Below are 144,179 nucleotides of genomic sequence, written 5' to 3' on the forward strand. Positions count from 1 at the left end.
TTCTCTAACCCTCCAGTCCTGTACTGCAGCTCACAGCATGGTCCCAGGCCTCCCAGAAGAACTGTGTGACAATCTAGTGAGAACATGTTCCCGGAAGTACTACACCAATAAATACATCATTTTAGATGGGGTTCGTTCCTTCCTGGAAACCCAGTCAGAGGCCCTGCCCTTGTACTGCAGGAAACTATGGCTTCAGGGATTCCTCAGAACTACAGTCACATCCAGCTGGACTGTGAGAAAATTAAATGAGAAACTCTTAATCTTATCTAAATCCTTCATGCTTTGTATTTGCAAATGTGGAAATCCAGAAACAATATTCTCCAATTCCAAGGTCGATTAACAATACTCTTTTAGCCCTCAACACAGTTCAGTCATAGTACATGCATAATTTAAGATAACATTGTTTCATTCTTCAAATTCATACATCCCCCCTGAACAAAACAAAACAAGACATGTTTCCAAGAAATGAAAACGTGTTTTACCTCAAATACCTGATTTAATAATTTGGGCGTGAATAATTAGGTAGATGATCCCCAGTACCACAGAAACAAACAAAAAGTATGTAGATGAATGTCTCAGTTGTCTACTTAATTTTACCTGTGTGAGTATCCATAATATAGTTATATGAGTATAGAATTATGGAGATTCCTCTCTGATTTTTAAAAATCCAGTACCTGCTGGAATTGTGTAATGTTTGCAAACAAGAATGCTTGGCCCCAAGTTCTCTCCATTTAGTTTACGAGTTTCATGAGTAGCTTAACAAATGTGGGGTGTGTGTTGTTCTCAGATGTTTATGGGTACACTATCACAATAAAAGCTTAACTTTCCAGTGATAAAATCTTTTAAAATTGCTCTTTGAACCTTCCCTCCAAGCTTATGGGATTTATGACTGTGTTGCATTTTGTTTTGTTTTCTTTTATCAGTAAACGGAAGCACTGAATGAACAAAGTCCTGGACTTTCTGAATTTAGGTTTTCTCGATGCAAATGTCAAATCACTTTCAAGTCTATCAAGATGGTCAGTTCTGCAGCCTAGGGGTTGACTATATATGCCTCAAAGCCTTGAAGCCCCCAGGCAATCTATGATTTTAAGAAACAATACCCTCAAACTTTCCTACCAACAAGACTTATAGCTGAAGAATGAGAAGTCCCTTAGAGACTTGTTGAGTTTGACAAAGGGACTTAAAGTGGAGATAAATTTAAAGATTACATTTTATCATGTAAGTCCATGTGAATTTTGCATCTATAACTGGAGTTTAATACTTGACTCCCTATCCTGAATATCCTGAATTCATCTATTTCTCTCCCCAACAGGGCTACCACCCTAGCTCAAACCCTACCAGGAGGACAGCAGCAGTTTCCCAGCTGGTCTTTCCACACCGCTTTTCCCCTCCTACATTCCAGTGCCCATGCAGCAGCCAAAGTGATCTTAGAAAACAGATCTAATCATATCACTTCCCCAGCTTAAGGAAGAAAAGACAGTGATTTCTCAAGACTCTTAGGAGTAAGGCCAAAAACTTCAGCATTGCTCCTCTTGACCCCTCTCATTTCATTACACATTGCTCTCCTCTGCTTTTATGTATTAGCCTCAAATCCCTATGCCTCCAGTGGAAAATTTCCCTTTCCCTTCACCTCTATAGGTGCTGAAAAATAATGCATAGGGCTGTATAGAGGCTTCAGAGAGTTACTATATGAAAAATGCTTAAAAGAAAGTCTAACACATAGCACACACTCAATAAGTGATAGCTGCTATTGGAGGTGGTGTAGCCTACAGCTCTTGGTTCAAACAGGACTTCCCTGGAAGGCCTCTGGACTCTTCTAGGCAAAATCAGGGCCGCCTAATTAGGTGAACTCACAGCTGCCTACATTTCTCTATGGTACCTGTCACTCTTTGTAACTATATGTAGGGGTGACTATTTGATTAATTTCTGTCTCTCCTGCTATGATAAACTGTAAACTAAATGAGATTAGAAACCATTCATTCCAAGAACTCACTTGGTGCTTACAGTCTGTCTACTGGTTGGTCAGAATATATTTATCAAGTGATGTTGAAGGAATGGAAAGATGGGTGGTCAGGTAGATGGACAGACAGATGTTAAACTGACTAAGATAAAGCAACAAAAAAGAATATTAGAGATCTAAGTACAACCTGGTATTGTGAAAACAGAGACAAATGTCAGGTGCAACACATTGCCAACTGTTTAGAGGAAGGAGGGTTATCTAAGATTCGTTTAACAAATATTTACTTCCTGTGGGAGACAGCACTCAGGGGGAACTTTCCAGAGTGAGCGGGGTTACAGGAGGCAAATAGTCTGAGCGATGGCTCACAGCACAATGCTGAAGACTGTACATACAGCAGACTCAACATGTTAGTTCTGATTTGAGTTCCAGCTCTAACAGTCCCAAACTGTCAAGACAGAGCATGCTAATTCACATCCCTAAACTTCATTTTCCCCTCTGCAAAATGGGCTAATAATAATGCCTCTCATAAGGCCATTAGAAAGTCTAAGTAAATTTTGAAAGTAAGGTAATCCACTCAATAACTGAAGCATGGTAATAAGAAACTGCTATACTGAGCCCCATCTTAGAATATTCCATGGCACAACACAGTTTGTACTACTGTGTTATACGGGGAAATTGCAAGAGAATTACCAAAATATATGCTTCTCCTCCTGTAGAATAGCAAACAAAGCAGCTGTGTCTTACAGGGCATCTACTTTTTAAACTCCCTATTGTCCCTCCTTCCACCCATGAGTCCTTCCACCATTATGACCATGAGTCCTTAGGGTTCCAGCTGGTATTTTCACGTATTTGAAACTAACTTTCTAATTACTTAAATTATTATAACTTGCATCTTTTCAAATACGTGTTATTCCATAGAGACTAATTTTCTCTTAATAAAATAAAGTCCCAAAATAATCTAGTTTTGCTCTTTTTCCCTAGGCCTTGCCAGAAACAATGGGGAGTATGTACTTTGCAATCACTTCATGTCTCCTTGATTTCCTCATTCACCAGCAGAAAATTTAATAAAGGACTGAGCACAATTCACACGGAGGGGAGAAAATCTCCCACGCCAGTCCTCCAGGGAAGAGATATAAGGCTGATTGAAGAGCAAACCTGTAATAGCTGCCTGACTTTCTAAGGAAAAGGAGGTCTGAGCCACCTGCAGAGTTGTGTGTATAGGAAATGGGTGATTATGTTGTCCCTGCTAAGAAAGGGACATTGAGCCCTGTTGTCACCCTTGGGCTTAACATCTAGGGAATGCAAAAAACACACAGATGACAGAAGACACAGAACTATCTGCATCCAGACAGGCAAAAAGTCCGTTTCTGCTTGGTGTAATACATATAGGGTGATTATGGCTGGCAGACTCAATTAGTTTTTGTTTTGTTTTGGTACCGGGGATCGAACTCTGGTCCTTGCACTTGCGCAGCAGGCAGCAAAATCACTGAGCTAAATCCCCAGCCCCTCTGACTCAATTAGTTTTAAGCTTGGTGGCTGTGGGTAGTGAGGGGCCCAATGAAGACTTCTGTAGTATAAACAGTTTTTAAATTTCACTAGAAATTATCCTCAATTCTCTGGAGATACTCCTACTTGTGAACATACGATTTCTTCCATAAAATTAAGATTGTTTCAAATTCTTAATGATTCTGTGCAGGGAAAACTAAGAATAATCATGGAACTCCTTTTCTCTGGCTAAAAAGAATTTTTCAGACCCTTTTTACACTCTGTACCTATGAACAATTGGCTTGCTTTTAGGAGTGATTTTCCACAACCAAATAGAATTATTTGTTTGTTTGTTTGTTTGTTTCTTAAGAGTCATTGTGCATGTGAGGCAGAAGGAACATAAAGCTATGCAGAGATTTGGTTATGAATGAGGGGCAGGAGAGGCTCTCTGACCAGCTAGACAGACAGTGTGAATACACACAGAGGGAAGAAAAGCAAACAAACTTGACTGGCACCTTCTTTTTGCCTGGCATGAGGAGAGTTCCCTTTCCATCATGTGGTCTTACTCCAGAGCCCATGCACATAACCCCTTTACAGAAATTCGGCAAAGGAGGTTTGGCCCTGTGCCTATTTAAAGACAAAGCTGAGACTCAGGAAGGTTAATAAGGAACCTTTCTTCCCAATGAGCAGGGTCTCTAGGGAGCCATTCTTCAAACAAGACAGTGAGGTTAAATTTTGCCTCCTAGCAGCAGTCTCAACCAAGATTATGTATCAGAATCACTCAGAGGTTATGAAGGTGAAGGTGCCCAATCACTGAGCCCAGTCTGTGTAGTCAGGATCCATGGTTTGTGAACTTGGAATCTGAATTTAGAAGGTGACTCTGAAGACAAATCAGTTTAGAAAACATTTGCCTTAAGGACCAAACAGTGATTTCATTCCTCAGACAACCCCACTAATTATGTAGAATAATTCATTTATATCATTTAATCTTACAATGACCCTTAGAGGAATGACTCAGATTTCTATTTTACTGGTGAGAGAAAAGGTGCAAAGAAGTCTAGAAAGTTGCCTAGTGACACATAGTTAGGGAATGGTGGAGGCAGAATTAAACCTCGGTTTTGAGGCCTAGATTTTTCCACTATGGGATTGTCTCTCTAATATTCACAATAGTTCAGAGGAACTTCACACTAAAGTCCAGAAGTTCCTACCGTTTTCCCAAACTCTATTAAAAAGGACAGGGTGGGAGGCATGGATATAATTGAATATAGTTAATTAACCTGATTTCTCACAGCACTTTTTAGTTTAAAAGGATTACATACTTATTATCCTATTTAATGCTGCACAACAAATGGGATAGATGTTATTTTCTGCATTTTATGGATAGTAACCTGATGCTAGGAGGAATTAGGGAACCTGCCCAGGCCCAGTTTCCCTGTGTGTGCAGTGCCCCTGCCCTGGCCTTGCAGTCAGTCGCCAGACCTCAGAGAAACAACTCCTTTATTCCCTGTTCCTCTGCTGTCTTGCCACACAGCCTCTGGGTTTCTTTGTGCTTCCTGATGAAAGATGCAAGAATAAGTAGACAAGAGCTTGGTGCACATGCCTGCAATGCTGGAAAATCTCAAGCAGTCGCCTTTCTGACAGAATCCTCAAGGAATAAATTGTAGGAGAGAGAGAGAGAGAGCTGCTGGGCTTTTGTTTTGTGTTAAGCAATAATAGATGTTCAAGTTGCTATCTCGGCTTGAGATTTCTAATCAGCCAAAACTGTCTCCTCTATAATATATGCTGACCTTCTAGGCTGATCAACCTGCATAATTACTGACTTCTGCAGAAGTTGTGTTTGCATATTACGTTGGGGACATGGTTCTGACAATATCGGCAACAGCAAGTATGATACCTCATTACCGGGCAGGCTGGCTATAAGAACGGTGCTTTCAATTGTACCAGACAAATGGCAAACAGATGAGTTTGTATCAAGGCTAGAAGTAAATTTAGGCTTTCTCAACACACTCAGCTTCCAGATCAAACCAGAACAGCAATTTTTGTTCCTGTCAATTAGAGGAGATGGTCTCTCAAGGGTCATAGTGGGTTTATTTGCCTTGTCTGCTACTGCAGTTGTGTCAACAAAAACTAATGTATGTCACCTATTTAAATGAGAATGCAGTCTTTGTTTTATTTTGGTGAGACCTGTCATCAAACTAAAAAGTTAAAACTCACTCAACTATTTCTTTGTATAGGCAAACCAAATAGCTCTCCCATTTTTTTTCTGAATTACTTAGCCTATATATTAACTGACTACTACCTTGGTATTTGATTTTAATTCATTTATTTAAAAGTATTCGTTGACCACCTACGGTATATAAAGTACTACAGTAGCACTGAGTCTGCATTTAAGAATGACATAGACAATGCCCTTGCCCTGATAGAGTTTACATTCTAAACAGAGATGAGAAGTAAATCAGTGAAATGAAATATGTCTTTGAATATTCAGGAACCCCTCTTTAAAGAGGCAGCAGCTTTTCCTGTTCTGAATGGTGATACAAGAGTAATTATTAATATTCTGGGCAGGAGTATGCCAAAGCCCAAAACAGGAGGTGTGTGGCCTGTTTGAGTAAGACTAAGGAGGCTGAAATAGCCTTAAGGTAGTTTAGCATGGGTGCGGGTGAGGGTGTGAGCCTGGGTGAGGAGGGCATGGGGCAAGGAGAGTGGAAGTGGTGAGTTTGGAAAGGCAGACAGGATCCAAATCATATTAGGTCTTTCATACTTAGATTCCATCCATCTTGTGACATCTATCCACCCTGCTGCACCATCCAGTCAGATGCCTCTTTATCCACATTCTGCACTTTCTCCCAATTCTTGGGAGGCACTGGATGTTTGTTTATTTGTGCAGTAAAATGACATCACTCAAGGGTAAAATGTGATGTTAAAGATTTATATTACAAATCATAAAGCAAATATTAAAGTAACAACATTAAGAATATAGCTAATAAACTAATGAAGATAAATAAAATGGCAAAATATATTTCATCTAAAAGAAGTCAGAAAAAGAGGAAAATGGAAACAAAGAACAGATATGATGAATAGAAAGAACATGAGCAGTAAGATGATAGACTTAAGCTCAGTTATATTGAGTTACATTAAATGTAAATGGTCTAACTATACATTTTCAAGAAAAGGACTTCAGTTATAAAGACACAAATAGCTTTAAGTAAAATATTTAAACAATGTATAATGTTAAGCCAGTCAAAAGAAAGCTGATAGCTATATTAAGAGCAAAGTAGATGTCAGAGTAAAACAAAAAAAATTGTCAATGACAAAATAGATATCATTTAAAATATAAAAGGATCAATTCATCAAAAGTATATAATAATCCTGTGTTTAACTACCTAACTACAAAGGTTCAAAGGAAGCAAAAATATAGATATATCCACAATTATAGTCAGAGATTTCAAACCATCCTTCAGAAACTCATAGAAAAAGTAGACAGAAAATCATTATGGATCGAGATTTGAACAAATAAACCAATTTGACATAACTAGCATTAATAGAACACTTCACCCAACAAAAGCAGAATACATTTTCTTATCAAATGCACATGGAACATTTATCAAGATGAACCATAAATTTAAAACACAAGTATCGACAAATTTAAGAAGTTTCAAGTCCTACAATGTAATTCTTTGACCTCAGTGGAATTAAAATAGAAATAAATAACAGAGAGATATCTGAAAAATTCTCCAAATATTTAAAAACAAACATATATCTAAAACCACATGGGTGAAAAAATAAATAAATAAAATTAGTAAGTGTCTTAGCTGAATGAAATTTAAAACACAACATACCAAAATGTTACTTAGGGAAAATTTTAGTAATTTATACTTACATTAGAAAAGAAGTAAAGTCCAATATCAATGACTTTGGCTTCATCTTAAAACACTAGGCAAAAGAGCAAATTAAACTAAAATAAGCAGGAGGAAAAATAGAGATCTGAGCATAGTGAAGTAAAAAAACAGAAAAAATAATAGAGAGAAATCCTTAGAACTAAAAGGTGGTTTTCTGAGGATGTCAGTATAATTATTAAACTTCTAGGGAGAAAGACAAAGAGAGAGAGGTAGGGAGCTGGAGAGGGAGAGGGTGTGGGAGAGAGAAAACAAACTTCAATACCCCAAATCACCTAAAACTAGTAAGTTTAGAATGCTACAGTTTTCAAGATTAATATCTAAAGTCAATTGTATTTTTATATACTAGTAACAATTAGAACTAAAATTTTAAAGCAATAATATCAAAAATGTTAAATACTTATGGATAAATATGGCTAAGTTTAAGATGTATATATTAAAAACTACAAAACATTGTCGAGAAGAATTAAAGATGACCTAAGCAAATCAAGAGAGAAATGTTGCTCATGGTCAGGAAGAGTTTAATATTATTAAGAAGTCATTTATCCAAATTGTTTTATGGGTTTCATGCAATTCAAGCAAATTCACAGCATGGCTTTTGATACTGAAGTTGAATTGATTCTAAAATTTATAGGAAAGTGCAAGGACCACTTCTTAGTAGAAAAATGAAAAGGAATAGCCAAAATTACTTTGAAAAAGAACAAAGTTGGAGACTAACATCTATGATAATCAAGACAGTGAAGTATTGGCATATAGATAGACATAAATCATTGGATTAGAATAGAGTCCAGAAATAGACCCGCACATATTATGCACATTAGATTTTTAACAAATATATAAAGGTAATTCAGTGGAAAAGGTACAATAAATTTCAATAAATTATGCTGGGTCAATTGGATATAAATACAAAAATAATAATTTACATGTCACAATATAAACAAAATTAACTCAAAATAAATTATAGATGTGATATAAATTTTAACAGTATACAGCTCCTAGAAGAAAGCATAAGAGAAAATCTGTGTGACCTTGGGCTATGCACAGATTTCTTAGATAAGACCCCAAATCCCAAAACGTACAAGAGACATGGTTGATAAATTACTTTATCAAAATTAAAGCCTTTTGTTCTCAAAAAATCATTATTACAAGAGTGAAAAGATGAGTTGCAGAGTAAGAGCAAATATTTGAAAATGGTATATCCAATAAAGTACTGAAACATTCAGAACTCAGTAAGACAACAAACCACTTCTGATAATTGGCAAAATATTTGAAAAAACATCTGACTACAAAAGATAAACATTTGGCAAATAACATAATGAAAGACATTTAATATGCTTAACATATTAGTCACTAGAGAAATGCAATTACAAACTACAATGAGCTATAGCTATATACTTACTAAAATTATGTAAATGTAAAAGATGTGAATTTAAAATAAGAGCTCAACAAGGATGTGAAGAGCTCACCCTCTCATATTCTTCTGGTGTAAATATAAAATGGTATACCCACCCTGAAAAACAGTTTGGCACTTCAAGGTAAATATACACTGCCATGTGAATTCTTAAATTAAACATCAATCACATGATTCAGCCATTCCACTCCTGGCTATTCACTCCCCAAAAATGAAAACATATGTTCTCACAAAGACTTGAATATGAGTATACATAGGTTCTTTATTTGCAATAATCAAAAGCTGGAAAAAACCCAAATGTCCATCTACAAATGAATGGATAAACAAAAGGAAATACATCTGTACAAAGGAATGCTACCCAGATAGACATGGCAATATGGCTGAATCTCAAAATAAGTATGTCAAGTGAAAGTAGCCAGACACCTTCAACGAAAGGTAGAAGTTAAATTATTACACTCATACAAACCTCTCAGAAATGTAAACTAATATATTGTGACAGAGAGAAGGTCAGTAGTTGCCTGGAAAAGAAGTAGAAAGCAGTGTGGGGAAAAAAGGACCATAATAGATTACAAGGAAATTTGGGGAGTTGATGGACATATTCATTATCTTGATTATGGTGATAGTTTTATAGGTATACCCATGTCAAAACTTTTCAAATTGTATGCTTTCAATAAATGTAGTTTCTTTTATGTTAGTTATACCTGAATAAAGCTGTTTAAAATTTTTCATTGCCTGACTCAGGCCTGCGCTTTCTGTAATAAAAGGCAGACTATCTCAAGCCAAAAAGTGTTAAAGGCACACCAGCACAAAGGGTTTAACCTTGATGCACAGAGATGGCTTGTAAGAGAATTCAAAAAAGAATAACTCTCACCCTCCAAAATGCAATGTTATCAGATGCTATCCATGAAGCACTTTAAACCATTTTATCTACCAGCACAATATGCATTCTACATCATGAGAAACACTGTAAGAATATAGAATGTATTTAGTAAATCTTGAACCTGGAGTCTGTTGCAATGAGTACTCTGGACCAGTGTGCCTTAAGTGAGGAACCCAAGATAAGTAACCCCCCAGATTCCTACTGAGTCATCCATCCTGACTGATTTTGGCTTCTTAGAGTTTCTTCATACTCTAAAACTCTACAGATGTTAACAACCCATTAGATGTTCTGGCCTCTTTCTCCAAGCCAGAGCAGATGCGATGCTTGATTTCAAGGAAAAATCTATGGTAAACAGTAAAATGTGAAAACGTGCATTTCCAAAGGCAATGAAGGGTGAATGAGACAGCTAAAAGAACAGAATTACTGTAAGACGTTTTCTAGCAAAATCATAAAGGTCAAATCTTTCCCCCATCTGTTGCAGCCTTCAAAATATATAAGGTATGCACTGATGCGAAATGAGATTACAATTCAGTGGGCTTCATTCCAGCTGTGGAAGGACAGGGTCTCCCCAGGCACAGGAAGACAACACTCTTTAAAAGCTAAAAGCAGGAGCCATAGTGCATGTGAGATAATGCAGGTTGGTGCCAGAAAATTAGCTGAGACTGAGATGTGAGAAGGCATAAGTACTATAGACTTATTTGCACGATGGGGCTCTGAATTGCTTGCCTTATCAAGACAGAAAGTTGCAAATATCATTGTATTAGTTTTCTGTCACTACTATAACAATTGACCACAAACAGTAGTTTAAAATAACAGCAATTTATTATCTCACAGTTCTGGAGATCAAAAACCTGACATGGCCAGGCATAGTGGAGCACTGCAATCCCAGCTACCCAGAAGACAGGCAGGAGATGACAAGCCCAGGAAACTTAGTGAGACTTTGTTTTGAAGTAAAAATTTTAAATGGCTGGGGATGTAGATCAAAACTCCCTGGGTCCCATCTTCACTACTACAAAAAAAGTCTGACGCAGTTCTGATGGGCTAAAATCTTGATATTGACAGAGCTGCATTTCTTTCTGAACACAATGGTTAAAAATCTATTTCCTTTTCTTCCAGCTTCTAAAATCCACCTGCATCCCTTGGGTTGTAACAACTTTCTCCATCTTCAAAGCCACCAATGGCAAGTTAAGTCTTTATAGTACATCACCCCCACTTTCTCATCTGTCATCAAATTTCCTCTTGCTTCTCTCTTCTGCCTTCCTTTTCTACTTCCAGTGGAAAAGGCTTCTCTTACAAAGCCTTTGTAATTATTTTGGGCTCACACAGATTATCTGGAACTTTTCCCCATCTCAAGATCCTTAACATAAATCAAATATGCAAAGTTGCTTTCACCATGTAAGCTGACAGGTTTACAGGTTCCTTGTTTTCAGAACTGGGCATCTTTGCAGGGTTGCTTTTCTTTTTTTTTTATTATTAAATTCTTTTATTGGTACATTTTAGGTACACAACACAATTACATTTCTCATTGGGAATTGTACCTTTACATAATGCATCTTGGTTCTTATTTTTTCCCCATTCCTAGCCCTCCCTTCACTCCCTCCACCCTTCCCTATTTACAAAGACTTTATTTCCATTTTTTCCATTTCTCATCATTTTTCCTTTCCCTTCTTTCCTTTCCCCTGCCCCTCCCACTACCCCTAACTCTTTGGACCTTTTCTTCCTATTTTGCATTATCGATTATTCATTCTAATCATTGGTACATTTTAGGTATACAATATAATGACATTCATCATTGGAAATTTGCACCTTTACATAGTCTCTCTTGGTTCTTATTTTTCATTCTTCCCCAGCCCTCCCTTCAACCCCTCCAATCCTCCTTATTTACAAAGATTTTGTTCCTATTTTTCCATTTTCTCATATTAATTCCATTCCTTTCTATCCTTTCCCCTATCCCTCCCACTTCCTTCCCCTTTGCCCCTTTTCTTCCTATTTCACATGACCTATTATACATTTTAGTCCTTATTTACACTTTCAGTTTCTCGCACCACAGAAACTATTCAGTATTTATACATGTGTGTCCTATTTATTTCACTTAAGAGTATCGCCTCAATGTGTATCCACTTAGCTATAAATGTTTCTAATTTCTCATTTTTAATGGCTGAGTAGTACTCCGTTTTATTAAATAAAACCACATTTTCTTTATCCAGGCTCCAGTTGATGGGCATTTGGGCTGTTTCCAAGTTTTAGCTATCACAAACTGTGCTGCTATGAACACAGGTGCACATATATCACTGTGGTATGGTTCTTTTAATTCTTTGGGGAAGATCCCCAGCAGTGGAATAGTGGGGTCAAATGGGACTTCCAGTCCTAGTTCTTTGAGGTATCTCCATACTGATTTCCACAGTAGTTGCACCAGTCTACACTCCCACCAGCAGTGGAGCAGGGTTCCTCTTTCCCCACAGTCCCGCCAGCATTTGTTATTGGTCGATTTCATGATAGCAGCCATTCTTTCTGGAGTGAGGTGGAATCTCAGCATTGTTTTCATTTGCATCTCTCAAATGACCAGTGATGTTGAACATTTTTTCATGTATTTATTTGCTATTTCTACTTCTTTGTCTGAGAAATGTCTGTTCATTTCAGATGCCCATTTTCGGACTGGGTCTTTAAATTTGGGAGGTCTGATCTTATTAAGTTCTTTATAGATTCAAGATAGTAGACCTTTGTCTGAGGAACAACAGGTGAAGATTTTTTTCCCACATTGTGGGTTGTCTCTTCACACTGCTGGTGGTTTCTCTTGCTGTGCAGAAGCCTTTTAATAAGAAAAGATCCCACTTGTTGATTGTTTGTGCTACTTCATGGGCAACTGAGGTTTTGTTCATAAAATCTTTTCCTACACTGATGTCTTCAAGAGTTCTACCTAACCTCTGTTCCAGCTGGCTCAGAGTTTCTATTTTAATATTTAGATCTTCAATCCATTTTGATTTTAGTTTAGTGCATGGCAAGAGATACAGGTCTAGTTTTAATCTCTGGCAAGTTGAAGCCCAATGTTTCCAGCACCGTTTATTAAAGAGGCTATCTTTCCTCCAGTGAAGGTGTTTGGCTCCTTTATCAAAGATGAGATGGCTGAGTGTGTCTGGCATTGTTTCTGCATCTTCTAATCTGTTCCACTGGTCCTCAGGTCTGTTTCTTTGCCAGTACCATGCTGTTTTTATCACAGTAGCTTTGTAGTAGAGTTGCAGGTTGGGGATTGTGATACCCCCTGCCATGTCTCTGTTACCTAGAATTGCTTTTGCTCTTCTGGGTCTCTCTTGTTCCAAATGAATTTTTGGATTGTTTTCTCAAGGTCCATGAAGTATGCTGCTGGGATCTCAATTGGAATTGCATTAAATCTATATAGCAGTTTTGGAAGTATGGCCATTTTCACTATATTAATCCTTCCTACCCAGGAGCAGGGGACGTCTGTCCATTTGCTGATATCATCTTCAATCTCTCTTTTCAGAGTGCTATAGTTTTCAGAGAAAAAGTCTTTGATTTCTTCCATTAGGTTGATTCCTAGGTATTTCAATTTTTTGGATGCTGTTGTGAAAGGAATTATTTGCCCTATTTCTCTCTCAGTGAGTCTGTCATTCATGTAGTGGAAAACTATTGATTTTTGTGTGTTGATCTTGTAACCAGCTACTTGACTGAATTTGGTTATTAAGTCTAGAAGACTTTTGGTGGAGTTCTTGGGGTCTTCTATATAGTGTATCATGTCATCTGCACATAATGACAATTCGAATTCTTCATTTCCTATCTTTATTCCTTTTATTTCTTTCTCTTGTCTAATTGCTGTGGCTAATGTTTCCAGAACTATATTGAACAAAAGTGGTGATAGTGGACATCCTTGTCTTGTTCCTGATTTTAGGGTGAAGGATTTCAGACTTGACCATTTACTATGATATTGGCTGTTGGTTTTTCACAGATGGCTTCTATCAGTTTGAGGTAGAGACCATCTATTCCAATTTTTTGTAGGGTTTTTATGATAAATGCATGTTGGATTTTGTCAAATACTTTTCCTGTATCTATGGAGATAATCATATGATTTTTGTCCTTGGCTCTATTGATATAGTGTATTGCATTGACTGATTTGCATACGTTGAACCATCCCTGCATCCCTGGGATAAATCCCACTTGATCAGGATGTATGATCTTCTTGATGATCTTCTGCATTCTGTTTGCCAGTATCTTATTAAGGATTTTTGCATCTATGTTCATTAGTGAGATTGGCCTATAGTTCTCCTTTTCCATTGGGTCTTTCTCTGCTTTGGGGATCAAGGTGATGCTTGTTTCCAGGAATGCATTTGGGAATATTGCTTCCCTTTCAATTTCACTGAAGAGTTTAAACAGTAGTGGCAGTAGTTCCTCTCTAAATGTCTTCTAGAATTCAGCAGTGAAGCCATCAAGGCCTGGGCTTTTCTTAGTTGATAAGTTTTTAATTACATTTTCAATTTCATTGGTTGATATTGGGTTTTTCAGAATTTTTAGGTCTTCTTTGTTCACCTTTGGTAATTCATATGTATCTAGGAATCTGTCCATTTCTTCTGTGTTGTCCATCTTATTGGCGTATAGGTTCTGGAAGTAGGTATTGATGATCCTCTGGATTTCTGCTGGGTCTGTTGTAATTTCACCCTTTTCATTCCTAATTGCATGGATTTGGCCCTTTTCTTTCCTTTTTCTGATAAGGTTGGCTAAGGGTTTGTCAATTTTGTTGATTCTTTCAAAGAACCAACTCTTGGCTTCATTGATTTTCTGTATCATTCTCTTAGTCTCCATTGCATTGATTTCTCCTCTGATCTTTATAATTTCCTCCCTTGTTTGAGCTCTGGGGTTGTCTTGCTCTTCTTTTTCAAGAAGCTTGAGGTTCAGCATCAGGTTGTTTAATTGGGCTCATTCTGTTTTCCTAATATGTGTATTCACTGCTATGAATTTCCCTCGTAAGACTGCTTTCATTGTGTCCCATAGATTCCGATATGTTGTATTGTCATTGTCATTTAATTGAAGGAACCATCTGATCTTTCCTTTAATTTCCTCTGTGACCCATTGGTTATTCAGAAGTGTGTTGTTCAATTTCCATGTGTTTGTGAAATTTTTCAAGTTCCTTTTGCTATGGATCTCCAATTTCATCGTACTATGGTCTGATAATATACAGAGGATAACTTCAATTCCTTTGCACTTCCTTAAACATGGTCTATGTGTGAGTATGTGGTCTATTTTGGAGAATGACCCATGTGCAGCTGAGAAGAATGTGTATTCAGATTTTGTGGAGCGGAACACTCTGTAAACATCTGTTATGTTCATTTGTTCAAGAGTTTGATTGAGTTCTAGTATTTCATTACTTATTTTTTGTCCAGTTGATCTATCTATTTGTGACTGTGGGGTATTGAGGTCCCCAACTATAATTGTGTTAGTGCATATATGACTTTTCATGTCCATTAGTATTTATTTTATATAGTTGGGTGCACTAGTGTTTGGTGCATAGATATTTATGATTTTTCATCTCTTCCTCTTGGATTCTTCCCTTTACAAGGATGTAGTGTCCTTCTTCATCTCTCTTAATCAGTGTTGGTTTGAAATCTACTTGATCTGCAAAGAGGATAGCTACTCCTGCTTTTTTTCGGGTTCTCGTCGCATGGAGTATTGTTTTCCACCCTTTAACTTTCAGTCTATGAGTTTCCTTTTGAATTAAGTGTGTTTCTTCTATGCAGCATATTGTTGGATTATACTTCTTGACCCATTCTGCCAGTCTATTTCTTTTGATTGGTGAATTGAGACCATTAACATTGATTGTTATAGCTGAAACGTATTGACTTGTCATTGCCATGACTTTTTCTTTTTGTTGGGTTCTCCCCCTATACATTTAATTTCTTGTCATGCCAGATGGGTTCATTCTGCTTTGCTTCCTGGGGTTGTGATCCTCAATATCTGTTCCTAGGATATTGTGTAAAATCTTTGGGGTGTTGGTTTGGTATTTATGAAATTCCTAAGGTGCTCTTTGTCATGAAAGTATCTCATTTCTCCATCCATTTTGAAAGATAGTTTTGCAGGGTACATCAATCTGGGTTGGAGGCTGTTTTGTTTTAGGGCTTGGAATATGTCACTCCAAGCTCTTCTTGCCTTGATGGTTTGTGTTGAGAAGTCTGCTGTGATTCTGATGGGCTTTCCTTTGTATGTGGTTTGTTTCTTTTCTCTAACTGCTTGTAGAACTTTGCTCTTCTGTTGAGTTTCTGGAATCTTAGCAATTATATGCCTATGTGTAGATTTTTTTTGATCAAGGCTATTTGGAGTCCTATATGCCTCACTTATCTGTATGTCAAGCTCTTTTCCCCTGCTTGGGAAGTTTTCTGCCATTACTTCTGTGAAGAGTTTTTTAATGTCATCTGCACTCTCTCCAGTTTCTTCATTGACTCCAATCAGTCTTATGTTATTCTTCTTTGCATCATCTAGCAGCTGCTGGATTGATTTCTCATGTTCCCTTACAATTTTGAAGCAATTTTTCTTTTCCTGGTCACTAATTGCAATCTTATCTTCTATATCTGAAATTCTGTCCTCCCATTGGCTCATTCTGCTGTGTAGACTTTCAGTGGAGTTTTTCATGTCCTGGAAATCTATTTGCATCTGTTTTATGGATTCCATTTGTTTCCTATGTTGTGATTCCATCATATTCCTGAGCTCCTCTCTAGATTTATTAATCATGTCTTGCACTAGGGGCACAATTTCTCCTGTTATCTGAGAAATTATTTCTGATTTCATTTGTTCCAGATCCCCTTTTGTTGCCAGTTCAGTGGGTCCAGGTGGTTGACTATCAGAGTGTTCCGTCTCATTTCCTTTTGGGGTTGCTGTAGATGATCTGGAAGTCTGGTTTTGAGACTTATTTACTTGTTTTCTCATTTCGCCTGGAGGTGAGGGGCTTTTGGCACCTGCACGGATTACCTCCTTTGAGCTGGGAGAGGTGGGACAGGGGCCAGGAGCAGCAGTAGGGATGGTGGCCCAAAAGTCCTTTCCTGTGGGCTGGGAGCAGCGGGAGGGATGGTGGCCGGGAAGCCCCTTCCTCTGGACCAGGAGCAGTGGGATGGCGGCTCAAAAGCCCCTACCTCTGGGCCGGGAGCGGTGGGACTCAGTACAGTGGTCTGGTGGTCTGGTGTCCTCTGTGTCTTTGTAGTGTGGAACCAGGTGGCTGTACAGAGAAGCGGGGGGGGGGGGGGGGGGGCGTCCAGTGGATTGTTGCCAGGGCGTGGGCTGATTCGGCGTGTTCCGCATGACTTGCGACCTCCGTGGGGCGTGCGCAGACCTGCCTGTCTGCAGCAGGCTGATTCAGCCTGTTCTGGGCAACTCGTGACCTCGGTAGGGCTTTTTCAGAGGGTTATTTTCTGTCTTCCACAGTTACTAAATTATTGGCGTTTATATGGGGGAGAGAATAATGTTAGGATTTTACCAAAGAATACTGAGGCAGCAAAATAAGCAAACTTTTTCATGGTGTCCTACAGAATGGGCAAGGACATCAGGCAAGTGGGCAAGCACTCTTGACAGGGAGGCTTGGAGCTTAGAAAATCATGAAGGAAACAGGGTAGCATCTGCCAATAAGAAAGGGCTACTGTGAGGTACAAGCCTTTTCAAGATCTTTCATCATAAACACAAAATTGCTTTGCCTACCCCACAGGCCCTAAATTATAAAAGTTGCAGAAGCTTGGTCCACATGATGGAACCATGCTTTCTAGATGAAGACAGCAAGGCTAAGAGGATGCCTTTAAGCTGCATGACTGAAGGGTGCATTTGGGTCAGCTTTGTTCGCAGGTCTGGGCTGTAAACTTGCCACCTCCTCAGTATCACTACTGTTAATTCAATGAAAAAATGTCATCTACACCATATTCTTTCCTTAACATTTAGACATTAGGTCTCTGAAAATATGTGTCCCTTCTGGATGTGACAACATACAGAACTGTCACCATTGTAAAGGAAGGAAATTGTTAATTTCCATCAGGCCAAGCTCCAGGGAGGAGAGGTCATAAATCTCTCAGATTCCAGAACACTGCTTGGTTTATATTTACTAGCTAAGGAGGTCACTGTGATTTCAAATGTTACATACCAAATGAATAGCTACAAGTCTATAAGGAATTCGTTAACAAAGCCAGACTCCCTTTAGAGGTTTATTACCTTGTTCTATCCTCTAACTTCCTCATTTGAGGCTAAAGATTACCTCACTTTGAGTTCCAGTGCTGGGAATGAGCAGAAATTGGAGGATCCAAAGGCCTAGGCCACATGTTCCATCTCTTAGCTTTACCAGGGCACTGTTTTTCATTTGTAGTTTTGCATGTGTCACTCTGCACTTTCCCATCTTTAATCTTCCCTTCAAGGAAGCCAACTCTGATCACCCACTCCCCCCCTCTTTCACACACACACACACACGCACGCACACACAGAGCTGAATCTTCTACCATGAAGCCCTGGACAAAGAGCAAGTTAGTTAACTTCTCTGTGGCTTGTTTTCTCACCTCTAAAGTTGAGCTAATGTGATATGTACCTCATGGAATTGTTGTGAGGATTAAATGAGCGTGTATCTAATTTAAGGTAATTTGAACAGTGAATACTCAATAGTGAATACTCCATAAATGTTTATTTATTTTAAATATATTAGGAATATATTTTGCTTCCTTAAGTCCTTCCTCTGTCACTCTTCTGTCATTATCTCCTTAGGCATCTCTTTCCTCCATGAGTTTATAGTTTACAGGCAGGAACTATGTTATGTTTTTAACCCTAGCATTAAGTCGGTCCCTGACACTCAGGCACTCAGTGAATGCTGAATGAATAAGTAAAGCACTAAGTGTAAAAAAATGTAAGATGGGCTACAACTGATGATAAGTAATGGTTTTATAAAGAGACTAAGGACATGTACAGCCTTTTTGCTACAGAAAAATATAGGATGAAATAAAATATATCAGATTGTTAAGAATGTTTATCATTGGCAAGTGAGACAAGTTGTGACATTTATTTTCTTTCTACTTTTCTGTTTTTCCTGTAATGAGAGGATGGAAGGGTGCAGCATTGGGTACAGAGCAAAGCCTTCCATGTGTCCAGAGGATTAAGACCTGCTCTCCCCCAGAGAAATGCTGGACCTATGTTAGTAGAGAAGACACTGGCTGTACTAACAGATGAACTTGGAAATTTGGAGATCTGTGTGTGATAGAAATTTATTTCTTGCTCATATGCTTAGAGATAAGTGCATGTTTGCAAACATTTCATGCAGTCATTTAGCATCCCAGACCAATGAAGAATCTGCCATGGGCACATGGTTTCCAGGTTATCCCAGTCTTGGCATCAGGCTAGTAGACAAGGAGTAGAAAGCATGTGGTGGTGGTACGGAAGCCTGCACATGATAATGCCTCACTTCTGTTCATATTCCCTTGATCAGAAGTCAGCAACATGAGCACATCCTGTAAAGGAGGCCTAGAATGTAGCCTAGCTCTGTGTCCCAATGGGAAGGGAGTAGGTTTGGTGAACATGCAGAAGGTGAGTTCATTTGCCTCCCTACGTCCCCTCCACCACAACTGTGTGGATTCACCTGCTACCTCCTTCCTGGGCTCCCTTCCCAAGTCTCTTCCTATCTCTCTCTACCTCACGCTGCTGCCACAGTAACTGTTGAAAGATAAACATTTGACAGGTCATTTGCCGTACTTAGGGTTATCGCTTACTGAAAACGATTCTCTCAAAGATAAAACTCCAGTCCATAAACTGAAGTGCACAAATATTTTTGTCTATGACTAAATTTAATTTAAATTTGAACTCCCATCTTACCAGGTAGTAGGAATGTAACCTAATCCAGAGCTTCCTCTCCCTAGTCTGAAGTAAAGTTTGAGTTCTCTGGAGTTTCACACAATACCGAGGCTTAAAATGGGCATATGATGAAAATTAAAAGTACTTCTTACTTTTAGAACACTCTAGAAAACCACATTGTGAGAAAAACATTTAAATAATAAAAATAGCAACCAAGCCCAGCAGACAAAAATAAAATAAAATAAAATAAAATAAACAAAATCCAAAATCAAGAAAATGTCATTATAGGCACAGAGGTGTGTGGGGGGCATTAAAAAAGAGCTCATGGTTGAAGATGAAATCTCTTGCAGATATGTTGTTTTATAAGAATAGAAGAGAAGCGACCTGGGATAAAAATGTAATGTAGTAGCCAGCTAACTACTGCAAAAATAAATGCAAAAATAAGCAACAGCATATGTTCTAATGCTTTCCTGTTGGTATAATAAAAGTCCTAATTTATAGTTAAGCATCATATCCATTCAACCAAAATATAACTCTAACTTTTAGGCATGCAAAATAATACCAACAAGACACAGTACATGAAGATATATCTGCTTTATTTAATTATAGTCAAATATGAAGAAAAGGATGTGTACAGATACGGTAATGACAAAAGTATTACACCCAGAAGGAGCTTTTATTTTGTACATAGGGAAGTTGGGGCTTCAGAAGCAATGGCCCACCCGTGATCACACATTTATTAAGTAACAAGCTACGGCCAGAATATAGACCTCCCCACCTACTCTCAGCTGAAACAGTGTGGATGGTCAAGGAAACTGGTGCATTTTGCATAGAGCTTCTGAAGGTTGCAACCTTGAGAGTTTCAGAAAACAATAGATGTGGAAGCTTAATGCTATACTCAACTACTGAAGGTTTTCTTGTATTGTGAACATCCTTTGCTGCCTTCTAGCCAGAATCATTAGTCACCTCTTACGCTGTTAACCCATAGCTAAGGCTATATTCTGCACATATATTTAATGTGGTGGTTAAATTATATGTCAACTTGACAGGGCTGCCCAGAAGAGAGTCACATATGAATCAGTAGGCTGTGTAAAAAAGATCCTCATCACCAATGGTAATGGGCGTCATCCAATCCACTGAGGGTCTGAGTAGGGCACAAAGGCAGATGAAGGGTGAATTTTCTCTGCTAGAGCTAGAACATCCATGTTCTCTGGCCTTGAACATGGACTTTTCTGGTTCTCAGGCCTTCAGATTTGGTACACTTTTTTATTGTTGTTCTTACTGGGGATCAAACTCGGGACCTTGCGCTTGCGAGGTAGGCAGCAGAACCACTGAGGTAAATCCCCGGCCCCTCAAGCCTTCAGATTTGGAGTGAAACTATACCTTTCCTAGGCTCCAGCTTGCAGACAGCAAAAACTGGATCTTCTCTGCCTCTATAATTATGTGAGCCAATTCTGCGTAACAAATCACTTTCTCTGTATCTCTATGTATCTTATTGGACTAATACACTTATATAGGCCTAGGCGCACCATGCATAGTTCCCTCCCTCTAGTGACAGTTTCTAAATTGCCTTTGGAGAATGATCCATCCTCAGTTCATGCTGTCTTGTAGAAGTTCTCTATCTTGTCTGGTTTTTTTTGTTGTTGTTGTTGTTGTTTTTGCTTTAAGATAGTACATATGTGCCATAGACCAATTCGAGTCTCTCCTGGAGAGTCTGGTCTTGATCAGAGTGACAAAAAGATGAAAAGACATTTGGAGCCAATTTATCCAGTGATGACACCCTGAAGAGATTGTCCATTAGTGCCTGCTCCTGAGATAATCAGTGTTTCCCAAGTTCTTATTTTTCAGAGAACTAGCTGTTTGGCTTTCCCTTCAGTTTAGTGTGTCATCTCAGAGCCTTCCAATAAATTGCTTTCCTTGCCTAAGTTTATTAGGATTGTTTTGTTTACCTGCAATCAATTTGAACTGAGAAAACATTCATTTGGCAGTCTGATTGATCAACTTACATTTTATGGACTATTTATTTTCTTATTTAGTAGTACTGGGGACTGAACACAGGGACTCAAGCATGATAGACAAGTACTTTGTGACTCAGCTACTTCCCCACCCCTAATTGACTTTTTATTATCCATGTACTAACTAGGACCTCAACATGTTGATCACTAATGTATAGTATCCCCAAATCCAGTACTTTCCTGCATTCCATATGAGCTCTATCCTTACCAAGCATTATTGTCTTTGCTTATGCTATTTGCACACATTATAACAATTATGTAATGTAATTAAATATTAACTAAACCAATGAAATACAAAGGCAAAAACAGTATTGTGAAAACTGAGTTAAATGCTTAATCTTGATAAAGGAAACCAAGTAAGAAATGTTATAAACTTTCTCAATGGCTAAATTCTTGCTCCACATTAAATCAGTCCTAGAAGTCACAAAGTTTCTAATGGATGACTAATTAACAGACCCAAAAATAAAAAAAAAGTCCTTAGCCCTATGAAATATTAGAAAATAAATGTGTGATAACTTAAAATATCTAAAGTATGTGTTATTTCTTATGATTTTCTAGCTTAAGTATGCTTTTTCAAAAAAAAAGAAAGTGATCAAAATAGGTCTTTGCATAAAGAAACCCAGAGGGAAACTACTATGTTTTACTTATTTGTTAGTATCCAGTGGTACCAGCCTGCCTCGAATTTAAGAACATCTCCCAATTCTTTGTTTCTCAAAATATAAAAATTTCAAAAAGTCTGAAAGATCATCCAGTTCTCATATCTTCTTTACAAAGTAAAAAGTAAGGCTCAGAGAGGTGGTATGACCACACTGAGTAACACAGTGGTTCACAGAAGAGCAGAGACTATGACTCAGGTCTCCTTTGGTCCAAAGGATTTTATTTATTACGTCCTTGTCCACATAGTTTTTAATACAAAGGAATTATTATTCTAAAATGTGAAATGAGTTTTAAGGCCAATTTAGAAATAGCATGAAGTTCAAAAGATACAAACTCATTATTCAGAAGTGAAGATAACGGGAATGAATTACTCAGGGAGCCCTGAATAAACAAATTAATTCATGGGCAACATTTCAACAATCTGAATACTGATGATGGGCTGTGCTATCCCTGGTCTTTCCTCTCCTGTGTCACCCACATTCTCAAATCCACAGCTCATTTTACCTGTACAGTTTTATAAATGTAGCAAGAGAACTACATTTTACAGTCAGTGATGAGCAAGATTTTTTCCTTAATATCCCAGAAATATAGATGTCCTTTTCACCAAAGTAGATGTGAGCATGAAGGTTAATGGTTAAGTAGTTCAAGAAAGCAGAATTGGCTTGATGTACTTTTCACTGGCTGATATTTTTTCAGCTTAATTAAAAAATTAAATGGCAATTTGTTTTGGGGTAGTCAAGGGCAAAGAGAGTTCATTACCTACCTGTTCCAAGAAGGATACTGTACTGGAGGCACTTACCTGCATCAGTGTTTCTCTCCCTCTTTTCTTCCTCTGAGGATTTTCACCATGTTTTATTGCCCTCCTTTTTTCAAAGGACAGACAGTACTGCCCCAAACCAAGGAACTGACTATGTCAGACTACTAACGTTGTGGTGGAAAGGTCTCTGCATCTTTACTTGGTTATATTTCCTAGTGTTCTCCAGGAATCCAGATCAAGCAGAAGTTGTAAAGCCCAACACTAGAGGCTCAGGCAAATAATATATGTGAAGAGGCAGATAGAGCTGGGGTCAAATGGTGGTGGGTTGCTCTGTGCAAAGTGAGGGGTCTATCGGGCCGGGGATTTAGCTCAGTGGTTTTGCCACCTGCTGCGCAAGCGCAAGGACCCGAGTTCGAGCCTCGGTACCAAAAAAAACAAAACAAAACAAAGTGAGGAGTCTATATCTCACCTGAATGGGTAGCCACAGTGTAGCTCCAGCCTCCAGGAAAAACATGAGCTAAGCTAGCTACATCTTGACTTTTAAAGAGAGCTAGAAATACAATTATTTCATGTAGAAGTCTCTTGATTCTAAAATTAGGTAAGAATTAAACACTACTTAAGCCGAACAAAATATGTCTATGGACCAGCCATGATCTGTGGCCTACCAATGAGTGACTCTGACTTCCTCAGGCCTCCTTCACTGGAATCTATACTCCTGACCAGGCAACCCCTCATGGAAATGCTAAAATTTAAGAATGGGTCCTTCAAATTTGGAGAAAAAAGCCAAAGTTTTATCCTGTTTTCATTTTAGACAGTTTGAACTTTTCATTTTAGACAGCTTGGGCCTGGCCAATCTCAGCAAGAGTCCTTCAAGTACCCCTAGCTGATCAAGTTCAACATTAGAACATGGGGCCAAAACTTCAGCACCACAGACTATTCTTTATCCGGGCAGATTTTCCAGTTCTGCATTGATTAACTTTCCCCATAGAAAGTTAACTTTCCTCTGGGAAAGTGATATAGTTAAAAATCTGTGGCTCAAGAGCTCATGTCTTGACCATCTTTCCTTTTTAAACGTTATCTGCAGGTACCCCTGTTACTCCTCCCAAGCTTCCTTTGTCTGAAGGAAGTGGGAAGAAAGTGAAGGTCAACATGTTATCTGGTAGTCTGCCTGATTCTAACTGTATTGTTTACCTCACTGACTCTGCATAAACACAACAAAAATTTTGGAAGACTTCACTGTATTTCACTATTAAACCTGTAGTAATCTTACTTCATGAAAATATTGTATACACTGTATTTGCCACTTCTAATATTTAAGGGATCATATAATTCCTGTAAGTAATTAGAATTCGATAGGACTATGATAATGAACAATTGTTCATTATGCGGAGATCAAAATGCTTCCCATCACCTTTGAATTCCAAACATTTCTTCATGTAATTAAAGGATGCCACATGTTAGCATTTGGCCTTTCTTCTAGTCTCTGTATGCAGTTAACAAGTTTTTAATTGAAAGTCATCTCATTGAGTGAAATTACAATGTGTTAATTGAACCAACCAAAGTTCTGATGTTCATTATCAGTAATGTGTGAAGCCAGAGGCTCTGTTTTGCAATTTATTGAACAGTTATATACAATTCTATGTACAAGTAACAGTAAGATATTAATTGACTTTTTTTTTCTGGAAAGTACTCAAAAAACCCACCATCCGGAAGACTCTTAGGGAAAATTAGCTGTGGTTTGGAAGTGCACTCATAGGCCCATTCTTTGGAATCATACTTCCTGTTTCCGTGCAGTAGAATTGGAAGATTAGGCAAGATCTTCCCTAATGATCTTTCATAGCTTTGATTTAGGGAAGAATGTTGGGTGGATCTGAGTCCTCACTCATTTGCTGAATGACCTTGGACAAGTCTCTCTTCTCTCTTAGAGAATGAATTTTTTTATCTGTTAAATGAAAACAATTATATTATCAATTTCACTATGATTGTAAGGATGAAATAGGATAACATGTTATTGGAACAGAGATTGTCAGATTGTAAGTAGCACCACTCCCACCAAAATATTTACTAGTAATATCCCAGTACTGATATGAATACAGTTCCTTAAAAGGAAGCCTTACCCAAGGAGAAAGAACCCTGGCTACTGGTCCCAGCCTGCAGTTAACTAACTCTGACCCTGAGCAAATTGCTCTTATAAGGGCTTTTGATTTTGCATCTGTAGATGAGCAGCTTAGACTGACATGGCTAATACTCAATAACTGTTAGTTTATAATTTCCCAGAGTTGATATCTGAGTGCTCCTGGCAATTCCAAAATATATATTCCTATATGTTGACTAATCTTAGCCCAAAGATGTAATTAGAATAAATAGATCTTTGATATGGTCAAGGACCATTATAGAGATAATATAATACTTTTCATATTTCTATACAGAGAAACATTAAGCAGGAAAAGTGTGGGAGAAATATTTGGGTCTGCCTCTTACTACTCCCTTCTTTTTCCTCTTCCTCCTCCTTCTCCTCCCTGAGTAGTTGAGTGAACTGGGGAGAAGGGCTGGACCATGGGCCTCAGCCTTCAAACTATAGGAACAGCCGTGTCCCAGAATATAACCTGAGTGTCCTGCCTTAGGAGAGGCCTGTGGCTGGGTAGTGAGCTTCATTCAGAGAAAGTACTGGTAGTTGCAGATCCAAGTTGTTCCAATTCAACTGAACCACTAAACATGGCATTTTGATGTTTAGCCACGTCCTTTCCAGTAATATATTTTTCAATGACTTCTAAATCCAAAGGGGCAAGTGAGCTGTTATTTATGTGACCCTCACCCCACAAAGTCCCAATAACTATCTTAAGGTCTATTTGAATTGTTTAGAAGAAAAATGCTGAAGCCCAGTGTGGCTTATTTACACTACGATGCAATCTCCTAGCCATGCCAGACCACAAGGATCCAAAATTTCCAAGGACCTATAAAGAGATATTTCGCCCCCCCAAAAAAAAAAATTTAAAAAAATTTAAAAAAAGAGGTATTCCCCATTAAAAGGTGTAAGTCTTCAGGCTCCAGATGCCCAGCCACTGCTTTCTGAGCCAAACCTCCATGGTAGAGGACTTTTTCATTGGAATGTGACTGCCTCCACCATTCCTCCTTGCCTCAGCAAAAGGTTCTCTGTTCCAGCTCTGAAATCCTGAGGAACTATCCATCTTGTTTTTATTTAAACATTCTAACCCCAAAATAACTTGTAGGATGAAAGGGGGTCTTATTTCAGCTCCACTTGGGCTATTTCACATGGCTACAAGCATTTTCTATGTACTTTTTCTCAGTATTCCCTACACAGCACTAATCAGAAAAATGTTCTCCCCTTCCTGACTTCACATTAGCTGTTTAAACATCCCAAAGTAGCCCAGCAGCTGAAGTGATTGTGCACATCATTGCCACAGTAATTATATTTTATGTTTTCCACTCTATCTATTAGTTCTTGTAAGTGGGTTGATATAGATTGGAAATTTTCTCATAAGGAACATATTAAGCTGTCTAGATAATAACAGTTAAGCCAGCATTTGATTTCCTGTAAGATAAAGTAGTGCCAAGCTTCCCCTTGCATATAATAATTGCATGTAAATCAGTGTGATGCCTTTACTCATGATGGTGCTCTGGCCTATAGAATTTAGGTCCCTTCTAGCCACCCAAAGGACACAGGTAACTGATAGTAATGAAGATATATATCTTTGACCGCCAGTTGATGGGCTCTGCCAGGCAGCCATTGATTTCACAAATGGTTTCTTTTGGAGATCACAAAGGAACTGATAAGTCATTTCCTCTAATCACCACAGCACTTCACACCAGAGCTGAGCCTTCTTTCCTATGGATCCACCCTCTTCACTCCTAGCCCTTACTCTAGCCTAAGGCAAGGCAGAAATTTCCTTTAAAACACTTCAAAACCCTCCACATGATTCTGGTGAGGTCCATAGAAGTACAACTCTTTTTCTGAATTTTATTTTTTTATAACACTAAGGCTATTGAAAAGGAGGATTATTAGATTGGAAATGTAAGAAGAAAAGATGTCTACCTCTCATGTTGTGTTTTAAAACAGAGAGATCACAATCTACTTTTATAAAGAATCTTGTTCTCCTAAGGTATCAAATAACATTGCAGATGAAGTAGATAACAATAATGTCTGAGTATAAAAATCCATTATTTGCACTGTTGTCATTTAGATGACATTTTAATATTTATCCTAAAATATTAAAAATAAGAATCATTGCAGATGAATTGCAGTTTTAAAATTGTTTCTCCCCTGAAAGTGGATTGATGTCACTTTTCAGAGGTATTTAACATATGTGCAGCTGAGAAAAACACTGCAGAAAAACTATGTCTAGACAAAATCAAGAGCTAGAAAACAGCTTCCCATGTGCAGAAAGGACAGGCAAGCCCTCCAGCATGTTGCTGATGTTCTGGCACCCATAGGACCAGCAGAGAATTTAGTGACAGATTAGGGGCCCAAAGAGTATATGTACAGGATCCCTTTTTTTTTTTTAATACAAAAGCCTAATATTTACAAGGAAATACAGCAAATACTAATGTACCCACTATTGTAAGTGAGCCATGCTTTGCAGTATTTACTTCCAGAGCTCTTTTATTTAAGGAAATGGGCACACACATTACAAGAAAATTGCCATCTTCTCTTTTTCCATCCACAGATACATTTACATCTCTCCAATCCTAGAAGATAAACTCTTCTAAAATGAAATATATTTAATTCACACATATAATCATACAATGTGTATATATTCACATATATTCATTAAATGCTGTATTACCATTGCTTGCCATTTTAAATTTAAATAAGTGGTATCAAAATGTAATCCCTTTTTCTCATTCAACACTGCCTTTAAAACCTGTCCATGTTGACATATGAGAATGTTCATTTACTTTGGTATTGCATAACATTCCATCTTCATCAATATACCACAGTTTAGTAGTTTCCATTCTCTTGCTGATAGACATCTGAGTCATTTCCAATTTATTGTTATTAAAAGAATGGCTCAGAGAAGTACAAAGATTTCGCTAGGGTGGAAACCCAGAAGCCAAATGGAAGGTCATAGGACATAGATAGATAGATAGATAGATAGATAGATAGATAGATAGATAGATAGATAGTCGACTCTGCTTACTATCACAAAATCACTGTCCAAAGCAGTTGTATCAATTGGTACTTCTGCCATCAGTGATTAAGAGTTTCTTTTCCCCTACCAACACTTCATTTAACAAACTTCCTAGACTCTGTCAATTTTACTGTTGTGAAATGTCATCAGGATGTTTTAATTTGTATTTCTCTGGGTATTAGTAAGGCTGTCTCTTTCTATGTTTGTGATCACCTGGATTTTTTCTTCTGTGAAATGTCTGCTTATATTTTCTGCTTCTCATTTGGTATGGTTGTTTATCTTATTGATTTGTAAGTTCCTTAGATAAGCTGTTTTCTAATTCTTTTCTTTTTTAAAACATATATTGTATCTAGGAACTCTATTATGCCTTAAAAATTAATTAAGATCTGTATATCCACATACTTAGGCTATTTTGGTGCCACTAAAGGTTAATCTAAAGAATTTACGGAACAGTGATACTAAAATAGCCTCCTAGTCTGGGCATGGAAGTGCTCAAGAGAAACAAAAAACAAGGCGGAAAAAGTAGAATCTAGAGATTTGAAGAAAAATCCTAGGGATACAATCCTGTCATGCTCTCAGAAGTATGAAGTTATAGCCTGACTTGAACAGGTTTCCTCAGAAAATGATTCAAATTTTAACCCTCTCACCTTTCCAAGCAATGAGCATTGCTCAGTCATTGTTAATAGATGTTGATCAACATTTGCATTAGTGTTTTTCCTTTAAAAGAGTGAAAGTCACTGTTACTTACTGACCTGCGATGGTGGGTGGCTACCTTAAGAAGGACATTCCACCTGAAATTTGCTGTAGAATTAGACTCCTGAACTTCCCTAAGCAATATCATCACTGAAGTTGTTAGATTGGTTGTCAGAAGTGTTATTTTACAAAAGCTGTATTTCCAGAAATTTCTGATAATCTTTTTTGTTGTTGTTGGTACGTAGGAGGGGTCATTCTACTTAAAACTGTAGGAAGACAATTCAACAATAATTAAATTTAACGCATATTTATTAAGCAAATAGATAGAACACACTCACACTCCCTAAAGGGAGGAGGGAGAATTAGATTTTTATTTCTTTTCCTTTGCAATGGTAGCTAGCAGAAGAAATAGAGAACTTTCCATTAGGAACCACTTCACCACCATGGATGATAAGCAGCTCTTTGAGGGATATTAAAAGTAAGTGTGGCCTATTAAAGGGAAAATTCCAGAATGACTGGCATCTGTTAGTATTGGGGAGCTCTTCTGAGCCTTGGACAGTAGTAAAGAGATCAGACAGGGACACAGAGTAGGTGCAAAAGCTGACGCAGTGGATACAACAGACACAAAAAGGTCACTCCCAGTGCCCATGCCTCACCAAACTCAGGGAGTAATGGTTCAGAGACAAATTGGTTCTTCTGGACTTTCCTAAAGCCCTACATCTTTCTCCATGCCTAACTGGCTGGTGAGATCACTGACCTAACCATGAAAACTTACATCAGCTAGTCCTCCAATCTAAACACCGAAGAGTCTAACCTAATGGATTTAGGCATATTAGGAATTGAGGACCCACACAGAAACTTCCTACCTGATTTATACTTAATGTCAGGCCTAACTCAATCTCTTCATGTTCAAGGATGGATAAACAATATAGAATATATGAAAAGATTCTGCAAAACCAAGGTAGATAACCCTGTAATCAAAAAACAGAGACAGAGTACCTATCTACCTGAAAAAATTATATATTAAAACAGAAATCAAATTCAGATAGCACCTGCTTTGTGCTCATAATAAATTTCAATAAAACAACTCTGAGACAAAGGAGAAAGATTAGATCATTGTCATATACAGAAAAATAAAGTGAACTAGGTAAATATGAAAAATAGGAAGAGACTAATATTACTATAATTAAAATTTTAAACTGCATTATAACCAATAAAGAGTAGAATCATTACTGTGGAAACTGAATTACCTGTGTAAAGGAGAAGACAGAATCCCTCTCTTAGATCACAGACAAATGAAAATGAGAAAGAAGTACTGAAATCAAAATAAAAGTTATGCACATAGAAAAATACTTCCCTGAGCTGACGATCTGATTTTGCAGATCAAAGGTGTTCATCATATAGCCAGCAACAATATTAAGATGAGATCAGCACTTGGTCATATCCTGGTTAAATATTTGAATGTCGAAAGGAAAGTTAATTTCTTATAAGGAGTCAGGCAGAGGAGGTTGGGTTTTGCAGGGGGAAAATATTACTTGTAAAGGAAAAAAAACTCAGCTTGTCCTCAGAGCTCTTCTCCACAGCAATTAAATAAAATAATAAGAAAAAATAAAACAAAATTATCAAAATACCACATTTTGGATAAAATGATAAGTAGTAATAAAACAAGCCCCACAGATTTCTAAAGACTAAAAAATCCTAAAGGCCGAAAAAGAAAAATCAAAATAGAGTCCAAGGATGAGTAAATTATTTAACAAAGAATAATAAAGAAGATTAATGCTTTTTTAATATAGAATCTTTTGTATAATTATTTTACAGCAATATAAAACAGGGTGAAAACATAATAATTCTTGAAAAAGAACATGTGTAATACTAAAAAGTAATAATTTACACTAGTAAACTGAGTCTAAGGTCTTCTTATATAGGAAATAGAAGCACATTAGAGATAAGTGAAATCAGTGGACTTCTGATTTTGTATGAGAGAACATAATGCATAAGGTTTAATTTATAATGTTGATAATCATACTTTTTAAATTTTAAGGACGCTAGAAAATTTTAAATCATGATATATGCCATTCACATTATTGGAAGGGAAAATGATTCCTCTCCACTGACCTTCTACTGACCAGTCCAAAACCTACTGTAATTAAGAGCATAGTCATACTTAATAGTAATTTACAATTAGTAATGACTCTCTGAGAAGATGAGCTACACATTAATAGTCATGCTAGATAGTTTCCACAGGAAGTACTAGAGAGCTATAATTTGGCTTAAGAAAAATCCTTTAATCTTGATAAGTACACACAATTTAAGTAGCAAAATATCTCTAGTGCTCTTTTCTGAATTGAGATAAATTTAAAGCTTACAAATTTCCTTGGTTCCCACTAATAATTCAGTGAATTTATATTCCTGCAGCAATGAAGCTTTCAGATTCTTGGCTTTGAATTTTATTTATCCAGAATTTATTTAGTAACAAAACTACCCCATCAGTGTCATGTTCTGAAATTTCATTAAGTCTTGAGAGGCATAATAATTATAAAAGGGGTAGTAAATGAACATTCAAGTTAAATTAATTTTAACTAACAGGCCCAACCTCTACACCCTTGATTCTGTACCACAGAATACTCTACTCCTTTTTTTACTACATAAAGAGGCTCTGTGCCAGGTGTGTGTGCATGTGCATGTGTGTGTTTCAATGAGTGAACTTCAGACTACTTCTTACTAAGCAACGTAAGACGGAAGTTAATCATTCAGAGTCCAAAATAGTTTACAGATATTAGAGGCATAAGTGTGTTTTCTAAAATACATGTATGTGAGGTATAAAGAAAAAATAATTTCATTAAGAAAAAATTTTTTTTAATCACAAGGAATGGGTAGATGGGAATGTAACTATTATACCACTGCTGAATCTATAACCTGCATTGGCAGTCCCAAATAAGATACAACAATGCTGGTCTAAGGAAAGAGAGCTAAACTTGAGAAATTTCAGAACAATATACATTTCTTATTTTGGGAGTATAATGACCTCAAATGCATTTGCTGTTCAGACCCAAGGTAGAGGAACATAATGTTGAGACATCTACCTTTGACATTTAACAACATAATCTTTCTCTGTATTTAAGGAGCACAAAATATGTCAGAAAAGTTTGAAAGAAATAAGAAACTGAAAAGACTAACACGTTTTTACATCTAATTTTGATCAGTTTGTTCCTATCATAAATAAGGAAAGAAAACAAACAGTGTAGCTAAAAGTTGTAACAAATTTGTTTATAAAAACAGCACAATAAAGAATAGATTATAGTCATGTTTTGTTTCAATAATTAACATATCTTTGACCTGAGAATTCCTGGACTATAACAGTCCCTCGTGCCAGCCACATGTGACCATTACTGGCCTTTTGTTTCTTACAGTTCATAATTTTATATAACAGCAGCCATCAGAAGACATGGAGCTTCACTCAAGCTAACAATTAATTATTCTTTACACTAGAACTATAATCTTACTATTCATTAACATATTTGCTCTTGTTTTTTATTATGGACATTAATACAGTTTGACAAGGTCGTTAGGGGTCAAATTAGAGGCAGTTTGCTTCTTTTCTGTGAAAGATGATGAATTTGATGAGGAAAAGGAAGCAATTAGAGCCAAGCTCAGTTCCTGCCACACACTGGAGAAGATAAACATTGGCAGAATGTCTGGGGTTAGCATTTATTGAGTGTCTACTATGCAGTAGGCAGCACCTAGTACTTTCCATCATTATCACATCTAATTCCCCAGTCCCTGCAATATGGGTCTTGCTATTCCCTTTTTTCCACTAAGGAAGCAATAGTTTAGAGAAATTGGCATACATGCCTATAGCATTGCTAAAATCTGAGTCCAGATTCATTCAACTATAAATCTCAGCTCTTTTTTTACTACACTGGTACCAAGTACAAGGATCACTGAAAATTATTGACAAACTATGTGATAGGCCTTTGAAAAACTTTAGCAACAGAAGTTCACTAGTGAGCAATACTAGAGTGAGTTACAGATTGGCAGTTTCTTTAAAGTACTGTATTACATTGATATTAGCATCAATATCATTTTAAGAAACCCTTCAACAGAATCATAGAAATTGAAGATCTGAAGAGACTTCAAATTCTGTCTAATCATACTAGAAAATGTATATCTGTTTCCTTGATCAAGATGCTGAACATTTTTATTACATCAAGTTTAATACTCTCTCGATGCTCTTTGCTAAAGAAGGAAACCATTGGAAGAGTAAGTTGCCAGGGATTCAATGGGGATTGTGGAAGACTATTTAAGTGAGAATTTTATAAATAAATTCAAGTGTTTTATTTTCCATCTCCAGGCCTCAAGAACATAGAAATAAATACTCAACTGATCCTAGACTAGTAGAAATTTGATGTTACTTTACCTTAAAGTTCTGTAATTATGTTTTAGACTTTCTCAGGATGATGATGATGATGATGATGATTGATGATGAAAGCACAATATATCACCTTTTGAAGCTGAAAGGGTGGGAAAGGAATGTTTAGAAGTTCACATGAATTATACACATTCAGGTTGGAGGTCAGTTATTTGGAATCACATAGAGAATAATTTCAATCCAATTAAGTTGTGGGGGAGGGTCTATGCCCTGATCCCCATAACCTGTGAGCGGCAAAAACTTCGCATGTATGATTGAGTTAAGGATCTTCAAATGTGAGAGAGTAGCCTAGATTATCCAGCTGGGTCCAATGTTAATACAATAGTCCTTATAATATGATCACAGAAACTTCAAGGTGACATAACAAGTTGACACCTGGAAGTGAGGGTTTAAGAGTGGCAGAAACAGAAGAGCAGGTAGAAGCTCCTCAGGGGAGCTTTCATATCACATGGGCTCAGGAACTAACCTACACAAATACCAGAAATTCTTTATTTCCAGATTTATATGAATTGTACAGTGTTTAGTCTTACACAATTTAGGCTTCTAATCAGGGCATTTCCATCCAAATCCAATTAAAGGCTTTTTTCCGCCATCAGTTTTTCTCTAAATACTTAATGGTTGTCATGCAGTACAATGAAATGGAGCACAAAAGAGAAAGGATTTAGTTGCAAACACTTTGTCACCAGCTAGTATGGGTCCTTGCTTTCATGATTACAGAAATTGGAACTAAAGCAACAGTATTAATGTACAGCAAAAGCGTTACTTGGAAAGTAAGAGAAAATAAAGGGGAACACAGCTCTGACACAGCTTAAGCCAGTCCCCTAACAAAGGAAAATAAGAGCAGATGGAAGAGATCTAAAGAGGTGAATCAGACTGGCCCCTTCATAAAAGAATGGAGACCAATTTTACAGGGTGATGTGGTGGGCTGAGGTCCTGCTTTCTAGTTCAAGAGGAATCATCATGGTTTGAGGGGCAATTTGGTTCCCATAAGATGACTGTTCTTGCTTCAGAAGTTGATCTCATCACGGAGTGGTCTGCGAGGTTTAGGACAATGCTGGAAACCTCTGGGTGTTGCTGCAGGGAGAGGATCTGAAACTGGATGTTGTTCAAGCTGATGCCCCTGAGAATTATTTTAGTTACTCTTATCTTGGTGTCCTCAATCTTGAAGAAGAATGAGATAGGCTAGGTAAATTTAGGGCCAATAAACCTTGTTTTGCCAACCTTCCCTAAATGATTATATCCAAATTTTTGAGGTAATAAAGGATACAAGATAGAGGTCAAGATTTTTTTTTTTTTTGCTTGTAGGTACTTATTCAGCATCTGCAGGCCTAAACAAAGAGTCATAGGTTTCAGCAAAAGCTATTTTTAAGTCCCTGATTGTCTTAGAAGAAAACACAAATTATGCTTTCAATAAATAACAATTTAAGGGCCCAGGAATTTGTTTGTCCTTTGTCCCCATGGTAGTCTCTGACCATATCACTTTGGCCTATACACATTAATTAAGATGTATTTTAGAAGGATTTATCCAAGCAAGATTAAACTTCAGAATAGCCTAGATGTGTAGAATGAGCCAGCACTACATAAATAATGTGATGGTAGACCAGGTGTTTCCTAATACGCACAATGAAATTGCCTGTCAAATATTCTAAACTGATAGTTGGTATGTATGGCTGTAGCTACAACATTAAAACACATAAAAACAATAGATGTAGGTGAAAATTTTATTCTAGTACGTCTTGGTGTTGTACAGACCAAGTGTACAGTTTTAGTTAACTTAATTCTTCTTTTTTAAGTCCCTCCCCATCTTTCAACCACCCTACTCTACAATTTGGACAAGTCTTTATCAGAAGGCATTAAGACATCCATGAAAAAAAAAAGCTCAGCTAGTATTTTGTGCTGCCGATTTACTGATTTTTTTTCACTCATACTTGTTGCTAGTTTTTCTTTCCGTTACCCCCTTTAGTGCCAAATAGTTTTTGTTTTGAACACCAAATCTGGCCTTATATGTGATCCAAAATGATTGTTCTTGATGGAATAAGGAAACATCACTTTCTACTCAAAATAATTTCCAGATGAACATTCATGCCTTGCACTACTGCAACATATACCACAGGCTATTCCAGGCATTTTTTGGCACCAGAGAGTTGACAATAATGATGCTGAGAATGCTAGATGCACGAAAGTGTTAGCTGAAATTAACCACACCACCAAATTTGACATGAAAAATGAACATATTTTCTGAGCTACCAGTTAGCTCACTTACTTCAGAACAGCTGAAATTCTCTTTTAGAAATGAGAGATTTCCTTTCACCAGCCCTGGAAGTATGAGACGGAACTAAATCTTGTGAAGAGTCATTCCTTCCAAATTGCTTTGGCCACTCTTCTCAGTAGCTTCATATGCACAGCCATGCTCCAAAGACAGAAGCAGTAAGAGTCATTCCAGAATTATAAAGCTGTACCAAGGAATCCCAGTAAAGTACACAAACAGTATCTGGGGTCATGTCCAAATTCATGAGGGCAAAACTTTAATCCATTTCTTTGAATTAATTGCAACATTTAGTGTGGATTTTACAAATACCGTATATGCTCTTGTGGAGATTGGTTATGCATTAACCAGGTGTGATGACACACACTTCTTTTTTCTTTTCTTTTTTTTTTTTGTTTTCTTTTTTTGGTACTGGGGATCAAACTCAGGACCTTGTGCTTGTGAGGCAGGAGTGGTACCACTGAGCTAAAACCCCTGCCCTCAGCACACACTTGTAATTCTAGTACTCTAGGAGGTTGAGGATCCTAAATTTAAACCCAGTCAACTTAGTTACTTAGTGAGATCCTGTCTCAAAATTTAGAGAGAGAGAGAGAGATTGTTCAGGATGTAGCTCAGTGCAAAGGCCCTGCATTCAATGCCTGGTATAAAACTCATTACTCTGGCAAGATATTCATTTCAGTCTCTGACTCACAAAATTTGTATTAGTTAAGACTTTTCTTCCTCTAGAACTAGAGATTCTAGATAACTTAAAAAATAACAGTGGATGTATTTGAAAAACATAGGGTTGGCTTGAATCTCAGATCAAGATGCAGTCAGTTGTTGAAAGAACTAGACCCAGGAAGCTAGGGAGCCCTCTCCTCCCCTCCTATTCCTGTGAGTGTTGCCCCCTAGTTTCTTCACCTCAGAAGGGGCTGGTCTCTTCGGCAGCTGAATCCAATACACAGTTCTCCCAATGTATGTAGAACCAGCTTCACTGCACTCTTCTCAGTACACCAGCCCAAACACCGGCCAATCAATGCCTCCTTCTCTGAAGTCTAAAACCAGCTCCAAAGTGTCTCCCCTCTGAGCACAGGCAGAACTGAGCAGGTCCCTTTTTCAGCTCCAGGGCTCCTCTTCCAAGCTTCCAAGGTTTAGTAGGCTCTTCTTTTTCTTCCTCTAGCCCTAAGAGTAATAGCTGCTTCCTACAGTTACTGTTTTTAGGCTTTCTGTTTTTGGTCATATATCTGACAACATTATGCCTAGCTAACAATTCTTTATGTTAAATTATTTTTGTTTAAATAACTGGCGGATTTTTTTTGTCTCACTGGGACTCTAAGTGTTATAGGTGTCTGTTATTACTAAGCTACATGATTTCTGTAGTCCTGTCCACTTTGAAAATTTTCTAACACTTAAATAAATGTACTTTGGTAAATTGCAAGTATTGTAGGCATGTAAAAAGAGTATATGAGTATTAATAAAAAATGCCCGTACACTCAGCACTATGACACAAGGTTTATTTTGATTATTTCATTTGGTCCTCCCAGTAGTCCTCTGAGGCATGTAGTATGGTTATCCTAGATTAATAGGGCAGGTAACTGAGGTTCAGTTAGGGAAGTGGCCTAGCCTAAGCAACACAGAAAGCTAGTAAGTAATGGAGCCCAAAATTCAAGTCTGACTCCTGATTCTTCTCTTTGTTCCTTTCCATCTGCTATTCTAGCACTTGGCCACAGTGTAGCAGTCATTCAATTTCACAGCAGTTTATCTCATACTGTAAGAATGGGAACCTGAATTTTATCTAGCTTTGTATATCTAATATAGTCACTATTATAAGAGATCTACAGTAAGTGTTTCTTGAGTTGAATCTTGAAGAAAATGTTTCAGAGGATTTGAAGAGATTGAATGACTCATGAAGAGAAGTTAAATCCTCAAGCTATTTGGGGCAGCCAATTGAAGTAGCTTTCAAAGCAAATGCAGGACTTGGCACCTGAACAGTATGACTGTGTGCCCAGAGAGGGAGAATTCAGTGCAAGATATTCTGTATGCAGAACCCCAGTGAGTTCTCAGAAACTGGTGTCAACTCGGGAAGGATGGACCTAAATCCAAAAAGAAAAATCACTCTTTTGTGACCACAAAGGTACAAGAGATTTCTTGTTTGAACTATAAATTGGAACTCATATTAAACTGAGGACACATAACTTGCCTAATCCAAATATAATTTTTATCCTAAAATGTTTTCATATTTTAAAAGTCTACTTTTCTATGGCCTCACATGACATTCCTTGCATTGCCCTTTAGGGAAATAAACCCTAGTTCCTGAAAAGTAATAGCACATAGTTGTTGAAACTACAGTGACATTGACAGGAACGCTTCCAATGAGGGATTACAGAGGCTTTACCCGCTTATGGCATAATATTTCCTCTTGAGAGTGAAATAATAATCTTCCTATATATTTGATGACTTTACCATTATAACACTTTACTATTACAACATGCTATATACTTGGAAGTTTAAACATCAAATTTGAAACACCAATGTAACTTATAAAGAATCAATTAATTGGTCCTGCTTTTAAGTGAAAATTTTCTATGATTTCAGATACACCAAAATATTTATTGACAATCAGAAAGAAAGAATCCATGTAAAAACTTTAGAACCTTTTATATTGAAACACTTGGGAAATTATTTTGTTTTCTTTCCTAATGTACCCATTAGTCTAGTATTATTAAATGCTCAGGCTTTCAGCTGCTCACATACTTTTTGCAGCTGTTCCCTAAGAGGCCCTGAGATATTTCAAAGTTCAAATTGTTAGCAAGCCAAATTCAACTTCTAGGCATAAAGGGCCAGAGTCTTTTCATATGTTTCTGGTGAGATTTCAATCAAAAAATCCACTTTTTTATTTATTTTGCACCACTATTAGACCATGCTTTATTGTCCATTAAGCTATGAACCTCCAAGACTTGCAAGGCCTTAAAAGTATTAATTCTTCCATTTCATCACAATGAAAAATTTCCCCTAGGAAATAAACTTCGAAAAATTTAGGGTGAAGTAAAATATTCAAAATTTGTTCAAATTCAAACAAACTAAAAATCCTAACCAATTTTTCTCAATTATCTAGGCTTCAGTTTCCCCATGGACATGGAACAGGAAACATGAAATAATGAAACAAATTTTAATTTTGATGGTTGTCTCACCAAACCAAAGATTGATAATCTGACTACAGGAATTTATAAACATCTGAGATCCACCCAGCTGGCAAAATTGACTTTATCCTACACAGTACATTTTTTAACTAATAAAAAAGAAATGAGAATTTGGTTAAATGTTATGATAGAAAAATCCCAAGTACTTTAGCTAATATTTAGAGCTTATGAGCTATTAAAGCTCTCCTTTTCTAGATGCTTCAAACAACATCTGTGTGCCACATCCCTAAAGTGCACAGAAATGTAAAATCCACATTTTGCTTGGTTTTTACAACTGAATATTTTGATATTTAACTTTATTAAAATAATGAGCCCAATTATTAAAATCAACTTAAACAGTTTTCCCCCAAAAGAAAAATGCACTGTGTCAGCCAGCCCTTCCTTTTTCTGCCAACCATCATAAACACTAGCCTGCTATAAATTAGTATAGGCCTTTCGGATGGCTACACAGAATTATCTGCAAACTTCCCTAAATTAATTACTTTATAGTAACTATCAAGTATGCTCATTGATTTAAAAAATTGTGCTTTGAAAGAATTATTTGCCAGTTTTAATCAATTAAGAAAACCATTAAATGGCTGTAGGCAAATAAAAATTGTTTCACTTTTGTTCTTACCTATAGAAACAAGGGGACGTATTAAGATATTAAAAGTTGTATTCTTAAAATTACTGAACTTATTCAAGTGACCTTTCTTTAAAGTAAAATAAAGTACAGTAGAATGTTGTGTGAGAGTCTGTTTATTTACAAAGTGATGAATACCAATATTAATATGGTTTGTTTAAAATACAATTAATGAGAACAATTTTGAGAGGGAATTTGCATTAACATCCCCCCCAGTTGCTGATGCACCCTATTCTCTGAATTAAGAGCACAGACCTCACATGTGAGGTGCATGCTTGGTTCATCTTCCTTTCTTTGTCTTCAAGTTCCACATTAAAATCTGCCCACATGAAAATTTAATGTGTGCTTTACATGGAAGAAGAAGCTTAACATTTACTGGGACCCACTGCGAGGCAGCTATTAGGCTCTCATTTAATGAACCTGCCAGTCATCCTCTGAGATTGGAATTATTACATCTCCCATTTTAGGAATAAGAAACTGAGACTCAAAGAAATCTCCTTGCTTTTGATTAAAGTGGCCTGTGTCTAAGCCCAAGGGAAATTGGGTCTGTTTAAGAAAAACTGAATCTTATTCCTGGGAACAAGTGATCTTTCGAGATACACAATGATACTCAAATAGGCAAGTAGGCAGTAGACATTTTGTTATGTTTAGCACAAACCATACTCAAGAATTATTTCAGAGAGCAGTTCTTTGATTTTCTTTCCTGTAGTCTTTCCTATTTTTTTATAAGCAACATGAACAAGATGTCATTTATGTTCTTCATCATTGCATTTCCAGTGTCTAGCACATGGTAGGAGTTCAGTAAATAAATTTTGACTATTGTGTGTGTACTCTACTTTTTCTGGCTTCCTCAGAAACTTTTCCCATGCAGCTTGGCACAAGGTCAGGATAATCCTGAATTTGTCTATCAACAGAATTTAATGCTATGCTTAACCAATAGTTACTATCCTTTAGAAGTCAACTGTACCCAACTTTTATCTAATTGCTTCCAAATCTATTAGGAATGCTTGTTAAGTAAAATAATAATTTATCTAAAAATATTGAACTCTTACTATATGCAAATGAAGAGATAAAAAGCAAAATGAGAAACAGAACAGCAACACTGGGGATGAAGGACAGCCTGGGAACCTAGAGTGCTGAGGTTCTCAGGCTTGTCCCTGCAGCACTCTGACCCCTCCCCACTTTCCACTGCTGTCCCAGGTCATCCCTGGGATGTACCCAGGGTCCCCACCTGTGAGTCCTTTTCTCTGTCCTGTTCGATGTTGCAACAGCTTTGAGGGTGCTTCCTCTTTGAAGTGGTTCCTCTTCTCACAGAACAATATCTGGGAGAGGCTAAAGCCATCCTAGGACACTCAAGGCATTACCAAATTGTACCACATCCCCCCCCCGTCCCCACTGTTCTCAAACCCTGCACTGAGCTACACTTATATGGAGAAACAGCCTGTCAAGGACTTGGACTCCATTCTGTGAGGACTGTTTGTGGAAAAAGCACCAAATTTCCTTCCCTTCACCACTGGATCTATCAATACCCAGGTACCTGCACATAAAACTTTCAAACTCTCTTTTTCCCTGTGAAATAGAGATCTGGTGGTACATACACTGAGACGCTGAGATTCTTGGTTTTGGCTCAGCTAGGCCCTGTGACATCCTGATCCGCCACTAACAAAGGTCACTTTGACTTGAAAAACAGAAGCCAGCCATTATGGTCAGTTATTTATCACCACATTATAAATGGCCCCCAAATGCAATGGCTTAAAATAATGATGTTATTATTGTCCATGATTGTGTCGGTTGACTTGGGGTCAGCTCTGTGGCTTCTCTGTTATTCATGCTTTGCTTCCCTCAGGCAGGCATCTGTGATCAGATGGGAGCTGGGATGAAACATCTAGGATGGTTTCAGACACTCCCTCCTCCCTTCATACTAACTTCCTATGTATCCTCCACGTCTCTGAAGAACTGTCACTTCCTGCCAGAAGACATCTCTGACTCCCAACTGGTCTCTTTCCTCATGTGCTGAATTTTGTTTTCATAACCTTCATCACACTTGTAGTGTCTTGTTTGGGATCTATCCCACCCATAGATTATGAACTTCATGAAGGCAGACATCTCCATTTCATTCATCACTGAATCTTCGGTGTCATATACAGCACTCTGCTATACTGTGTCCAATAAATATTTCAATGAATGAATGAATGACCACTTCAAATCCACCTTTTACTGTTAAGAAGTTGTCATTTCTCCTGAATCACAAATGTATTCTCTTCTCTAGAATCTATAAAGTAGGATTATGCATACTAAAGGACGAAGCACTACCTGAATTATCCCAACAGCAACGCAAATAACTCTCATTCTAAATTACGTATGCATTCTAACTAAAGTTGGTTTATGAATGTAATAAGAATGTCTGGAAAATTTCTTGAATTAATGATCTGTTCATTTGATTACACTCTAAACGTGTAATCAAATTTGTAATTTTCCAAACAGGAAAATAAAGATCTTTACACTTGATAAAATTGGGTTTTTAGAATCTTGGTTCCCTTCTCCCTCTGTAGCAGACAGTTTTAGGGGAGCAAAAAGAGCTAGAGTCAAAAGTATGTCTTTGTAAGCTGAGTGAAATGTTTTTCACTTCTTAAGATAAACTTTCCCAACTTGTTGGATTTTGCAGTTTCTGGCTTTGCTTCCTGAATGTGTTTACAGGAAGTGTTAGATGTTCATTGAGTCAGATGCCATAATCTGCCTTGGGAGAGCCAGCTGATAAGGAAGCTTGACTTGTAAAATAATTTTGCTTTGATGATTTCAGTCAACCTATTAATTTTTTGTCAAGGATATTATTCTGGAAAAGCATGGTGTAAAAATAAAGCCAAGCAGAGCAGTAATTAACCACATTAGAAGCTAGGTTTGTCAAATTCCATTTGCTGGAGACATTTAGATATGCAGACACCATTTTAAATCTTTGTTTATATTACCACAGTCTTGTTTTTAGTTTTTATTGCCTCTAAATTATGATTATTACTGGGATTTTCTTACTGACTTATTTATCCTTATTGGAATTTCCTTTAAACTCTGCCTGAGAAATCAGGTTACTAATGCAACTACAGTGAACAACAAGCTCAACTTCCATAAAGTAGCCGTTTTTGCTTATTAGTTTCTAATTCATGAAATACAGATCTAAGAACTGGAGATACATAAATGAAGACCAAGAGTCTTAGTAACTAATCCAGAGAGTTGTGTGGACTCATCTACATCTGCAGATGCTTTAATTTAACTTTATATTTTCCTTTTTTTTTTTTTGTTACTGGGAATTGAACTCACCATGAGCTACATCCCAAGCCCTTTTAATTATTATTCTTTCTAATTTTCAGGCAGGATCTCACTCAGTTGCTAAGTTTCCCAGGCTGGGCTGAAACTGGATTCTCCTGCCTCAGCCTCCCAGAGTGCTAGGATTACAGGTATTTACTACAGCCCTGATTCTACTATCCTTTCTTCACTTCACTGTCATTTATTTCGTTTTTACTTTCCTTCTTAGTGTTTCTTTTTCCTTTCTTTCCTGGATGACTATAGTCTTTTCTTCTATCCTTTGAAAATAGGGTAGTTTACAGTTTTATACTTGGCTTAGTGATATAGAGATAGATAGATAGATAGATAGATAGATAGATAGATAGATATAGATACACTTTGAATGTATATATTAGGAGCAGCATGAAGTGTATTATTTTATATTTGATTTATACTTACAAGAATCTAAGGTGTTTGTTCTAGTCTCCATTGCACTTCCACCAGTTAAAAAAGTATCCAGTATATTATAGTACTTTATAGGCATTCAATACATATTGTTGCATGAAGAAATGAATAAGACATTAATAAGGACTGAAATGCAAAACATCCTTTCTAATGACTTTGCAAATCTGCTGCCAAACAGTTTTGGTCTCCTAGATATGAGTGAATGCATTCCATCCTTAAGTGTTTGTCATTTACTAACTGAACAGATTGATCTCACAGATTCTCTCAGCCAAACGAAGCACTCGATTTAATTATTCAGCATCTTTTACTACACTGAAAGGCCTAGTTAAAGAGGATGGAAAGAGAAGGATTTCAGTTTAGGGCTCACTGTGGAAGGAAGGGTTTAGGAAGACCTAGGTTTGGTCCTTGAGTGCCCATTTCAATTTGCTGCACTCCAATTTAATTTCCCTCAAGATTAGTCCAAGACATTAGCAAGAACAGAAAGAGATTTCTGGTTTCTAGAAATGAACTTTGGCCCACACCTAAAGCTAACTCCTCAGAAGAAAGTAATATGATTTAGCCCCAGGGAGAAGTTTTTGTCTCCTTTTGGTCTTTATTCCAACAAGTGTTGGTTGTAGGGGGCCAGTGTGCAAGTTTATCCAGATGGCTGATAACTGTCCTCCAGTTGCTAAGGCACAGGATGTGAACTGATGGTCTAGAAGTGAAATGTGGCCTACAGATGTATTTTATTTGACCCAAACTATTTTTTAATTAAATTAGTTGTCAATGGAGAAAGTTGGGAGAATGCAAATAAATCTCTAGTTTTCGCTCTTAAAAAAATAAAAAATGGCAATACCAGGCCTAAAATCCCAAATTGTAGTAACAATTGTCTGAGGCTGAAGTCCCAACTACTCTACAGTAGTCTGCCCCTGTCTGTGGTTGGTCACCCGGCTTGATGATGAAATAGTGCCTGTGTCACTTAGTTCCTCACATCTCACTGCACCACATAGGCATGTCATCACAAGAAGGAGGATGCACACACATAAGAAGATATTTTGAGAAAGATTAATTCACATAACTTTTAACAGAGCACGCTGCTAAAACTGTTCTATTATTAATAATTGTCATTATCTCTTACTATGCCTAATTTATAAATTAAATTTTAATTCTATGTATGTATGGGCAACACATACTACCTTTAAGGCTTGATGCTTGATCATTCATTGGGAGTCTTGGGACATAACCCCATGGATAAGTGAGGGCCACTGTATTCCTGCCTGTGCCTATTTTTACTCTGCTGTGGGATCAGTCTTAATCTCCACTCGCAGTTAACCTGCATTGTTTTCCTTTGTTTTTTAACAGCCTGCTCATCTCACACACTTACTTAATTTGTCTAGGCCTTGCATGCAACTGTTGCCCTAAACTGTGCCACAAATATCATTAGATGTAAACTCTTCTTGTTGAAGTTTACCCTAGTTTTCTGTGAACATGCAAGAGTTCTGGTGCAGGCTCTATCCTGAATCTTTCTGCGTCAGCTGGTTAATTTCAGTTAGAAGAATTAGTTCCTCTCAACCTCAGTACAGATGTAGTCACCCAAGAGGGTAGGGAAAGATTAAAAACAAGACTAGTTGAGTGATAGAATCAGTCATTCCTATTATTATAGGTGTAATAAACATAGCTGAGTGCCTCATAGTAATCCCTCATAGCCCATTTCACATTGGGAGACTTGATAAGCTCTTTGCAAAAGAAAAAGGCAAGCAGAGTGTTGAAAGAAGAGGAAGATAAGCTTCTGAGTGTATACAGTGCCTATCTTCATTAAAGCAGACATTATACACTTACGCATAAATCTATAGCTATCCACACACAGTCATATACAAAATTACATTGTCTCCTTTTGGGCCATTTAAGGTGTTTTTAAAGTTAATTTTAACTATATAATTTTCCTTAAACTCCTTACTTCTTCATTTATTTATATTACTTTTACTCTCATAAAATAATACCTAAATATTATAGACATAAAATTAGAAATTAATATAAAATGTACAGAATTTTAAGACATTCATAGCCCCAAAGACATTCCAATTGAATGCAAACAAAACAACAAAAACAATACAAATCAAATGACTAATCCCAATATATCATGGTTGTTGATATTACTTCACTGAAACAGGCATTAGCAACATAAGGACATTTGGTACATGTTACAAGGCAAGCAAGGTCTTTTGAGGAAATCATACACTATTATTCCACCGTCCTTTCTATGAAGTGCTTGGGATAGGAATGTACCAACACTGAATTTGAAATTTTTCATATATTAAAAAGAGATAGTTTCCATCAATTTAATACATTAATTTTTACGATTACAATTTATGAATATTTACATAAATACATTCATTAAAATATAAATACTTCACATCAGTACAAGTCAATATCATTACCAAATGAATTTGTCACAAACTTGCAAAAATCTTTTGGTTTTCAGAGCTTTTGGATTTTTAATTGTGGATACCAGTCCATGTGCTAGGTGACGTTCATTCACATTATTTTCCTAAATTCTAAACTCTTTGGGGAGGAGGAGAAAGATAAATAAAACAACAATTAATAAAAATAATGGTTATCATTGAATGACTTCTTCTGGCGTCCTATATTTTATGTGATTTAATATTTACTATAATCCCACAAGGTAAGTCTGGTTACCCTCACTTTTCAGACTAAAAAAGCAAGGCTTTGGGAGTTATAAGAGTACCCATAAAAACCGGAGATTTAGCTCAGTGGTTTCTCTGCCTGCTGTGCAAGTGCAAGGACCCGAGTTCGATCCCTGGTACCAAAAAAAAAAACAACAAGAGTACCCATAAAATGTTGCCGTGCAGATGCTGACTCGAAAGTATTCTGACCTGAGATATCACTAGGAAAAGTCTATGCTTCTTTTTCTTCAGAATATTTTCTGTTAACCTCATTAGGAAAAAGGAAAAGGACCTAAAGCAATGATAGATAGACCTGGTCAGGTCACATACGTTTAGGTAATACTAGTATGGATAATATGATTTCAAAAATTATAAATTTGGATCCAAATAACTCAGAAATAGGAAAATATTTGATTTTGACCTTTTAAGAAATAAAAACTTTTTAAGAAAAGCAGTAGTACAAAAAAGAAAGATTTTATCTTACTGGAAAGAAATTTGACTATGAAAAAAATTTCAAGAAAGAAAAGACTTAAATATTTGGAGTGTAAAAATCAAAATGTCCCACATTTCAAAATTCATCATTTTCAAGACAGAGAGACAAACTAGATAATTATTTTACAGACAAAAATTGAAATATCCTTAATGTATGAGCATTGTAAGTTAGAAAGAAAACTACCAAGATCATAATAAAATTATGGTATCAAGACAGACTAGCAAGATCCAAAGCCAGAAAGTTAAGATTGGCCAATTAGTACACGCAAATATTTTCAACTTTTCTAGAAAAATAAAAATTTTTAAGATGTCATCGAACAAATTATAAAAGATGAACAAAATTAACGATGTCCTGTGTTGGTGAGAATATGAAAGTGTAGCATGCCTATCTACATTTGGTGGAAATAAAAATTAATATAAAACTCCTATCATGAAATGTGATTTTGCCTTCTAAAAAACAAATAAATGTTTAATCCAGTAATCCCACTTCTAGGAATATATCATGAAGGTACTGAACAAGCATACAAAAAATGTATGTATTGCTGTAGCAACAGTGTGCAATAGTGAAAATCTACAAATAACCTATAATTCTAGGGAAGGAAGGAGAGTTGACCATTTCACAGAAGAACTATAATGCAGCCATTTAAAAAGATGACAGATCTGAAACAAGAAAGGAGTTCTACATGTATTTTATATGTATTGAGTGAAAACAAAAAGTAGCACATGTAAAATAATCTCTAGTATGACTTCATTTTTGTGTTTGCAGAAATACTGAAATCAACAGTGCATGACTTCATATGTGACTGGCACAATTCCACTTCTCTTGACCATTATCTCCAATTAGATTCTCCAGGAACCTGACTCTGAGATAAAGTTGAGCTGCAGATGTTTATTAGGGATAAATACCTGCTAAAGAAGCAAGGAGCTGGGCGGAGGGAATTGGTGAGCTACTGTGTGCACCTAGTGACACCTGGGCCAGCCATAGGGAGCTCTGGAGCCCAAGAGGTCCCATAGTGGGCTTCCATGACAGATCTCTATTCCTCCACCTTAGTGGCTTTGTGTGAGCTACCTAGGAGGTCACCATGGTGAACTTGGCAGCAGCTCCTTTCTGCTGAAGCCCTTAGTCAAAGGAGGAGGATGCCAGAGGTACTCCCTGGACATCACTTGCAATGGATGGGTCAAGGAATTTTCTTTGACAGGGATCAAGCTGGGATTTCACTATGTCCACTACAACAACTTCTTGGTAATCTCGTTATTTTCAGTTGTGTTCAAATTGAAAGCATATCTAAAGGCCAGGGATTTAGCTCAGTGGTTTCACCACCTGCAGTGAAAGCGCAAGGACCCGAGTTCGATCTCTGGTACCAAAAAAAAAAAGAAAAAAAAGCTATCTATTATTTAAAAAAAAAAAATCTAAATTTTAAATCTCACACTTCTTAGGGTTTCTGTGCTGCCCCTCCCCCATCTCAAGTTTAACCTGAGACTTGAAGCCCAGCAAGAGGTAAAGGAGATGCATAATCTATTCATCTAAGTGCTCGATTACACCTATTCTTTGCTTTCCTTGCTGTTTCTCATTACCTCCCCGGGGCAGCCAAGGATGGGCTTCTCACAGCCATGACTGGAGAGTGGCCATCCTAGAGGCTCCACAGGATTCAAAGAATATTTCCCCTCTTGGCCTTTGAATGTGGCTGCTTCTCCTGTTGCAACTCTCCCTCTCTCCCTAAAGAGGACATTAGGTTCTTCCAATGAGATACAGGAAGATTCTTGGAGCAAACCAGGGAAAATATGTTTTTTTCCACAAAGTGGCAAGCTTCCCTTGTGGAAGTGAGGTGCCATTTTCCATTTCTGGCAGACAATTCACACTCTCTTTCTGGATCCCCAACTCGGCTTGTCAGGAGAGGACATGCCACAGCATTGCCTCTTTCTAGGGTTTCTTTTACACTGAATGACTCTCCCAAGATGTATATCCAGCCACTTTCAAAACAGAGCTGGAGGTGGGGGCAGTGTCCTAACAGTGGACACCCATGGACAGTTTTCAGCCAGATGTTTCAGATGTTCTAGCCCCTCCTTCTGAAACACATGGCACTTGTTTCCTATTGTATTGAGTTTTAGGCCCTCAGCTGAAACTCTGAAACAACTTGAAGAGTCCTATGTAGTAGCTGGTCCCATGCATACATTATAAATATGTACACATACAGGTTGGAAGGAATAATTGCTAAAATGCTGATGTTGGTTGCCTCTAGCTGGATAAATGTTGGAGAAATTTTCCTTGTTCTTTTACCTTCTACTCTGAACATTTGCTGTTCTTTGGAAGCCAGAAATTTTTAGAAAGGAGAGGAAGCACCAGAGTTGGAGTCCCATCTCCTTAGATTCCTATGTCCTAATCCTAGCTGAGCCATTTAACAAGTTCTGCAGCCTTGAGATAACTATTTAAATTCAGTGATCTCATCCATGAGATGATTCAATTATGTTAGAATAAGTAACCCATGTCCTTCAGTCAGAAAGCAAACCAGAGTGTTTATTCATGGCTGCCAAAAGTGACAGAGTAAACAATACTGTACTTAGGATAAGAAATTTTCATTGAGCAGATCTATACCAAACATTTGCAATGTGTCAAACTCTAGATTAAAAGAAAGACCTAGATATTAAAAAGCCAATATCCAAATTCAAGGACCTCAGTAAGAAAGGAAGTCAGAGCTGCAAATGAACCCATGACAATCCAGAGTGGTAAGAGTTGTGATACCTCTGGGTAGGAAATGCAGATTGTCTAGATGAGGGAAGTCAGAGATTGCTTTTTAAATCAGTGACACTGACCCCTAAGAATGTTTGAAGGATGAGTAGAATAAGTAGCATTTTGGAGGCAGATTAACTAACATTGTAGAGGGAACTTGAGGGGAAATCAATTTTCCTTTGATGTCTTCCAGCTTAATCATTTACATTCTCTGCTGCGACTGACGTTGCCCAACCCAGTCTTAACACTTTTGTGCCCCAGAAGTGAAGGCTGAGCACACATCAGTTTGTAGAATCTCTTTACTCTTAGTGTGGGAGAACACACAGTTCTCAACTCTCGCTTTGGTTGCTTGTTGCTTTCTAATACTGAAAATGCTAAGAAAACAAGATTCTTATCTGTTTATTAAGACATTCACAGAGTTCTCTAAGATGCAAGGCTCCTCCTTTGCCTCTAACCCCCAACAAGTTCCTGTCAGTGGGAACTTGAAATTAACCAAATCTAATCCTTTAAGGCTCTTCTCAGAAACTCATGAACTTTTCACTAACGAGCCTCCCTCCAATGGGATGAATTAATGACAGTAATTCACTCGGTGCATGAGGAACAACTACAGTCAGCCAGTGCACAATGAGGGCTTCACATGGCGGTCACACAATGGAATGGGACGCATGTGGGCTCTGAAGAAGGACTGATAATGACCTGCATATAAACACATATACTATAAATATTTAGTCAACATTTGTTCAGCAGAAACACTGAAAACTACATGAAGACTGAAAAGAAAAAGAAGCCTTGGGCTGTCTGGTGACATTCCAAGTATTTTAACACCACCCTTGACATAATCTGCACTCTTCCAACTGCAAAAGTGAGGTCCTACAGAGAAATACTACAATGGTTTTTAGGCCATTTGCACATGTCTCTTGCAATTTTACCTTCTCCATCCTCAAGTGTCTCATTAAAATATTCTCTTGTCTTTTACAATACTTATGATTCTCTGGGAAAACTCAAGAAAGCCATAACTGTTTTCTTATTGTTACATGTGTGAGTCTATTTGGGTGACACTTTTAGTTGGCACACCCAGTGATCCAGTCTGTAAGGACTGTGTCAGTCATCTTCTTGTAGATGTGACAAAATACCTGCCATAAACAACTTAGAGGAGGAAATACTTATTTTGACTCCTAGCTTTAGAGGTTTGAATCCATGGGCAGCGGGCTCCATTGTCTTAGGTCTGTGGTGAGGCAGTATGGAGGGCCAGTTGGGAGTGTGTTAGGCGTATGTCCTGAGAATCTAGTGGGTCAGATCACGGCAGTGGTTTAGGTCACTGTCCTGAAAAGCTAAGGCATCAGTATCAGGAATGGATGAGGGGAACAATAAGATCCTCCATGGCAGCTGTGAAGAAGGAGGAGAAGAGAAAGGAGGGAGGAGGAAGGAGAAGGAAGGAAAGAAGAATAAGGAAGAGAAGGAGAAGAAAGGAGAGGAATGAGAAGGGGAAGGAAAAGGAGAATACGGAGAAGGAGAAGAGGGAGAAGAGGAAGGAGAAGGAGGAGGCGAAGGAGAAGTTGTTGTTCTGTGTCAAGTGTGATGAGTCAAGTCTCACTCCTGCTCAAACAATGTCACTTAGAGGGCTCAAGTGATTCTGAAAGGCAAGAGAGGAGTTTTCCTTGGTGATGCATTCACTTTATAGCTGACAAAGGGTCTGAAGAGCTTGTGTGGAATCTGGAATTTACTGTAAGTCTGTATTTTGGCATCTTAATTGATCATCTTCTTGCTTTTTAGATATAGTCAGTGGTACAGTTTCCCCTTACTGTGTTCACACTTGTATGTGCAGAAAACTTACACAATATGGAGTGTGATTTAGAATACATTTAAGCAGTGTCCATACCTTCAAAGTAGGCCTACTTGTCTTTGATCTCAAAGCCAGCCAAACAGAAAATCCGTGTCTATTTCTCCTTCTAGCAGGAGGTAAGCTGTAGAGAGACACGTCATTACAAAACAGTGCTTGAGATAAAATAAAAATGAAACTTTATTTAAATTTGTCTCAAAATTTTTTTCCAATATAGGGATGTTTTCTACTGAAAGCAGTGTAAATGAGGGAGGCCAGGGCTAGGTTGGGTCATGAAAAAGCCAGAATACTTACTTTATTATTTGTATGATTGGGGGAAATGCAAGTATAACTCCATTCCCCAGTGACAGGTTGTTCCACACTTACTTGGAAGTAATGTAAATGGGGAAGGAGAACTGTTTCTCAGGGCTCTGGAGAAGCAGGTATGGGTGTGATGGAGGTGGAAAGGGATAGAGGAGAGTTAAAGAGATGCTTTTAGAGATGTAGGCAAGTCCAGCTAATGGAGAGTTGAGCCTAGTTTTATCCTGAAGGTAGTGAAAAACATTGAAGAGTTTTAATTAGAAGAGTGATACTGTGTTTTTCTTTTAAATCACAGCTGTTGTCACATATACTATTTATCCCACCTTTCAATATGACATCACCTCATATGCATTTTCCAAGTTAATACAAATTTAATTTTAATCTAGTTCACTAAGAAAACTTACCTCAATACTTCAACTGCTGGGAACTCATATTATTTCATCATATATTTTAATTATCCTTTTACTTCTTTCTCTTTCACAACATGGGGGGAAACCCATGGCCTCTCTTTGATGCCTATGAAGAGGCCTCTCAACGAAATAAGTAACCTCACATTTATATTTCTATTATGGACCAAAGCAGGCTCATTCCCAAACCCCAGTAAATACTTTCTGAAAAGGGAAAACCACATAGGAGGATTACAATTTATAGGAAATGAGGAGATGAGGATTCTCAGAAAAAAAAAAAAAAACTATCAGAGGGACAAATGACATCCCAAAAGGGAAGATGCACAAATTAATTGTTGCCTTGGCTGAGGAAAGGTGAAGTTAATAGAAGGAAAAGAATCTCAGATGGGGAAATGAAAGCCAACATGCTTCTGGCATCTTGACAGTACCCCCTGAGTTAATTAATTACCTGAGGGGATCACAAAGGGGGTTGTGAACTTTTCTTCATAAAAAATGAGTAAGAACTGTAGTGTGAATCTATTTTGAGGGCAAGAAATTGGCTTGGGAAAAAATGCTGAGATGCTGGAAATGAAAGAAAAATGAAGCATAAAAACCTTCTCAACAGCAATAAATAAGTAGGAGGACAACTACTTTCAATATCTCTGAGATGGCTTACACTGTCACATGTGGATCCAGGATGAGATTATGGATTTCTCTACTTCCTCCTTGCTTTTTTTCTTCATTCCCTCCCTCTTTCTTTTCTATTCTTCTTTTCTCTCTTATCTAATGGGTAAATCTCTATTATGTGATAGGTATGGTCCCAGGATCTGAGAAAATAAAGAGATATCATAGTCACAAGTGACATTAATGCATAAGGAATGAGAGAGAGGGAGAATATTTTTTCACCAAGTTTCTGTTAGAAGAGAAACAGTAACAACAACAAAAATGTTTGAAATAAAACCAGTTTTTAAAAACCAGTTGAAAGAAATCTTGATGAATGCAGTTATGGCTGAGGACTAAATATGAATGAGGTTCAGGGATGAAGGGAAAACTTTCCCTACCTCTGTGGGTTTACTTAAATTGACCTGACAAAGGACTGATTCAGAGGGGAAAACAAGGCATGCAGATTTGTATACCCAGGGACATCATGAGAAAGTGAGTACCCAATAACTCAGTGGGTTCAGATACTTATCTACCATTCTTCATAGGGCAGAGGCACATGGAGGAAAGAGCTAAGTTGCCAGTTAAAAAGAGATGTTTCTCATGTCAAACCTACTGAATCTGTACCACAAAAAATGTGATAAAAATTTCCCTCAGAAGGTTGTTTGGTAGACTACAGTATGAGACTCACTGGTAAAATGAAGAGTTAAGACTCAGCACGGGCGTGGTTTGGGCTTTACTTTCTGGCTCCTAAGGATGGAGGCTGAAGGAGGCAAACTCATTGTCACAGTGTTACACCATTAAGAGCCACGGAGTGAAACATTCTGCACTTTCCCATCTACCACCCTTATTTTGGTGGCCGATGAGAAACAGGCTGCCTATCTCCAACCTGGAATTGAGTCAATCTTATGATTTCCATGATTTGGTGGTAGCAAAAGAGACCTGGACCAGCAGAGGGCCAACAACTGCAGATGTTTGTAGCAGAAAGTTCCTGTAGGGAAATGCACAGCTGGCAGTTCTTTGGTTCAGGCTTGAAGGGCTGGGGGTCTAGGAGACAGTGAGTCCTGTGTCAACAGAGCTCCAGCGCAGGCTCATCTCCCGATTCCCCATTGTAAATAACTTCTGTGGCCAAGGTCAGTTGTTGGCCTGTATAAATAACTTCTGTAACCAAGGCCACTTTGCTGGCATATAGCCACCTTTGTCTATTTGGGCCATGTACTCTCCTAGCTATGACTTCTTTCTACTCTATGAGGATAATAATGTCAACAACAGGGCTGGCTAAAGGAAAACAAACATATATGCCCAGACAGCCATGCTAGGAGGTACCGCTACTGAAAATAAAGGTAATCAAATTTGCCAACCGTTCCTCCCATCTTCTTTCAACCCCCCACCACCACCACCACCTCCACCATGCACCCGTGGAAACTCTGTCAGTGGTTGAGCAATAGTTCCAGAGATCTGTTTTACAAGGAAGTTATGGTTCCCTCTTTAAGGAGTTCATTATCTGGCAGTGTGGGAGACACAGCTCAAAAATTTGGTTTTCTCCTTCCTATTTCTACCTAGGGACCTAGTATGTTCCACTTCAGTATAAGAGAATTGAGGCATAAACAGGTTAAAATCATTTTCCAGGCACATGACTAGGAAAGTTCCACATTAAGAAATATGACTGGCTGTCACAGCCCAGTTCTGAATCCTTGCCACTCCCGGACCAGCATCTCTCCAGAGCTTTTGAGAAAAGTAGAATTTCAGGCTCCACCCCAGACCTACTTTTTAAACCAGACTGCATTTTAATGGGGATTTGTGGACACCTGAGGTCTGAGAAGTACTGCTCTAAACCACAAAGCATTTTTCAAGTGTGTTTGAAGTATCACATCAAAATCACCTTTGGGTGCTGGATAACTAGGTAGATTTCAGACTGAGAAATTTCTGCAGCTGGATTCAGTGATAACAGCACTGTAAACATGCTCCACAGGTGATTGTAATGTATGCTTGATTTTGAGACTCGCTGCTTTTGGTTCTGTTTCTGACCCTTGCTTTGCAGTTCAGAGTTAGAAGGAGGAGAGCAGAGAAAAGCAGGTGAATATTTGTATCCTTAAGAGGCAGGTAATATAGCTGGTAAAGTTCTTGTCTAATTTCTGATGTTGGCCCAGTGGAGTTCTCCAAGGGGAAAGCAGCAACAAAGGATAAGGAGGGATCCTTGAGGGGTGAATTTAGTCCTATTCCAGTGCTGGCTAGTGGCACAAGCTACCAGCATGACTCCAGGGCAGATACTGAATTTCCTCCAACCATTGTTCCCTGTTTGTTAAAGAAGAGATCTTTTCAGGTATAATACTTATTTCCAGCTACCTAAAGGCCAAGCAGGTAATATAAATGAGTGAAGTCAGCTGCAAATTAAGCAGAAGCATGAGCTGCTGAGCTCACGCCCCTTCTGACAAGAGTCAGATGTTTCTTCTTGAAAGTGCACCAAACAAACGAAGTGAATCTGCAGCTACGTTAAACCCAGGATGGACTATCCCTAGTTATCCTTCCAGTTCATAGCCATAACTTCTAATTTTGGGTTCATTTGTCACTGGGGATCAACGTCTTTGTTGCCTGCTGGTATTGGACCAGAATCAGGAAGAGATTAAGCAAACTCAATAGAAGAGGTGAGACTTCTTCCTTTTACTTAAAATGGAGACAAGTAATAAAGTGCTGAGCTTCCCGCAGACTAGCTGAGGACTGTGCTAAAGAGGAACCTGCAAGTTTTTTCTAAATATAGGGAGGCTGATAAAAGATTCTGAAAAGATGTAGCATTATTTTGGTAAACTTTGCAGGAAGACTTTGATGTAAGGGCATGGGGACATAGTTGGGTAATGGTTTTGTTTGCTTCTTTTCTTTCACCAATGAGAGAGAGGGATTGAGATTTTAAATTAATATAGATATGATAACTTCCAGTATAAAAGTTCATGGTTTCAGTAACATTTCCAAAGCTTTAAGAGCAAAATCAGTTGTTCTGGGCTGGGGATGTTGCTCAGTGTAGAATGCTTACCAGGCATGCATTGGGTTTGAGCCACAGCACTGTGAAAAAAAAAAAAAGGAAATTATTCTATATTTCTACACATAAGGAAGATTTCCATATTTATTTGATAGATTGGCTCTCAAAGTGTGGCCCCTGGGCCAACAGCATCACCTGTGAAGTTGTTAGAAACACTGTACAAATTATCTGACTCAAATTCTGATTCAGAAACTCAGAAATGAAGCCTATCATACTATGTTTTAATTAACCATACAGCTGAGCCTGCTGATTTAAGTATTAATTGGAACTCCTGGGGAGTACATGGGTCTGAACAGTGGTTGGATCCTGACATTCTTTTGTCATATCCCCTATATTTGTAGGTATTAAACTTGTTTGTTTATAAGAACAATGGCCCCCCTAAGCAACAAGTAAGAATTTGGTGATTAGATGCCAAGGTCAAGGAAGAAACACAATTAACTAAATCCTATCATTGAATAGAATCCATGTACATTCTGCAGGTAAGTGAAGGGCTATTTTGGTTATTCATTTCTTTGTTCATTACTTCTTAGTGTTTGTTCATTATACAGGTTTTCTGTATTATCAGATTAAATGATTCATAAATGCTCTATTTAAGCAGTGATGCTATATTGTATTACTTAACTATATAACCCTTCGTATAGTAACTTCAGTCCCTCATCAAGAGAAAAAGCAGCACACTCCTAAATAAAATGAACTTGTCAATTTTTCTGCCAGCACATCTGGGGAAATCATTTCATCAGTTTCTGTGGTGTGCAAAGCAATCAATCTCTGCAAGGTCCTGGTTTTTGCTAATGCCTATTATATTGATATAATTACATTTTTGCTTGTTAATATACAGTTGTTCCCTTGTGATCTTAAGAATGTAGCCCATTAGCCATCATTGTTCTCATATTGTACCTGCAAGAATTAACCACATCTCCAGAGCCTCTACATTGGTGTTTCTTTGGGGGACAAATAGAAATGCATAGAATCAGAACATAGTGTGGGCTACTACCTAGCAGTGATTGATCTGTGAGGGCTTATAAATTGGTTGCTAGGCTTTCTGGGTGACATCGATAGTAAGGACCTTTGAGAGAAACTCAGCACAGAGAATATTTTCTTCCATTTATTCCAGAGACTCTCATACTAAGATCTTGAATTTAGACTCTGTTCACTATAAATGTTGGCATGTCCTTTCGTTGGTCTCTAAAAGCCACACAAAGGCAAGAATTTTGTTTACATATAGGTAAGTAGCTTGTACAATCAAATATATGTATGTATTATGTCAACTGATTATGTCAACTGGTTATTTAGAAAAACAAAAATTGCAATAATTTTTGTTGAGTTGCTATAAATTGATCTTGATTTGAGAATTCTCAACAAAATGATCAAAGTTTTCAGCATTCACAGGATGTAATGAGTTGCTTCTCGGTTTTTCAGTTGATAGGCTGATCTGTTAAAGGTAAGTCTTGCTTAAAGTCAAAGGTCTATGCCAGACCTAATCCTTCCTTATTATTCATACAATACCACACACCCAGTTGGTTGTTATTAAGAATCTACAGTGTTTCAAACCCTCTTTTGAGCATGAAGTTTTGAGCAATGACAAAACTGAGCATGCCTTGCCTCTTGTCATCTGGTGGTATAGTCAAGACCACTAACTGGTCAGGTAAGTCCATTGCCTTCTCTTCCTATGTTTATATTTTGCAGCCTTTGTTGAGGCCAGTTATGGTGTATGGCCAGGTTTTACTAAGCAGCGGGGTAGAATATGAATACATTGTTGTGTGTCATTCTGGGCCAGGCCCCAAACTCTCCCATACCTCCATCTCCACATACACCTTCTTGCTCTTTGTTTCTCTAACACATGGGAAAGAAAGACACTGAAAAGGTTATTAAGCTATTGGACATGACTTATGTCCATGAGGATCCTTGGGTCTCAGGAAAGTCCCCAGAAAAAAAAGAAAAACTATTTTCACTTGGCTTGTTTGTTTGTTAATAGTTACTAGTTTTACATAACTGAGGAGAGACCTCAAAAGAAATTTCACTGAGCACAGTGAAGACAAATCTAACAAATTAAAAGGAAGCATGAATTACTCTTTTTTAAGCAATTAGTTTCTTTAATTATACTATATTAACACAGACTGAAAAGGCTAGGGCAGTAATGGCGAACCGTGTGGAGCTTTCAATGATAACAGCTGGCTGAAGCACGTGTGCATAGGTTCATCAACACCAAGCTAGGGCATGAAAGCCAATGTAAATGTGTTTTGCAACCCTAGGGCCATCTAAAAGTAACTGCAATTACTTGTGTACACAGAGTGTTTGGCTGTTTTTTTCTATAGTTGAAATCTTTTGACTATGTGAGATAAAATATTCACTTCAGCAAGGAAGATTTTTCCAGAAGTTCTTTGTTCCTGAATAGAATTTTGTCATTTGAAGATTTCTTTGAACATTGAGGTACCTGGTAGGTGAGGTGAGAGCAGTCCACCAAGGGTGGCATAAAATAAGGAGGATGATTATCTGTAGAGGATTTAAAAACTATTATTTTTTTACCATTTTATTTTAACTTTAACCTTTATCATTTTATTTTTATAATTTTTATCTTTACCTTGCACTGGTAATTTATTTATTTATTTATTTATTTATTTGGTAGTGGGGATCAAACTCAGGACCTTGTACTTGTGAGGCAGGTGGCAGAACAACTGAGCTAAATCCCCACCCTGCACTGGTAATTCTAAACAATGCCAGTGATAAAATATTCTTTCTACCATGGCAAACTGCTCTTACAACCATCTGCCTTCACCGCCACCTGAGTCTGATATATTTCTAGACATCATATGTAGCAATTAATGATGGTTTTCAAAGGCTTTTAGTACAACAAGAGATGTTCCACACCAGGAAATAAAATCAAGAATCGTTAAAAGGGCATTGCCCAAAAGTGAACCAGATGCTCTTATTTCTGCCTGAAAAATGGGGCTAATGATGCTAGGAAGGCTTTGTGTAAAAGCTTCTTGAGATTAAAAGGACCTGAGCAACAGAATGTAATAAAGAAGAGGGTGCATAGGATAAAAAGGAGAGAATCTCCAAAGCCAGAAGATAAACCAAGAGTAGAGATGACTTCAGGTAGAATTTACTGAAATAGACCCAACAGATCATCCAAACTGATATAGCTAGCAAGAACTCAGAAAATGAGCATCAAGAGTTTTGTTGTATTTGGAAGGGAGGTATGAAGTCTTTCTGAGTCAATATCTCATGGTCAAAACAGTATGGTATCTAGAAATAACATACCACCATCAGCTGTGAATAACACTGTGGTTTGGGGCAGGTGAAAAATTGGAGGTGCCCCATTGTAAATCATATGGAACACATCATGATGTTGTGGTTTTTGTAGGTGATAACTTCAGGGGCCTGTCACTCTGCAAGGTGCTTGGTCCCCTAAATTGCAGATGTGTGAAGCAATCTTAACTGTCCTGAGCTGCCAACAGTAATCTGAGCTCAGTAATAGAGGAATGGATGTAGAGCTCCACATGCTAGATACCAAGCTTCAGACAACCAGTTTGACCTCTGTCTTTGCCAGTTTAGTATTCAATGTTCTTGATTTTGACCATGTCTCCTACCATTGTTTTAACGCTGTTTGATCATTCCCTCCCACTGAATGAAATAGGGTGTCCTTTGAAACTGACACATCTTTTGTGGGCAAACTTAGGTTAAAGCATTTACAAAGAGGTAACTGGGCATTTGAGGAGTGTGACTGCCAGTTACAAACTCACACAAGGTTTAAGGAATGAGACGAGCAGTCAGTGCAATTCTAAGTAGAGGAAACTACTTTAATATCTAATGAAATCTCATTTGCTACAATATAAACAATACTTATCAAACCCCAACAAGAACATAGACAAAAGTTGCCATTAAACCAACCCAGAGCATTGATTATCATTAGTCCTCAGTGAACTATGATGGGGGGCATGGTAATATCATGAGTAAGCCACCTTATGATCATTACATTGGGCAATTACAAAATGGGAAACTTCAATAATGAAAGTGAGGTTACTTCCAAGATTGTCCTTCCCCTCCTGGAAATCTGTTGTAGTTCTTCAGAGTAAACATAGGATGCAATGAATAGTCATCTAACCTGTTATCTTCCTCCCTTTGAGGCATTAGAGCTTCATTAGCAGGGAGCAGAGAGAAACTTGCCCAATAAAACCTTTGTGCAAGCTCCCATCTTTTTGGTGCCAACCAAGCAGAATTATTTTTTTTGACCAGTGGTTGTAGAGTCTCTTTCTCTCCCTTTCTCTCCTTCTCTCTCCCCTTGCCCCCCCCCTTCTTCTTTCCCTTTCTGTCTCTCTCTCCCTGTCTCCCTCTCTCTCCCTCTCTGCTCCCAAAAGCAGAAGCAGCCAGGAGAAACCACACAGGAAGGGAACAGCGCTTATTACAAGCATAAGCTTGGTCGGTAACTAGCCCCTATATCTGAGCTAGAACTGCAGTTCTATTGAGATCCCACTGATGAGTCTAAGGATCTCAAAATCCAAGGTTGGAGCTTTTTGCACTAAGAAAGAACAAAGCCCTTACCACTCAAATCCTCTAGGCAGCCAAACTTGCAAGCAGAATTTTAAACATACCTTTGGCAAATTTCCAAAATGCTCATTTAAAAAATGTTCATTAATTAAATCCTTTCAGAAATCAACATTTCTTTTAGCATTGGTGAAAAATTTTTTTAATGTGCTTCTCGGAGGCATAAACAATCAATGCTGCCATTAATTTGGAGGCCTTTCTCTCTGGCAGTGGTGCAAATTGAAAACTAATAGTTCAAAAGACACTCTAATCAGGTCAGGGGGAAAAGTGAATAGCCCAGTCTTATAGCCCAGCCAGGGGCTTTGTTTTACTGTGAGTTTTTATTTAAAGAGGAAAAAGTCGGGGAGGGGGGAAATGTCAGTATTGTATTTTCCAATGACACTTTAGCAAACCTTCCAAACCATACAATGTTTTTATTGGTTCTCCGTATCCAAAGGCCTTTTCAAATTATTGTAGCCCCATTTTCATTTTGTTTTCTTTTAAATTACAATACTTATATGTTTACATTTACTGTGTATTTATCTGTATAGAAAGTTGGATAAGTCTCCAACATTTGAGTATTGTTTATGTTACTTGCTCTTTTCAGTGCCTCGTTGAATTGTAGAGCTGGCAGTTTTTTATCTTGCTCTTTGTCATTCAAATTTTCTGCTTTCCAGTGAAGCAAGTTATGGTCCATGGTCTAGAAAGCCCCTTGTACAGGAAGTACCTTGAAAATGTTTTATATTTTCTTTAAAAGAACTAAGTCCTTCCTTACTGACTGCCTCTGTCCTGGGTGGTGGCCAGTGGCCAATACAGGGAAAAGGGAGGCTTAAAAACATTCTAGAGGGGCCGGGGATTTAGCTCAGTGGTTTCGCCTCCTGCTGTGCAAGCGCAAGGACCCGAGTTTGACCCCCGGTACCAAAAAAACAAACATTAAAAAAAAAAAACATTGTAGAGGAAGCTAACTATATGTAATAAACTCCACCATTTACAGTTTAGAGGCCTATATTTCCTCAATCATTTAAAACAATGTTTCATTAATTAAAACCTTAGACTGTGTTTCTGAGCATCAATCAGATCACAATATCACCTGGTCTTTTGTATTAAGGAAATGCCTGGTGGAGTCATAATTAGTAATCCATTAAAGTAAATCCTTTCAGAAGACCAACTTCTCTTTGAGCACTGCTGAAATCTTTTTAATGTGCCTCTCTGAGGCACAAACAATAAATATGTCCTTAAGGAGGATTAATGTCTTTTTCAAGAAAAAGCAGAGATTGGGGGAAGGTACAGGAATTGCTACAATTTATAGTCTAAGAGCCCATTGAAAGCTCAGATCAGCAATTAAAGACATGGAAATTGATGTTGATTTTCAAAATATTATTGAGTCACTAGGTCTTAAAATTTGTATCACTTATAAAATCGTTTTTCTTCACCTTATTATGAAAGTAATACTTGTTTCTTTTTAAAAGCAGTTTTAATTAGTACATGTTTACAGTACACAATGTTTATATTCCTCATGGACAATTGGAACATGTACATATCTTAATTCTTTCTTTATACCCTTTCACTTCCTCCCTCCCCCTTCCATCTATCTCTTGATCCCCTTATTTTTAGGGGACGCCTTGCACTATGTAATGTTTACAGTCCTTGTATGGAATCGGTATATGTACATAGCACATCTTCCATTTTCTTATCCGCTTTCCCTCCCCTTCCTCCCTCCTCTTGATCCCCTTTCCCTTTGAAAAAGATCTATCTCCCTACTTCCTATTACCTACCTTCTATTTTGTTCTTTATTTTTATTTCAGGTGTCTCATATAAGAGAAGGCAGGTAATATTTAAGCTTGTGTGTCTGATTTATTTCAATTAATATTATAGTCTCAAGGTGCACCCATTTTCCTGGAAATGACTCGTTTATCCTTCTTTAGGGTGGAGTAGTACTCTGTTCTACAGAAAAAACACATTTTCCTTATCCATTCATCTACTGCTGGACATATAGGCTGCTTCTGAGATTTAACTATTATGAACTGTACTGGTATAAACATGGATAGGCATATATCAATGTAATGTTTGATGCTTTATTCTCTAAGTTTGAAATATTTTCAAGGCTTAGGATATGTGGATGTGTGTCAGGCATGTTTTGACAATTGATCATCATTCCTGTTCCAAATCATCTGGAAAGTTTATTTTTTACTCCCTCTTTCAATCTCATGGCCTCCAGGTCAGAACTCATGGCATGAGATCAAGTCTCTGTCTTGGCCTTTTTGAGACTCTGAGAAGCAGCTGTAATTATCATAGTTCCTCTAGTGCAACCTCTTATTAATGGCATATAAGTCTTTTACCCATTTTTTTGACACTCCTACTACCTTAGAGTGCTTGTTTTACCACTCGGCCTCATTAATGGTAAGGAAGAGATGAGGTCAATGATGCTCAGTAATAAAAGTAGCCTGCAGGAGCAACTGGATCCTTCAGCTGCAGTGCCACTCTGCTTTCCAGCTCTGTAGTATGCATTAGCCTCACATACACACTCAGAGTAGAGCATAGCTCTTAAAGCGTTGCTTACTTACTCTTTATCTAGTATTTATGCAACCCTAGAGGTCACATTTTATTGGCTTGGCCACTACTCAGCATTGGGCTCTCCTGTTGGACAGAGTTCACAACAATTTTAGGGGTAATTGACTTCCCTAAGCACCTACAGTGAGCACATAATGTATTATCCATACCAGAAGACATTTGTGAGACTCAAGGGAGTAGTATTAATAACTATGCCAGGACAGTATCCCAGTATCCCCCAAATGCACCTTCTTCTCTACTTATAATCTATGCAAGGGTACTATATGCCATTCATCACTCCTTAAATCACTAGCTGTGGTCCGTAGTAGGTTGCTTTCACTGAAAACTCAAGTTATCAGTTGTGTAAACTGAAGGAGGAAGGAACCTGTTTGGGAAATTCACTTTGAAGGAATTTTCACTTTGAGGAAACCTGGGTATTGGCACTAAGATCTCTCATATTCAATCAAGTGCCAAGTCCTGCTGATTCTAAATCCCAAAGATCTCTCTAGTCCATTCACATTTCTCTGTCTATTACCCTCATCTTGGTCACAGCCACCACCATCATCCTTTCCCTCAATATTTGCAATGATCTCCTAAATGCTTTCCTTCCCAACCTTTCCCTTCTTCAATAAGATCTCTAGATATCAGACAGTAGTTTTTCTGAAACCAAAGCCCGGCCTTATTCTGGGCAGGGGCAATCCAGAAGTGAACAAGCAAGTCAGAGTCACTCCAAAATACTTACCTTCTTGCAGCAGAGATGGATGGTGAACAAGCAAATTAATAAACAATCATTTCAGACTTTGACCCAACCAATGGAGGTAACAGGAGGTGACAGGGAGAAAGGTTGATAGAAAGCTATTTACATTAAGGTGCTGATGAACCTGGTGATGTCTGAGATAAGAAGGATGAGATAACACAGTCATCTTGAAAAGCAGAGAAAGGGCATCCCAGGCAATGGGAAGAGGAACATTAAACACCTTAAAAAGAATGCACTTAGATATTTTCAAGAAGCAGAATGTGAGGCTTGTGTGTGACCATCACACAGTGATCAAGGGGCAGAATGGTTTGCAATAAAGTTGAAGGATGGGCAGGGCCAGACCACCTGGTGCCTTGCAGTCCAAGGAGTTTGGATTTTTGTTGTAAAAGCAATGAAAAGCCATTAAGAAGTATTAAGCAGAGGAGCTAATTGAACCAATTATATTTTTTGAAAAAGCTGACTCTTACTTCTGTGTGAAAAGATAGATTGTTTGTAGAAGAACATTGGTTAGAAGCCTGGAGTCCTTTCAGGTGAGAAGTTGGTTATGGGAATGTGAAGCTTTCCAAATTGTATCATATTTATGGCATTTATAACTACTTAAATAATCTTATAATTAAGTTTATATCTTCCAAGTATAACCCACTCTCCTTTTTTTATTCTCTTGAATGTCACTTTTATTTCTTTTAATGTTTGTTAAGTTAGTGTTTAAATTTGTTAAATTCGTGTTTCTAATTTTTGAAAGTTAGACTTCTGAATTGTGGTTTTTGTTCAAGAGGCTTTGTATGTATTTTTAAGCCAAACAATTGTGAGCTACTAAAATTTAGAGAATGAATATTGAGTCTAAAGTAGCTCCTAACACTGATTTTGATTGAGTGCAGAGAATCATGATGACGCGTATGTAAACCCACAGTTACCTACTGTTTAACTCTGTCCCTACTGGTATAGTGGCTTTTTGATTTCTGACACGACAAATAATGTGTTAAAATTTGAGGTAAATAATCAAGTGTTTCAGTGTAAAGGGACTATATACTCTTCGATCTGATGCAATGACATGTCAGATGGATGGATATGGATATAAGTATAGATATGGATATCTCTATATCTCCATTCATGCACATTCTCAAACATACAAATCCCTGCCATGAGAGGAGGGGATGATTGCTTCTAAAGTTGTAAAACAACTTAGATCTTGCTTACATCTCACTCTTTAATGATTTTAGACCTATATTCTTTATATATTTGCTTGTTCTCTCTAAGGAGCAGTAACAGGACTTGGCTGATTGACCCTGTGCAAGTATCAAGCACTTGTTTCCAGACCAACAGTGCTTTTTTTTTTTTTTGCACTGTCTTGAAATGTCACTATATAAGAAAGACACATGTAATACAGATGTGTCTGGGTAGTTTTCTGCATGCTGGCAGCCGGAAGTCTGCAGGAGGAAATACCTTCTTGATTGAATTCTCCAAGGCTGACATCTTTTGTTGTTCAGCCTGCTGAATGATTTCACATGTGCTTTTTGCAGAGTCAGAATTCTTTAGTGAAGTATGGGACAGTTATTTTGCTGGCAGTATAAAGTTCTTTTGGTAATCATGGTGGGGCAGCTATTTTAATTGTGTGAATAACAGGCAATTTCATTTAGGAGAAGAAATATGTTACCTCTTGGTCACTTAAAATACATTTTTAGGTCAAGTAATTGTGACCTGAGGAAAAGATTGCACCATAATTGTATGAAAGTCAGATTTTTGCAAGGGTTCTGCTTCTACTTCCCATTTTTCTTCCTAATGAACAACACCAAAATAGAATTTTTAAAGATTTTAATTCTCATACACAGTAGCCCCCCACACCTGAATTTTATCTTTTTGTGGGTGTATTATTTTGACTCAACCTAATCATCTCCTTCAACTATGTTTTTCCTGGACATGACCCTGGGGAAAAATATTGTCCAAAAAAGCCACAATCTAGACCCACCCAGAGTGACATAATATTAAATATTTTCCATATTCAACAGTGATGCTGGTTTGAGAACTCACAGCCAGTTTAAGTCCAATGATTTCTTTCTTTTTTGGTTCATAATTTCCCAGGGGCCCATTACTTTTGTACTTTTTAGTTTGAAACACAATATTCTTCCAGCAGAACTGGTATCTGGTATATTTAAATCAACTAAGGCTCTGAATGAGAAACACAATTACAGACAAAGATAACAGATCATGCTTTTATTAGCTATGGAAATCTTGACTTATTTTATAAATTGAGGACAAGAAAGACCTCTTTCATTGTGCAGGTTCTACATTTTGCCTCTAGTACCCCATATTATTTCAATTGGTTTTCTTGTATGCTATGTTGGATATTCTTATTCCTGTGTCAGTCCTCTGTGACTGTGCTACAAACAGGTGACCACCCAACTGGGACTAGTGGTTTTCTCAAAACATGGCACTTTTCAGTGCTAAAATCAGAGAAGTACTGAGCAAATTGGAACAAGTTGGTCACCCAGTAAGCCATCCTACTAGTGGCCTACAGCAACGTGGTCATTTATCTCAATCCTGTGGCCCGACAAAATGGTGATCCTGCTGGCCTCACTTGGGCTCTACAAATGGCTGCTTGGCTGGGGATGGATGGAATAAGGTGTCCCTGGCCTCCGCAGAGGTAGCTGGCTTCATCCTCCATGTGAGGCTTCTTCACACCATTGGGGAGTCACAGAGTTACAAGAAGATGAGAGTGAAAGCTTCAGGGCCTCTTGAAATGGTGCTCAGAAGTTGCTTCCACCCCATTAAGGGCCAGTCCAACTCAAAGCAGGGAACGTTGAATTTACCTTTTGGTGGAAGGAGCTGCAGAAAATGGCCATTTTTAATTAATCACACTCTCATTCTGAAATCCAGTAAACATAAGTAATTGTTCCTAGCCCACATAGCTCCTAAGTGGCAGATCCAGGATTTGAACTTTGGTCTGCATTCCTGGAAAACATACCCTCTGATGCCATAGTGCTTCCACAAAGTGTATAACTGCTTCATCTGTCTCAGCATCACTGGGTATGTTCCTGCTGTTCCAGGGTGGGGTAGAGGAGATAGACATGGAAAAGAAAGAAAAGACAGAGAAGCAGGGACCTGGGATGTCTGAATAGTGCCAAATCACAAGAATTTGTCTGAACTATTTTGAGAACATACCTCATACCTGCTTAATCCTATAAAATGTTTGGGGTCTGGCTGTCCTTCACCCCTCCTTGAATATAATCTTATTCCCAAAAGCAAATTTTTCTGAGACCCTCACATTCTTGGTCCTGATGTTTCTGTCATGCTTTTATGTGCTGGCTTCATTGTTTCTCTCTACATAGGCACTTGTGTCACCTTTCATAGTTAACAGTTTAAGAGGTAGTTACTCTAAATCACTTGCTTTCAAACTGGGGCAGTCCTCAAGACCTTTTCAAGAAGTTCTGGAGATCAGAACTATTTTTATAATACTGATAATGTTGACTTCACTCCATCTCTCAAGCATAAAATGGAGTTTTCCAGAAGCTACATGATGTATAATATTGCAGTAGAATGTAAAAGAAACAGATATGAAAACTCCTGTTTATATTAAGAAAGATATTAAAGATTTATAAAACCAGAGCTGGCGTATAAGTCAGTGGTAGACAGCTTGCCTAGCATTTGTAAGGCCCTGAGTTTGAGTGCTAGCATCACAAAAAAGGGGGAAAATATTTGAAAAAAATGTAAATCAATACTATTCTTTAATTTTTTCTTGGTATTAGAAAATTTATTTTTCATTAAAATAGTAATTACATAGACCTGCAAAAAAGTTTGTTATGGTTTTTAAATGAATTTATATACACATTTTTAAAGTTGCTAAATTTCTAATATGTTAAATATCTATTAATAACTCCACATAAACCAAAGCTCTTTGGGATCCTCAATAAGTTGATAAGGTTCAGAAAGCACAAAGGTTGAGAATGATTTTCATCCTCATCTTCCCAGCTGCCATTGTCTGAGTCCCTACAGTGCCCAGGTCATCCCTCACACGTGCTCATTCAGTCCCTGGGAGTGTGGACTGGTGCTCGACACCATCAGTCACACAGCTAGGGTGCTAGGGTTTGAAACTAGTCTGTGACTCTGAGAAATAAATAACTTCCTTCCATGCAATGTAGCTGTTACTTTTTTGAACAGAGAGAAAAATCAGAGATTGACCAGGAACTCTGATTGGTTGACTTGTCTGAGATGGCACAGGTAGCCAGAACCATGACTTTCTGCCAGTCTGTCCCATGAATAGCCCAGGAGGCATAATGACTCTTCAAACTCTGTTTTGTCAAAAAGGAATTCCTTCAAATTCAAGTGATATTCAGAACCTAGTGGGGTTTTGTTTCCCTTAAAAGACATATTTTTAACAACTCATTATGCAGACTCTACTGAGCACTCAACAAGAAAGAAACATTTGTTTGTCTAATTATCACATCCTAAACTGCAGAAATGTTTATTGCCTTCACCAAATTTTCCAATTAGTTTACAGATCAGCCAGCAGTTTGCTTGTCTGGGTCACATTTATAACAGTAAAGCAACAATTGCTACAATGTACTGAACACTTATGTGTCAGGCACTGAGAAGAGGATTTTCCAGACTTTACAATTACAGTCTTTCTGCAACCTCAGAAGAATCCTTCAAGGCAGACAGGTGTTATCTTCACTGCCCTACAAATGAGGCTTGCAGAGGTGAAGCTACTTGCTTGTGGTCACCCAACTAGTACCAAGTTTCTGAGTCAAGGATGGAACCCAGGTCTGGGTAGTGCCCCACATCCTGTTCTTAATCATTATGTTGTGCTAGCCTTTCAAAGTCAAGGTCAACTTGGCTATGGAAAGGAGTATTCCAGAATGTTCTTGAAGTAGCACAGATCAGTTAGGAAAGGGATGCAATTTTACCTTCAAAGATTTCTAAAAGAAAAACCAAAAGATGCAACCCATATGTATAATAAGAAACAGATGCAATTCCTTAACTTTGTCCTACACCCTCTACTCACGCCTAATGGTACCTGGGCATGGTGGTGTACATTGGTAATCCCAGTACTCTGGAAGGCTAAGACAGGAAGATTGTGAGTTAGAGCCCAGCCTGGACAACTTAGCAATTTAGTGAGCTCCTTTCTTAAAATAAAAAATGAAAAAAGAGCTACAATAGAGCTCAGTGTGAAGTCCCTGGGTTTAATCCCCAGTGTGCCCCTCCACAAAAAAAGTATACAGAGAAAGGCAAACATTTCCTCATCTTTATCTGGTACCACCCAGGGGTATTTTATGATGATCAGCAGTGCTGAGTTTTGGGTTTAACTGTGTCAGGCATGTCTTCTGCCTGGAAGGGCAGTCCTTCCTTCAGTTTTGAAATATCATGACTCACTCTGCTAGTGTTAGAGGTGATGGGAAAGCGGGGGCTCCAGATGTGTCAACAACAGATGCAGCATCCCCTGGAACACTGGAAAAAGAGAGTGATAGGATTTCCCTTGGGGCTGCTCTCCATGTACCCTGGGATGGAAGGAGGATGAAAGTCTTTTGTAGTTTATTTTGGGTGCCAAGCTAACCAGGTCCTTTCAGCAGGAGCTCCCACTACAATTCTGGGCTCTAACAACCTTCTGATTCCTGTTAAAGTAGCTTACTGCTACTGTTCTAAAAGCTTAGAGTGGTGACATAAAAAAAGGCTCATCTCTACTCCATCTCTTGCCTAATTTATAAATTGTGTTTGAGCCATAATGTAAGGGCATTCAGCATGCTGTTTAAACCTATCTGACCAGAGTAGCTTGTTGTCTGCTGCTCAGGAACCTAATATAAGAGACATGAAACAGAAACAGGCTTTTGTCATTCTAAACTCAGGCACTTAATTATCTCCACTAAATTAGCTTCAGAACCACACACAAGTGGAAGTATGCACATCTGGATGATGCAACCAATTGACCAGAAGGTGGGAAGCTGATTGAATTATTCCTCCTCTCTGCCTCTCCTGCCCTCTCTCTGTTCTTCTGACCCGGGAAGACAATTAAACTATCACAGTATTCTGCCTGCAGGAGTACTGTCTACACTTTGTTCTTAAAACAATGATTCCTAAGAGTGTTTCCTTTGAACTCCATTATTGAAGCAATTTTATAAAATCTCATAATTCTGTATAACATCTATGATACTTAAAACAGAAATCCAAGATGAAATTTGTGCACTCATTCACTTCTCTACTGGATGTTAAAGTCAGGGGTTCTTCTCTGTAACTTGAATGCCTCTAGTCCAAGTGCCTTCCAAATGATAAATAACATTACAAATAATAACAATAACAGCTCTTGGGCTTTTAGTGTGTGTCCAATAGTGTACCCAAGGCTTTATCCAACTCCCCTAAGAGGCAAGTCCTATTAGGGCAAGTCCCATTTTACAGATAGTCCAAGGCCTGGTCTCCCACCTAGTAAGCAGCAGAGCCTATGTTTTAACCATTTGTACTACACTGCTCCCAAATACTTGTTGACTGAACAAGCATCTTTGTGATTCATATTTTCTTTCCTGTGCATGATTTTCCTCTTCATCTACCTCTTCCATGAGTCTCCACTGTCTTGCCTTTTCCTCTAAATTCACTGACAGTCTTAGAAGAGTACAGGAAAATCATGTTGTTACTGTTATTGAGCTCTGAAGTTTTCAATTACTTTCAGGTTTGTCAACTGATGTGGACTCACTATATTTGATGCCCAGCAATTCATCTAAGTTCTAATATATGCCACTCATTTCTGTACCAGCACTCATGTCCAAATCCACCATACTTGGGGACATTTGGGTCCTCTCTTCCCTTTTCATTAATTTTGTTCCTTTGTGTCTGATGCCAAGTGACCTTGTGTGCTTGCCTTCCTAGACCCCTTCTCAAGTGAAATGAGGCTGGGGGAAACAAGTCTTTTTTTAAAAAATTACCTTTATTTTTGTTTTAGAGGCATAAGTCACATTTTTCAATTTCTGTTTGCTAATTTCAAATCTACTTAAGTTCCTAAACACTGACAAAGTAAACATTTCTTGGGCCCAGAGGATTAGCATGGAGAGGAGCTCAGGGGGCTCTCAGGCCAGGGTGGTAAGGAACCAGAGGTCTGGGACCCTCAGAGCAGGTCATGTGGTGGACACAGAAAACTGAGTTGCAAAACATTTCCAGGAGAGCCTGGGACTGTTTGGAGTTATTCTTCAGAAACAAAATGAGACTTCCATCTGGATGCTGGTGCCGTTTTGTTTGCCCATCGGTGCACATGTGTGCAGATACCATATGTGTAATCCATGGAAATCTCTAGAAGCTGCATTTGAGGAGACTATAGGAAAACACCTACTGATACAGTCATATGGCTCGATCAGTTGCTTAATCTACCAAACTGTGGATCTCATCTCTAGAAAGGAAATAGTAGGAGCCCTACCTCACAGATTTGTTGTGGGGATTTAAAAATATAGGCATAGCACTTAGCATGTTAAATCTTGTCCAGTTAACAACAAAAGAAAGGAACTTTTTCTTCCTCCAGCCTGCTCTGCCATTTGAATTAGCAGCATTAGGGAGTTACATCTATGGGTTTAGGCACTGCCTTTCATTTTAAAATACTATTCTCAAAAGTATATGCCTTTAGGCTGGGCATGGTGTCACACACCTGTAATCCCAGCTCTAGGGAGGCTGAGGCAGGAGGATTCCCTTAAATTCAAGGCCAGTCTGGGCTACATAGTGAGTTCAAGTCAGCCTGAACTACATAGCAAGACCCTGTCTAAAAAAAAGTATATACCTTTAGTATATTTTAACATATAAATTTATCAGCATTAGAAGATGAATGACTAAGGCTCCTCAGGAGCAGAGGATAACAATAGTGACTGTCACTTATTGAACGCATGCTATGATCCAGACAAAAAGATAAACATCGTCTGTGTCATCAAATCATCTCAATAATTCTATGAGGTGCTATTTCAAAGGCTGAATAATTTATCCAAGGTCATTGGACCAGAAGTGCTGAGATGGAGATGCTAATGCAGGACTGCCGGATACCAAACCCAACACAACTGTTTCTCTGCTCTGTGACCTTCAATCAGCTTTCATGAAAGAGATCCAGATAACACCAAAACAGGTTGGGCCTCTTGAAAGTGCCTGGGCAAAGAGCACAGGGTCACTTGGCAGGGGCAAAGCATGTGTTCCAGCAGAAGCATGACAGTGGGTGGTACAGAAGAGAAAGTCCCGGGAGTGGCTCACAAGTTGCACTTTCTAAAACAGTCTTGCTTCACACAGCTTCTCAGTGCTGCAGCTCTTTCTCTACTGCCTTTTGTCTTGACTCTCACAATGCTCCTGCCTCCCTCTAGACCTCAGGCTTGTGGCCTGGTCCCTCCATACACTATTTTTTCTCTGGGTCTCTGGTGTGGTGTTTGATCTGCTAATACTTTCTTGAATAAAAACCACATCTCTCTTGTTCACAACTTATCCTCAATACCAAAGGTGGTTCCTGAAAAATGGAAGTTGATCTATAAATTTGAATGGACAAATGATTACTGAGCAAATGAATAGGACTTATTAGAACTTTATCTGGACCAGCTCCAACCAACTTCTCCATACAAGATCTGGAATTGTTCTTTTTCTTGTGTTTTATAACCTCACTTAAACACCTACCCTCATATGTTTCTGCCATTGAGCGTATGTTCCAGTCTAGTCAACTGCATAATGGGGCTCTTCTTTGCCCCACTATTCCCACCTATCCAATCTAAAGAGGCAACAAGAAACCAGGCCACTTTATTGTGAGGCCTTTGTTCCCTCAATCTCCTGCTGCCTCAGTTTCCCTCAGTAGAAGTCTCCACTCAATAGGTAATAATGTTGGGGTCTTCAGGAACCCTGGGATTAAGCACTTTGAATTGCTTGAGAGAAGAATTGCTCCAGAAAGGGAAAATCTGGCCAGTTCTGCAACTCATGCACTTATTGTGGAGGGTGACTCTACATCAGTGATGGCAAACCTTTGAGAGCTTTCAATGATACGAACAGCCTGCTGTGGCATGCGTGCCATAGGTTCGCCACCACTGCTCTCCATCATCTTTCATGCATATCTGATGGCAAACCATAAACCATCTAGATGTTTGATTCTAAAAAATAATTTATTACAGAGCTGGGATTTAACTCAGTGGTTCCGCCTCCTGCCTCGGAAACAGAAGGTCTGGAGTTCAATCCCTGGTACTAAAACAATAATAATAATAATTAATACAGAAAAATACAAAAAAATGATAAGCAGAACACATTTTCCCTACCCAGATAACTTCTGTTATTTTTCAAAATAAAATTAACATCTGTGGGCTGGGGATTTAGCTCAGTGGTTCCGCCGCCTGCCCTGCAGGTGCAAGGACCCAAGTTGGATTCCCGGTACCCAATAAATAAATAAATAAATAAAATTAACATTTGTAAGTTTTGAAAATTATTTTAATTTTGGCTAACACATTTTCAGAACTATGTTGTATCGCAAAACATCCTTTTGTTATGAGAAATTACAACTTGTTTGATCATTGTTAATCAAAGGATAGAGTAGGAATGAGAAACAGATCACTTACCTCTACACACCACTGGGAATTGTCCTATGGACCTGTTCTGATTTCCCATAAGGAGAGTTTATAATTTACTACTAACTGGGTGAAACTGGTTCATTTTTTTGGCACAGCTATGATCATATAATATCTAGAGTTACTCAAGGGTCATGTATTAGTTATCAATGACTATATTGCCACAAACTTAGCCTCCTAAAACAGCACATGTTTATTATCTCATCATTTTTGTGGGTCAGGGATAGGAAGACTGAGATGAGGAAAAGATTGGAAGTCAACACAAGGGATCTTTTTCAAGCTCGTGTCCAAGTTAGACTTCCTGTGCTCAATGCCACCAGACCACTCAAGGAGCTTCACGATAATGCATTTCCAAAGGAGAAAAGGGTAAACCACATGGCATGCTCTTATTTTCATCATTCAGTGGCAGCTCCCAGGTATTAAATCTGCTACAGTTCTGAGCCGCGCAAGTGTGAGTGTAGAATGAGCTGCAATCAAGGTGTTGACTAGGGCAGGATCTGGTTGGAGGTTGACCAAGGGAGAGATCCAATTCCAAGCTCATGTGGTTGCTGACAGAATTAAGTCCTCTGCAGGCTGTCCCTGGATGTCAGTTGGAAGCTTCCTTGCCATGTGCCCTCTCCATAGGCAGTTATAACATTACAGAGCAAACAAGGGAGAGTTTCCTGGAAAGATACACATTATTATCATAGGTTATGTATTCATATACATCATGCAACCTTTGCCATGTTCGACGGGTTAAAAGAAAGTCACAAGTCTGTCCATATTCAGTGGAGGATGTGTGAACACAAGGCAGTAGTCATAGGGACCACTTTAGAGTCTTTCTGCTGTAGTGACTAAGAGGATGCAGAGGAATTAGAGCAACAAGAACAGTACTAGCGGCTAAGTGGAACTAGCATAAATTTAGGTTTATGCAAGTATCTTGGACCCAAGAAAGCAGTGAAGTTTTAAAAACCTCATGTACTATGAATTTATCTAATATCCAAAATCCTTCCTTAAAATCTTCATTAGATTATATTTTTTGCCCTAGTCCTATTTCTTCTAGCATTTACATTCCCAATGGATGGAAATTAAGTCACTTTTAATTAAGCGTTTTTTCTCCACATAAAGTTGTTCAGTGGCATTTTCCTTGACAGTGTTTGGCTAATTAGCATAACTTTAATGAGAGTATTAAATTACACAAATACACTAGTTAGGTCGAGTCGTTGAAACTGAAAAATATTCCCCTCAAATCAATTTCCTGTCCCTAGTTTTTCCTTTTAATTAAAACTAAGAGAGCCACTATGTAACATACTTATTTTTAATAATGTTGTTTGCAGAAGCATGTTTATTTTTTCATTGTTACACTTAATGTGGTACATTTTACAGATGTTGAGAGAATGTTTCAGGATGTCTTGGAGGAACAATGAAAGACTGTGGTTAACAACAAAGCTTCTCACACCACTGAGGCCTATTGGTAGGGTTAGATTATTGACGTGTAAGATCCTCAGCTAGTCTTCAAAAGGAATGTGTTCTTGGCAGTGCAGAGCTGCATACGTTCATTTGTGCCCCAGTGTCCTTTATGCTTAACTTTCCCAAAGGCTTGTTGCGCTTATTGCATCATTTGTTTTTATTTGTACGGGCGTTGTAGAGACTTCTGAGCAGTCAGAATCATTACAGCTTCTCACTATAAATGGTTATGACTGCCCATGGAAATTGTGCTGAAGGCAAACAAAGGTAAATAAAAGTCCTTCTTCTGTACCTTCCTCTCTCTAACATTTCCAACTTCTCTGCACTGGGGAATCCAGCTCTGTGGTACTACTCAAGGCCAAGGTTCCACACCTATGTTCCAGCTCATTCTGATTTATAACCAATTTGTCTCCCAAAAAAACTCCATGGATTTTTGGAGGTAGGTGAAACGCTTGTGCTAAAAATTAAGGCTGACATATTTATTTTGAAGACTGGAGTAAAATAAATGACCCTAAAAGTTCCTGGAATGTTGATTTATTTTTCTCATTCTTCAAATCAGGTAGCTACCCAACTCCATACCTAGGGAAGCCAACACTTCTACACTAAAACGCTTTAACATGGGTAACCTACCAGGGTACTGGAAAAACAATCCACACTAGGAAAATAGAATTAGTTTTAACTATATTATTAAGTACTACAAATCACTCTCTGGGGCCCAGTCAGTTAAGCAACAAAATTATTTTTCTACATGCTTTGGCTTTCATTTATAATATCAAAAAGATCTTGAAAGAGAGAAATCTTGCTATTCAAAACCATATTTTTTATAATGTAGAAAAACATGAGTAGTGTCTTCTCTGGTCCCCAATATGTAGTTTTGTGTGTGCAGCACAGCAAACCATTAGCTATAATTTTAGTCACAAGTTAGGTTGTGATATATTGTTGATTAAATACCTAATAAGTATCATACTATGTTTAAATAGGCACCGTGAATAGAGTCAGAGGGAGTCCTTTGCCTCATAGGGTTTCCAATCTAGGTAAACTAATGATCTTGCCATTCTTAAATTCTCCAGTGGATTTTATTGCCCTTAGAATGAGACCCAGCTCTTAACCATTGTCCATAGATCCTACAGATAATCTAGTTAGCCCTTACCCCTATATTCGATGCTTCAGCAATGCAAATCAGTGCTATATTCACATTTGGCAGGGCCAGAGACTAATGTCCAAAGAAGCTAAGTAAGTTTATAAACTTATGTAGCAGGAGACGCAAGGTCAGAGGTCTTAGCCCCTAAATCCTTGGTCATTTTTCACTCTCCTAAATTTTTTTAAATATATTAATTGGTACATTTTAGGTATACAATACATTTACATTTATCATTGGGTGTTTGTACCTGAACAGGATGTATTTTAGTTCTTGTTTTTTTCCCCATTACCTGTGCCCCCTTCACCCCCACTACCCTTCCCTATTTACATAGATTTTGTTTCCTTTTTTTTCTTTCTTTCTCATCATTTTTCCTTTCCTTTCTTCCCTTTCCCCTTCCCCTTCTGCCACCCCTACCCCTGTGGACCTTTTTCTATTTTAAATTATCAATTATTCATTTTAATCATTTTCATCCTTATTTACACTTTCAATTTCTCACACTAGAGATACTATTCAATATTTACACAAGTGTGTCCTATTTATTTCACTTAAGAGTGTGGCCTCAATATTGCATCCATTTAGCTATAAATGTCTCTAGTTTCTCATTCTTTATGGCTGAGTAGTACTCCATTTTATAAAAAAAAAAAAACCACATCTTCTTTATCCAGTTTCCAGTTGATGGGCACTTGAACTGTTTCCAAACCTTAGCTATTAAAAACTGTGCCGCCATAAACATAGATGCCCATATATTGCTGTGGTACAATTCTTTTAATTCTTTGGGGAAGATACCAAGCAGGGGAATAGCTGGGTCAAATGGGACCTCTAGCCCTAGTTGTTTGAGGTATCTCCACACTGGTTTCCATAGTGGTTGCACCAGTCTGCACTCCCACCAACAATGGAGAAGGGTTCCTTTTCCCCACAGCCCCGCCAGCATTTGTTATTGGTTGATTTCTTGATAGCAGCCATTCTTTGTGGGGTGAGGTGGAATCTCAGTGTTGTTTTCATCTGCATCTCTTGAATGACCAGTGATGTAGAGCATTTTTTCATATGTTTATTTGCTGCTTTTACTTCTTTGTTTGAGAAATGTCTGTTCATTTCAGATGCCCATTTTTGAATTGGGTCTTTGAATTTGGGGGGTCTGATTTTTTTCAATTCTTTATATATTCTAGATAGTAGAACTTTGTCTGAGGTACAGCTGCTAAAAATTTCTTCCCATATTGTAGGTTGTCTCTTAGCTCTGTTGGTAGTTTCTCTTGCATTGCAGAAGCTTTTTAATAAGATGAGATCCCTGTTGTTGATTCTTTGTGTTAGCTCCTGTGCTACTGAAGTTTTGTTCATAAAGTCTTTTCCTATGCCAATGTCATTGAGAGTTCTCCCTAACTTATCTTCCATCAAGTGTATTGTTTCTGTCTTGATAGTTAGCTCTTTAATTCACTTCAATCTTAGTTTAGTGCACAGTGATAGGTACGGGTCTAGGTTTTGGTTTTTGTTCTTGTTTTTTTTGTACTGGGGATCGAACTAGGGTCCTTCCACTTGTAAGGCAGGCGCCAGAACTGCTGAGCTACATCCCTGACCCGTGGGTCTAGTTTTAATCTTTGGCAGGTTGAAATCCAGTTTTTCCAACACCATTTATTGAACAGGCTATCTTTTCTTCAATGAGGGCGATTGGCTCCTTTGTCAAAGATGAGGTGGCTGAGTATGTCTGGAGTTGTTTCTGCATCTTCTAATCTATTCCACTGATCTTCAGGTCTGTTTCTTTGCCAGTACCATGCTGTTTTCATCACAGTAGCTTTGTAGTATAGTTTCAAGTTGGGGATTATGATACCCCCAGCCATGTCTCTATTGCTTAGAATTGCTTTTGCTATTCTAGGTCTCTTATGGTTCCAAATCAATTTTTAAATTGTTTTCTCTAGTTCTGTGAAGTATGCTGTTGGAATTTCAATCAGTATTGTATTAAATCTATATAGTAGTTTTGGAAGTATGGCCATTTTCACTATATTGATTCTTCCTACCCAGGAACAAGGGATATCTTTCCATTTTCTTATATCCTCTTCAATCTCCTTAAGAGTGCTGTAGTTATCAGTGTAGAGGTCTTTTGCTTCCTTTGTTAGGTTGATTCCTAGATATTTCATTTTTTTAGATGCTATTGAAAAAGGAATTATTTCCCGAATTTCTCTCTCAATGGGTCTGCTATTTGCATATAAGAAGGCTATTGTTTTTTGAGTGTTGACTTTATATCCAGCTACTCTACTGAATCTGTCAATTAGGTCTAGAAGACTTTTGACCAAGTTTTTTGGGTGTTCTATGTAAAGTATCATATCATCAGCAAATAGTGACAGTTTCACTTCTTCCTTTCCTATCATTATTCCTTTTATTTCTTTCTCTTGTCTAATTGCTATGGCTAATGTTTCCAGGACAATATTGAACAGGACTGGTGATAGTGGGCAACCTTGTCTTGTTCCTGATTTTAAGGCGAAAGTTTTCAATTTTTGACCATTTAGTATGATGTTGGCTGTTGGTTTTTCATAGATACCCTTAATCAGGTTGAGATAAAGACCTTCTATTCCAATTTTCTGTAGCATTTTTATCATGAATGGGTGCTGGATTTTGTGAAATGCCTTTTCTGCATCTATTGAGATGATCATATGGTTTTTGTCCTTGACTCTGTTAATATAATGTATTACACTTATTGATTTATGGATGTTGAACCATCCTTGCATCCCTGGGATAAATCTGACTTGGTCAGGGTGTATGATCTTCTTGATGACCCTCTGTATTCTGTTTCCCAGTATCTTGTTGAGGATTTTTGCATCTATGTTCATTAGGGAGATTGGTCTATAGTTCTCTTTTTGAGTTGGGTCTTTCCCTGGTTTTGGAATCAAAGTAACACTTGCTTCCAGGAATGAGTTTGGAAGCCTTGCTTCTATTTCAATTTCCTTGATGAGTTTAAAGAGTAATGGCATTAGTTCTTCTTTAAATGTCTTGTAGAATTCAGCAGTGAACCCATCAGGACCTAGGCTTTTCTTTGTTGGTAAATTTTTTATTACATTTTCAATTTCACTCATTGTAATTGGGGTGTTTAGAATTTCTATATCTTCTTCATTTAACTTTGGCAATTCCTATATATCTAGGAATCTGTCCATTTCTTCTGTGTTTTCTATTTTATTAGAGTACAGGTTCTCAAAGTAGGTATTGATGATCCTCTGAATTTCTGCTGGATCTGCTGTGGCTTCACCTTTTTCATTCTTAATTACATGGATTTGAGCCCTTTCTTTCCTTTTTTTGATAAGGTTGGCTAACGATTTATCAATTTTATTTATTCTTTCAAAAAACCAACTCTTCAATTCATTGATTTTTTGTATCATTCTCTTAGTCTCCATTGCACTGATTTCTGCCCTGATCTTTATAATTTCCTTTCTTGTGCAAGCTTTGGGTTTGTTATGCTCTTCTTTTTCTAGGAGCTTGAGGTTCTGCATTAGGTTATTTAACTGAGTTCTCTCTATTTTCCTAATAGGGGCATTCACTGCTATGAATTTCCCACATAGAACTGCTTTCATTGTGTCCCACAGATTCCTGTATGTTGTACTGGCATTATCATTTACTTGTAGAAACTGTCTAATTTCTTATTTGATTTCCTCTGTGACCCATTGGTTGTTCAGGAGAGTGTTATTCAATTTCCATGTGTTTGTGGGTGTTTTGTGGTTTCTTATGTTATTGATCTCCAATTGTATTGCACCATGGTCTGATAATATACAGGGGATAACTTGAATTCTTTTACATTTACATAGATTTGCCCTATGAGGTAGGATGTGATCTGTTTTGGAGAATGACCCGTGTGCAGCAGAAAAGAATGTGTATTCTGATTTTGTGGGGTGGAACACTCTATAAACATCTGTTAAGTCCATTTGTTCAATAGCTTGGTTCAGTTCAGTTATAGAATTTCATTGTTAATTTTTTTCCTAGATGGTCTATTTGTGATAGAGGGGTGTTGAGGTCCCCCACTACAATTATGTTATTGTTTACTTGGTTTTTCATGTCCATTAATATTTGTTTTGTATAGTTGGGGGCATTCGTATTTGGTGCACAAATATTTAGGACTGTCATCTCTTCCTCTTGGATTGTTCCCTTCACAAGGATGTAGTGACCTTCTTTGTCTCTCTTAATTAGTTTGGTTTGAAATCTACTTTGTCTACAAATAAGATTGCTACCCCTGCTTTTTTCTGGGTTCCTGTGGTGTGGAGAACTGTTTTCCATCCTTTTACTTTCAGTCTATGAATTTCCTTTTGAGTTAGGTGTGTTTCTTGTATACAGCATATTGCTGGGTTTTGCATCTTAATCCATTCTGTCAGTGTGTTTCTTTTGATTGGTGAATTGAGGCCATTAACATTGATAGTTATAACCGAGAGATATTGACTCATTCTTTCCATGATGTTTTATTGTTGTTGGCTCTTTTCTTATTTTTCCCCCTTTCCCTTTAGTGCCTTACCTTGCATGGTGTCTTCTTTCTGTTGGCCCTCATGGAGTTGTGACCTTCATGGACTTTTTCTAGGATATTGCATAAAATTGTTTGAAGTACTGGTTTGGTCTTCATGAAATTTCTCAGGTGTTCTTTGTCGTGAAAGTATCTAATTTCCCCATCGATTTTGAAAGATAATTTTGCAGGGTACAACAGTCTAGGTTGGAAATTATTTTCTTTTAGGGCTTGAAATACTTCACCCCAGGCTCTCCTTGATTTGAGGGTTTGTGTTGAGAAATCTGCCATGATTCTGATGGGCTTTCCTTTGTAGGTGATTTGTTTCTTTTCTGTAACTGCCTGTAGAATTTTGTTCTTCTGTTGGATTTCTGGGATCTTGACTATTATATGTCTAGGTGTAGTTTGTTTTTTTTTTATCATGGCTGGGTGGAGTTCTATATGCCTCACTTATCTGTGTGTCCAATTCTCCACCTCTGTCTGGGAAGTTTTGTACTATTACTTCTGTGAAGAGTTTTTTATGTCAATTGTACTTTCTCCTGTTTCTTCATGGACTCCTATCAGTCTTATGTTATTCTTCTCTGCATCATCTAGCAGCCATTGGATTGATTTCTCATGGTCCCTTGCTATCTTTAAGAAATCTCTGTTTTCATGGTCCTTAACCACAATCCTGTCTTCTCTATCTGATATTCTGTCTTCAGATTCTCTTAGTCTGCTCTGCATGTTTTCAATGGAGTTTTTAATCTCCTGAATATCTGTTTGAATCTGTTTCATGGTTTCCATTTCTTTCTTATGCTGGGTATTCATGGCTTCCAGCATGTTTCTGATCTCATCTATTTTCTTATCTGTTTCTGCTCTAGAGCCTCTAATCATGTCTTTCACTCTACTCACCATCTCTGTATTTATCTGAGAGATTATTTCTGCTTTGAATTTTTCTAGAACCTCATGTACTTCCTATGCTATCAGTTCAGAGTGTCCAGGTGGTTGATTATCCAACTTTTCCACCTCATTTCCCCCAGAATTTCCTTTTTGTGGCGTGGAAGCCTGCATTTGTGCCTTGCTTAAATGTCTTCTCATTTTTGTTTTTGGTACTGTCCTTGGTTTAATTTCTGGGTTGATATTTCAAAATTGCTTAATGCAGGTACCTTTGTTGCTTGTGTTTAAAACCGTTGTGGAATGATTGCTTTTCAGAGGTGACTTCCAGATATGGCTTGTGTTTAGGTTTTGAGGCTCTAATGACTCTGTGGCTATTTTATTTTCCTTATACCAGGAAGGAAAATTGATTAAATCAATCACACATTAGACCAAATGTTACAATGAGCAATACCATAGCATCAAGCACAGCTTAGAAAATGACAATTTGTGGTAGTTATTAATCTATCACATTTAACTATGTGAAGTATAATCCCCTGTGCCTCTGTAGTGTGGGACCAGGTAACAGAAGAGCCTGAAGGTGGGGGGTGGGATTGGGCCTTGCAGGCACCTGTGCGGCTAAGTGTAGCACCAGATGAAGGCAGGGCTTCAAGCTGCTCCCGGGACCTCACCATGCCATGGGCAGGAAGTGGAACACAGCCAAGGAGCCTCGTGCTGCTTGGCTGACCTGCGGAGAGGAGCACAGGATGAAGGCCTCTCCTAAATTTTGATTACAGGAAAACATGACTAGGTATCTCACTGAGATGAGGGGCAATCACTCAAAAATACATATTTTATGAAACCAAAATTGCATAGCAATCTGTACTGGAAAACATTAGATTCAAAAAGAGAAGAGCTAAGAACTTCTCCTGGCTCTACTAATTAGCTACATGGACTTGGCCAAGTCACTTTATCTCATTTTTTTCATGTATACAGTGATCAAACCTGACCAGAAACTTCGACGCACTAGTTCTGAAATCTGCACTGAATAGCCCAGGATTGCTGTAGATTGTGGGACCATACTTGGAGATTCACCATGGCATTTAGATAGTAAAGAAGCCATGAGATCCTTCATGTTTAAACTTGTTAGCAGAACCCTTTTAAGAACTTATTTCACCCCAGAGCACTTAGTCTTGTCACATAGAGCTCATGTTTCTTAGAAAATAACTTGAGAAATGATTTTCCAAATTCTATTTGGGCCCTAAAATTTAGTAGTTGACATTTTCACTCACATAGTGTTCCATACCTTCAACCCATGTGTTCTCTTTTATTTGTGACTTTCCACTCCCCTCAGGAAATGAACACAGTGGGCAACAAATAAATGTTATTGACTGATTTATTCAGCTCTTAAGGTTAATGTATTCTAAACAGGCTTACTGAATATTTTTGGCAAAATTTAGCCTAACACAAAACAGTTCTGGATGGAAAGCGCTATGCTTTGGGAACAGAATACAAACCACCAACTCTCCCCAGAGCCAGCCAGAGAGATGCCAGATGACATTTCAGTACCATTTGGCTATGAGAGTTTCATTCACATGCAAAAACAAAAGACTAATTCTGTCTCCGGTTAGCAGACTTGTCATCTAGCAGTCTGCCTGAGTCTGGTCTGCAGAAAGTCAAAGCAGTTGATTCTGGGTGGTGCTGAGTAGTCACTCTGATGTGCCAGCCATCTTTCTCATCTTTCCTCTAGTAGTTTACAAGTTGGCTCTGCCAGATTCTCCCAGGGAAAAAAGATCCTCCTTTTCATCCTTAGAATGCCACTTGGTGTCTACTTCAGCAGTAAATCACCAAATGCCACCCTCATGGTTTGAAAGAGCTTAGTCACATCAAAAGTGCCAAAGAGTTTCCCAGGAACTAACTTGACTATGTGACATTTCTTACTTTTGTTTGTGCAAGAATACAAAGTAACTATGATGTTCAATAGAATAAAGACACAGAAATGAACTTTTAAAAGGGAGGATTGTTTTCAATAATGTATCTTAATATAGCATTGTTTCCATCTTTGGAAACTATGGGTATCCAAGTGATTTATATTATAATAAAACTTTTTATAGTGTACCAAGAAACATAAGATACATAACACCTTAAGATCTGTGGGATTCTGCCTGAATTTACTTTAAAAAACTGTTTCTTTTATCTTTGTGTTTTAAAAAAAAGGCAAAAGATAAAGAAATAAAGATCTTGTGTAGAGTACATAATAAGAGAATATTAATGTTATAGGTTCATTTCTAAGAACACCAAGAAAAAATTTTTGCTTCTTTAGCTTTTCTTATGTACAAATGAATTGTCAATAAAAGTCTTTCTTCTTGGAGAAATAGCACCAAGTATAACATGGTGGTAGGGAGTTGAAAGGTGCAATATAAAACAATGATTAAGAGTAGAGAATTGACTTTCAGGTAGAATCAGAGTGTAGTTAGTATCTCTGTCTCTTAGGAGCTGTAAGCTTTACTTTTTCAAAATCACCAATCCTCCGTTTCCTTATGGGTAAATAGATGTATACATTTTTCACAGGTTGTTTTAAAGATAAAATACGATGTAATCCACAAAACTCATATCCTATGCCATCACATAATAAGCAAGTAATAAATACTTATTATTTTATAATCTTATGAGTTCATTTAACAATAGAACCGGAGGTAGAGTTGGCCCAGGAGCTGTATTTCCTGTGATCCTCTTGGCCACAACCTCTCTTTTTGGCTTCATCTAAAGTAATTTTGGGTCTCTCATTTATTCAGTGGTGTTTATCTAAATGATCTTGTCCAGAAGCTTCTAGAAAGTGTCTTGATGTGTTATTGGGCCAAATTGGCTAAGTTGGGTCGTGGTTGTTTTCTTTCCATGGCAAGGAGGATGAAATAACCCACAGGCCAGTCAGGCCATGTTTACAGTTGGGATCAGTCCACCAACCATGCGGGCTGTGGGTCACCTTCACAAACCCAGTCTTGTGTTAGGAAACAGGAAGTAAGGCAGGGTTCTGGCTAGACACCATTGGTGTCCACTAGTGCTGTTGCTCCTCCAACTTCATACAGATCATCTGGGCACCTGTTAATAGACAAAATTTCCATAATAGAGGCTGAGATGATGCATGTCTAACAAGTACCCAGCAGATTCAATCTGCTGTCCTTACTGTGAGTAATAAGATTCAACACCAATGAACAATCCCAGCAACAGGTAAATGGAGACCAACAGCTCCTAACTCCAAGAAAGCTGGCTAAGATTAGTGGCTAAAATAACAAAAAGAACATAACTAACCAATACAGAAAACAAACAACTTACACCTCAACCCCTAGGTGACCTCTAAACAGATCCATGTTCATCAACTGACTGTGTTGGCTACATGCATTCCTAATAAATTAGGGGATATAACGCCTGCTATCCCACAGTCAACACTGGGAATTCTGGATAATACAGCAGATATTCATTTCAAACTAATGCTTCTAGAAGATGCTGTAGTAGCCCTTGTAGTTAAAATGATAATCTAAACAAGGGGTTTGGCAAACTTTGTAAAGGGCCAAAGAGTAAACTGTTTCAGCCTTTGTAAGCTAAAACATAAAACCAAGGATATTATATGGGGATTTATATGGGATTATATACCCATAAAAAAATGTTACCATTTAAAATGTAAAATCATTCTTAGTTTACAGATCATAAAAAAATATGGGACTTGGTCCACAGGCTTGTGTTTGCCAATCTCCAATATACACAAAAACAATACCTGTCCTCATGGAGCTGACAGTTTATCCAAAGTGTGACATGATGTACTGGCATTATTTTCAAACCCTCTCTTCCACTCTCCCTTGTCATTTGAATGAAGCTGAGACCATCAATTTGTCCAGTTTTACCTATCCTTTCCACTCAAATCTCAGAATCATTGGTCAGGGGTGTACACCAAAGAGCAGCTCTGATAATGTTCTGGTGTTTAAGGTCATTGCACAAAAACATACTACATCAAAAATTCTCAAGAGCTCAGTAGCAACAGAGAAAGCATTAACTACAGAATTGCCCCTTCAAATACCTTTTAGATACTCATCACAGACCCACCAAAAAAGAGCTAAACAGCACCGTTTATATATAACCAACTCCTCATACCTTCAAATCAATTATGTAACATTTATATCATACGTAGCCACAGATATTTCCCAAGAGGCCCTGCAACTACCACTGTTAGCCATATTCCACACCTTGGGAACCACAATGTAAACTTCTCCCGGGTTCTCGATTTCAGCTCGAAACAAAGCTATCCCTCAACAGGTAAAGAGACTGGACAGCAGGGTGCAGTGTGCTGGTGCTTCCTGTTGTGAGAAGGTATTCTCAAGAACTCACTTAGGAGATATTTCACCCTGAGTTTCAGAGGAAGAGGAAGTTTGCTCTGAGGTGGAATTCACTTGTCTGCTTTCCAGTGATTTGGTGACTCTCTCCAGAGAATGAGATTGAGCCATGTACTGCCTAACACTGCCCCCACTCCCAAGGTATTTGATTTTGCAGCTTTACCCCACCACCTTTAATTTTTGGGTACCTTATGGCCTTTTGTGTGTTTAATGATGTCGCTGCAAAAAGAATTATTTTGCTGTCACTTACAGCTTTAAAACAGATGTGATGGCACAGCAGTGCTGGTGCTATAAGTCAGATAGATTTTGCAAGTTGCATCCCTTTTTAAAATAATTCATAAACATTCAACCAATAATGTTTAAAAATACTTTTCTGTCCCAATAATGGTATTCAAAGTACATGAAAACCATTTTTATTCATTCTAAGCTGACTGACTGAAGTCATAGCCCGTAGATCTTCATTATTAAAGACAGGAAAAAATAGATCCCAGAATCTTAAACTCATAATCTGCTTGGTCATCTAAATGCCTCTTTTTTAATGATAGTTATCTTAATCACATTCTTCATCACTGAGATACAATTTAAAGGAGGGGAGGTTCATTTTGGTTCACAGTTATGGTCCATGGTCATCTGGCTCCAAGCAGAAACAGCATGGCAGAGAGACAGTTCAGAAGAAAGCTGCTTATGTCATGGAAACCAGGAAGCTGAGAGAGAAGGAAGGAGCTGGGGAGTGAGATACACCATTCCAGGTCATGTGCTTAGTCACCTGTCTCTTCTGACCAGGGTCACCTCCCAACAGCATGCTTGGTTGCTAAATTCACCAGTGGATAAATTTATGGATGAGCATAGATAGCATGGCTCCATGATGAAATCACCTTCCAGAAGCCCGGCTCTGAGTGCATGAGGCTTTGGGGGGGGCATTCTCCATCTAAACCATAATGGTCAACAGCCTTTAAGATTCATGAGTTCAGAGTTGTATGTAATTATCTTAGTGGGCCAATCAGCATTTATCTATGTATTTATTTGTTATGTGCATTAGATTTTATAAGGTAACAAGCATTAGAGAAAGTTTTAAAAAATAGATGATGGATCTATCGTTACTTAGCTTTCAATCATTAGAGATATTTTTAAACTAATTGAAATGACTTAAACATCCAAACTTCCCAGCCCCCTCCACAGAATAGCTACAACAGCCCCATCATAAATTTTCTAATTTTCTGTAGCCTTTAACAACTTGAGTTAAAGAGTGGACTGTTGTGTAATTTTTTGTAAATGATTTGCACATGAAGTCTTAATAACCCCCCTAAAATATGCATTTTCTAAAGGTAAAGAATTTAAATTTCTACAACTCTTGATTTTGCTAGTATTATACTAAGAAAATGGTGGGCATTTTCATGTGCCTTGTATAAAAGTACTTGTCAAGAAGCTATAGAGTAGTCCTTTAAGGCTTTGGAGTCAAGAACTTGACCTCCTAAAGAATTAGCTCTTACTTCAGTCTCAGTTTTCCATCTGCATGATGTGGGATATTAATCACACCTGTCCTTGTAAGGATCATGCATATGAGTGCAGGTAATGCATATGATATGCATCTCACATGCTAAGTGCAAAGTGCTCTGTACATGACTATTGCTGTTTTCATTGCCACTATTTCTCCCTCATAGTTCCTACCCAACCTCCCAAAAATTGAGTAGCAATCTGAGGTAAGACACCTTGAAATAAACAACACAATAAAACCTGACACTAATCCTAGAAAAAAACCTAAAGCCAGACAGTTTTCCTCATTTTCAAAAAACATAATAGTAAATAGTCCATTGCAGCCTTGAGAATAAAAATTAAGGATAATGTTTCAAAGGGACTCAGCACATGGTTCCCAAAAACAGTTTCCTCTCTGGGTACAAAGTCCTATGCACAGACTGCTTTCCGGAGACAGTGTCCAGCTTCAGCCAACATCCCTACAAGTCCCTGGATGGCCTTCCTCTGTGGATCACCCCTGGGATGGCTGCCATGTCTGTGCTCCGATTTATGGACATAAAAATAGGGACACAAAAGCAAGTCACCAACTGGCCTTAGGTCCAGGCTTCTAATTAATGGCAGAGTATTTTCCATTGCTTCTTTTGTACTTCCCGTTTGAGCTGCCAGAGTGACTTGAAATATTTTTCTGCTATATCCTGCAAGCTTCGGTGGCCAAGAAGTATCAACCTATTGTTGACTCCATAAAGTGCATCTCCTCAGTTTCTGCAGGTCTTAGACATGGACTTAGAGTGCATTAGGATTCTTGTGGTTGCAAGAGATAGAAAACTAAATATAAAATCAGCTTAAACAAAATGGCAGATCCTTTGGCTCATATAAATGAAAAGTCCAAGGTGTGGGACATTTTACAAGCTTAAATAATGTCAACTTGTCTTATTTTTCTTCTCTCTGCCTTCCTCTGAGTCTGTTTCATTCTCAGGTGTACCACAGTGCTCTCTGAAAGCTGCAGGCTTATCTCTATCCAGAGTTGTTGCACAACCTCATAGAAAGGATGAAAAGGCCCAGCCTGACCATTCTTGGCCTGAACTAGGTCAATATCCCTCCAGAAACCAATCACCTGGGCCAGGATAGGCAACTCTGTGTTAGGCTGAGGCTTGAGCCTGGTCTGCACCCTAGTGAGCCACTTGCAATGAATCAATCTACCTGAAGTGTTTGAGAGTAGAGAAGAAATTATCCCAAATGGAGGGAACAAAAGGAGATGCTATTCCTATAAGAGCTCTGAGTAGCCAGAAATTATGGAAAGAAAAATGATTTGCTTGCCAGGCCATGAGACTCTAGAGAGTATAACAGCATCTGTTGGCTTTTCATGTCATCTCTCTCATCAGTCTTTGCTCTCTTCACACCCATTTCCTAGAATTTCTGCCAGAACACAGAGCTGTTCACAGACTGAAATTAGATATCATGGGGGAACATAAATTTAGGGGCTGGAGAGAGGATATTAGTGGTCACTGTGGATAGGGTTCTCACCTCAGTTGGTTTGAAGTTGTTTTCTGTTACTTGAGAAAGAACGTGCAGGTTAGTTTGCCTATTTAAGAGAGAGGGAGCCAGCAGTCTGGACTTGTCACACCCTGTGCTGTCTGATGAAAATACAGAGGTAACAGCTCTCAAATTTTCCATAATTTAATGTTCTCTCCAATACACAAACAAGATGCAATGGATCCACTGTTCAGAAAACAGGTGCAGAATTGTTTACACAGTCACAAAGGCTGATGGCTTTGACCCCTGCCCCTGGCAACCAATAACACATGTTTGCAAGTGTCACTTTCTCTGCAAAGTTTTCTGGTTCTATTAATTGTTGTTTTTGTTGTGTCAGTAGCTACAGAAATCATATTAATAGTGTTGATATTTATTGAGTCAGAATGTGCCAGTCATGTCAAGAGCTTCATGTGTTTTATATCACTTAGGTTTTACAGTGACTCTGAAATGGGTATCATCTTCATTTTACAAAGTAGAAATGGAGGCACAGGAAAGTTAAATAATTTGCCCAAGGGCACAGTACATCAAGTGATACAATTTGGTTTCCAAGCTACTTGTGTGCATAACCACCATGCTGCTCTCTGGTTAGTTTTGCCCGTGTTATAGCATGTAACAATAGCTAAAGTCACCATGCATTAAGTGTTATGCTAACAACATAACTTTAGGGGCATTATTTCCTTTCATAGTCACAGTAACTCTGGTCTCTACACCCTAGCAATATTTCTACTTTACAAATAAGAAAACTAAGGCTTGCAGAAGCTCATTGACCAACTCAAAGTCTCACAATTCACATCCACAATCTGCACACAGGTTCATGCTCTTATCTGTGAGTCAATATCACCAATGCCCTTTAAACTTCATCTCCTGTACTATAATCATGTGTTAAGTGGCAGCTTTCTCCACTAGACAGTGAGGTCCTTTGGGGGCAGAAATTGGGTCTTAGTCATCTAGCTCAAAAGATGCTTGGTAACTAACTGTCTTCATGTGTTTCCTTGGTGCAAAATATAGTGTTAAACATGTGAAAGGTATTCTTGTGACGAAAAGACATAAATGAATGAAAGAGAATGTGAATGATTGTATTACAGCCAAAAGAAGTATTTAGATGATTTCCATAGACCTGAGAGGTCAAACCCATGGTCTGTGCTTTGCAAAAGTAAAATCAGTCCAAGTAACTTAGTCCCAAAATTGAAATGACTTGGCCAGTCTCCCACAAATATTGTAAGAATTTAATCAGTCCCCTGTCACTAAAATAGCTCCTCTAGAAAAACAAAGCAAAAAACTCAGGTATTAAATATGTTTAATACAACAAGATTCAATACTCAAGACAGTTCTTTCTGGTCTAGTCTTTGCTGGGTTTCAGCTCCCTTTTACCTTTAAGCTTTCTGTCTACAGGAATTTCACAGATGTCACAGAAAATGCTATTAACATAATTAGTGCAGCTTCCTAAGAGCCAGGCTTTAAGCTCTCAAGGCCAAGGTTCTAAGCACTATAAATATGACCTACAGCTAAAGAAACAAGTATACCTTTTCCCAGTGGGGGAGTCCATTCCAAAACAAAATGATAAACCTTGAAGCAGACAATTAAAGCAGGTTGTGGTTTCTAGTCAGCTGGAAGATGAAGAATGCAAATAATTAGGATCCATTTGGGAAGAACCTGTTTGGGAACTCAAGGTGAGCTCAATATGGTATCTACTTGCAAAGCTCAATTGAAACAAGTCCATGTTTGAACAATTGTGGTTTCTTTGAGATCAAGAGACAGCTGCTTAGAAAAATGACTCACTAGAAAGGCTAAATGTACTATAGATGTTGTCTTGAGAGCATTTATTCACATGTGAGAATGAGTTACTCAAACCGTTGTAAAAGCAATAGATGATATTTGTGTTGACTAAAAGAACAACTGTGTAATTGAACATATTCCACCATCAATGACCCACATCGCATTGGACAGATTTTTTTCAGTTTGTTTCTCTGCAGATCTACCTTCACCTTTCACAATTATTTTCTAAGTATCATGAAACAGTATGAGATCATTTTACAAAGACCCTTTTCTGTGACAGACACCCTTAGCTGCCCAGTTCTTGGCCTTTCTTGCCTATTGGTCTTGCTAGCAGAACCCTGACTTTGTTTTTGGATCTTTTCCCATTTACTTTTTTTTTCATTTTAGTTTATTACCACAAGTGTGATGTACATAATGTTTGTTATGTACATGTACTAACTCCACACAAGGAGTGTAAACCCTGACTTCTTTGAGCCATTCATTCTCCATGGCCATGTGCACAGACTTCCAGGTGATAAAAGTTAGTCTAAGCCAATCATGATAAATCCATTCTTACCAGGTATTGGTATAAATGCAGGCTAATCCAGCCAGTAAGCAGATAGCAGCTATGAGCTATGAAAGACTTTTCTTCCCTAATATAAACGCCCATGGGAGGAAGTAGTCAACCTGCTTTGTTGGTAGATATCTTGTATGTGGTTTGCATTGACTTCTGTAACCATTGCAATGACCTTAACCCCATGAGGAGCGACAACCCCCTCCTTGCACGATGGGGAGCAGAGCATAAGAATAGTCAGTGCCTGGGTCCTTGATACAGTGTTGTACCACCAAAATGATCAAACTTGCTTATAGACTTCCTGCTGTGTAAGATAACATCTTGCTGTGATTAAACCATCTTTGGGTGAGTAATCTACTTGCTCACTTGAAAAAGTGTTTCAAGGCAAACATATTTTCTTAAATATTCTTAGTAATCATATTTTGAATCTTTTGAGAAAGTGCAGCTAAATGACAGGCAGCTCTGCTTAAACCGAATGCAACACCTGAAAATCCATCAAGGATGCATGATCTAAAATAAGGATTGACAATTTTTTTCTGTGAAGGGCCAGGTATTAGTTATTTCAGCTTTATGGGCTGTAAGATCTCTTTTGCAAACACATAACTGTCATTGCTGTGCAAAAGCAGCCATATATAATACATACATGAATGAGCATAGCTGTGTACCAGCAAAACTTTATTCGCCTTCTTTTTGTTTATCTGCCAACCCCCCACTCCCTGATACACACACACTCCAACTTTGAGAGACTTTGCATGTGTTTTTTTTTCCCAGAATGCTTTCCTCTGGCTCTTGTCACTGCTGGCTTTTTGTCATCATTCAAGAGTAAATACAAATGTCATCTTCTTACAGAGGTTTTTCCTCAGCACTTTATCTAAGCATCTCACTCTCTCTATTTGTCTGCTTTATTTTCTTCTTTGGGCTTATCAATCTCCATGTGTATTTCCACCATCAACCTCTGCCCCTACCAGGAGTCAAGCTTCTGAAGGACAATGACCTTAGTCACCACTGTATTCCACACATCTAGAAGTGAAGATAGAAATTGCTTGTTGGTTACTGAATGAGCAGAACTTTGTGGTCTGTTGTTCATGCAAGGAAATGTTTTGTAGGGTTTTTTAAATATGTTCCTTAATAGAAAAAATAATTCTATCCTTACAGTATACTGCTGTCTGTAATTCATGTACTCCTGCAGAGATAACACATTCTGCTACTGATAAATAGAATCTATCTGCAAACAGCTAACTAGATCACTAGAAATGCCAGTAATTATTGGTCACTTGCCAGTGAATGAAGCAAGGACTAAGATTCTAAGATTACTATAGGAGAAGGTATTTTCTTATTTGCACTACTTACTAAAGAACTCTCCTGGAAAAACTAAAAAGACCTGTATTTAAGTTGTATGTTTATTAGGGACTTTTTCCTAAAAACTTGAAGCAGGTAGATCTGCCCAGGGACAGGTCAACAGCTGAGCCTACACCTGCTCAAAGCTTCAACAGAGTTTGGGGAGCCAAGAAGCATCTGCTTTATTGAATAATACAAACAAAAGAGATGAGATTAACACTTCTATGAAAAATTATTTTTCTTTATAAAAATCTTACATTTGCTGATTTTCCCTTTTAAAAAAATTTTTTGGTGATTTTCAACTAGGAATCTAATCAGCTATAAGGCTGCATTACTCTGCTTGTCCATAACCTACTTTAGAAAGCCCAAAATACAGCTTACAAATAGAACACAAAAGTCAAAATGGGGAAGGGGAAACCAAGGTGAGGAGTAAGTGTGTTGGGGGTTATTTCCTTCTGTGGCTTAGTATTTCTAGCTTTTCTGAAGTTGTCTTCTTTCTCTTTATTGTGTGAGTCATCCCCAGTCTTGACAATTGCCTTCCTTGATCTGGGCCATTTGCCCAGCCTTTTTCAGACCAGGAAATCTGGTTAAAATACAATCTCTGGCATATGACTAAATTTTTTTTAAATCCTCTCATTAAAACTGGTGACTCTCCTATGAACCTCCCTCTCAAATACCCTCCAAGGGATACAGTGAAAACCAAAAATGTCTTCAAGAAATGGAAGAATCACACAGAAGGAAATGAGAATGACATAGCTCTTATTAATGGTTTTCTTTCATTGATCTAAAACATATTCTCCCACCTGAGAGTGATTCTCAAGTGTTATAAAAATTCTTGCTCTCATCTTTCTAGGGGAAGCAATAGACATCTTTCTTATTCAGAAAGCAAACATGGAGTTGACAGATACATGAACTTTGGGCATTTTAGCTGGCCACCACTAAGTCTTCTAGGCTTATGTAACAGGCATTGTAAGCCACAGTAAAAAAGACTATTTTGGTCCAGCACTAGCTCTAGCAAAGGGAGCAAACAAAAGTGCCTACAAAATAACATTAAATGAGGGCCAGAACCAGGTGGGAATTGCATGCTATTGGTGGAAGCCACTACTAGTTCTTGTCAACTATATGACCACATAAAAAAAGATAGACCTAAGGTTGCCAGATCTTCTAATTTTTCCAAAAACAATCCTGAGCTCTGAATGACTTTTCCAATTTTAAAATGTTGGAGGAATTCAAGAAAGTGAGAGAGAAGGCCAAGTAAAATGTACCCACAAGGTCACAGTGAGCCTGTGGCTTACCCACTCAAGGCCACCGCGTAATGGTCACACAAGTCCATCTGGTAGAGCCAGTGAACTAGGATGTCCTCACTGTACATGATCAACAACTTTCATGTTTGAAGCAGGGTTCTTAGTGTGTCCAAGGCTAGACACTGGGGCTTCTGAGCTCCTGCTTTCTTCTTGAACATCACCAAGCAGGTTATCTGCTTTGCTCATTGCCCAACCTTTGTGGCACACAGAGAAAAGAGCAGTACACAAAAAAGTGGAGTTAAGCATTTGAGACTAACAGCCTCTTTTCTATCATGGTTAATATCCTTAGGTGAAAAAGATAAAAACCTGAATTTTATCAGTGAAAAAAATGTCCTGCCTCCATATTGAAATGGTGGGGCTTCTGTATCTAAATTTAGGCTTCGTCTCAAATCTCATGCATTGTTTTCCTTAGACCCTAGTCAAACATGAGTTCCAAATGGATAAATGTTTTGTTTTTCCAGTTTTACTCTTAGGGCACTCAGAATTAGATGTAAAATGAAAATAAAAACAAAGACACAAGAATATCTACTGTTTACGTAGCACAAGCTTTATTACAAAATATGTTTTCTTTCATTAAATTTATTTTAAAGAGCAGTGATTTAAATTAAAGACAAATACATTTTGTTAAACTAATATTTTGTTTAAATATTTTGGTTCATGTTGTAAAACTAGAATGTGACTAAGTTCTTTGTCAGCAAGTCTCTTCTCCCAAATTACTTCTCTCTAGCTCTTCCCTGTCCCTCATTGGTTCTTCATGCTGAGAGTAGAACTCCTGAAACTAGGGCCCTGAACAAAGCGGCATGTGCTGTGGGGCTCAGTACCACGTCTGAGTGAGCCCGGTTGACCTTCCTTCCCTTTCCCCAACCATTAGACTTCATCTGTCCTGCTTTGTATCTGGAGACTCTCTCAGATCCACTTGGGAATCCTTATCTAATACACAGTTTGTTTAGAGCCTGTTAAAAGTTGCTTATGGTAATGTATTGTTGCTTTTGCTTCAGGTTGTGTATCCCCCCTTTAAATTCTTTTAAATTTTTTCTTATTTATAAAAATATATAAAACTATACAGTAGCAAATAGATTCCCCCAGATTTTAATCTACCTCCAGGATAAGTGCTATGATTATTTCAGTTTATTTCCTTAAGATAATTAAACATAGGTATAAGTTTTTCTTGCTTCTATTATAAAACATGCTATTCATTTAATTTGTGCTCCTAGTACTTAATGAAGCAGGTCCCTTCTTGTCATTTTGTCTTAAATATCACCATCTTAGATAATCCTGCCTGATCACCTTTCTACAGTACTCATCACCCACCTCCCAGATTGCACTTTGTCCTCTCTCTCTCTCTCATTAACTATCCACACCAGAGCATAAGTAGTTCACAGAAGCAGGAAACTCTGTCTTCTTCATTGCTATGTCTGCATAGTCTAGAATGATGCTTATGCTCTCTTCTAAAACCCTACTAAAATGATAGCACACTTTCAAAAGCAATCAATTTGGCAGGACAGGAAGAGGCAGAGAGAAAGAGTAAAGGAGATGAGGGTTAGTGTTCAGAAAAGTAAACTTAGTACTGATGTGTTTCTGTGATGTGTTCCTCTTTGGTGTCTCTCTTTACAGCCCAACAGGAGCCTGGTAAACCCATTTCTCCACAAGTATACTAGCTCTGATTTTATTTGGATGGTGCTGATTCTGGCTTTGGCCTAAGGATAATAAGCTCAAATCTGTTTTCCTGCCAGTAAAGAGATGAAATTATCAATTCTTTCCTTTAACCCCATCTATTCAGAGACAACTACTATTATCATTTCATCAAATTTCTAATCTTGTTTTTTTTTGTATTTTTTACATAATTAAGATTGCATTAATTAAATAGATACTGAAGTTCTTGGCAAATTAATAAAATAGACTTCATGCCATAGTTGCTGTGCAAGTGTCTATTTGACCCACCAAAGAGCATACTTAATGGAAAAGTTAAGTCAATAATGTTACAGTAAATACAGAAGCCAATGGAAAACTGGTAGGGAAAAGTTTCCATTAATTTCTATTTTTAATATGTATTATCCTCTGTATCTTATTATGAATAATATTTATGTGATTAAAACCAGGTTTTTCCTACTAGCCTGTCTCCTCCTGTTGTAGATTTTTTATCTAAATGTATTCACAGTTTGTGACACACAAGCCAGAGATTAGAAAAGAATATAATGTCATTGATGATTGTGGCTTTATGGGACAAATAACCAGCAGGCATAGAAAATTTCCAGGGTTCCTGTAAATCCAATTAAGAAAAGAAGGGCAGTTAAGGCTATATGAATGTCATTGTAATGTGTAGGGGCTTTTTTCGTGCATATCTTTGAAGCTATAGTCTGGACCTCTGTTGGAAACGGACTTGGAAAGTTCAAACTATCACCCTCCTGGTCTTTTAAATAAATCAGGCATAATTTTAGTCAATGGATCCATAAGCCAGATAAATTTCTAAAAACCAAATCCTATCAAATTAAAATAACATTTTTTTACAGTTTTGAGTCAGGTAATTAAGGATGACACAAGTCATCTTTAAATAGGCTGTAATGTTGATCAGTGAAGACAAAAATCCTAATGGATCTTAAGAGAATGGCTCATATGCATTTTTGGTTTCTTCTTGATAATGATGCTTTCAGAAGTATGGTGGGTTGGCACAGTTTTAGTAAGTAATGAGGTGTCCTCTTCTGGGAATGATGGAATAAGACCCTACTGGATGACTTTCCCATGGAAAATAACTTTAAACCTTGACAAAAGCTGGAGGCACTGAAGAGTAGACAGAAGGCAGAGTCTCACAGGAAGGAGACTCTTGTGAAAGGAGACAAAGGCAGCTGTATAAATTAGGTTTCCATCTTCACAGCTTGTAGCTTGAGGCTAAGTGCAGTTGGCCACGTTGCACTCAAGGAAGCAGAGGAGCTTGTGAAAAAAATGACAATCTCTCTAGTCAGAAGAAACAAGATGAAAAATTGGGATATCACCAAAAGGAAAGACCCAAAGGGAATATCTCCAAATTCTGTCTACCCATATCTCTGACTCTTAATCCACAATGCATGGTTCCAACTCAAAGCAAATAATCTAAAACAAAAGAGCTCAACTAAGACTGTAGTTACCACCCAAGAAACAATTTGGAGTTTAATTAAGTCTAGGCAATAATTGCTAATTAAAATGAAAGAAACAACCCTTGTTAGAGAAAAATAACTGCATGCGGAATTTCCACTACTTAATATTCACAGTGTTTAAAACACAGTCCAAAATTACTCAACTACAAAGAACCCAAAAGTGAGACGTGTTCTCAATAGAAAAGAAAATCCACTGCTTCTGATGACTGAATGAACCAGATGTTGAAACAAAATAATAACTTTTAATGTAGTTAATATAACTATCCTAAATGATACACATGATGAATGGAAAGACAGGAACTAGGTATACTCAAAGAAATATGTATAAACAGTAAAGAAAAACAAAAGGAAAGGTCTAGAATTGAAGAAGTACAATATCTGAAGTAAAAACATGCTAGACATGCTTAGTTGCTGAATGGAGATGTGAAAAAAAGAGCAAATAAACTCAAAAATAATGGAAAATTCTCAATAGGAATAACAAAAAAAAGGGAGGGGAAAAAAAGACTGAACAAAAATGTTGAAGCCTCAGAGAACTTTTAGACAATTTTAAATACTCCAACGTATAAATATATGTGTGTAAATAAAATACACAAAAGTAAGAGGAGAGAAAGAATGGGACAGGGTAGATATTTGAAGAATTAATGATCATTAAATTACCAAATTTTATAAAAGAAATGTAGGGCTACATGATGATCAATGAAAACAAAGCAGAGTAAATTTAAAGAAGTTCTCACCAAGGTTCATCATAGTCAAACTGTTGAAATCCCAAGATAAAAACCAAATGTTGAAGGCAGAGAAAAATGACATATTCCAGCAATGATCTGATTAATGGTCTATTTCTCAGCAGACACTATGAAGGCCAAAAGAGCAGAGGCGAAGGAGAATAAAAACTCGTCAAGCCACAGTTCATCACTCGGAAAATATATCCTTCAAAATAAAAACTAAATAATGACATTTTCACATGAAAATAAAATAAGTTGTTACTTACAGGCCCGAAGTACGAGATGTACTGAAGGAAGTTTTCCAGGATGAAGGGAAATGATAGCAGATGTAAACTTAGATCCTCAGAAAAGAATGGCAATCACTAGAAAGGGTAAATATTTCTAAAATACAAGGCATTATTTAAAAATTATTGCTGTCTTTTTTATTTACAAATAATATAAATATTTAAAACAAAAAGTATAACACTGTCTCATTGTATTTATGAACCTAAATGTAATCACTGTAGCATTAAAGGAAGGGAGGATCCATATAGACCAATATGAGTATAAGACATTTACAATTTACATGAAGTGATAAAATAGTAACTGCATGTAGACCATAGAGACTTAAGGGTGTATGCTGTAATCTCAGAGCAGCTGGAAAAATAATACAGAAAAATAAATTAAAAAGGCAGTAGAAAAATTAAAATGGATTTCTAAAAGTTCAAATAATTTAAAAAATCCAAGAAGGGAAAAAGGAAACATAAAACAGAAGACAAGTAGAAAAAAAATGGTAGACTCGCACCAACCATAACAATAATTACATTGAATGTTAAAGAATCCAAGTAACAGGTGAAGATTTTCTAAATGGATAAATAAAACATGACTTGATATACTTTCTATAAGAGACAAGCTTTAAGTATAAGAAAGGGGCTGAAAGTAAATGTATGGGAAAAGTTACAGTATGCAAACAATATGCATAAGAAGGTTGGAGTGGTTATATCCTTATAATGAGAGAAAAGTTTAACTCAAGTAATGAGTAGAATATATTATTTGAGAATTACACAGAGTTCTCATGTTTTTCTAAATATTTTGGATTTTCCACCTTCCTTCTGCCATCTTTAATATTTTACATTACAGTATAGAGCATTCACACATCTTTGGTAATGCCAAAGCAGGGATTTACCCCCATATTAAAAGGGACAAGATTACCAGTGCAGAAAACAGTGAATCAATTATTTCCAAAGAAATATTAGGCCCAAAATCTCCTAAAATCTAATCTGTGGACTCCAGCTGCCTGTGTATTATATTCATGATGTCTTACCTCTTCACAGAGCCTCCTCCATTGATGACTGAGTTTCTCAGGAAGGCCTTGCTTCAAGGTCAGAATGTATTGATTATAGTAGAATGACTTCGGAGGCAGAGTGTGTATCTATGAGTATATATCTAATGCTTAGGTGGAAGAATGCTAGGGATCCCCTAATGTTAGCTAATTGTGCTGAATTTTTATTTTCTAAAGGCAAACTCACAACTTTTAATTAAGGGAAAGAAGAAGTAATCTACAGACAGGACCTCTATCAGGAAGGAGGAATGCTATTGGCATCAATGTGGGAAATACCAGGAGAACCTCTTTTGTCCACATATTCAACACCATCAATTCCCATCTTTTCAGAATGGTCTTTGAGCAATCTTAAAAGAAATTTTACCATGAAGGATCTTATATTCATGACAATGGATAATTTGCTTCTTCTATTTTATTTGTAGCCATTATTATTCTGGGCACTAAAACAGTAAAAATCTATGATCGTAGAGTTCATATCTGAGCAGACCACCTCTGTATTTATGACACACTGCTATTTGATTGAGCAAGGAAAAGATGCAACTTACCGAGAGGAGGAGTTCAATATAATTTTCAATCAATTTGACTTCAAATGTTTTCTGATTTTGCTGTGACCCCGTATATTCAAGTTACCAAAACAGAATTAGTTACTAAGTGAAAAAAAATTCAGGACCAATTGGGTTTAATTTATAATCTACAGAAGAACACATAGGTGGTCTAATGGAACATTTGACTAGATAATAGCTGAGGTAGCTTTCTATTCGCCACCGGTCCTAGGAATCATCAGAGTCCACAAGGAAAAGGAGATGATGGTGATTAGTGCACATGGCTTTGTCCCATTGTATACCAGATATTCTACTGAAGGCTTTATATTTGTGGTCTCTTTAAATTTTTATATTGGTCCAGTGAGGTGAGTGGTGTTATACCATTTTGCAGAGAAGGAAATCGAGCCTTCCCAAAGTCAGACAGGAATAGTAGTAAGTTGTAAAGATAAGATGAGGGCTCAGGTCTACCCATCTAAAGGCGTCCTCTTCAGGGCTCTCCAAGTCCTCTTCTTCACACCTCTCCACGTTAATTTGCACCCTTCTCCTGTAGTCCTATTGGCCATCTTGCCCTAAGCTGATTAGGACATTCCAGCATTGCATTACATTCACTTAGGCAATATGGAAGAAAGGTTTAGGGGCATTTCAGAATTGTAAACTAAAGAAGCATCATTTGATACACTGAGAATGAAGGTTATAAATGCCAAGTTTTTGAAATATGCCTGTCTTCATGCAGATTGCCCTCCAAGAGAGGGCGGTCTATGCTGCTATATGGTTACAGCCCTGAGTTTTTCAATTCCCATGATATCTAGCAAAGTGATATAATCAGGAAGGTTCTTGATAGATATTGGAATGAAAATGAGCTAGTTATACATGGGATTATTTGACCAGTGGCTGACTAAATTAAAGTCCATTAAATAGAAATTTTTTATCATCTTTCTCTTAACTTACGATGAAAATATCAAGCCCCTGTTCTCATCTAGTAGAGCAGGAAGTCATTTCTATTTGTGCAAATGGAAAATATATGTCTGTCTGGATAACAGACAGATGTTGCTTTATGCCAGTGGTTCTCATCTCCATAAAACTCCAAGTCCTCTTTATATTTACATTAAAAAGTAATAGCAGCTTTACTGTCTGATATAGAAACTCATAGATTATATAACTCATACAAAATTTTACAAATAAATGAAATATCCTATATGAAAGGTAAAAGGAGATAAATATAACACATTTCATCAGAAAAATGTCATACATGACATTAAAAACTTATAGAGAAGCAATGTATTATCATAAATATTGTTATTAATACTGATTATAATACCATGAATGCAACTGCAAAAATACAGATATGAGTGTTACACTGGTCATTCAAAAAACCATTCACAACATTGCAGTCACTGTGGTCATCATTCATTGCAGTGATTTTTTTTCCTCAAACAATCAAAACCTCTTGGTAAAGTTCCAAACAAATCAAATATAATCTCCTTTGATTTATACAGTAGTTGCATTCCAGGAAAATTCAGTCTATATACGTATATTAAAACTGTATAAAACATTTTGTGATTATGTCCAAAAGAGTTAGGCTTTAGGCTCCAGGATGTCTGCTGGAACACTTTGTTGTAAAAAACTGCCTGATCTAGGTTCCCTGAGCTCCATTTCCAAAGTGCCAAACACAGTATCTCGATCACTGAGACTTAACACAAAGGCTACCACAAATTTCCAAAGCATCTCTGAAGAGGTAGGAGCCACCTCCTTGAAAACCACTGCATTTTACAGCTGACTGAGTTCCTGAAAAGCTATGTGGACATTGAATTTTCTTACCTGAATCTGAATTTTAACATACAGTCATACCTTGATACTCAACTGCTTTTAAACTCAGTGAATTTGGTACTCAACACATTTTGACGTGAACATTTTGTCCCAGGATTTGTCTTTTGTTTGGTATTTGACGTGCAAGCTAGAAACTTGCTGGTATTGATTACATAGTGACTGTCCACCCTTTCTAGCCAAAACATTTGGTACTCATCATTTTTGGTACTCATCACACCTCCTGGAACCAATTAATGATGAGTACCAAGGTACTGCTTTATTACATTTTCTTAAAATGATGTGCATTCTTGGGAAAAAAAATGACAAACTAGTTTTTGAGGCATCAACAAATGTGCTCCTGGTTCACTATAAATAATATCCTTGGCTCACCTTTGGAAATGACATAAGACACTATTCACTGACGCAACTCAAGTGAGAAGGCAGAGTTTACATACACGTGTACAGAAGCAGATAAACAAAAAGCAGGTGGACCCAGATATGGCAAAGAGGCACTGGCACAGCTACAGGCATATGTGTGTTCAGCTGACTCCAAGACTAAGCAGGCACAGGCCCTTGGCTCTCTCACAGGCTGATGAGGTCAGTTCAGGAAAAAGGTGAGCTCAGGGAAAGGTGGATATCAGTAGCCAATAGGAGGCTAAGAGATTATGACAGAAACACAGGATGTGAGTCAGGGTACAGTGTGAATGCAGGAATGCAAACAGAGGATTAAGGATCATTGAAATGCCATAGTTGGCCCAGGTGAAGACACCAAGGCTCTGTGAGCTACCTGGTCAACGGTGCTCCTTGAAGACACGTGCTTCTGGAGGAGCTTGTGGTAGATGGCTCAAAATTATATTTTACTCCAGATCTGGAGTAGTAGCAGTATGCAGTCTATGGGCTTCTTTCTGCCCTGTTCCCAAGACACCTCTGCTACCTTTCCATCTCTGGAAAGCCAACTCACTTGGCTGTGTGAGGTGAACATCTGTTCACCATATGCACTGGCCATAGCAGTGTCTCATCTGTCCCTTTGGGAGAAGAAATGGTGGGCATGACTTCACACAGAAATTCTGGCAGGCCAACAAAGACCACCTTCCACGGTCCCTAGGCACAAGCCTTCCCTGCAGCTAATCATACATAGCTCCAGCTCACTGCAGTTTTCACACTCGTCTCAGATCCCCTTTTTAAGAAGGCTCTGAAAAGCAAGCCCAGCCAGACTCCAGTGCCTATTCATCTCAAATTCACAGGCACTGTGCCTCAAATCATGTGAGTCAGCTGTTTGGCAGGCTTTTTTTTAATGGTATGATTGCCTAGGCCAGTGGTGGCAAACATAAGTAAGGTACACGTGCCACAGCAGGCTGTTTGTTATCATTGAAAGCTCTGAAAGTTTAGCCATCACTTGCCTGGGCTTTCAGATACTATTATGAAACTTTTTATCATTTACTTAAAGCTTTATCTTTTTTCTTTTAGATTTGCCATTTTAGTTTGATGGAAAGAGATATTGTGGAGAAGTATTTGAAGAATTGCTCAATGGGGCTGGATGATGCAGTGAGTCATAATCCCTGAGTATTCTGGGAGGGCCCCTATAGTTGTCCCATTTTTCACTGTCTTGCAACTCCTCATGACTTATAGTCACTGGTTATTTTAGGCAATCAACCCTGGAGTGGAAAGAAAGAGGGTAGAACTGATTCCCAGGGAAGTTTTGAGATTTATCAGAAGAGCTGCAGGAAAAAGGCCCAGCCAGGCCTTGCCTTAGGGCCACCTCTACCCTGGGTGAAGGAAAACAAGGAGGTCTTTTGCTGTGTCTTGCTATGCATTCAGAACTCAACATTGATGCAGCCTGTCTGTTATTAGAGACAGTAACCAGCCAACAGCAGAGTGTTTCACCTGCTGCTTCACTATGGTTACACATAACTTCAGGGCTGAGACACATCCACTTCCCCCTGAGGGAGGAGAATATACTGTATATCATGCAGGCTCTGAGTCAAAACAGGGACCTCAAAATTGGCTTTCAGAGAAATACATTTTTTCCTGAACATTCTTGGTGCTTGCAGCTTTCAGGGAGTTCGTCTCTCACAGGAGCTTGTTTAGAGAAAGCTGCAGGTGATGCCACATCCCTTCAAGAGGTCACACATTTCACTTACTGGGAGAAGTGTGTGCAGGATTCTCAGCAGAGCAGGAGTGTTATTTATCTCCACAGCTGCGGCCTGAGTCTGGTGTGGTGCCTAGCACATGGCAGCAATGAATGGATATGAAAGGAATGAAGTGACTGAATGAGGGAGCCATTCCTCCTTCTCCCCACCTCCTCCTCTCCCCACGTCCCCCATCCAACTGCACCCCTCTTGCAGTTCTTAAAAAAAACTGGAACAAAGCATAAAATAGCCAGGAAACAAGTAATCAAGGTTAAGTGCTTAAGAGGGGGAAGCATGTCTACACTCCTAAAGAATGTAAACCTGGAAGCAGGAACACCTGAATTTTGCCACTTGTTAAATAGGTGACCTTGGACAAATTGGTTACTATCTGTAAGCCTTAAGTGGGGTAAAAATATTGCCTACCTCATAGGTTTATTAAAAAACATAGATAATACCCAAAGGGCTTGATACACTGGTTGAGATTTTAATATTTAATACAGTACATAATAATTGCTTATGTAATTTCTCCATATGCTTATTAGCATGCCGTGTGAGGCAACCTGGCCATGTGACCACAGTCGGGCCTGTACTTCTCTGAGGAAAATTGCTACCTCTTCCATCTCTGAAGCACCTCAAATCTCTAGAATTATTCTTAGTACAGATTTGACCATTGATTAGCCTGGTTGCCATGGTTACATTACCCAACCTTTTGGGCTTCAGCTTCTTCATTGTGAACAGGGATGGCTGATCCAGCTCTACTAAAAAAATAATCACATGTGAAAATGATTGGAAAGGGTCTTAGAGTCAGAATGAGTTTTTGGTTTATGCTATTATCTAGACAGCTAATATTTTAGGATTAGTTTTAAGATTAGGAAGGGATATACAAGTCTGGGGGCATTGTGTTTATTCTAACTCTACTGACTTAATATGCATCAGTGAACTGAAAGATTCATGATTCATAATCATCGTGCTTGGTGTTCTAGCTGTGTATAGATCAGTAAACATAACCTCTTTGGAAAGCTCAGAAGTCACATGGCCTCAGTTTTCATTCCAGTGATGCTCCCTGGCTTTTTTTTTTTTTTTTTGCTTAGATAATTAAAAACAAAAAGGTCATTTTGTTCAACTAGTAAGCAGTCCTTTCACCCATATTCAGGGAAGCAGTTTAAATAAAAATCACAAAAATGGAAATATTGCATATAATCATCTCCATAACCATGTGGACATATTTTGAGAATATCGTGCTGAGTACTTCAATATAACAATTCTAGCCTGTAAGTAGATGCCATTATCTTCATTTTACAATGAAGACTTGTAGTAGTTAACTTGGCCAAGGTCACACAGCTGTGAATTGTAGAGCGTTGCCCTTTTTAAATGTCCACTTTTCATGTTTTGTTTCCTCATGGATGGTTGAGAGGAACTGACAATCCCCTCCATGATGACAGAGAACAACAAGGTAGAGTGACATTTGGAGTACTGAATGACTCAGGTGGCTATTAATCACCTCTGGAACTGAAAAATAAAGAGTGAGCTTGTAGTATGGATATTTGTAGTCTCTAGAATCCCACATGCTTGTACCCATAGTTGTGAAGCAGGCCCATTCTCCCTGCAGGGATCTATTGGGTGGCCTTCCATCAATGAACCTGTGGCTCAGTATCCTTCATCACTTATGGAGCACATTCTCTGGATAAAGCTCATCCACACTGAGAATCTAGAAGTGAGAAAAGTGGAAAACATTGTCCCTGTCCCCCAAAGACAGCAACTATTCCAGTAGGATTGACATAAGCAACTAACCAGGTAGCTAAATAGAGACAAATAGACGAATAGATGGGTGGATAAGAAGAGAGTGACAGATATAGGAATAAAGGCCTCCCAACTATAGAGTCTGGTCTCAAGAAAAAGCAAAAGATAATTTTTCACACTCTCCGCTCTTTTGCATCTATATGAGCCCAAATTCAGACTGAGATGTAGCTACCATGTCTCTTTGGTTTGAACAGCATTAGCTGTTTCTCATCCCACTTGATTATGTTATGTAAATAATAGCCTCTGAATAGGAAAAACATGACAAAATAAAAATCTTTCTCTGATATTAATGTAGGGAGCCAAATAGAATAAATAATTTTTATATCTCGCCCTGAGCGTATAGGGGAAAATGCATAACCTGTATATTCAAAACACTTAAATAAAAGATGAAGTTGAAACAGAAAGTCAATAACCAATTAATTATCTTATTACAAGAAAATGTAACCCACTTCATTATTGTAATGGCAAATGTCATTGGAGTGAAAATTGACCAGACTTCTTATTTTAGAAAAATATCTGATGCCTGGTTGCAAAGAAATTTTGCTCTTACTATCTTTTATTATGCTCTCCATAATGGATTAGAGCCTGTGAGGACTCATTAGCACAACACGAATGTTAAGGATATGTTAAATAACATAAAATGTTTTGGTACTGTTAATGTGATAAGATTGGGTTAAGATATGGAATTTGAGCTTATGGTGGTGCCTTTCTGTAACCCAGCACTCTAGAAGACTGAGGAAAAAGGTTTGCAGATTTGAGCCCAGCCTTGGCAATTTAGCAACTTGAGAAGATCCTGTCTTGGATAGGTAGGTAGGTGGGTGGATGGGTGGATGGATGGATGGATGGATGGATTGATTGACTGATTGATTTAAAAAGGGGAGCTGGGGAAGGTAGCTTGGTACAATGGCCCTGGGTTCAATCCCCAGTACCCCTAAAAAATAAAAAAAGATGAATTTATAATTCTATCTGAAAGTGAACCTATCTAGTTTTGAAGATTTTGACAACAAATATGAAATCACAGATAACTATATAAAAAAGTAGATATCAAATTGGAAAATGAAGGACAGAAGTTAAAGAGAGAAATAGTTATTTTTATATTCAAAGCAAGACTTCCCAGATAAACCACATAACTGATCGCATTGTAAGCCAAGAAGTTTACTCCTAGCTTTATCAAACTGGATTACAATTAAGGCTCTCACATGTAAAATTCTTTTTAAAAAAATATCTTCCTTTTCATGCGTTTCTGTCATGTTCACTCATTGTGATTTTAAGAGTCTAGAGTGCTGTAAATAAAATGGAATAGGAAAAGTAATAAAAGCAAAGCACAACACGGAGAAAAAGAGTACTCAGCAGTGAGGGCATGCATGATGATGAACACCCAGAGTACATGCAGTCAGACCCTTCCTACAGAACTGGAATGGGCCACCACAGCATTCCAGTCACTTTTCCAACCTATGATTAATGAATGTGTGCTTCATTGATGGCACAAAATTGAAAATGTTCTGAAAAGTGAGTGCAGGCATTTCAGAGTGCCCACAGGAGAAGGGGAGTAGTCCACCATGACACCCTCATTCTCTTCCCCACCCTTATCAGACTGTGGAGAGCAGAGTGCCTTCCAACAGGTAGGTCTTAGAGGGCACAGATGTAGGTATGCATGAGTAGGATGTGTTACTCTCTCTTCATGTGTTTCAGTCCTTGAATTTTTTATTATAATGAATGTGTTCATTTTCTGTTCTCATGCCTAGGAACATATTGCAGTAAGCATAATCTTAAAAATTGAAGAAATCCATTACATAAACAATTAGTTTAAGGGGATAAAATACATTACTTTAAATTATTGAAAATATTTAGTACTCTACCAGCTCTGTGTAAAATAATACTTTAAGAGAAAGTCACCCTTTGAAAACTCCAGCTCCAGAATACCACACTATTAGTCTAAAAATACAAGGTTGGCACCAAGCCCAGAAGATTAGCAAGTGGAGCTTTGATAGACCAAGACAGACAGGGATTCCAGAGGCCCTGTTAGACATGCCTTGCCTCCAGTTGCCTATGGTCTAAATTGGGGATCCATTAGCAGAGACCCACAGTGCATTTCAGCTGTCACTGTTTGTGTATTCAGAGAGAGCTTAATTTTAGCTAGGACAGTGACTTGGTACCTGACACTCTAACAGGTTGGAATTTAAGAATTCAAGTTGAGAAAAGTGAAGACATTTCTTTTTTGTTGGAAGTGGTTTTAAAAATGGCATGAGTGAGTAACACAGACATGTTATTGTTCATTAATCCTAGAAGCTTGAAAAAATAGTATCTCATAGATCTCTAAATCATTTGTAGAATGGTAAAATGTACATATTGCTTATCTATCTATAATAAAGCAAGCCTAATTTTTACCAGCTAATCATGCATGACGATGATACTTTGATTTGAAAGCTTTGTCTTCATTGCTAAGTTTGTCTCTGATACCTCCCCATGCCCTTAATCAGGCACAAGGGCTCACTTATAATCTGGGCCTCTCCTGAGCCTACACTTTTTTCTCTTTTTTAAACTGTCCAGCAATCTCTTTTCATGACAACAGTTTTATCAGCCAAAAGACAAAGGAGATTAAACCAAACAGTATTTGCAAAAATATGTGTAAAGAAATGCCAATTGTCTTCTGCAGATCAAAATTAGTATATTAACCTAACAGTAGAAAAATGTGTTTTCCAGTTTAAATCTTATATGGTCAGAATTGTACCATGAGTTTCTACTATTGGCTAATTACATATTTTTTATCTTCAGATACAGGATAACACAGTTACAATTAATTTATTTCAAGGGAAACAAATACTCTTAGTCTCTTCTTTCATGGACTTATGTCTCCTTCATTTGTTTTTCTGGATTGAATGTAAGATAGTAGACCAATTTTAAAAAACAACTCTCTAGAAACTATTGACCTTTTTTTAAAAAAATAAGCCTAATTACTGCAGAGAAAATTTTATTTAATTTGTCATATGACCTTGGACTCTGAAACTGTTTCCTTATCCTTAAATTGAAATAAAAACAACTTCCCTGTTTTCTCTTCACAAATAATGTGAGATTCATTTTTCTCTTGGTCATGAAAAGTCTCTAAACTATACTGTTACATAAATGCAATCTAGCATTATCCATTGCTGATCTCTCTTTAATGCCTTTCATATGTTCAAGGGTTTTGTTAAACATAATCAGGCCATTGGGTGTCCATGGTTCTATTTCAATGAAAGAAAGAAAAAAAAGTATCAGGTCTAAATGTGACTGAGCACAGAGGAAGGGGCTTCTGAGCTGCCATACCACTGCTCCCAGGACAGAGGAAGGGGCTTCCGGGCTGCAGTTCCACTGCTCACAGAGCAGAGGAGGTGAGCAACATGGGCACCAACAGCACACACACACACACGCCCATGCCTACCAAAATGAGAAGACATGTAAACAAGTCTCAAAACCAGACTTCCAGATCACCTACAGCAACCCCAAAGGGAAATGAGATGGAACACTCTGATACTCAACAACCTGGACTCCCTAAACTGGCAACAAAAGAGGATCTGGAAAAAATGAAATCAGAAATAATTTCTCAGATAACAGCAGAGATTGTGCTCATGGTGCAAGACATGATCAATAAATCTAGAGAGGAGCTGAGGAACATGATGGAATCCCAACATAGGAAATAAATGGAATCCATAAAACAGATACAAACAGATTTCCAAGAGATTAAAAACTCCATTGAAAATCTACACAGCAGAATGAGCCAATGTGAGGACAGACTTTCAGATATAGAAGATAAGATTGCAATTAGTTACCAGGAAAATAAAAATTGCTGCAAGATTATAAGGGAACATGAGAAATCAATCCAGCAGCTGCTAGACGATGCAAAGAAGAGTAACATAAGACTGATTGGAGTCAACAAAGAAACAGGAGAGAGTGCAGATGACATAAAAAAAACTTCACAAAAGTAATGGCAGAAAACTTCCCAAACCAGGGAAAAGAACTTCACATACAGATAAGTGAGGCATATAGGACTTCAACTAGCCTTGATCAAAAAAAATCTGGGCCAGGGATTTAACTCAGTGGTTCTGCCACCTGCTTCACAAGTGCAAGGACCCAAGTTCAATCCCCAGTACCAAAAAAAAAAAAATCTACACATAGGCATATAATTGTTAAGATTCCAGAAACCCAACAGAAGAACAAAGTTCTACAAGCAGTCAGAGAAAAGAAACAAATCACATACAAAGGAAAGCCCATCAGAATCACAGCAGACTTCTCAACACAAACCATCAAGGCAAGAAGAGCTTGGAGCGATGTATTTCAAGCCCTAAAGGAAAACATCCTCCAACCTAGATTGATGTAACCTGTGAAACTATCTTTCAAATTTGATGGTAAAATAAGATATTTTCATGACAAAGAGCACCTTAGGAACTTCATGAATACCAAACCAGCACTCCAAAACACTTTAGACAAAATCCTAGGAAAAGACAATGAGGATCACAACCCCAGGAAGCACAGCAGAATGAATCCATCAGGTGCAACAAGAAATTAAATGCAAAGGGGGAGAATCCAACAAAAAGAAAAACTCATGACAATGATAAGTCAATGTGTATCAGTTATAACCATCAATGTTAATGGTCTCAATTCACCAATCAAAAGAAATAGACTGGCAGAATGGGTCAAGAAGCAAAATTCAACAATATGCCTCATACAGGAAACACAATTTAAAAAACTCATAGACTGAAAGTTAAAGGGTGGAAAACAATAGTACATGTGCCAGGAACCTGAAAAAAAAGCAAGAGTACCTATCCTCTTTGTAGATCAAGTGGATTTCAAACCAACACTACATCCTTGTAAAGGGAACAATCCAAGAGGAAGAGATGACAATCATAAATATCTATGCACCAAACACTAGTGCACCCAACTGTATAAAACAAATACTAATGGACATGAAAAGTCATATACGCACTAATACAATAGTAGTGGGGGACCTAAATACCCCACTGTCACAAATAGATAGATCAACTAGACAAAAAATGAGTAATGAAATACTAGAACTCAATTGAACTCTTGAACAAATGAACTTAACAGATGTTTACAGAGTGTTCCACCCCGCAAAATCAGAATATACATTCTTTTCAGCTGCACACGGGTCATTCTCCAAAAGAGACCACATACTCATGCATAGAACATGTTAAGTGCAAAGGAACTGAAGTTATCCCCTGTATATTATCAGACCATAGTGCAATGAAATTGGAGATCAATAGCAAAAGAAACCACAAAAATTTCATAAGCACATGGAAATTGAACAACACATTTCTGAATAACCAATAGGTCACAGAGGAAATTAAAGAAATCAGACAGTTCCTTCAATTAAATGACAATGACAACACAAAATATTGGAATCTATGGGATGCAATGAAATCAGTCTTATGAGGGAAATTCATAGCAGTGAATACTCACATTAGGAAAACAGAGCAAGCCTGACTTAAACAACCTGATGCTCAACCTCACGCTTCTAGAAAAAGAAGAACAGGACAAACCCAAAGCTCATACAAGGGAGGAAATCATAAAGATCCAAACAGAAATCAATGCAATGGAGACTAACAGAACAATACAAAAAATCAGTGAAGCCAAGAGTTGGTTCTTCGAAAGAATAAACAAAATTGACAAACCCTTAGCCAACCTTATCAGAAAAAGGAAAAAAAAGGCCCAAATCCATGCAATTATGAAAGAAAAAGGTGAAATTACAATGGACCCAGTAGAAATCCAGAGGATCATCAATATCTACTTTGAGAACATATACGCCAATAAGATGGAAAACACAGAAGAAATGGACAGATTCCTAGATATGTATGAATTACCAAAGTTGAACGAAGAAGACCTAAAAATTCTAAACAACCCAATATCAATCAATGAAATTAAAAACGTAATTCAAAACTTACCAACTAAGAAAAGCCCAGGTCCTGATGGCTTCACTGCTGAATTCTAGAAGACATGTAGAGAGGAACTACTGCCACTACTGTTTAAACTCTTCAGTGAAATTGAAAGGGAAGCATTACTCCCAAATTCATTCCTGGAAGCAAATATCACCTTGATGCCCAAAGCAAAGAAAGTCCCAACCCAAAAAGAGAACTATAGGCCAATCTCACTAATGAAGATTGATGCAAAAATCCTTACTAAGATACTGGCAAATAGAATGCAGAAGATCATCAAGAAGATCATACATCCTGAGCAAGTGGGATTCACCCCAGGGATGCAGGGATGGTTCAACATATGCAAATCAATAAATGTAATACATTATATCAGTGGAGCCAAGGGCAAAAACCATATGATTATCTCCATAGATGCAGAAAAAGCATTTGACAAAATCCAACATATATTTATGATAACAACCCTCCAAAAAGTTGGAATAGATGGTCTCTACCTCAATCTGATAAAAGCCATCTATGAAAAACCAACAGCCAATATCATACTAAATGGTCAAAAACTGAAATCCTTCACACTAAAATCAGGAACAAGACAAGGATGTCCACTATCACCACTTTTGTGCAATATAGTTTTGGAAACATTAGCCACGGCAATTAGACAAGAGAAAGAAATAAAAGGAATAAAGATAGGAAATTAGGAAGTCAAATTGTAATTATTTGCAGATGACATGATACTCTATATAGAAGACCCCAAGCACTCCACCTAAAGTCTTCTAGATTTAATAAACAAATTCAGTCAAGTAGCTGGATACAAGGTCAACACACAAAAATCAATAGCTTTCCTCTACATGAATGACAGACTCACTGAGAGAGAAATAGGGCAAACAATTTCTTTCACAATGGCATCCAAAAAATTGAAATATCTAGGAATCAACCTAACGAAAGAAATTAAAGACCTCTTCTCTGAAAACTATAGCACTCTGAAAAGAGAGACTGAAGATGATAACAGAAAATGGACAGACATCCCCTGCTCCTGGGTAGGAAGGATCAACATAGTGAAAATGGCCATACTTCCAAAACTGCTATATAGATTCAATGCAATCCCAATTGAAATCCCAGCAGCATACTTCATGGACCTTGAGAAAACAATTGAAAAATTCATTTGGAACAAGAAGAGACTCAGAATAGCAAAAGCAATTCTAGGTAACAGAGACATGGCAGGGGGTATCACAACCCCCAATTTGAAACTATACTACAAGCTACTGTGATAAGAACAGCATGGTACTGGCAAAGAAACAGACCTAAGGACCAGTGGAACAGATTAGAAGATGCCAAAACAACTCTAGACACACTCAGCCAACTCATCTTCAACAAAGGAGCCAAACACCCTCACTGGAGGAAAGATAGTCTCTAATAAATGGTGCTGTAAAAATTGGGTTTCAACTTGTCAAAGATTAAAACTAGATCTATATCTCTCACCATGCACTAAACTAAAATCGAACTGGATTAAAGATCTAAATATTAAAATAGAAATGCTGAATCAGCTGGAACAGAGGTTAGGAAGAACTCCTGAAGACATTTGTGTAGGAAAAGATTTTATGAACAAAACCTCAGTTGCCCATGAACTACCACAAACAATCAACAAGTGGGATCTCTTCATATTAAAAAACTTCTACACAGCAAGAGAAACCACCAGCAGTATGAAGAGACAACCCACAATGTGGGAAAAAAATCTTCACCTGCTGTTCTTCAGACAAAGGTCAACTATCTAGAATTTATAAAGAACTTTAAAAAAATCAGACCTCCCAAATTTAAAGACCCAGTCCAAAACTGGGCATCTGAAATGTACAGACTTTTCTCAAAGAAGTAGAAATAGCAAATAAACATATGAAAAAATGTTCAACATCACTTGTCATTTGAGAGATGCAAGTGAAAACACTGAGATTCTACCTCACCCCAGAAAGAATGGCTGCTATCATGAAATCAACCAATCACAAATGCTGGCAGGCCTGTGGGGAAAGAGGAACCCTGCTCCACTGCTGGTGAGAGTGTAGACTGGTGCAACCACTGTGGAAATCAGTATGGAGATACCTCACAGGACTAGGACTGGAGGTCCCATTTGACCCCGCTATTCCCCTGCTGGGGATCTTCCCCAAAGAATTTAAAGAATCATACCACAGTGATATATGTGCACCCATGTTCATAGCAGCACAATTTGTAATAGCCAAAACTTGGAAGCAGCTGGAGACTGGATAAAGAAAATGTGGGGGGGTTTTATAAAATGGAGTACTACTCAGGCATAAAAAATGAGAAGTTAGAGACATTTATAGCTAAATGGATGTATATTGAGGTGATACTCTTAAGTGAAATAAATAGGACATTCATGTATAAATACCAAATAGTTTCTCTAGTGTAAGAAATTGAAAGTTTAAATAAGAACTAAAAAGTATAATAGATAATGTGAAATAGAAAGAAAAGGGGCAAAGCAGAAGAGGGAATTGGGAAGGGTAGGGGGAAGGAAAGAAGGGAATGGAATTAATATGAGAAAATGAAAAAATAGAAACAAAGTCTTTGTAAATAGGGAGAGATGGAGTGGTTGAAGGGAGGGCAGGAGAAGGGGCAAAAATAAGAACCAAGAGAGATTATGTAAAGGTGAAAATTTCCAATGATGAATGTCATTATATTGTACACCTAAAATGTACCAATAAAATAAAATTTAAAAATAAATAAATAAATGTAACTGAGTTAATTGAAACTTGGCTTTGGTAGAATTTACTGTATCTATCTCTGTGTGTTCTCTGCACCTACTCTCTTTTCCATCTACATTTTATCCCTTGGCCTGAACTAAAGAAAAGATGAAGATAATAAAAAGGTAATTGCCAACTTTTCTTCTTTTTTGCAGCCAGAAGAAAGAGGAAACAAATCTCGAGAATATCTGGTCCTGTTTCAGTTTTGCTTAGAAATGGCAACCCTAGTCTTAAGGACAAAGTTGATCAACTGAGCTTCCAGGCTTCCCTACAATAAAGGAGATCAAAGTAGATAGGGAACACAGTCATCAGGCCCAGATGTTTTGAATTAGTCAGGAGGACTTGGTTTTACCCGTGCTGTTAAGTATGGCAATCATGAACTGATTACCTTTACTGACATTTTAAGAGCAGCTGGTCTGAACACAAATGAAGAATTGGAGTTTACACCTTTCAGAGCCATTTCTATGAATACTTCCTTCCTAATGATGCGTTTCTTCACAAAGCTTCAGAGTTGTTAGAGCTCTTTATAGAGCCAGCTCCAAAAGTGGCCCCAGAGATAAATGGGCAGCTACTATTACAAAGCCCGGTAAACACTAGAGATGTCAGAGTGAAGTGGCTTTATTAAGACACTTGTTTCTGCTTAGGTTCTAAATTGTTTATAAGAGGAAGGAAAAGTAACAATTTAAAGCCAGAAACTTTACTGCCTCATTTTTGCATGCTAGGGGAAGTAGAATCTCTCACAGGGGAGACAGCTTCTTATTCAGGATTTTACCTTGCTGGGACACTAAATGGGAAATGTGACCTGCTCCTTCCTTCGCCAGGCTTTATGTTTCCACAGGAGAAACAGAAAGGAAGCTGGATCAGTGATCTGAACATAAGAGGAGTAAAATGTGGGAATGAGGGCCTGGGAAAAGACAACGAGGAAAGTCAGAGGAGAGGCTTTGGAGAAGAGACAGCAGAGACAGCAGCTGCTCATGGCTGGTGGTGGGAGAGCCATTGGCCACTCTTATGCTTGTCCCTGCTTCTGTTCACCACAGCCGTAGGGCTACTAGGAGGAATTCGGGACAAGTACAAAGAAGGCAAGCTTGCTTTCTACATGTCACGCCCTACTGTCATGGAGGTATGGACAAAGTACAGTGGAAACATCAAGAACCAACCAATCAGCCCTGGCACGGGGAGTCTGGAGGTCACCAAGAAGGGGATAGATGGGAAGGTGCTTACCAACTGGAGCAGGAACAGCAGGCTGAGCATTCTGTGAGGATACAGCCTATGCAAGCCACTCAGGTTTGAAAGGACCTGAGCAGTTTAGAGAAAAGTCAAATTTTGATGGCTTTTTTTGTTCAAGCTAAACTTTTTTCTTTACTGCTTAAAAAAAATAAGCAACAAAAAAATGAATATGAAGAGGACAGGGCATAAACAGATTTTTGTCATAATAAGGCTTGAGGTGTGCCTTCCAACCACTTATCTATTCAATAAATGTCCACCAAGCTCTTAGATGCCAGGACTATGCTAGGCAGGGAGAATTTAGTGATCAACCAACAGAATGGATCTTATTGTCAGGGCACTTACAGCTTGGCTAGGAGATTGATGTGAAAAAATCATCACAATAAGCAAAGTTTAACTATAAGTGGTGGAAAATTCTATGTAGGAAAGTCAAGCATTAGTGTGACAGAATTTAAAGGGAGACCTCACTTTGACTAGGGTTGGGTCAGAGTCAGGTCAGTAGGGCTTCCAGGTGAAACTCGATGGATGATTAAGTACTAACCAAGCTGAGAGGGTTGTCAGGGCTGTGGAGCTTAGGAACTAGAAGGTTACCAATCAATTAGTAAGCGATTCTAATGGGCCATGCAGATTGCTGATAGCCCAGCTACAAAAATTCAAGGCTTGGTCTGTGTTAGCCACCGATGCTACCTCTAGCTCTGACATTTGATAGCAAGAATCTGCTATAGCTAGGACATTGTACTAGGTGCTGACTAGAAAAGTAATAAACATATGTAAGATATAGCTCCTCAACAGAGTGATAGTCCAACAAATTGGACATTTGATGGAGGTTTACAGCTTAGCTACATATATATTATGTTTATAGGGCCTTAAAAAGATTCCTATAAAAGAGCAGAGAGACGCTGTTAAGGTCCCTTGCTTGCTTGCTTTTGGTGTCTTCTACTTGCCATGAACTTCTCCTCTGTGATGCCCCTCTGCTAAGGCACCCTGCCTTGGAGCCAGCTGATTATGGACTGAAACCTCCACAAACTGTGAGCTAAATCTTACCCCCTTTAAAAAAAACAGATTCTTATAACACTTTTCATTATTTGTTGTTGAAATTATAGAATGATCTATCACTCCCAGAACCCAACTTCTGCTTCCTAAGTTTCTTCTTTTGGATCAACTCTTATTTAAAGCTAAATAGTCACAAAAGGAAAGAAGGGAAAAGAATAAATATGAGAAAAGAAAAAATGGAAACAAAGTCTTTGTAAATGGGGGGGGGGGTGAACAGGTTGAAGGGTGGGAAGGGGAATGGGGAAAAAATAAGAACCAAGATATATTATGTAAAGGTATAAATTCCCAACAATGAATGTCAGCATATTGTATACCTAAAATGTACCAATAAAATTAATGAATTTTTAAATAGCTAAATAGTCACAAAGAAGTGAGAAAGTGTATGTGTACATATACACATATATACTTGGAATGTATATTTTATACATATATGATATATATGATATATCTGAGATTACAATGTCTGATACAGTATTGAATCTATGGCAACACTATAATAGGTAAAAGTGTCAGCAACTATCTGAAGAGCTGCCAATTTCTTGGTGACTACTTTTATCCCATAGGGGCAGTGCCTTGCACCTAAAAGGCATGCAAAAAATATTTGGATGGGTGGATGGAGGGATGGATGGATGGACAAATTCCTGCTTGAAAATATTTGACAAATAATCAGATGTCTGCCCCAAACTCTCTAGGACTAGGATACACATACTGTGTGACTATAATGCTGTCCTTAAGTGCTTTCACTGATGTGATAGATGAAAGGCCAAATGTATCTCCCACTCTTCTACCTAGCTAAAATAATTCTTGTTCTGCCCATTCAGTCTCTCTTCTTCCTCCAACAAGCTCCCAAGAGTTGTTCTCCCTGATACTCACAGCTTTTTGCATTCTGAATGGAGAAAAAAATGAGCAAAAGAGGTGAAAAATGCTTGGCCTAGGGTTAAGAGAAAAGTTTCATTTTTTTCTTACTCTTTCAATAAGTCATGTAATTTTACATAAATAGGATTATATTCTCTTTTTATTATGAGCACCTTTTAGAATAAGGTTTTATTTAATTTCTTGTTAGTTTGCTTACCTCTGCACCCCCAGGAAGAGTTCACTATCTATCCGCCTTTAATTCCTACCTACTTTTTAGAAGAAGAAGCTACCAAAGCAGCTATAGTGCACAAAGGAAGACGATAGAGAAGAAAAATCTTTAGCAGAGTTCTTAAATGCATGAACCCTCTTTATAGTATCTAAGAAGCACACACCAAGGAGGTGAGCTATGATAATAAATTTTGTCTTGGCTGCTGCTAGACTGTTTCAATAATCAGAACATGGCTCTGAAATGGGCTCAGGAGGAGACTATTCCAGTCCTCTGGGCCGTGACCTCCTTCCATGTAGGTGCCTCATGACTAACCTTTTAAGGAGTAAGGACAGATCCCAATTTCTGGAAGGTAGACACAGGACCTTAAGCAGGTGCCGGCCTAGACTAATATGTACAAGTTATAGGAAGGCACATTTAAGCTCAATACACTTAAATTTTTTCTAACAAGTAATGATTCATGAAAGAATGGGTACCCTGTCATGGTGTTAACAGCACTGACAAAATATATTCTGTTCTAGGTAGCTGGTTAGGCTAAATAACATCTCTAGTCCTCTTCTTCACTAAAATGCCCCTAATTTAAATACTCACTAAATGCACATGGAATGAAGAAATGTACAATCACTGGGTAAACCCAAGATGGAGCCCTTTTCCTGGCTCCACATCGGATTTCCAGAACACTAAGTAACCTGGGTGTTTTTTCAAGATGATTTCTCAATACAGTGGACCCTCCAGTTATGACTGGCTTGATATACAAACAACTTGAGTTAAAACCAGAATTTTAGTTTTGACTTATGACCAAAGCCTTGAGTTATGACCCAGATGCCAGCCCCTTGTGCTTCCAGATGGTCTCAGATACAGATTTAACCCTTAAAGAGTTCTGGAAGAATTGAAAAAAAAAAAAAAAAGAGTTCTAGAAGGAACATTACAACATCCTTTCCTGTATGAGGTTAACTGAGAAATCCTGAGCCAATGTCTCTCTAAGGACACTGAGATCTGCCTGTATATAGGAGAGAGACTTTGAAGGCTGTGTAGAAGATTCTGAATCTTTGTTCCCAACTTGAGTTACAACCAGCTCTCGCAAAAGCTCCTGGGCAGAAGTTTCTTTTTAAAGTTCTATTTTTTTCCAAACACCAAAAGGTTTGTTTAACCTGTACATTTACACTTACTACCAAACTCAGTGCCAAGTTTTGTTTTGTTTTTTGCTTAAATTCTTTTATTGGTACATTTTAGGTATACAATACATTTAAATTTATCATTGGGTACTTTTATCTCTACATGATGTATCTTGGTTCTTATCTTTCCCCATTACCTGTGCTCCCTCCACCCCCTCTACCCTTCCCTATTTACAAAGACTTTGCTTCAATTTTTTCCATTTCTCATAATTTTTCCTTTCCCTTCTTTCCTTTCCCCTTTCCCTCCCACTTCCCCTACCCCTTTGGACTTTTCTTCCTATGTCAAATGATCAATTATTCATTTTAATCATTTTAATCCTTATTTACACTTTCAGTTTCTCACACTAGAGAAACTATTCGGTATTTACACGTGTGTCCTATGTATTTCACTTAAGACTACGGCCTCAAGAGGCTGGGGATTTAGCTCAGTGATTCCACTGCCTGACCCGCAAGGACCCCGAGTTCAATCCCCAGTGCCAAAAAAAAAAGAGTATGACCTCAGTATGCATCCATTTAGCTATAAATGTCTCTAGTTTCTCATTCTTTATGGCTGAGTAGTACTCCATTTTATTAAAAAAAAAAACACATCTTCTTTATCCAGTTTCCAGTTGATGGGCACTTGGGCTGTTTCCAAGCTTTAGCTATTACAAACTGTGCTGCTATAAACATGGGTGCACATATATTGCTGTGGTATGATTCTTTTAATTCTTTTGGGAAGATACCCAGCAGAGGAATAGCTGGGTCAAATGGGACCTCTAGTCCTAGTTGTTTGAGGTATCTCCATACTGATTTCCACAGTGGTTGTACCAGTCTGTACTCCCACCAACAATGGAAAAGGGTTCCTTTCTCCCCATACCCCAGCCAACATTTGTTATTGGTTGATTTCTTGATAGCAGCCATTCTTTCTGGGGTGAGGTGGAATCTGTGTTGTTTTCATCTGCATCTCTTAAATGACCAGTGATGTTGAACATTTTTTCATATGTTTATTTTCAGTGCCAAGTTTTATCTGAACTTTTTTTAACAAAGACAAAGATTTGTGCAATTCAACTATAATGCAAATAAAATTGGCTACAGAGTTGTTCAAAGTGTTTCAAAAAGCACTTCCAAAAAAAAAAAAAAAGCACTTCCTTCATATCATGGAGAGGCAGAAGCTCCATCAGTGACCACAAATTAAATTGATATTACTCTCCAATACTTTCGGCATGCCAGAAAAAATGTTAAAAAGCAAGATTAGATTGTGAACAATATAATCAGATGCATTTACAATATAGAGTTAATTGATAATTTATTATGTGCTAGGCACTGTGTTCCATGTGCATTGTCTCCTAAAGTCCTCATAGTGACCCTACAATGAAGGCTCTGTTATTTTCTCTTTCTTTTCTGTAACACCTGGCTTTGGATGCCCCTCATTTATCTAGTTCCACACTCTGGAAAGTTCTTGATCTTCCGTTAGTTTCTTTTGCTATTTCTGAAATTCATATGATGATGTTCACTCTCCTTAAGGAATTTGTGACCCAGGAAGTGTGGGAGCCACGAGTCATTTCAACTCTCATGAGTTTTAGTCAATTACAGTTTTCTCCAAACTTCAGTACACTTTCCATATATTGGCTTACAGTCAGTGCCAGAAACCACATCCATAGTCCTGGTTTGAAAAATGGATTTCAAAACTACTTTTTGATTCCTTTGTTAATTGCTTTCAACTTAATGGCCACATACTACATTCGATCTTTGCCCCAAGTCATGTGAATCATCTGTATTTCTGGACATTTTTTACTCACAGCCACTTTATATCACATTTCTCTCAGTTTTTGGTCCGGATGCAGTGGGTTTTCCAGTCTTTCAAGGCCTCACATTTCTGCCACTTCTTTCTAGAGAGCATCTTACTCTTTTTTTTTTAGTTCTTTTATTGTACATTTTAGGTATACAATTCGTTTTCATTTACATATATCATTGGGTGTATGTACCTGTACATGATGTATCTTGGTTCTAATTTTTTTCCCCATTACCTATGCACCCTTCACCCCCTCCACCCTTCCCTATTTACATAGATTTCATTTCCATTTTTTTTCTTTTCTCATAGTTTTTCCTTTCCCTCTTTTCCTTTTCCCTTCCCCTCCCTTCACTCTTTCGTCTTTGGACCTTTTTTCCTATTTCAAATTATCAGTTATTCATTTTAATCATTTTAACTTGTTTACACTATCAGTTTCTCACACTAGTGAAACTACTCGGTATTTACACATGTGTGTCCTATTTATTTCACTTAAGAGTATGGCCTCTATATGCATCCATTTAGCTATAAATGACTCTAGTTTTTCATTCTTTATGGCTGAGTAGCACTCCATTTTATAAAAAAACCACATTTTCTTTAGCCAGTTTCCAGTTGATGGACACTTGGGCTGCTTCCAAGCTTTAGCTATTACAAACTGTGCCGCTATGAACATGGAAGCACATATATCGCTGTGGTTTGATTCTTTTAATTCTTTGGGAAAGATACCCAGCAGGGGATAGCTGGGTCAAATGGAACCTCTAGCCCTAGTTCTTTGAGGTATCTCCATACTGACTTCCACGGTGGTTGCACCAGTCTGCACTCCCAGCAGGAATGGAGAAGGGTTCCTTTCTCCCCACAACCCTGCCAGCATTTGTTATTTGTGGATTTCCTGATAGCAGCCATTCTTTCTGGGGTGAGGTGGCATCTCAATGTTGTTTTCATCTGCAACTCTCGAATAACCAGTGATGTTGAACATTTTTTCATATATTTGTTTGCTGCTTTTACTTCCTTGTCTGAGAAATGTCTGTTCATTTCAGATGCCCATTTTTGAATTGGGTCTTTGAATTTGGGGGGTCTGATTTTTTTCAATTCTTTTCATATTCTAGATAGTAGTCCTTTGTCTGAGGTACAGCTGCTAAAAGTTTTTTCCCATATTGTAGATTGTCTTTTAGCTCTGTTGGTGGTTTGTTTTGCAGTGCAGAAGCTTTTTAATAAGATGATATCTCAGGTGTTGATTCTTTCTGCTAGTTCCTGTGCTGCTGAGGTTTTGTTCATGAAGTCTTTTCCTATGCCAATGTCTTCAAGAGTTCTTACCTAACTTATCTTCCAGCAAGTGTAGTGTTTCTGTATTAATATTTATATCTTTAATCCACTTCAATCTTAGTTTAGTGCATGGTGATAGGTGTGGGTCTAGTTTCAATCTTTGACAGGTTGAAATCCAGTTTTTCCAACACCATTTATTAAATAGGCTATCTTTCCTCCAATGATGGTGGTTGGCACCTTTGTCAAAGGCGAGGTGGCTGAGCATGTCTGGAGTTGTTTCTGCATCTTCTAATCTATTCCACTGATCCTCAGGTCTGTTCCTTTGCCAGTACCATGCTGATTTTACCACAGTAGCTTTGTAGTATAGTTTCAAGTTGGGGATTGTGATATCCCCAGCCATGTCTCTGTTGCTTAGAATTGCTTTAGCTATTCTAGGTCTCTTGTTCCAAATGAATTTTTGGATTGTTTTCTCTAGTTCTGTGAAGTATATTGTTGGAATTTCAATTGGCATTGCATTGAATCTATATAGTACTTTTGGAAGTATGGCCATTTTCACTATATTGGTTCTTCCTACCCAGGAACAATGGATGTCTTTCCATTTTCTTGTATCCTCTTCGATCTCTTTTCAGAGTGCTGTAGTTTTCAGTGTAGAGGTCTTTTGCTTCCTTTGTTAGATTGATTCCTAGATATTTCAATTTTTTGGATGCTATTGTAAAAGGAATTATTTCCCTAATTTCTCTCTCAGTGAGTCTGTTATTTGTGTACAAGAAGGCTATTGTTTTTTTGAGTGTTGACTTTATATCCAGCTACTCTACTGAATCTGTCAATTAAGTCTAGAAGTCTTTTGGCGGAGTTTTTTGGGTCTTCTATGTAAAGTATCATATTGTCAGTAAATAATGACAGTTTAACTTCTTCTTTTCCTATCTTTATTCCTTTTATTTCTTTCTCTTTTCTAATTGCTGAGGCCAATGTTTCCAGAACTATATTGAACAGGTGTGGTTATAGTGGGCATCCTTGTCTTATTCCTGATTTTAGTGTGAAAGTTTTCAGTTTTTGACCATTTAGTATGATATTGGCTGTTGGTTTTCCATAGATAGCCTTAATCAGATTAACATAAAGACCTTCTATTCCAATTTTCTGTAGGGTTTTTATCATGAATGGGTGCTGGATTTTGTCAAATGCTTTTTCTGCATCTATTGAGATGATCATATGGTTTTTGTCCTTGACTCTGTTAATCTGGTGTATTACATTTATTGATTTACGAATGTTGAGCCATCCTTACATCCCTGGGATAAATCTGACTTGGTCAGGGTGTATGATCTTCTTGATGACCCTCTGTATTCTGTTTCCCAGTATCTTGTTGAGGGTTTTTGCATCAATGTTCATTAGGGAGATTGGCCTGTAGTTCTCCTTCTGGGTTGGGTCTTTCCCTGGTTTTGGAATCAAAGTAACACTTGCTTCCAGAAATGAATTTGGAAGTATTGCTTCCCTTTCAATTTCCTTGATGAGTTTAAAGAGTAATGGCATTAGTTCTTCCTTAAATGTCTTGTAAAATTCAGCAGTGAAGCCATCTGGACCTGGGCTTTTCTTTGTTGGTAAATATTTTATTACATTTTCAATTTCACTCATTGTAATTGGGGTGTTTAGAATTTCTATATCTTCTTCATTTAACTTTGGCAATTCATATGTATCTAGGAATCTGTCCATTTCTTCTGTTTTTTCCATTTTATTGGAGTAGAGGTTCTCAAAGTAGGTATTGATGAGCCTGTGGATTTCTGTTGGATCTGTTGTGACTTCACCTTTTTCATTCTTAATTGCATGTGTTTGTGCCTTTTCTTTCCTTTTTTTGATAAGGTTGGCTAAAGGTTTATCGATTTTATTTATTCTTTCCAAAAACCAACTCTTTGATTCATTAATTTTTTGTATTGTGCTCTTAGTCTCCATTGCATTGATTTCTGCCCTAATCTTTATAATTTCCTCTCTTGTACAAGCTTTGAATTCGTTATGCTCTTCTTTTTCTAGGAGCTTGAGGTTTTGCATTAGGTTGTTTATCTGAGTTTTCTCTGTTTTCCTAATATGGGCATTCACTGCTATGAATTTCTCACGTAGAACTGCTTTCATTGTGTCCCATAAATTCCTGTATATGGTACTGGCATTTTCATTTACTTGTAGAAACTGTTTAATTTCTCCTTTAATTACTTCTGTGACCCATTGGTTTTTCAAGAGGGTGTTATTCAGTTTCCATGTGTTTACTGGGGTTTTGACATTTCTTACGTTATTGATCTCCAATTTTATTGCACTATGGTCTGATAATATACAGGTGGTAACTTCAATTCTTTTACATTTACTTATCTATGTCCTATGAGCCAGCATGTGGTCTCTTCTGGAGAATGACCCATGTGCAGCCAAAAAGAATGTGTATTCTGATTTTGTGGGGTGGAACACTCTGTGAACATTTATTAAGTCCATTTGTTCAATAACTTGGTTCAGTTCTAGAATTTCCTTGTTAACTTTTTGTCTAGATGATCTGTCTATTTGTGATAGTGGGGTATTGAGGTCCCCCACTACACTTGTGTTAGTGTTTATTTGGTTTTTCATGTCTATTAATATTTGTTTTGTATAGTTGGGGGCATTTGTATTTGGTGCATATATATTTAGGATTGTCATCTCTTCCTCTTGGATTGTTCCCTTCACGAGGATGTAGTGACCATCTTTGTCTCTCTTAATTAGTTTTGGTTTGAAATCTACTTTGTCTGCAAATAAGATTGCTGCCCCTGCTTTCTTCTGGGTTCCTGTGGCATGGAGAACTGTTTTCCATCCTTTTACTTTCAGTCTATGAGTTTCTTTTTGAGTTAGGTGTGTTTCTTGTATACAGCACATTGTTGCATTTTCCTTTTTAATCCATTCTGCTAGTCTATTTCTTTTGATTGGTGAACTGAGGCCATTGACATTGATGGTTATAATTGATAGATATTGATTTATCCTTGTCATGATGTTTCACTTTTGTTGGCTCTTTTATTTCTTATTTTTTCCCCCTTTCCCTTTAGTGTCTTACCTTGCCTGGTGGCTTCCCTCTGTTGGGCCTCATGGAGTTGTGACCTTCATTGCTTTTTCTAGGATATTGTTTAGAATTGCTTGTAGTGCTGGTTTGGTGTTCATGAAATTTCTTTGTCATGGAAGTATCTAATTTCCCCATCAATTTTGAAAGATAATTTTGCAGGATACAGCAGTATAGGTTGGAAGTTATTTTCCTTTAGAGCTTGAAATACTTCACTCCAGGCTCTCCTTGATTTGAGGGTTTGTATTGAGAAGTCTACTGTGATTCTGATGGGCTTTCCTTTGTAGGTGATTTGTTTCTTTTCTCTAACTGCCTGTAGGATTTTGTTTTTCTGTTGGGTTTCTGGGATCTTGACTATTATGTCTAGATGTAGATTTTTTTTGATCATGACTAGTTGGAGTTCTATATGCCTCACTTATCTGTATGTCCAGTTCTCTACCTCTGTCTGCAAAGTTTTCCACTATTACTTCTGTGAACAGTTTTTTTATGTCAATTTTGCTTTCTCCTGTTGTTTCATGGACTCCTATCAGTCTTATGTTATTCTTCTTTGCATCGTCTAGCAGTTGTTGGATTGATTTCTCGTAGTCCCTTACTATTTTTAAGAAATCTCTATTTCCATGGTCTCTAACCATGATCTTGTCTTCAATATCTGATAGTCTATCTTCAGATTCCCTTAATCTGCTGTGGATACTTTCAGTGGAGTTTTTGATCTCCTGAATATCTGTTTGAATCTATTTCATGGGTTCCATTTCTTTCTTATGTTGGGCGATCATGGTTTCCATTTCTTTCTTATGCTAGGTATTCATGGCTTCCAGCATGTTTCTGAGCTCATCTATTTTTTTATCTGTTTCTGTTCTAGATCCTCTAATCATGTCTTTCACTCTGCTCACCATCTCTGCAGATATCTGGGAGATTATTTGTGTTTTGAATTTTTCTAGAGCCTCACTCATCTGTTTTGTTACTTCCTGTGCTATCAGTTCAGGGTATCCAGGTGGTTGGTTATGGGACTTTTCCATCTCATTTCTCCCAGGATTTACCCTTGGTGAGGTGGAAGTCTGAGTTTGTGCCTTGCTTAAGTGTCTTCTCATTTTTGTTTTTGGTACTGTCCTTGGTTTATCTCCTGGGTTGATAGTTTGAAATTGCTTATTGTAGATATCTTTGTTTCTTGTAATTATAACCCTTATGAAACAATTGCTTCTCAGAGGTGTCTTCCAGGTATATCTGGTCTTTAAGTTTTGAGTCTCTAATGACTCCAAGGCTATCTCATTTTCCTTATACTTGGAGGGTTCATTGACTAGATCAATACCCACACCTTAGCCCAAGTGATACAATCAGCAACACCATTGTATCAAGTACATCTTTGAAAATGACATTTTGTGGTAGTTATTAATCTATCACCTTTAGCTGTGTGACTTAAGTCAAGATCGAGGACCAACCCAACATATAGTGAATAAACTCTTCAATATAACAACTTTACCCTTTGGGATGGGGAGTTAGAAGGGGTTGGGAAGGGAGGGACAGATGGGAAGAAGGATAGGGGAATATTAGCAGTGTGGTCAGAGGACACAAGTGAGAAGGAAAAAGAGAATAACAGGAAAATAAAGAAGAACTCCAACTGAGGACCAAAACAGGGACAAAAAGGGAAGATAAACAATGTAGAAGAGCAAGAGAGTGAGTGTAAGAGAGAGAGAAAGGAAAGAGAAAAGGAAGAAGAAAAGAAAAGAAAAAGAGAAAATCAAATATTTGCAAAGAGTAGGGAAAAAATTAAAGATAAGAGGAGCAAAAGAAAAGAAAAGAGAAAAAAATCAAAATAATAAAACTAATTTTGGGAATAAAAAATAACCATGAAGATGTAGGGCCTCTTTCAGGGTGTGTCTCTGCTGTCACAATAGACAGCGTGGGTAGCAGTGTGCAGATATAAGTTAATGAGTCTCAGCAAGCTAGTCGCAGACCCATGAGATTCAGGCAGATTTCTGGCTGCAAGTCCCAAGCTGAGCTCCCTGTCCTCCCGTAGGGTTGAACTCTGCAGAGCTGCATTGCAGCCTACTGGCTGCCCTTCCCGTGAAGATAGTCCCAGTCCTGATGGGAGGTGAAGATGACTCCAACTTACCCAGTACAGTGGTCTGGTGGTCCGGTGTCCTCTGCGTCTTTGTAGTGTGGAACCAGGTGGCTGTACAAAGGGGCGGGGCGGGGTGGGGCGGGGGGGAGTCTAATGGATTGCTGCCGGGGCGCGGGCTGATGTGGCGCGTTCCGCGCGCCACTGGCGACATTGCTACAGCGTCCGCAGACCTCCCTGTCTGCAGTGGGCTGGTTCAGCGCGTTCCGCATGCCTCTCATCTTACTCTTTTTCTCTCTTACTCTTGTACTTGGTTGACTGCAGCCAACAGTGGTTAAAAACACACTAAAATTGTTATGCTTCCTACACCTGCCACTTCATACTCATGTGGTCTCCCACCCGAGTTATCAGCGGTGTAACCTCTAACAAATTTCATTTTCCTACTGAATAGCATAATCTTGACACTTTCAATCCTCATGATTAATTTCCTTGCTGGCTATCACACAGCTGCTAAGCCCTACATTTTAGGGTTTTATCATAGCAGCACCTCACTTCTGGGATCATATTCTGTTTTTGTCATAAACTACTTTATGCTGTATAAAGACTCCTTCCTTCCAAACTGATTACTTAGCTTTGAAAAGCCTATTATTTTCTCAAAGTCCACCACGGGTGTTATGAATCTCTATGATATCTCCTTCCCAAGCAAGGAGTCGGGATCTAGGCTGTTTCCACCTTTTAGGTACACAGCAGGAACACATGATCACCTGGCAAAGAAGAAGGAGAATGTATATGGTCATGTACCAGCTCTGAAATGCAAAGTAGTGACACATATCCTTTCTGCTTACAGCCCTCAGCTTTGCCAAGCAGACCTGGACTATTCAGTGAACAGTAAAAATCTCTGGCACTTGTATGAAATCCACCTCTGAGGTTAGGGTTTGGAATCTTCATTTTAACACTTATGGCAGTGGGTGAGAACTTTTGTGCTAAGATCGGTGGTGGCAGTCCTATGCTGTTCATAATAAAAGTGAAGCTTAGAGATGTCACAAGTTACCCACAGTCACACAGGTTTAATGGGAAAGCTGCTGGTGCCTCTTAGTTGTGGTCAATTCCAAATGCTAAAGTATAAAAGCTCTATCATACTGTATACCATGTCTTAAGATCATAAAATAGAAAACTACACTTTGCTTTCCTTGGGGCCCTAAGAGCTGAAAGAATTTGTGTAGGAAAACAGATTAAAGCAGTGCATTAGCAAAATCAAAGAAAAACCGGAATGATAGAAGCAGAGGAGGAAAAAATACATACTCCTAGAAAAGAAGAAACAAACTTGATCAAGCATAAATTTGCTAATGCTTCACACCCATAAATTTAAAATAAGTCAAAACCCAAATTTAATCTCATCACTCTACAGCTGGACCACATGACAGGGTTTAAAAGCTGTGTGACAGACCTAGATATCCACATTGTTGTAGGAGGGCATGGGCCAGTGTTTGGTTCTTCTAGAGAGCCAGCTTCACCTGCTAACTCCATTCTCAAGCAAAACCTTCTCTTTATATCTAAAACAAATGTTCATGTGTCCTAGGAGAAAAAAGTTTTTTGTCGAGGTGAAGGGATAAGACTCAGAACAGGGAATTTGCCTTGGAATTTGCAAATTTCATCCTTGGATCATGTCAAAGAAGAAAAAAGTAAATGTGGAGTGATGAAGAGGGATATTCTTCCTTGCTAAGAAGACAGAAATAGCTTGAACTAATTATATTAACCTAAAAAAGTAAGTGAAAATTAATGAGAAATAAGCACCTTAACTCTTGAAATAGCCTCTCATCTGTGCTGTTGAAATCCTATACTCTTTAGTGGAATAGGTTCAGGTCAGGAGCTAACTTGCCAAAGTGAAATTCTAGAAGTAGCGAATGGTTCAGGCATCTTGAGTCCAACTACATATCTTGTAGCATTTTCCCAAACTTTTGGGTTCAGCAAAATGTGATTCAAATTTTGCCTCAAGCCATTACTTTTGGAAAACCATATGTATTTTTGAACAAATTCAATTTGGATGTTTCTTATTTTCTTGCCCTTTAACTCATTAAAATGTTATTTTGTAGGAGTCATTTGTTTGGGAAGCAATCTGATTCTTTTGGAAAATCTTTGAAAGCCTTTGTTGTTGGATTAAGAAGCAAAAAGTTGCTTATTCTTGAGTCTATACATCCAAAGTGAACTGGAACATTATGGCAACTATCTGAATTAGAAGTTCTGAAAGTATGGTAATCTGGCTAACATCATCATCGCCACCTGGACACAGGCCTTCACACTCAGAAGGTCCTCAGACTTGGTTTAATACTGTTGCCATCTTAAAATTCTTAATAATTTTGTCTTTGTAAGTAATATTCAGTGGGATACTGGGACATTGATGGGCCTCATGAGTGTGAGCAGAGGTACATGCACCAAGCACACCCGTCATTCTTGCTGCCCATTCAAAGAGACCATTCCTGATGTGACATAAGCACAGAGTGTCAGGGGCCTCACATGCAGAAAGTTCAGTGAGCTTCAAAGCAGGTGTAAGGTAAGCATGTTACTTCTACAAATGAACAGACTCAGGATAGAGAAGGAACTGGAGAGGGTGCTGACAGCCAGAGGTCACACTTACATTTGAACCAGGACTTTCTTTCAGTGCAGAAAGATGGCAGTGGCATCCTAAGAAACATGAACCACCAAGGGAGATCATCACAGCCTTTCTCACTTGTGCATTAGCCAACTACCCTACTCAGAGGATGACAGGGAAATACAGGGCAAGCTGTGGTTTTCTTTTCAGTAGCTCTTTACTCCTCAGTAAGTCAGAGGTTGAGAAATTTGGTAAAATGTTTGTAGATCAAGAAATGAAATTAAAATTGAGTCAGTTTTGTTCAGCAATTCCAGTCTTCTCACAAGAAAGGAGTACATTCATAGTCATGCATTTCTTAAAGCCAGGGATAAGTTCTGAGGAAGGAGTTGTCAGGTGACTTTGTCTTTGTGCAAACATCATAGAATATTCTTACACAAACCTCCATGGGACTCTTCAGTCACTAGATGAGGCCTCTTGACGCAAGTGAGAAACAAGGTAAACAAGAGATGTACATGGCTGCAGCCAGCGTAACATGGCATATTATTTTACAGTGAGCTGTGTTTCTTTTTAATACATAGAAGTATATGCTAAAATAATGATAAAAGCATAGTATAAAACAGTAAGTCATTAATTATCAAGTACTAGTAGTACTGTACTTTTATAGAGCTAGTAAATAGAGTACCTTAGGTAGGTTTGTTTACACCAGCAACACCACAAATATGTGAGTAATGTGTTGTGAGTTGACACAGATGATACTACATCATAGGCATTTTTCATCTTATTGTAGTCTTATGGGACTAATGTGAAGCCTATTTTGACTGGGAATCATTATGCTGTTCAGGACTATATGTACAATTTACAAAGAATCAAGTTGTGTCATTTCTGAGACAAGTTAAATGCTCTTTGAAATTGTTAGTGCATTATCTACAGATGAATAGTTAAATTCTTGTTAATAATTTCCTAGTTTATTTTTTCTGTACTTAGAACATTAAGTAGCAAATGAAAGACAATACGACTAGCTGAGAGAGACTATGCAAAAAGGAAACAATTTTTTAAAGATCTTTTCATGTCTTATTTAATGGTACTTTTTTCCTGCTTCTTAAATAAGAGGCCCTGTAGCCTCTTTTTCTCTAGTCCCACTGATAGGTAGGGCTGCCTGGGAACTTGTTGAAGATGTAAATTCTTACATTTGAGATGCACAGGTCTGAATCATTTCAGCTGGTGAGCCCCATGGCTGTGTTTATTTTCAGTTCTGAGTGCCTTCTCTCCTTCATCTACTCTGTGAAAACTGCTCTCCTAGGAGGTGGTGGAGACGCAGCACAGCATGTAGACCTGGCCTCCATACATCCATCACAGAGTTCTTGGAAGCCTGTGCTGTAGTGCAGCTTTGAGCTGGATTCTCAGCCTTCCTGATACTTATTTTTCTCAACCATCAAACAGGAGTATTAATTTCTGCCTCATAGTGTGCTTTTAGCACTGCTATATATAAAAGGTTTATCATGGTGTCTGACACATGGTAAACACTCAAGGAAAAGTGTATTACATTTAAATTATTAATCAGTTTATCTCTTATCCTCATAGCCGATGTGTGTTGGCTTCATCCTAGACAAATCTCTGCCTTTGCTTGGCTCTCTCTGTATTGCTCCCTCTTCCTCAGATTGAGATGTAAAACAACAGGAAAACACAAGTGTAGATCTTTTCTTATTGCTAGTGGAGGGGACAGAATGAGAAGCTGAACAGGCAGTTTCTATTCTTTGTAAGGCATTTTCTTGTCTAAAAGTGTATGTTCTGCCTTCTTAGACAATTTTGCCTTACGATTCTAAAGCACACAGGAATGAACCCACCCTCCTTGGACTGATATTATGTAATAGGAAGAGATTTCATAACAGCTAAGAGCCTGAGTCTTTGAGCTGGACCATCGAGGTTCTGCCTGTGCTACTACCTGGCTGAGTGATCCTGGGTTGTGACAGAGCAGCTCACATGCAAAGCACCTGTTTCACAAGATTGAGGGAGGAGTCAGTAAAAGCATTCGTGTCCAGGACCAGGTGCTTGATACTTGTGGGTGGTGATGGTTACTGAGATTGTTATGAACCAAAGTTCAGACCAGGCCTGACTCACCATCTTATTACCATTATATACTTTGGCAAATAACTTACCGTACTCCCTTTCCTCAGTGTACAAATGTTGTAGTAGTTGTAGTCTCTCCTGACTATCCTAAACATGAGCCCACAGAACCACACAAAAGCATTTTGTAAACTACTGGAGCCTCAAAGAACATGAGGAAGTTTATTACTGTTGCCTTCAGAATGAATATGTTGTTGTTAATGTATCCCTCTGTACTTGGTGTGAATTCAGAGACACTGTAAGAACCAAATCCTATTTACTTCTGTGTTTATTGCAGCAGGAGAAAATGTGTGTTAGCACTAACCTAAAAAGTGATCTATAAAAAGGCCAGCACTGAGAGCTAAATGTTCTGATACCGCTGAGATCTTTAGAAGGAGGAAGCACTCAGAGCAGCCATACAGTGAGCATTGTGAGATCTCAGATCCAAACCTAGGACTGCCTGGGGTTTCCTCGGTGGCCAGTGTAGCACATCTGTCATGAGCCTAGTTCTCAAATAGTCTGCTGGGAGGAATCACCCCCCTTCTGCCTCGATTATATCATGGGCCCCACATTCCTTAAGGATAAGTCTTGCTTTCTTAAGTGAGTTATGCCTTGCAACAGCCCTTTGCAAACTTTAATGTGCATATAAATCACCTCAAAATCTTAAAATAGATTCTGATTCAGTGAGTCTGCTTGAGACTAGAGACCCCATATTTCTAACAAGCTCCCAGAGGATGCTGGTGCTGCCAAGTCACAGACCACACACACTTTAAGCAGTAAGGGTCCACACTTTAGGCCATACTGAGAGTTTGCAGGGCCCATGGTGAGGGCATTGCATTTCTGCTGAGAAAGATGAAAACTGGGAGCTACACCTGTTACCCTAGCTCCTCTGGAGGCTGAGACTGGATCACAATATCAAAGCCAGCCTGGGCAACTTAGTGTGACCCTGTCTCTAAATAAAATTTTTTTTAACAAAGAACTAAAAGTCCTAGGGACTTGGCTCAGTAGTAGAGTATTTGCCTTGCATGCACAATGTCTTGGATTCAAGCCATAGCAAGTAAGTAATTAAGTAAATAAAACAAAACTTGGGGGTGGAGTGAATAGATGGACTTGTGACCCACCAGAATGAGAGCACTGATAGGAGAATAGCTGACACATATTAGACGTGCTAGTGTGGGTTCATGGTCCTTAAGAACAAAGACCTGATTTCTAACCAGATTCCCCTAAAATAGAGACCAAAGGGGTTTCAGGCAGGGATCTCTGGATAATGTTTTACCTAGAAAAATACTTCAATAAATAGCATACTGCAAAATGTCAGTGATTTCATTGCTGCTGAGTCCATTTTCCTCCCACACTCCTGACTGCTGGTCTTTCCGTGGTTAGATCCCTGGAATCTGATGGTAATGATGGCACTGGAACAGCAGTAGGAGTACCGGCCTAGATATAGCCACTGCGGTTAATATTTTAGAACTTATAAAAAGAAGATTTATTAAAGATTTGTCTTTTAATATTCACAACAACCTTGCAAGTTATTTTTTATTATTATCCCCATTTTAGAAATAAACTAAACTACAGTAAATGTGTTAAGTTTCCACAACTAAGTAGTGGATGTCCTTACCACTCCCCTTGCCCCTACCACCTCATGGCCTCATGGACCTCATGCTACATTTTGTCATTAAAAGGATCTGCATACTTAGAGTATTGCAGTGAATGCTGAAGAAGCCATGGGGAAGTGGGAAGGGTCCGTCAGCCCTCTCCTTGAATGTGACAAAATGAAGTGGTAGAGAATATAGGAAACCCTCACTGCTTGGGCAGCAGCCACTGTGCCATCTGAGCTCATCACCAGATCTTCTCTACTGGGGGAAAAACTGAAAACATAAAGCAATGCCCACTGAATGATGACTACAAAGTTTCAGGTGAATATGCCCAATGAATGAACTCCAGAGATTTGCCATGAGGCATGATGCCCATAGTTAACAATGCTGTGCTGTGTCCTGAAAACTCCGGGAGAGGGTAAATCTCCAATGTGCTTACAACAGGAAGAAACATTTGGGGATAATGAGTATGTTTACCAACTTGCTAGTGGTGGTGGTTTCATGGGTGTATGCATATGCTAAAGCATATCAAATTCTATATATTGAATACATGCAGTTTTTTGGTGCTGGGGAATTTTCATTTTTAGTACTGAGGATTGAACCCAGGGCCCTTGCACCGAACCCTACATCCCAGTTATCTTTTGTTTTCTCAAATTTATGATCCTCCTATCTCACCCTCCCATAGGGCTAGGGTTACCGGCCTGCATCACCACCCCTGGCTTAAATATTTGCCACTTTTAATAAAACGATTATTCTTTAATAAATTTGTTAAAATGAAATAAAGTTTAAAGTCATAAATAAATAAGGGTTTCCATATAAGAACAATAAGGATCACTGGACGTGAAGCCATCAGCTGTTAACACTGCTTTCCACAGAATTCTGACTCTTTGGGTCCAGAAAGAGCTTTCTCCCTCTTTATTCAAATACTCAAGGACTCATCTCTAGATACTAAGTTCCTTCAAGTTCCTATTTCAGCCCTAGTGCAGAGCCTGGCTCATAGGATATATCCATCAGGTATTATTAGTAGGTTAATTGATCCATCTACAAGCTATGGCCCCCACTCTGCCTAGCAAAACTAATGCAAGTCTTGTCTAAGTTGGAAGAGAGATCAAATTTCTTCCTCAAAAGAATGCAACTGTGGGCAATGGAGAAGGAAAAGTAGCTAACTATCCCACAGAAATTGCCAGGCACTGCCCTCAATGCTGGGGTAACCGTAATGATCAGCTGACAGGGCTGTAGGACTGTGCTGGCTGTGAGCCCTAGCTAGGGGGCAGGTGCACCTAGATTTGAAGCGTAATCTACAAAGTACTACTTATGCAAGTTTAGAAGCTGTCAACATCTCTGTGCCTCCGTTTCCTCATCTGATAATAGAATAGGAATGGCCACCTCATAGAGTTATTGAGAATTATAAGACAATGCATATGAGTTTTTTTAACATAATGCTCTGCATATGGTAACAGTAAATATCAGTTTATGATCATGACATGATGATCCCTTCCCACAGAGCATATGTTAGCAATTCTATGGAGAGTGAGATAGTAAATAGCTCATGCTTTTCGAGCTATACACAGTCTCTGTCTCAACTCAACTCTGACACTGTAGTGGGAAAGGAACCACAAATGATATGTGATTGAATCTCCTATCATTTTAACATATATGAAATCTTCATCTCCTTTTTATTTATCCCAACCACTTAAAAATGTAAAAATCTTCCTAATTCACAGATCATACAAAAACAGGCAACAGACCAGATTTGGCCCAAGGACCATAGTTTACTGACCCCTGTTCTAGAAGGGAAAGTGGAAATTGTACAAGCTGTTGCAATACAATGTGTTTGTTCAACAGAGAAGCAAGGGATTTATTCTGCCTGGCAGTGAGAGAAGAAAGATTAAAAATGGGTTTATTGAAGAGGAAATATTTGACCTGGGTTTTTGAGAATGAATTGTAGTTCACTTGATGAGACTTGTAAGGAAGCAACCAAAGAAAAACAGAGCAAAGAGGGGAAAAACAACCTTTCTAAGAAATTGACTAAAGGTTCACGCTGCACAGAAAGCTAAATCACATAAAAGGTAAAGAGAAAGGATTCTTGTTGTGATTTAACTGTTTTTATCACTTGTTTGATTATCTAATGAGGCCACTGTTTGATTCGGGATGAAATTATAAAGACTCCCGAGGAGACTTTACATTTGTTCGCAGTTATCACGTTTCTACCCCCACCCAGGCTTCATCGCCTCTGTGGGACAAACTCTGAGGACCTCGGGAAAGCTCATCCCACAATTCCCTACAGAAGCTTCCATTGACAGAGAATACAGCCTTCCTGGGAAGAAATTTTGTAACGGTGAAGATTATTTGAAATTATTTTTAAACCTAGCTACCTTGGGATCCAAAAACCATCATTTTAAAATGTGCCGGGAAAGTAGCTCAGTGGCACCATGCCTGCCTTGTAAGCACAAGGCCCTGAGTTTGATCCCTGGTACCAAAAAAAAGCAAGAAAGAAAGAAAAGAATAAAATAAGTTTAATAAAGGAAAACTAGAATTTGCTGATTAGATATTAAGCATCTTTAAAATATGTGAACTATTTTTTTAGTTCCATGAAACAATTCTGATTTTTTAATCTTTTTTGGCTTCTAAGACTCAGGAGACTAGGGAAAATAATTTGCATTTGTCCTAGTCTTTTAATCAACAAACACATAGTATGGGCAACAGTGTACCAAGCACTTTGCAGAGCACTGAGTATACACAAGGACAGGGGCACGTTCTCTGCCCTCACAATGAAAGAAAAGACACATCCCAGTGTATTGAATACGGTCCAGGGTCATTGTACAGATGGCGAGATGTCCTCCTAGAGTCACTGGTCGATCAGCATGGAAGGCTTATGCTTTCAGCCAGGGATATTTCTTCTGTACTCTCTCTTCTGTGCATTGCAGGTCCTCCAATTATCTGCAGAATGGAACAATTTAATGCTGAGGTATCAACAAACATCCTTCTACATACAAGCACTTAAGGATGCCCAAGGAGGGGAGCAGGTTGGGAGAACTGGGTAGACTATATCAGGCCCTGTCATGGTTACTCTGTAGGGTTGCTTCTGAATCTATTCCAAAGCTATCAGGATTATTAAAAAGCAAGAAATATTCACCTTATCACACCCACAACTGTAAAGACTTTGCTCTCATCACCAAAAACTGGTTCCTATGGATTAAATAACAGTCTAAGACAAGGAGAATCTAGCAGGGTTTTGGAAATCAGTGCTCCAAGGCAAGAGAGGCAACTAGAAAAGAAGGTAGTCCACAGGCTGAAGCCCCAAAAGTAGAAGAGTGAAAATAAGCTGGTGACTGACAGTTTAGGTTATCTGTACACTCAGCTACATAGAGGAGACACTTTCATAACTCAGCTGTCTCAGAAACAAAATGAGGGTTTGGCTCTTCATTGCTCTTTCTCCAACTAGGCCTGCAGTAGAAAGAACCTAGAGGAAAGGGCCTGAGCTAAATTGCTTTTGTTTGTGAAACATGTCCTTGTCTCATTTCATTTACTTACAGTTTTTGTGGCTCCCCCTAGAAGTCTTTACTCCTGGTAGACAGACTACAAAATACAATACAATGATTAATTTCTTTGATTAAACTTTCCTGTGAGACAGTTGAGTGACTACTCCATAAAGAAGAGAACATTCATTCTTTTTTAAAAAAATGTTGCTGTATCTCTGAAATGTTTTCTTAATAAGAATCTAGACAAGCAACGTTAAATGAAAATAATAATCAAATTCAAAACAGATCCATTTGTCATAGAAGCATATCTGATCCCAGAGGCTGGTCTGGAAGAAAGTAATTCATGAAGAAGGAGGGCCAAGAGGCTTTAAGATTTTAAGATCCTGTGTTTTATAGAAAGAAGCATTTTTGCTTTCTTCATTTTCGTGATAGAATTTTCTTTCTGAGGATATTTTAGGAGGAAGACTTACAATATTTGCTATAAGATTCAGCATAAGCACTGCTACTAGCCTGCCCCAATTCATCACTATTTCTACCCAGACTACCACAAAGATCTCCTTACTACTACCCCCTCCCCCACCTCCTGCCACCTCCTGATGGGCCTATGGCTGATCCAGTTCAACTATCAGGTCTCAGATTAAATACCACTTTCTCCAGGAAACCTTTGCTAACAACCTTGCCCACCACTTACTGTCTATCTCATTTGATTTATTTTCCAATTGTTTTTATGACACATAATCATTTTAATCTGGCTTATTTGCTGGAGGACCATACTGACCCTATTTACTGCTGTGTCTCCTGTACCTAGCACTCAGTGTTTGGCTAATGAATAAATAAGTGAGCAATGAATACACAATTTTTAGGAAGTGAGGGCTTCCATTTAGGTCTCAAAGACTCCAAAGTCACTTTTACTTCTACCAAGCCATATTTTCTTCTAAGAAAAATTTTCTCCTAAAACAGCTTCAAACTTTTTTAATATCCAGAAATCTTGGACCCAGCCTAAGGCTTCATGATCTTATCCCAATGTTCTTATAATGCTATCTTATTGAATTTTTTTTAAATTAAAGAATGGTTTTCCTTGCTTTTTAAATAGATTTGACACATCCTTAACCACTCTATCCACATACATGCCAACTCAAAACTGTCAGGAGGAATTTTTATGCTATTTAATAAATGTATATTGTTCAACCAGATAATGACTATGATTGACATTTCACTTATGTTGCTTATGAATTGGCTTCTTCTGCATATATCAAAACTATAGTCTGTATGCAAGTAAAATTTATAGGACTGTTTTTGTTTAGGCATGTAAAACCTTCAGGAGACATAAGCATGGCATAAACCCTCCCAAGACAGACAGAATGATATATGTATATGTGTGACAATGTGTGTATACATGTATGCAAGTATATACATAGATGTATGTATATATACTTGTACACATGCAGACTATATATATATATATATATAAACTATATCTTACTGCAGAACTGAATATGGTCAAAATTTACTCCCAAGATATACGAATAGCCCATTAATTCATTAAATTCCTATTTATATGTCTGCCTTCTGATCTACTTATTTGAACTGAGCTTTGTTCTTTTTAATTTTCATGCCTAAAGTTAATGTATTTGCCAAAGTATAATTGAGGTTGACTCTACTTCCATTTAATAACAAAGACTTATGATCCATATTAGCTTGACCTAGGTACAGCCACATTGGATGACATTAAATAAAATCCTGTCTGAAGCACCCACATCACCCACTGGGGTCTCCAGAGACCAGGCAGGAAATTGTTTGGAAATGAGTCTGCTTCATCAGGGTGGAGCCAGTTACAAGCTGCAGAGACCACAATTTCATTGTATTTATTTACATGGTTACCTTATATTTATGGCAAAAGATATTAGTTTTCTAATTATGACAGTAATAGCTTCTTTTTAGGTATATATATTTAAAGAAAAATACATTAATTTTTAAAATATTATGTAAATTATACAAGTAGTGTGCAAAGAAGCCAAAATCATGCAAGTCATATGCAAATTACTCATGGGGGAAACAAAAACAGAAGTCTGGGAGTCAGAGTTCACTATTTAAGGACTGAGTAAAGCTGAGCAAGTTACTTAACCTCCCCTATATATAGCAGCAGTAACCTCCAGGCTTTCTGTTAAGTGGAAAATACACCAGGTGGAACATAGCAGATGCCCAATAAATGATCTTTGTAATGACTATAACTGCATTTATTACCACTAATGACCATTATTGAAATGATGTATGTGAAACATGTGGCATGGAAACTAGCAGATAGTGAGCATTCAGCAAATGGGGATTAACACTCCCCTTTCAAGATAGCTTCCTTCACAAGAGACCTAGAAAGAGAAGTAGGATCCATCACTCAGTTCTAGCTGATACCCATCTAAGCTGTGAACATCAGGTGGCCTACTTTCAAATGTGAATTTAGAGATTGTGTGGTATAAGATTATTTGTTTAGAATTCTGTATACCAAACTAATCTCACCATATTAGCAATGTCTAAAAGACACACCACAAAAACAAAAAGTTCTGTACACCCAGAGCGGCTTTCTGCCATGTAGAGCACATTCCCCTCTTTCTGCTATGATAAAATGAGTTAAATATTAATCATCTGTCAGTTTAGGATCATAAATATAAAGGTTGGAACTAAATTTTAAAAGGGATTTCTGAAGTCCTTTTTCAGACAGAACTTCAGGAAATTCAACCACAAATCCAACACAAACTGAAAATACTTTTCAAGAAGAAAATTAAATTAAGTCAGGCAACCTGAAATTATGAGAAAATAAGCACAGATATGTTATATAAAATCAGGGGAAAATAGTTATTTACAGAACTTCATCTTAAGACTTCTGTGAGGACAACAAGATATATATGGAATTAGCTCTTTGTTAGTTTTTTAAAAATTGGTGAATCAAGATAATGGAAATGTAGCAAAACAGAGATCATTCCTAAAGAAAAAAGAGAAAAAGAAAAAGAAACTGCTACTATAGCTAGAATTGCAAGTCTTTCTCTCAACTTGATCAACATTCTGCCAATCTTGTTCTATTTAACTTTATATGGTTTGGGGGTGTTTAGGGAATGAAGCTGGGGTATGAATATCTTAGTATGCACTTTTAAATACGGAGGAATATTTTACATAATTACTATGTTATTTTTACTCCTAACAAAATTAATAAGAAATTCCTTAATACCATCTAATATTTAACTTCTACAGTTGTTTCAAAGATATTTTCATAAAGTTTGGTCTAAATCAGGACTAAAACATAGTCCACAAAATGTATTTGACAACTTTATCTCCTAAGACTCTTCTATAAGTTCACCTCACCCTTTTTATACCATTTGATTTGCCAGCAAAATAAAGGCATCTGTCTTATAGAATGTTGCACATTCAGGATTGTTGGTGGATTCCTGGATGGGGCTGGTGACCAGAAAACCCAAACCATGATTAGAAGCTCAGAACATTCAGTTCTAACCCCCTTCTGTGTTCTGGGCAGTGCAGAAAGCCAGGAATTTAATTTTTGAACATGCCTATGTACAAAACCTCCATACAATCCCCTGAACAATGGGGTTCAGAGGGTTTCTAAGTCCCTGCATGTGTGAAGGTCCCTAGAAGATGGTGAAGGTGGAAAGGATATGGCAGTCCCTTAACCTGAACTTGTGTATGTCTCCCATCTAACTGCTCATATGTATTCTTTGTAATATTCTTGGTGATATAAATGCAAAATGTGACAAAATGAATGCTGCACATCATGGATTTGGTCAGTTGCTTCATTGTGACATTATTTAACTTACTCCTCTCTCTGTCTGTATATGTTATAAATGGTGGTTAGATCTAGACACTCAATTAGATTCTAGTTTAGGTTTTTCGGTAAGACTGTTTCATTGGTTGCATCTTACACTTTCTGGTATGCCATATCCTAAGGCATAGGATATCATTTTCAGAAATTTATCAGTGGATTCTCATACTTTCAGCTTGATCCCTCTTTTGCTAACTTCTGCCATTAATTTTTCACATAATTTTCCCATGCCTATATCCATTATCTTACTAAGGTTGCAAATGGTGATTATCTCACTATAGAATTCCTTACTAGCTGGATTCTTCCCAAATTTCCTTTATCAGCCATTCAGTTATCCTGACATATAGTCTGTACAAGAAAGGCAAAACAAATTCTTGATTCCTCTATCTACCAGTTTTCAGAGTGATAAGTTGGTACCCTAAAAACAGTGGGGCTTTTCCCTTTTAATTACTGTATTTTGGGGGCTTAATTTCTCATAATCATTATTCTTTTTGACATTCAAATTGTCCTATTTTACCAGTAGGAACACCACATAGTTGGCTGCTCTGTCCTCTGATATGATCCCTCTTAGTTTTTATGGCTTCTTTGCCTTCCTGCCCCAAATTTTTCAGTCTTATTTCATTCATTCTCTGCTGCAGACCTGAAATCAACCACTTTTCTAAGAACTCTGATTCCTTTTGGAGAGAAATAGCCTTTAGAAACACAATTTGGGTGCTAGAATTGCTCATTGCCTCTGGATAGTCATTGCTTCTGAGCCTTTTTAATAAAAAAATACCAGGACAAAACATGTTTTAGAGGGGGAGAAAAATCATGATTTCCTACTGATGTTCCCAAATAATATTGAAAAGGGATTTTGACTCTCTGATTTTATACTTGTAGTTCTTTTTTTCTGAAAATTTAGGCCCTTACCATTAATATACTTACTTTTTGCATTTTTCAAGGTACCAATAATAATTTCAAATAAGGTCACAATATTATTACTGGCAATAAGACTCCTAAATATGAAAATTATGTTCTTTTCCCCAGTTTTAGAGAAACAACAGTAGTAGCATAAATGGATTAATTTAATTTAAAAAGTTATTCATGTGTACTGAACTTAATTTGCCATGTCATATTAATGGGAAGTATGTCAGTTTCATGGTTTGGGTACTTGGTGTATTATTTTATAGATTTTACCAATGTATTTGAAGTTAGCATGTAAGGGTCCATCTAATTTACCCTAAATGTTTGGAACTCACTCCCTGCTCTTTACCCCCACCTGGTAAATCTACGACATAAGCTCTATAAAGAGTAAGGATTATTAGGGCCGGGAATCTAGCTCAGTGGTTTCACCGCCTGCTGGGCAGGCGCAAGGACCCGAGTTCGATCTCTGGTACCAAAAAAAAAAAAAGAGTAAGGATTATGTCTTTTATTCACCAATGTATTAGACAACACACAATGAAGTACTATAGTATGTATGTATGTGTGCATGCATGCATGAATCAATATCCTACATGATTTATCAAAGTCACTGAAAAGGAAAGTTTCTCACCCAGTGAGCTGCAACAGTCATAAATGAGAATAGAGTGACTACATATTCCTTCAAATTCTCTACCACTGTATTAATGCACATTTTTAGACAGAAATCACAAGCGTTGCTTATGAACTAAAAGCTAAAGTTCACTAAAAGTCTAACTCAGTCTCTTCATCTCCAATAGGAGACTGAGTTACACAGAGATTGACAAGTGTACCCCAAATCACTCCTAGCAGATAACTCCTAGCAGAGCCAGAATTGGGACTCAGAGCCCCTCTTTTGAGGTCTAGAACGATTTCCACTGTGTTACACTGTAGTTGGTTTTCTCACCTATCCTTTGCATGTTCTCTGGACCATCACTGATAAAACAGATAGAAGTAAAACAGTTTTGTTTAAACGTTTTTTGAAAGAGAATCTCATTTGGCTCAGATTGCTGATAAAATCTTGTTCTAACTAAAGACCTTGAGAGTGACCTACCAATTGCCACAGACTTTTGTCCATCTCTAACTTTAATTTGTATTATAATACAATATCCAATATTCCTAGGAATAGTAATAAATTTTTGCTTTGTGTAATGCAGGAAAAATTCAGTGAATTAAAAGCTCATTGGAGCCAGAGCTTTAGCTCAGTGGTCCTGCCTCCTGCCTCACAAGCGCAAGGAAGCGTAAGGACCCAAATTCGATCTTGGTACCAAAAAATAAAAATAAAAGCTCATTGGAGGGACATCTACAGACTACAGACTTTGTATTTGATTAGTTTCCTAATTTTATTTTTTAAACATCACAAACATGCTTTTTTACATACTTTACATAAAACTTGAGGTTTGTCCATTAATTGTCATTTTTGATTACCAATTCTCATTTGACTTTACAGCATAATAGAGGACTGGCTATTTTCCCTCCTCACTTATTAAATCCAAGATGAAACATCTGATCATTACTAGGAGGCTTTGTAGGCATAATGGCTCCATAGGGTTTCCATGCCCAGGAAAAGCTCAAAACCCTCTTAAATCAGGACACTTTGAGCAACATGGTGACTGTGCTTTAGTAATACATCTATTTTGCACTTGAATTTTTAAATTGCTTTACTAGGACTCTAAATGCAGACATTTTTAAGCCACTTTCAAATCAAGATTATAGAGTAATTATATATTAACTAGGCTGTAGTAATATTTGGATGATAATGTAAGTAGTCATAATGTATGAAAATATATACTATTCTTTAAAAAGTTAAATTCGATCTACAGTACATTGTCACATGCTTCTTTCTTTTTCGGCCACCTATAACATCTCAACATCTTAGGTAATATACCATAATGGAAATTTCATCAGCTGTTTCAACTAACCACTGCAACACTGTTACTTTTATATCTTCATTGTTTTTTATGAAAATTATAACACATTCACGTATAACAGGTTGTCAGTGCTATTTCTTGGATAATCACTTGTCTTTTTTTAAAAAAAATGTATTTGGAAATGTATCCAATTCTGTGTAAGAACTAAATCCTTTTGAAATATCCTTGAATACCAGCTCCCCACTTACATGTATTTCACAAAGAGTAGAGGCTGTTTCTGCTGTGTTTGTTGCAGTGCTGGCAGTCAAGGCATGCATGTCACGTGAGGTGGGCAAGTGTGCTACCACTGAGCTGCAACGTTACCCCTGACTGGAGGTCGTTTTGTTCAGAGAAGTGAGGTTTTAGATGGTAAAGTCTACATTTTTATCATATCAACCTTTATCCAAAACAGTAATACTACATATGTGATCTTTATTTAGAAGCATATTGCAGCAAACAGGAAAAGCCCTTCTTTTTCTCAGTTTTTATTTTTCAGTACATGTTCACAGTGCCTAATAATTGCATGCCTTGTGTGGAGTTGGTACAGGTAGCTAACACATCTCAGTCCTTTGTCCTCCTCTTTCCTTCCCCTATCTTGCCTCTCTTCCTCCATCTCTTCATCTTCCCATTTGAGAAATCTCTATCTCCCTAATTCCTGTTATCTATTACTTTGCTTTTTATATTTTGTGTTTCTCATATAAGAGAAACCCTGTACCCCATGGCCTTCTTTTTATCATGAAAATAATAAGTATGAACACTAAAAATATAAAGTTACATAAAGGTATGAAAGATAAATGTTTCCCTTCCATAACCTTCTACACCCTCAGCCCAGTTTCTCAATGATAACTATAGTTAAAAGTCTTATAAATGTCACTACAGAAATAGTGAGTTCATATACAGGTACGTATCTGACATCTTAGTTTGTAACAAGTTGATTAACATTTATTTTTCCATTTTAAACAATATATCTTGAACATCTATGTTAATACATCTAAAGCTGTATGTATATGTCTGTTAATAAATATTTTGGTTCTTCTTGTTTGGGCTGTAATATTGAAGTAAAATATAGAAATTACACTTTGGTATGTATGTTGGAAATTTTTTCCCACTTTGTACTAATTTTGGTCACACAAAAGTATTTAATTTTTGTGGATTTACATGTATCATTTCCTGTCTGACTTTTGTGTTCAATATCTTGCTTAGGAAGAATTTTACCATTCTAGATTTTCTTTTTCTTGCTTTCTTCTAGTACTTCATTAGTTTCACTCTTTAAATATATATTTAAATCTTTGAGCTAAGTGAAGGAACTAATCTTTGAGCTATCTAAAGGAAGTAATAAGATCTTATTTTTCCCAAGGTAGTTGTTGAGAAACCATTTCTTTGGATAATCAGTGTTTTTCCCTCTAGTTCGAAAAGATCTTTTTAATAATAAACTAAAATCCTATGTGTGTCTGCTGGATATTTAAATTTGTTTCTAGACTCTGCTATTTCTTGTTTTATTTGTCTATGCCAGAACAAAACTGTCTAATTGCTGTAGTTTTAAATTTTAATTTTTGTGAGAGGTGGTATACTCATCAGAACTTTTATTTTTTAGAATTTTCAGTTTAGCCTTTACAATTTAATTTGCATTTTATTTTATTTAGTTTAATTTTTATATGGACTTCTCCTAGTAAGCCTGTCAATTTCTGAAAAAATGGAGGAATCTTATTGCAATTAAGATCACTTTTAATCCATTCAGGCTGAATTAGTATCTCTACAATATTAAGTATTTCTACCCATGCTGGTTTCACTTATTCAAGTTTTCTTTTTAAAAGCAGAACATTAAAGTTTTCTTTATAAATCTTGTACATACTTGCTAAGCTTATTTCAGATATTTTATACCTATTATTTTCATAAGCAGGATATGTCTGATCCTTATATGTTTATAGGACTATTTTATTAACAATTTTTGTGGGCTACTGAAGTCTATTGAGTGAACCTTTGGCATGTGTTTTTAAAAAGTGACTTCTCTCCTTTGACCTATTTCCATGGTTAATTTTATTAACAGATTTGCTCTCATTGAGGAGCCTTTGCATTAGTTGACTATGTATGACTCTGTTAAGGTGTATTAGGCCATAAATGTCCTACTTGTTTCTCTTTGCTCAGTTTTAGTTTACAGCAATCCCAAGTGTTCAAAATGAGCGGTGGTCATATCTATTTTACTCAGTTTATGCCCGGCACACAATAATCTAACCCTGTGTTTGA

At 37.8% G+C, this 144,179-nt stretch overlaps 2 long non-coding RNA genes across 3 annotated transcripts; one reads left to right on the plus strand and one right to left on the minus strand.

Annotated features, from left to right (window-relative positions):
- Nucleotides 1-24,438: 24,438 nt before the first annotated feature.
- On the minus strand, nucleotides 24,439-35,610 carry LOC106010182 (uncharacterized). The gene is made up of 4 exons (XR_001184088.3): nucleotides 35,404-35,610; nucleotides 34,408-34,468; nucleotides 33,129-33,380; nucleotides 24,439-24,810 (listed from the first exon to the last, which is right to left on the minus strand). It is a non-coding gene; the product is annotated as an uncharacterized LOC106010182 (long non-coding RNA).
- Nucleotides 35,611-54,038: 18,428 nt separating this feature from the next.
- Nucleotides 54,039-115,286, plus strand: LOC110351097 (uncharacterized). 2 transcript variants are annotated; one of them, XR_002398138.2, is made up of 5 exons: nucleotides 54,039-54,662; nucleotides 55,393-55,530; nucleotides 101,686-101,763; nucleotides 104,868-104,953; nucleotides 112,971-115,286. It is a non-coding gene; the product is annotated as an uncharacterized LOC110351097 (long non-coding RNA). The 2 variants fall into 2 exon arrangements; XR_002398139.2 differs by lacking the exon at nucleotides 101,686-101,763 and having other exon boundaries at nucleotides 54,043-54,662.
- The last annotated feature ends 28,893 nt before the right edge of the window (nucleotides 115,287-144,179 follow it).

Source organism: Heterocephalus glaber, unplaced genomic scaffold, assembly GCF_053883595.1.
Source record: "Heterocephalus glaber isolate CG9 unplaced genomic scaffold, H.glaber_assembly_v1.0 deba00001463, whole genome shotgun sequence".
NCBI classification, from domain to species: domain Eukaryota; kingdom Metazoa; phylum Chordata; class Mammalia; order Rodentia; family Bathyergidae; genus Heterocephalus; species Heterocephalus glaber.